The sequence below is a fragment of the Macaca thibetana genome, chromosome 19, assembly GCF_024542745.1.
Source record: "Macaca thibetana thibetana isolate TM-01 chromosome 19, ASM2454274v1, whole genome shotgun sequence".
Classification (NCBI taxonomy): Eukaryota; Metazoa; Chordata; class Mammalia; order Primates; family Cercopithecidae; genus Macaca; species Macaca thibetana.
Window position 1 is genome coordinate 25,304,438 of NC_065596.1, and position 141,827 is coordinate 25,446,264.

Consider the following 141,827-nt stretch of genomic DNA (forward strand, 5'->3'; position numbering starts at 1 on the left):
TGCGTCACGCCTGTAATCCCAGCACTTTGGGAGGCCGAGGCGGGCAGATCACAAGGTCAGGAGATCGAGACCATCCTGGCTAACACAGTGAAACCCTGTCTCTACTAAAAATATGAAAAAAAAAATTAGCCGGGCATGGTGGCGGGCACCTGTAATCCCAGCTACTCAGGAGGCTGAGGCAGGAGAATGGCATGAACCCGGGAGGCAGAGCTTGCAGTGAGCCAAGATCATGCCGCAGCACTGCAGCCTGGGTGTCAGAGCAAGACGGAAGGGAAGGGAAGGGAAGGGGAGGGGAGGGGAGGGGAGGGGAGGGGAGGGGGAGGGGGAGGGGAGGGGAGGGGAGGGGAGGGGAGGGGAGGGGAGGGGAGGGGAGGGGAGGGAAGGGAAGGGAGAAAGCAAGCAAGGAAGAAAGCAAGCAAGGAAGAAAGCAAGAAAGCAAGCAAGAAAGCAAGAAAGCAAGCAGGAAAGCAGGAAAGCAGGAAAGCAGGAAAGAAGGAAAGAAGGAAAGAAGGAAAGAGCAGCCAGGTCTCTCTGGTTGGAGTTGGTGCTTAGGAAAAATAAAATTTTAAAATTAAAATTTTTTTTGGCCGGGCGCAGTGGCTCACACCTGTAATTCTAGCACTTTGGGAGGCCGAGGCAGGTGGATTGACTGAGCTCAGGAGTTCAAGACCAGCCTGGCCAACATGGTGAAGCCTTGTCTGCTAAAAATACAAAAAAATTAACCAGACGTGGTGGTGCGTGCCTATAATCCCAGCTACTTGGGAGACTGAGGCATGAGAATCTCTTGAACCCAGGAGGAAGAGGTTGCAATGAACCAAGATTGCGCCACTGCACTTCAGCCTGGGCAACAGAGCGAGACTTGGCCACAAATAAAAAAATTTTTAAAATTGTTTAAACAGCAGCCAGGTGTCCATAGTGATATTTGTCAGGCATTGCACCAAAGAACTTTAATGCATTGTTCTCAGTCTTCCCACCTCAGCCTGCCGAAGTGCTGAGATTTCAGGTCTGAGCCACTGTGCCATGCTATGCCCATTTTTCAGATGAAGAATCATAAACCCCAGGAGATATCAATAATAATTGCTGCCATTTATTGACCAGCTAAATAAATAACTTTTTAAACCATTTAATTTATTTCTTTTCTTTTTCTTTTCTTTCTTTTTTTTTTTTTCCTGAAACAGGGTCTCACTCTCTCGCCCAGACTGGAGTGCAGTGGCACAACCTTGGCTCACCGCAACCTCCACCTCAAGTGATTCGGCCTCCCAAGTAGCTGGGATTCCAGGTGCGCACCACTACCACCCAGCTAATTTTTGTGTTTTTAGTACAGACGGGGTTTCACCATGTTGGCCAGGCTGGTCTTGAACTTCTGACCTCAAATGTGCGGGGGAAAGAAAGAGATCAGACTGTTACTGTGTCTATGTAGAAAAAGGAAGACATAAGAAACTCCATTTTGATCTGTACGAAGAAAAATTCTTCCGCCTTGAGATGCTGTTAATCTGTAACCCTAGCCCCAACCCTGTGCTCGCAGAAACATGTTCTGTATTGATTCAAGTTTAATGGATTTAGTGCTGTGCAGGATGTGCTTTGTAAAAATGTGTTTGCGGGGAGTATACTTGGTAAAAGTCGCCACCATTCTCCAGTCTCGAGTACTCAGGGACACAATGCATTGTGGAAGGCTGCAGGGACCTCTGCCCAAGAAAGCCTGGGTATTGTCCAAGGTTTCCCCACACTGAGACAGCCTGAGATATGGCCTCGTGGGAAGGGAAAGACCTGACCGTCCCCCAGCCTGACACCCGTAATGGGTCTGTGCTGAGGAGGATTAGTGAAAGAGGAAGGCCTCTTTTCAGTTGAGATAAGAGGAAGGCATCTGTCTCCTGCTCATCCCTGGGAATGGAAGATCTTGGTATAAAACCTGATCACACATTCTGTTTACTGAGATAGGAGAAAACCATCTTACGACTGGAGGTGAGACATGCTGGCAGCAATACTGCTCTTTACTGCACTGAGATGTTTATGTAAAGTCACACATAAATCTGGCCTACGTGCACATCTAGGCACAGCACCTTTTCTTAAACTTACTTATGACACAGAGTCCTTTCTCATATGCTTTCATGCTGACCCCCTCCCCACCATTACCCTATAGTCCTGCCACATGCCCCTCGCCAAGATAGTCGGGATAGTGATCAATAAATACTGAGGGAACTCAGAGACCAGTGCCGGTGCAGGTCCTCACTTGCTGAGCACCGGTCCCCTGGGCCCACTTTTCTTCCTCTATACTTTGTCTCTGTGCCTTATTTCTTTTCTCAGTCTCTCATCTCCACCTTGGGAGAAACACCCATGGGGTGGAGGGGCAGGCCCCCTTCAAAATGATCCACCCACCTCAGCCTCCCAAAGTGCTGGGATTACAGGCATGAGCCACCACGCCCAGCCACATATAACTTGTTTCTAAATAACTTATTTAACTAACACCACATGTTTTCACGAGCCCGTATTTTGTGGATGAGAAAAAAGAGGCAAGAGAAGCGATACCGGTTGCTTAGGATTCCCAGCTACCAATTGGTGGAAGCAGAATTTGAACCAAGGGAGTCTCTGGAGCCCTCATTCCCCATCTCCTCTTCTTGCTCTCCATGTCTTTCTCTCTTTCTCCCTTTCTGCTCCAAGTCCTCCTACATCACACCCTTCTGGACAAAGCTTCACATCTGACATTTTCTTTTTTGGGGTGGACAGAGTCTCACTCTGTCACCCAGGCTGGAGTACAGTGGCGCAATCATGGCTCACTGCAGCTTCAAACTCCGGGGCTTGAGCGATCCTCCAGCCTCAGCCTCCCAAGTAGCTGGGACGACAGGTATGTGCCACCACGCCTGGCTAATTTTCTTTTAATTTTTGTAGAGATGCGGGGGGTGGGGGCATATCTGAAATTTTTAAACCTTCCCTGACTGCCATGAGCATTCCTGGGTAGAAGCCACTCCGCGCCCTTACTTTGCTGGCATGGTTGCGGGACAGCAATTTGGCAATATCCTCTAGACCACAAATGTGCATGCCCTTTGGCCCAGGAAATCAGCTTCTGGGAATAAATATGACAGACACTGTCACATACAGGGGAAATGCCATGGACATGATGACCCAGGGAAGCACAGTTTGCAAGTACAAAAGGGCGGAAATACCCAAAAGAGGCCATCCCTGGAAGACAGTTTCAAAAATGATGGTGCATTCATGTAATGGAATACTACACATTTGTGAATGAATGAATGAACAAATGAATGAATGAGGTAGCTCAATATATCTGCCTATGGGAAAATCACCAAGATATGTTGCTAAGTGAAAAACAGAAAGAGAACAATGCCACCATTTTATTTTTTATTGGGAGACGGAAGAATAAGGAAATGGATTCATATTTGTTTAATTATACAAGCTTCTTGATGATCCTTTTGGATCCAGAAGTTTGAAAACCACAGCATCAAGAGGATGTCCATTGGGCATGGTGGCTCACACCTATAATCCCAGCACTTTGGGAGGCTGAGGAAGGTGGATCACCTAAGCTCAGTCTGGCCAACATGGTGAAACCCCATCTCTACTAAAAACACAAAAAAATTAGCTGGCTATGGTGGTGCAGGACTGTAATCCCAGCTACTTGGGAGGCTGAGGCGCAAGAATCACTTGAGCCTGGGAGGCGGAGGCTGCTGTGAACCGAGATCACGCCATTGCACTCCAGCCTGGGAGACAGAGCGAGAGTCTGTCTCAAAACAAACAAACTAACAAACACAAAAAAAATAGGATGCCCATTGGAGATCTCCATTCACTATTTTTTCAGATGATATTTCAGCACTTGAGTGAAGAAAATGTCTGGTCCAAACACTCAAGGAATTTAGACTCTTGACAGAGAAACACACAGAAGCAAGCAGATATGCCCAGAACCAAACTTGCTTTTTCTTCTGAGCCTGCTTCTTCAGAGCAGCCTCTGACCCTCCAGGTCCCTCAGAGGAGGCCCTGGAGACAGGAGCTGGGGAGTCCAGAGAGGTGAGGGAAACCCAGATGGTGATGGCATCGTCCAGAGAAGGAACATAACAATGGCCACAGATTCCCAATTTGGAAATAACTCAGCAGAACAAGAGTCACAGAAAATTCAGAGATTTCCAAGAGACCAGCCTCCATGTTTCCATAGAAATTCACCTACATACATCCAGGGTGAGAGACCCCAAGCATCAGATATGTCATACACAAGCATCAGATCTAAGTTAGAGAGGGCACCCGGGGACAGAAAGCTTCAAGCCAGCCAAAAGCCGTAAGAGGGATTTTACAGAAAGATATAATAATGTGGGGCTGGGCACAGTGGCTCATGCCTGCAACCCCAGCACTTTGGGAGGCTAAGGTGGGAGGATTGCTCTAGGCTAGGAATTCAAGACCAGCCTGAGTAACATAGCGAGACCCTGTCTTTACAATAAATTTAAAAACTAGCTGGGCGTGTTCGCATATGCCCATGGTCCCAACTACCCAGGAGGCTGAGGTGGAGTTGAGCCCAGGAGGTGGAGGCTGCAATGAGCCATGATAGCGCCACTGCACTCCAGCCTCAGTGAAATAGTGAGACCCTGTCTAAAAAAAAATAAAAATAAAAAGGATATAAGGATGTCAGAGAACAGGGACCAGAGCTGTTAGTCGGCCTCACGGAGACCCTGGCCAGGACAGACACCTCTGGGGACCAGGAAGTCTCTCAGGTTCTATCTCTTTTTTTTTTTTTTTTTTTTTTTTTTTTTGAGACAGAGTCTCGCTCTGTCGCCCGGGCTGGAGTGCAGTGGCTGGATCTCAGCTCACTGCAAGCTCCGCCTCCCGGGTTCACGCCATTCTCCTGCCTCAGCCTCCCGAGTAGCTGGGACTACAGGCGCCCACCACCACGCCCGGCTAATTTTTTGTATTTTTTAGTAGAGACGGGGTTTCACCGTGTTAACCAGGATGGTCTCGATCTCCTGACCTCGTGATCCGCCCGTCTCGGCCTCCCAAAGTGCTGGGATTACAGGCTTGAGCCACCGCGCCCGGCCTCAGGTTCTATCTCTTAGGATTTGGCTCTCTGAATCTCTCACCTCTCATTTCTCTCTCATCTCGCTGTCTATGCTGTGTCTCTATCTCTTTCAATCTTTCTGTCTCCCAGCCCTTATCTCTGAGTGTGTCTCTCTGTTTCTCTCTTTCTCCCTCCCTCTCGCTCTCTCCCTTCTTCCTCCCTCCCTCTCTCTCCCTCTTTCCCTCCCTCCCTCTCTCTCCCTCTTTCCCTCCCTCCCTCTCTCTCTCTCTCCCTCCTTCCCTTCCTCTCTCTCTCTCCCTCTCCTTCCCTCCCTCCTCTCCTCTCCCTACTGCAGGTTGGTCTATAACCCTTATCTCCCCCAGACCTGCTGGAGTTCTGGTATTAATCTGTTTATGGTCTGTTTCCCTCCACTAGAACACGGTCTTCATTAAAGGCAGAGATTTTTGTGTCTTATTTTCTGCTGTATCCCCAGCGCCTGGGATACTGACTGGCTCAATAAATATACGTTGAGTGAAGAATGAATGAATTACCATTCTCATGAACATTATTATTTGATGGCAACTGTAAAGCAACAATAACAATAATTGTCACTGCCACTGCTGCTATTGTTGGTATATCTGCTTTTTATTTATTACACACTATGTCCCCGAAATTGAGCTAAGCAGTTCCTTGTTTAAGCTTTACAGACCATGCTGTATGCCCTTTTTTCTTTCTTTCTTTCTTTTTTTTTGACAGAGTCTCGCTCTGTCACCCAGGCTGGAGTGCAGAGGCCTGATCTTGGCTCACTGCAACCTCCACCTCCCAGGTTCAAGTGATTTTCCTGACTCCCTAGTAGCTGGAATTATAGGCATGTGCCACCATGCCAGCTAATTTTTGTATTTTTAGTAAAGATGGGTTTGTGTCATGTTGGCCAGGCTGGCCTTGAACTCCTGACCTCAGCTGATCCTCCTGCCTCGGCCTCCCAAAGTGCTGGGATTAAAGGGGTCAGCCACTGCGCCTGCGCCCCAGCCCCCAACCTTTTTGTTTTGTTTTGTTTTGTTTGTTTGTTTGTTTTTGAGACAGGTCTGGCTCTGTCACCCAAGCTGTAGTGCGGTGGCGCGAAGGTGGCTCACCGCAGCCTCTAACTCCTGGGCTCACACAGTCCTTCCGCCTCAACCTCCCAAAGTGCTAGAATTTCAGGCCTGAGCCACCGCGCCCTACTATGCCCATTTTCCAGATAAAGAATCTGAGGGCTCTCGAGGAGAAACCACTTGCTCAACATGAGCCCAGGTCTTGTCTGACCCCAAAGCCCATGGGTTTAGGCTGGGTGGAAGGACAGCCTGGCGGGCTCAGGATCTGTCGCATCACAAGTTGAAACCTCAGCTCTGCCACTTGGCAACCGCGAGTCGTTAGTAAGCTGCTGAATCTCTCCGCGTGCCTCCGTTTCCTCACCTGGGATGTGGGCGTCCTCACACGGGAAGCCGCCTCTTCTAGAGCGCGCTGAGGGAGCGAGCGCGCGTCTGTAGCGGGACTGAGCGCTCGGGGAGACCTGCGCAGGCGCACGCGCGCCGGGGCGTGGTGAGGGCGCAGCCTGGGTGACGCCCCCGCGCCAGAGGGGACTCGCCGTCAACTCCCCTCCCCTCCCGTCACTTGTCTGGAACTTGAAGAAGTGGGTATTCTTCTTCCCACCCCAGGCACTGACGGAGCGGCCCCCCGGGGATTCCAGGACCTGAGCTCCGGGAGCTGGACTCGCAGCGGCCGCGGCAGAGCGAGCGGCCCCGGGAAGCGAGAAGGAGACGCCCGCCGGAGGCCCAGCTGCCCGGGGCAACTCATATGGCCGCCGCATGGCCGCCGCTGCTGCTGGCGCTACTGGCGCTGTCCTGGCCACCCCCAGGAACCGGTGAGTGACCCCCGCGCAGTCCGGCGGCCCCTCTCTCGCTCCCAGCTCCGCATCCAGGCCGGGTACTCGGCCCCTGGGTCCCCGAAGATGACGGCGCCACCCACCCCCCATCTCTGCCCCGGGGTTTGAAGGAACACAGGGCGAGGGCAGGACCCTCCTCGTAGCCATCCGGAGAGCGGTCGGAGTTGGGTTTAGAACTTCCTCGAAATTGGCAGCAACACAGGGTGGGCACAAGACCCTCCTCTGGGCCCCTCGGAAAGGGGATGGAGTTGAGTGCGGACATTTCCCAAAAAGGCAAGAGAATCTCGGAAAATCAGCAGATGGTGACTCATGCGGGATTACCTTACCCAGGTTCCTGCTCAGCACACCCAGGCCATAACCCAGCAGCCTGCTGGCGGGCTGGGTCTGGACAGAGAGGATGGTTGAAGTTGGGGAGGCGGACAGTGGGTGACACTTGACACCGTTACCCCTCTGACCCCCAATGTCTGACTCCAGGCGACTGGCCATTCATTCATTCTTTCATTCTTTTTTTTGAGACAGTCTCACTCCATCATCCAGGCTGGAGTGCAGTGTCCTGATCTTGGCTCACTGCAGCCTCCTCCTCCCGGGTTCAAGCGATTCTCCTGCTTCAGTCTCCCGAGTAACTCGGATTACAGACATGTGCCACCATGCCTGGCTAATATTTTTGTATTTTTAGCAGACAGGATTTCACCATGTTGGCCAGGCTGGTCTCAAACTCCTGATGAATATATATATTATATATTATTGTTATATATTATAATAATATATATTATATATTATGTATTATATAACAATAATATATAATAATATACAATATATTTCTTAAATATATATTAAATATATTATATATTTATAACATTTATATAATAAATAATATATATTTTGTTATACATTTAATGAGGAAATAAATATTTATTTTATTATTTATTTATATATTTTATGTGTGTGTATATATACGTATATATATAGTGTGGGTGTGTGTATGTGTGTGTATGAGAGAGAGAGACAAGGTCTTGCTCTGTTGCCCAGGCTGGAGTGCAGTGGCACAATCTGGGCTCACTGCAACCTGGACTTCCCAGGCTCAAGCTATCCTCACTGTGGCTTCTGGAGTAGCTGGGATTATAGGTGCTCACCACCACACCTGGCTAATTTTTTTGTATTTTTGGTAGAGATAGGGTTTCGCTATGCTGCCCAGGCTGATTGCAGCCAAACACAGTGGCTCATGCCTGTAATCCCAACACTTTGGGAGGCTGACATGGGAGGATCACTTGAGCTTAGGAATTCAAAACCAGCCTGGGCAACATGGCAAGACCCCATCTCTATAAAAATAATTAACTAAATAAAAATTTGAAAATAGAAAAGAATACATAGGACTATGTTTATTAGTGTCAATAAGCGCTGACACATGTCGAGGACCTACTATGTGCTAGGGCCCTTAGCAGAAAGATTTTTATATAGGACCTGGGGGGTTAGAGGTCAGTCTCTGACCACCCAAGTTCAAATCCCACCTCTGCCACTAAACCTCTGTATGACTTGGAGGATGCTATACTCTGTGTCGGTTTCCCTGTCTGTAAAGTGATGTTAACAGTAGTGCTGGCCTCAGGGGGCTATTTGAGGATTAAATGCCAAGATATATGTGAAGCACCCAGAATAGCCCCTGATCTGTGTCAGCGCCCTGTGAGTGTGCACTGTTCTAAGTCTCATTGTACAAACTAGGAAAAAGAATGAGACAGGTTAAGTAACCGGCCTGAAGCCTCACTATAATTGCCTTCCTCTTGTGCCACGATCCCCCACATTCTTCCAGCCAGGACCTACCCGGAGTAATAATACAGCTTTTCATGGATTTGAACATCCAGGATTTCTCCCTATTTTCTACATTGAGGGTATTCTAACCCCTAATGGCAATTGTGCTGTAAATAACGACAGTCATGGTATGTGAAAGCTACGACACCGGTGTGATGAAAAAGTTCAGGGCCAGGTGCGGTGGCTCACACCTGTAATCCCAGCACTTTGGGAGGCCGAAGCAGGAGGAACACTTGAGGTCAGGAGTTCAAGACCAGCCTGGCCAACATGGTGAAACCTCATCTCTGCTAAAAATATATAAAAAATTAGCCGGGTGTGGTGGTGGGAGCCTGTCATCCCAGCTACACGGAAAGCTGAGGCAGGAGAACTGCTTGAACTCCGGAGGCAGAGCTTGCAATGAGCAGAGATCGTGCCACTGCACTCCACCTAGGCGACACAGCGAGACTCCATCTCAAAAAAAAAGAAAAGAAAAAGTCTGGAGCTATATAGTGGTGACAGTTGCACAACATTGTGAAATGTGTGTAGTGCCACTGAACTGTATGCTTTAAATGGCTTAAATGGTAAATTTAGTTTTTAACCACATATTTACCATAATTTTTAAAATCAATGATGTTGAGATTGAGGGAAATACGGTAATAACAGAAGAAATATGGTAATAAATAGCCAAAGTGAAGGAGCAAGGCCAAGTTGCAGACCATCCCAGATGCCCTTACCCTCCTCGCCTGCCATGACCCCAACTAGTGCCCCAGTCCCCCCTCCCCCCACACCCCACCGTCCACCAGGGCTCCAGGGCCCCAGCGTGCAATTGCACGCCCAGGTGCCCAGGCTCCCGGAGCCCCTCCCTATCTAGCCCAGGAATGCCCCGGGTCTGACACCTTCTCTTCGGTTCTCCGCAGGGGACATCGTCGTGCAGGCACCCACCCAGGTGCCCGGCTTCTTGGGCGACTCCGTGACGCTGCCCTGCTACCTACAGGTGCCCGGCATGGAGGAGACTCACGTGTCACAGCTGACTTGGTCGCGGCATGGTGAATCCGGCAGCATGGCCATCTTCCACCCAACGCAGGGCCCCAAGTATTCGGAGCCCAAACGGCTGGAATTCGTGGCCACCAGACTGGGCACGGAGCTGCGGGATGCCTCGCTGAGGATGTTCGGGTTGCGCGTCGAGGATGAAGGCAGCTACACCTGTGTGTTCTTCATCTTCCCGCAGGGCAAAAGGAGCGTGGATATCTGGCTCCGAGTGCTTGGTGAGCAGGGGTTTTGGGGAGGCTGAATGAAAGGCGGAGACTTGGTGGGAGGATCAGGGAAGTCGGCAGAGTGGGGAGGCCGGGGAGGCCAGGGAGGGAGGGAGATTCCCTCCACAGCAGATTCCCTGGGGACAAAAGGAGATGGGGGTGGGGTCAGGGGAGCGCATGGGGGGAGGGGCTGCAGGGCAGGAAGGCAGCAGAGATCTCCTGGCGTAAGGACCCCCAATCTTGGGGTCAGAACACCCTGAGGCAGAGGGAGGGGTATATTGGAAAAGGAGTTTGGAGGGAACCCGGAAGGGAGGAGGCCTGGGTGGCCTCTTCTTGGCCCCGCCTTTCCTCATCTGTAAAAGGGTTGGTGACAATAGTATCACCCTTGGAAAGCTGTCCTCAGTGTCCCAGTGCAGCCTTAGAGCTTCACCGCTGGCCCATGTGAGCCCCTTAGAGCTGTCAGTTACTGTTACTTTATTTGGTGAAAAAGGAGAAAGTTGAAACAGACAGACAGGAAAGCAAGGATCCTGATACCCAAAAGAGGAGGGGATCTGCTTTCATTTTCATGAGCTCCATGAGGCCCTCCTCTTGGAACTTGAGCAAGAAATCTCTGTGCCTCAGTTTCCTCATCTGTGGGATGGGGATCACCATGAGGATTCAAGAAAACTGACCCTGTTTTTTTTTGAGCCAGAGTTTAGCTCTGTCGCCCAGGCTGGAGTGCAGTGGTGTGGTCACAGCAGGTCCTCACTGCAGCCTGGAACTCCTGCGCGCAAGGGATGTTCCTGCGCTCCCTGTAGGTGGAATTACAGGAATGTGCCACCACACCCAACTTGTTTTTGTTTTGTTTTATTTTGTTTTGTTTTGTTTTGTTTAAGCTTATGTGCCAAGAACTATTCCAGGCCTGTGCATGAGAAACTCATGAAATGTCAAGGGCTTGGAACTGTGCCTGGCACACAACACCCGACCACAGGCAGCTGTTGTCACTCCAGCAAGCCTGGGATTCCAGGTATCATGGTTTAGGATGAGGGTAAAACAGAAACAGCGAGTCAAGTTAAGGAGAAATCTTCGGTAAATAATACAGGTAATGATGGGGAAGCAAGTTCCAGGTTTGGGAATCACCAGGATGATGATTAAGAGATGGTCAAGGTGGTTTTGGAGTCAGACAGACCTTATGTGAAAGCCTAGCTCTGCTGCTTACAGCTGTGTCACCGTGGGCAAGTCACTTCCCTTCTCAACTTCAGGGCTTAGGCTTCCTCTCCTCCACTGAGCCCCAGACTAGCATAATCCCCTTTGGGTTTCCCCTTCCCAGCCCTGCCCTCTCCGAGTCATCACTGCCTAGGAAAGAGTCTGTCTGCCCCCTTGGACTGTACCCATGAGGGCAGAACCAGGGCTATTTTGGTCACTGCTGGGCCCCAGCACTTTCCAGCAAACAGTATTTATGGAGCACTTATTATGTGCCATTCTGACAGCTTCACCTGCATATTCTTATTGCCTATGGTGCCATCATTACCCCTGTCGACAGACAAGGAAACTGAGGCACAGACTTGCCCAAGACCACCCAGCTGCTCAGGGACACAGCAGGGGTTTAAACCATGCCATCCTTTTTTTTTTTCTTTTTCTTTTTTTGAGACAGAATCTCACTCTGTTGCCCAGGCTGGAGAGCAGTGACACAATCTCGGCTCACTGCAACCTCCACCTCTCAAGTTCAAGCAATTCTCCGGCCTCAGCCTCCCAAGTAACTGGGATTACTGGTGTGTGCCACCACACCCTGGCTCATTTTTAGTAGAGACAGTTTCCCCGTGTTGGCCAGGCTGGTCTCGAACTCCTGACCTCAAGTGATCCACCAACCTCAGCCTCCCAAAGTTCTGGGATTATAGGCATGAGCCACCCCGCCCAGCCACCATGCCATCCTGTACCCTTAATGAATGCCTCCTTCTACCACAGAGGGGTTCATTGAATGACCTGTTGCTTTTGTTCCTCTTCCCAGCCAAGCCACAGAACACAGCTGAGGTTCAGAAGGTCCAGCTCACTGGAAAGCCAGTGCCCGTGGCCCGCTGCGTCTCCACAGGGGGTCGCCCGCCGGCCCATATCACCTGGCACTCAGACCTGGGCGGGATGCCCAATACCAGCCAGGCGCCAGGGTTCCTGTCTGGCACAGTCACTGTCACCAGCCTCTGGATTTTGGTGCCCTCAAGCCAGGTGGACGGCAAGAGTGTGACCTGCAAGGTGGAGCACGAGGGCTTTGAGAAGCCTCAGCTGCTGACTGTGAACCTCACCGTCTACTGTGAGTGTGCCCGAGTCAGTGACGGCAAGATCCACTGCCAGGCTGCCCCCACCACTGTCTACACTGACTCCCCAAGGCACTGTAGGCATTGCTTCCTTCATCTGCACTGGCTCCCCTGACTCTTGTCTACACGACCCACCCCCATTGTCTGCACCAGCTCCCCTGGGCCGTAAACAACACTGTCCCTATTGCCTACACCAATTTACTCGGGCCATAGTCAATGCTGGTACCCAGATTGTCTGCCCTGGCTCCTCTAGCCACTGTCTGCACGGATACCCCACACTCTGTTGACTCCCTTGAGCACAGTCTACACTGCCCCCAAACTGCCTGCACCTGCTTCCCCAGGCAACTATCCACAATGACTTTCCCCACATTGCTACACTGGTTCTCCTGGCCACAATCAGCACTGCCGCCCTTCTTGTCTACACCCACTCCCTTGTCCATTTCTTTCTTTTTTTCTTTCTTTTTTTTTTTTGAAATAAGTTCTCACTGTGTCACCCAGGCTGAAGTACAGTGGCACAGTCTCGGCTCACTGTAACCTCTGCCTCCCAAGTTCAGGTGGTTCTCCTACCTCAGCCTCCCAAATAGCTGGGATTACAGGTGCATGCCACCACACCTGGCTAATTTTTGTATTTTTAGTAGACAGGGTTTCACCATGTTGGCCAGGCTGTTCTCAAACTCCTGACCTCAGGTGATCTGCCTGCCTCGGCCTCCCAAAGTGTGCTGGAATTATAGGCATGAGCCATCGTGCGTGGCCTTTTTTTTTTTTTTCCCTTTGGACAGGTTCTCGCTCTGTCAACCAGGCTGGAGTGTAGGGGCATGATCATGGCTCCTATAGCCTCAACCTTCCAGGCTCAAGCGATCCTCCTCCCTCAGCCTCCCAAGTAACTGGGACTACAGGTACAGCCACCATGCCCAGCTAATTTTACAATTTTTTGTAGAGAGAGTTTTGCTATGTTGCCCAGGCTGGTGTCAAACTCCTAGGCTCAAGTGATCCTCCCACCCCAGTCTCCCGAAGTGCTGAGATTACAGGCGTGAGCCACTGCATCTAGCCTCTTGTCCATTTTCTACACTGCCTTACCATTGTCTACATTGGCTCTTCTGGGCCGCAGACAGCACTATCCCCATTGTCTACACCAGCTATTTCGGCCATCAGCTGTGGGGTGTTTTCACTGTCTCACATGGTGTCTACACTGGCTCCTATGACCACTGTCTATATAAACACCCCACTTTTTCTACACTGGTTCTCCTAGGCACTCTCTAAAGTGCCCCTCGACACTGTCTACACTGACTCCCTGGAGAACTGTCTGCATTCACCTCCCACATTGTATCGACCAGTTCCCCTGAGCCACGATCGACCATCTCTGCCGGGTGCTGGCTGCATTGATCTTCCCACGTTGTTTGTGCTGGCTCCCCTCAGCAGTGTCTGCAGAGTCCCCCAGTGTAGTCTCCATGCTCCTCTGCCCAATGTTGTCTACACTGGCTCACTTACAGGCTATGGAGTCTCACCCCACATCACCACACTGGCCTCCTTGTGTTCTGTCTGCACGGCCCCTGACAGCATCTGTCCTGGTTCTCCTGCACGGCGTTACCTCCAGCAGCTCCCTCACAGCGTCATCGACATTGACACCCACACGTTTATCTCCACCGACAGCCCCAGGGACTCTCTAACCAGTGCTGTCTAACAGAAATAGCACGCAAGCTGCATATAGGATTTTAAATTCTCCAGCAGCCACCCCATTAAAAAAATTAAAAGAAAGAGGCCAGGCACGGTGGCTCACGCCAGCACTTTGGGAGGCTGAGGCAGGTGGCTCACCTGAGGTCAGGCATTCAAGACCAGCCTGACCAATGTGGTAAAACTCCGTCTTTACTAAAAAATGCAGAAATTAGCCAGGCATGGTGACGGGTGTCTGTGATCCCAGCTACTGGCCAGGCTGAGGCAGGAGAATCACTTGAACCTGGGAGGCAGAGGTTGCAGTGAGCGAGATCGTGCCATTGCACTCCAGCCTGGGCAACAGAGCAAGACTCCATCTCAAAAACAAAAAAAGAAAAAAAAAGAGATGAAATTTATTTGTTTCTTTATTTATCTATTTATTTATTTGAGGCGGGGTCTTACTGTGTCACCCAGACTGGAGTGCGGTGGCACAGCTCACTGCAGCCTCAACCTCCTGGGCTTAAGTGATCCTCCCACTTCAGCCTCAGTCTCCTGAGTAGCTGGGACTACAGGCATGTGACACCATGCCCAGCTAATTTTGTGTGTGTGTGTGTGTTTGATGGAGTCTTGCTCTGTCACCCAGGCTAGAGTGCAGTGGCGCGATATCAGCTCACTGCAGCCTCCGCCTCTCAGATTCAAGTGATTCTCCTGCCTCAGCCTCCCGAGTAGCTGGGATTACAGGCCCTGGCTACAGTGCCTGGCTAATTTTTGTATTTGTAGTAGAGACGGGGTTTCACCATGTTGGCCAGGCTGGTCTCAAACTCCTGACCTCATGATCCCCATACCTTGGCCTCCCAAAGTGCTGGGATTACAGATGTGAGCCACCACACCTGGCCTTTTTAAATTTTTTTGTAGGGACAGGATATCCCTATGTTGCCCAGGCTGGTCTCGAACTCCTGGGCTCAAGTGATCCTCCTGCTTCAACCCTCCAAGGTACTGGAATTACAGGCATGAGCCACTGTGCCTGGCCAAAGTTAATTTTCATAATTGCCTTTACGTACCCCAATATACCCAAAATATTATTTCAACTTGTAATTTTTTTAAATTATTCTTGAGATCTTTCCCATTTGTTTTGCCCTAGTAAAGCCTTTGAAATTTGGTGTGTATTTTGGCCTGGCTATATTTCGGGTGCTCAGTAGTCACATGTGGCCAGTAAGTGCCACATTGGACAGCTAGACTAAGGTCCCACATCGTCTACACTGGCTCATCCAAATACTGTCTACACACACACACACAGGGCCTGTCTTAATTTCACCAGCTCCCGGGGGCACACTCTATATGTGGGGGTGATCTCACCCCCACCACAACATTTCAACACTGGCCTGACAATATAGCATCTACTGTAATATTCCAACACCCTGTCTACACTGAGCCCATCAGTAATATCTACACAAGCTCTTCTAGGCATCATTCATACTGTTCCTCCCATCATTGTCTATACTGCCTACTCCCCCGCCAGGCAAGTGGTACACAGATTCCCTCAGGTACTGTCTATCCTGGAGTCCCTCAACACTGTCACTGGGTCTGAGCGAGGAGGAGATCTACACTGACTCCTACCCCTCACCCCCCAAAAAACCCTGTCCCATTGGGGCCTGTCCCCTGAGGACATCGAAAGGCCCTCACTGTCAATCACATCGGGGATGGCTGAGCAGCAGCCTAGAGCAGGGTTATCCAGGACTCTTTCCCGCAGGACTTGTCGGAGCCTTGAATACACTGCCGTGTGTTATGAGTGGTCATTGCCTATGAGTGAGAAAAGGAGGAGGCCTTTTCCCGCAGGACACCCAAGACATGCCTGGTCCGGGCCACCCAGGAAAGCTAGTGGAGAAAAGCAGGTCCTCAGAAGCCCTCTCCATGTGCCCACTGACCACAGACTCCCAGGCTTCTGCTCTCTGCGGCACCCCATCTCCCTAGACGACTCCTAGGCCTCTGCAGCTCCCGCTGTTTTCCAAATATCCCCAGGCCTTTTCCTGCAGTGATGTGAATCCCACGTAGCCCTCGGCTCCCCAAAGTCTCCCTGTCTCTGAACCTCTGTGTCCATTTCCTGCAGACCCCCCAGAGGTATCCTTCTCTGGCTATGATAACAACTGGTACCTCAGCCAGAATGAGGCCACCCTGACCTGCGACGCTCGCAGCAACCCAGAGCCCACAGGCTACAACTGGAGCACGTGAGTCCTGGGTCTCAGGGAGGAGGGCCTGGGGGTGTGGATTTGTGGGTCTGAGGGAGGAGACGCTGGGGGCCTGGACTCCTGGGACTGAGGGAGGAGGGGCTGGACCTGGACCCCTGGGTCTGAGGGAGGAGAGGCTAGGGGCCTGGAATCCTGGTCTAAGAGAGCAGGGGGATTCAGAAAAGAAAAAAAGAGGAGGGAAGAGATGCCCAGTGGGGGGCATCTCTGTTTTGCAGTTGAGGCGTTTAGCAGGTGGTTTAATCCTGGCTGGTGGATGCACCTGCTCTTGGGGTGTGCCTGCTCTGTGCCCGGTACTTCCCCTGAATCCCACGTGACCCCATGCTGTGCAGAGTCAGCAGCTGTTGTCATGCCCAGGTTAAAGACCAGCCACGAGAGGGCAGAAGCGGCCCTTGAATCAGCCCTGGCTCCAAAGCTGGTCCTCCGCCTCTTGGCCAAGCTTGTCTAACCTGCAGGCCGCATAATTTGTAAACTTTCTTAAATCATTATGAGATTTTTTTTTTGCAATTTTTTTTTTAGCTCATCAGCTATCATTAGTGTTAGTGTATTTTATGTATGGCCCAAGAGAGTTCTTCTTCTTCCAGTGTGGCCCAGGGAAGCCAAAAGATTGGACACCCCCACGCTAGACTGTAACCACCTCACCGTCACCTTGTGTAACCTACTTGGTTATCTCTGGATGGAGCAAGTACTATCCCCATTGTCTAGATCAGAAAGTTGAGGCTCACAGCAATAAGATTTCCCCAGATTCATACTGAAGCTGGGGTCAAGAGCAGGGTAAGAAAAAGGCAAAGGGATAATACGAAATTTTATAATGCATAATTTTACATAATTTACATAATTTTACTGAACCACCTTTTGTTTTTTTAAGAAGGGACTCTGTCGCCGAAGCTGGAGTGCAGCGGTGTGATCATAGCTCACTGCAGCCTGGACCTCCCTGGGCTCAGATGATCCTTCTGCCTCAGCCTCCTGAGTAGCTGGGACTACAGGCACACACTACCACACTCAGCTAATTTTGTTGTATTTTTTTGCAGAGACAGGGTTTCGCCACATTGCCCAGGCTGGTCTCCAACTCCTGGGCTCAAGCAATCAACCCACCTCAGCCTCCCAAAGTGCTGGGATTGCAGGTGTGAGCCACCTCGCCCAGCCTTACATCTTTTTCCTTATTACAAAACTAACTTGTATCCACTGTAGAAATATCAAACAATTTAGTTATGAGCAAAAAGAAGAAAGAAGCACCTATAGTCAAGTGTACCCAGCCACCTCCAGAAATAACCAGTGACCCCTTATTATACATCCTTCTGTCTTCTTTCTCTCTGTTTCTAAACAAAGACTGGAATTATGCTATACATATAATTTTGAAACTTTTCCTGTATCTTGTGAATACCTTTCCATGTCAAAGCACAGAGATCCACACTCCATTTTCCCCCACGTTGTATTAGGAAGACTGTCAAACATACCGAAAAGTCAGGAATTTTCCAGTGAGCACCTAAGATTCCACCACGTGGATTCCCCCACTAACATTTTACTGTGCTTGCTTTATCATGTTTCTGTGATTCCTTCAGTCCCTCTATTCATCCATCAATCATATTATGCACTTCAGAGCACCCCCAGCTCCCCTGCTTTTTTTTTTTTTTTTTTTTTTTTTTTTTTTTTTTTTTGACACAGGGCCTCACTCTGTTGCTCAGGCTGGAATGCAGTGGCACAATCACAGCTCACTGCAGCCTTGAACTCCTGGGCTCAAGTGATCCTCTAGCTTCAGCCTCCCAGATAGCTGGGACTACAGGCACACACCACCATGCCTGGCTAACCTGGCCCCTTTTTCAATGTTGCTGGGATTCCATCACTTTTTAAAAAAAAAAAAAAAACACAATTTTAAGAATAGAGACAGGATCTCACTATGTTGCCCAGGCTGGTCTTGAACTCCTGTACTCAAGCAGTCCTCTCGCCTGGGCCTCCCAAAGGGCAGGGAAGGGATTCCAACATATGTGGATGACATCAGTTATTTAACCAGTCCCCAGTAGAGGACACAGATGTCATTTTCCATTTTCTTTTCTTTTTTTTTTTTTTTTTTTTGAGACGGAGTCTCACTCTGTAGCCCAGGCTGGAGTGCAGTGGCCGGATCTCAGCTCACTGCAAGCTCCGCCTCCCGGGTTCACGCCATTCTCCTGCCTCAGCCTCCCGAGTAGCTGGGACTACAGGCGCCCGCCACCTCGCCCGGCTAGTTTTTTGTATTTCTTAGTAGAGACGGGGTTTCACCGTGTTAGCCAGGATGGTCTCGATCTCCTGACCTCGTGATCCACCCGTCTCGGCCTCCCAAAGTGCTGGGATTACAGGCTTGAGCCACCGCACCCGGCCCGTTTTCCATTTTCTACTCTGCAAACGCCATGGTGGTAACCATCCCCAGTGGTCACTTGTCAGCAGTTGTCAGTGGAAGGAATTGCTGGTCAAAGGTTTCGATTGGTGTGATGGTGCCTTTACTGTCCTGCCTCAGAGTGCCACAATTCAGGCTCTTGAGCCGGATGGCTGCGTTTGCATCCCAGCTCTGCAGAGTGCCCAAAGCCCGATGCTTCCATCTCCTCCACCTCTGTTCATTAAACCAGTGTTCCTTGACTACTTACTGTAGTAAGTAAGCCAGGTGCAACTAACCGACGTACGCGGGTCAATAAAACAGACCAAATTTCTTCCCCCTATGGAGCTTCCATTCTAATGGTGAAAGAAACAAGAAGCAAGATAAAGTCATGAGGTGTGTAGTGTGTGCGCAATGGTGATAAATACCGTGGAAAAGATAAAGCAGAGAAGGGAATGGGACTGGGTGCCATGGCTCATGCCTGTAATCCCAGCAGTTTGGGAGGCAGAGATGGGAGGATCACTTGAGGCTAGGAGTTCGAGGCTAGGAGTTTGAGACCAGCCTGGCCAACATGGCAAAACCCTGTCTCTACCAAAAAACATATAAAAATTGGCCGGGTGTGGTGGCACGCACCTGTAGTCCCAGCTACTCAGGAGGCTGAGGTGGGGAGATTCTGTGCACCCAGAAGATGGAGGTTGCAGTGAGCCAAGATGGCGCCATTGCACTCCAACCTGGGTGACAGAGTGAGACCCTGTCTCAAAAAAAAAGAAAATAAGAAAAGAGAGAAGGGGATGGGAAGGGTGATCATCGCAGTTGAAATAGGGTGGCCAAGTGAGGTGTTACTAAGGTGACATCCCAGCAGAGGCCTGAAGGAGATGAGGGTGAGCTCTGCGGGTACCTGGGGGGAAAGCATTCGGGCAGAGGGAACGGCATGGGCAAACCCGTTTCTATCCATCCTGCATAAGCAAACACACTGGACACCTAACTGGAGAGTTTGAGGACCAACAAGGAGGCCACTGTGGATGCAGAGGGGGGAGCAAAGCGGAAAGTAATGGAAAACATGGGCAGAGGTAGCAGGGACCAGATCACGTGGGGCCTGTGACAGGAGAAGACTTCGGTTTAACTCTGAGCCAGGCTAAGCCGCCAGAGGGTACTGAGCTGAGGGATGGGAACTGACTTAGGGTTCACAGGCGACCTCTGGTGGCCATGTGGGGAAAAGATGAGGGGGCCAGGGCAGAAACAGAGCCCAGTGTGGAGGCGGCTGCTGGGGGCCCGGATGCACCGCGCCAGAGCAGGGAGGTGGCCCTGGAAGCCCTGAGGAGCGGTGGGATTCTGGGTAGATCTTAAGGCGGGGCCAACAGGATTGGCTAATGGGTTGGGTGTGGGCATGAGAGGAAGGGAAGAGTTGGGGGGCCTCCAGAGTTGCTCTCCGCTTATGCCATAGAGGGTGTGAGGGTTCCTGGCACGCAGTGAGTGCTCAATCACTATCACTCCGGACCTGCAGCAGAGGCCACCTCCTCACCTTTCTGTCACTCCCAGGACCATGGGTCCCCTGCCACCCTTCGCTGTGGCCCAGGGCGCCCAGCTCCTGATCCGTCCTGTGGACAAACCAATCAACACAACTTTCATCTGCAACGTCACCAATGCCCTAGGAGCTCGCCAGGCAGAACTGACCGTCCAGGTCAAAGGTGAGGAACTCCCTGGGTCGGGAGAACAGGGACCAAAGGAAGAGGTCGAGGCAGGGTTCCCTCTCCAGTGCTCTCTGGCTCCCATCCTTCTCCTAAGCCTTCTCACAAAAGGACCAGTGGGGCCAGTTGTACTCCCCTGTTAACTCCATACCTATACCACTGGTACCGTTGTTCAGCTGCCTGAATACACTCCCTCCACACACACAGGTTGGGATAGATGTGGAATCCCTCTCTCTCAGGGACTCAGGCCTTTCCAAATGTATTAGGCAGACCTCTATCAATTGCAATTGACAGAAACACAAAGTAGTCTAAACAAAAAAACAACACAGGACTTTATTGAAAATTCACCTTCAGTTTATGGTTAGACCCAGGGGCTCCAACCATGTAACCTAGGAATTTTTATTTTATACTTCCCTTGTCTCTGCTTTTTGTCATACTGGCTTTATTCCCAGGCAGCCTTTGAAGCAAGATGGCCCTCAGCAGCAACAGGCTCACATCCTACCAGAATAGCAACAGCAGGAGGAAAAAACACACCACTTTCAATAACTGTAGCCAAAGTCCCAGGGCTGGCTCTCATTAGCTCAGCTTAGGCCACAGCCCACCTATGAACCAATCATAGCAGCCAGGGAGAATAGAATGTTCTGATTGGCCAGGCCTGTGTCAAAGTCCCATTCTAGGAACCAGAGGTTGGGATCCAGTCCACCTGAATTAAATAGACTGAGGCAGGTGGAGTGGCGGCTCTCCAAGGAAATTTGAGATGCCATTTCAAGAATGAGGGATAAACCCCAAGAGTTTTCTTACCTAAATGCCTGTTTCCTTCTCTTTCAGAGCGACCTCCCAGTGAGCACTCAGGCATGTCCAGTAACATCATCATCTTCCTGATTCTGGGAATCGTGATTCTTCTGACCCTCGTGGGGATCGGGCTTTATTTCTATCAGTCCAGATATTCCTGTGAGTTCCTTTGGCATCATCATCTGTCTCCCTCGAGTGATCATCACCAGAGCTGCCATAATTGAGCACCTACTATGTGCTGGGCTCTGTGCTGAGTCCTTCCCATGTGCTTCTCACTGAATCATCACCCCACTGCCATGAGGTTTCCCCCATTTGACCGATGAGGGTGCAGAGCCATTCACTGGTTCGTTGATTACATTTACAAATCTTATTTACAGAGTGGGAGAAGAGCATATAGGGCCTTAAGGCCATGGTAGGGACTTTGAAATTTAATTCAGGTGATGTGGGAGTCCCTGCCAGATGGATAGAGGGTGAAATAATGCCTAACCCCTCAGCCTTACTCCATCTGCCTTGTTCAGGAGTGACTCCTAGGAGAAGTTGGCAGGAACTGGCACCTCTGATCCTCAGCTCTAAAAGGGTCTGATGCTGTCACACCTCAAGAGATTTGCACAGGCCGTTCCCCTGCCTGGAGCACCCTCCCATGGCTCCTTCTGGAGAAGTGTGCCAGCTAATTCTGTTATCAAAGGAGCGATACTTTGCTGAGCACCGTCTACGTGCCACTTTGTGTGTGTAACCCCCTCGATTTCAATTTCTACTTTTTTTATTTTTTTATTATTTATTTTATTTTTGAGACAGGCTCTCACTCTGTCGCCCAGGCTGGAGTGCAGTGGTGCGATCTCGGCTTGCTAAAGCCTCCACCTCCCAGGTGCAAGCGATTCTCGTGCCTCAGCCTCCCGAGTAGCTGGGATTACAGGCCTGCACCACTGTGCAGAGCTAATTTTTGTATTTTTAGGAGAGACGGGGTTTTGCCATGTTGGCCAGGGTGGTCTCGACCTCCTGGCCTCATGTGATCTACCTGCCTCAGCCTCCCAAAGAGCTGGGATTACAGGCGTGAGCCACCACACCTGGCCTATACAATCTCCTTGAATGCTCACAAGCACCCAGCAAAGTGGTTCTCCCATGAGCCCTGTTTTACAGAGGAAGAAATATTTGCTTGACAGATGAAGTTACCTGCTAATGGTCAAATAGCTGGAAAGTGGTTGATGGAGAGAAGAAGCCAGATCTTTGACTACCAAGCTTTTCCCTCAACCACTAAACAAAGCTGCTGCCTCACATCCCGGACAGATGCTGCCTGTTCCAGGAAGCCCTCCCTGACCCCCAAGCGTGGGCCAAGCATCCACTAGGCTCTCCCACCCCAGCCTTGCCCATTCTGGGTCATCACTGTGGGGGACTTGTTTGTCTTCCCCAGTGGACTGTGAGCCCCAAGAGAGCAGACCTGAGGCTGTCACTGTCATGACTATGTCCCCAGGACCACCTACCACTGGGCTGGGCATAAAAGAGGCACTCGAGGAAGTGTTTGCTGCGTGATTCAATGTGTCAACTCCAGAGCCAGACTGCCTGTGGGCCCTCGAGCTACTGTTTGATTAGTGATGTCACCATAGGCAAATAGCTTAATCTGTATGACTCAGTTTCCTCATCTGTAAAATCGGGTGATGGTACCTAATAATACAGTAAAACACTTAACACAGCAGGTGCCACATTGTAAGCCACATGCTGGGTATGTATTCACTATGATTGTTATTGCTATTATTACTATTATTGTTATTATTAACATAAACTGCACAAGAGCAGGCTTTTTTTTTTTTTTTTTCTGAGACAAGATCTCACTCTGTTGCCCGGACTGGAGTAGTGCAGTTGTGTGATCTTGACTTACTGCAGCCTCAACCTCCCAGGCTCAGGTGATTCTCCCACCTCAGCCTCTCGAGTAGCTGGGATTATAGGCATGCGCTCCCACGCCTGGCTAATTTTTAAATTTTTTTAGTAGAGATGGAGTTTCGCTGTGTTGCCCAAGCTGGTCTCAAACTCCTAGACTCCAGCAATCTGCCCACCTCAGCCTCCCAGAGTGCTGGAATTACAGGCGTGAGCCACCACGCCTGGCCAAGAACAGGCATTTTTATCTCTTTTGTTCACAGCTGTGTCCCCAGCACCTAAAATGTACCTGGCACAAAATAGACATTTACCATTTGCTGAATAATAACTACTATTTGCTAAATACACCCCTGTTGAATAGTCCAGGAAACTGAAACACAGAGAGGTTAAGTCACTTGTCCAAGTTCACACAGCTCCTAAGAAATGGAATTTGAACCCATCCATCTGGTTCTAGAGCCAGGCTCGATATTTATGGATATTTAATAACCAAGTGAATAACTGAATGACCAGATCCTTACAGAGCACCCCCGCCATCCCTGTCTCACACACGTGTATACCATTAAGGGAAATGGCGTCCGCATGTAATAGCAGAGGCAGAACTTGACATTTTCAGGGCCCTGACACCCAGGCATGTCTTCTTCCCATGCTTCCCAGCATTATGCCTTCCTGACGACTTCCCCTCCTATTTCCCCAGGTAAGGAGCATGCCAGCGCCTCGGCTAATGGGGTAAGTGCAGTGCTGGAGCTAAGGAGGGTGTGGGGTCTGCACGAACTACAGACCAGACGTCTCCAGATGCCCGCAAGAGCCTGGGTCTTTTCTCCTGGTGCCCCAAGCAGCATTTCCCAACCCTTCCTGCTGGGCAGAATCCGCTGTAGAGTTTGCTAAGACGCAGCCCCAGACAGTCTGGTCTGTGATAGGGCCAGGGAATCTGCATTTTAATATCCACCGTCCCCCGACCCCGCCTCAATTCCACCCTTGGCCACACCTTGAGAAGCACCGCGCTGGCTTCCAGGGAGAGGGGAGGGGATGGGCCTGCCGTTCTTTGCACATTGGGCTTCCGTGGAAAGATATTTGATTTTGTTCAAAAGAGCCCTGAGGCTAAAGTGTGAAAACCCTCTTCTAGTATATCTCCTATTCAGATGTGAGCAGAGAGGCCAGCTTTTGCCAGGATCCACAGACAGAGGGCGCAAGGTGACACCGTCGGGACTGAGCAGGGAGAGAGACTGGAGTTGGCAAGGACATGGGCCTCCGGAGTTGGACCCCACCCCAATGGATGAAGACCCCCTCCAAAGAGACCAGCCTCCCTCCCTGTGCCAGACCTCAAAACGAGGGAGGCAGGTGCAAGTTCAGAGGTCTCCAAGACCACCCTCCGTTCATTTGCTAGAAGGACTCACTAGACTCAGGAAAGCTGTTAGGCTCACAGTTACAGCTTGTTACAGTAAAAAGATAGGGATTAAGATCAGCACAGGGAGGAGGTGCACAGCCCACACTCCAGGAGAGATGAGGCGCCGGCTTCCAGCTGCCCTCTCCCAGTGGAGCCATAGAGGCAGCACCTGATTCTCACAGCAACACATGTGATGACGTGCAAGTACTGCCAACCAGAGCAGCTCACTCGAGATCTTCGTGTCCAGAGTTTTGTTTGTCTTGAGACAGGGTCTGGCTCTGTTGGCCCACTGGAGTGCATTGGTGAAATCACAGCTCATTGCAGCCTTGACTTCTCAACTCCAAGTCATCCTCCCACCTCAGCCTCCTGAGTAGCTACGACTACAGGTATGTGCCACCATGTCTGGCTAATCTTTTTATTTTTTGTAGAGATGAGGTCTCCCTGTGTTGCCCAGGCTAGTCTTGAACTCTTGGCTTCAAGTGATACTTCTGCCTTGGCCTCCCAAAGTGCTGAATTAAGCAGCTCACCACCCACATGACTAACCTCATACATCAAGCCAATATCATGTGGCCCAAGACCCCCACCATAAATCACATCATTTATGATGTGGCCCAGAGTGGCCCAAGACTCTCAGATCAGCTACCAGCAGGATATTCCAAGGGCTTGGAGATAAATGCCCAGGAGCTGAGGATAAAGGGCCTCATCTTTGTTTGGGCAAGGTTAAGCCTCTACTGCATAGCAGACCACACAGAAGGGTGTGGACCACTAGACAATTTTGGTAAAAATTTGGCCTCTGGCCTTGACCTTCCAATTCTCTGTATCTGTCAGATCTCTGTGGTTACAAGAAACAGCCACTGACCCTGGTCACCAGAGGCTGCAACTCAGGCCGCAAGCAGCTGCCTGGGGCGTGTCCAAGGAGCAGAGACAACTACTGGACGTGAACTTGAAGAAGGTAGTCAGCTGCAGCCACTTTCGGCCAGCATCTGCAGCCAGCAAGCTGGGACTGGCAGGAAATAACCCACAAAAGAAGCAAATGCTATTTCCAGCTCCAGGGGGAGGGGATGCAGGGGGAGGCAGCACTGCAGTTGCTCAGGACACGCTCCTGTAGGACCAAGATGGATGCGACCCAAGACCCAGGAGGCCGAGCTGCTCAGATGCAACTGACAAGTTTACTTTAAAAAGGTCTATGATCTTGAGGGCAGACACCAGAATTCTTCTTATAAAGAAAACTGTTTGGGAAAATACCTCGAGGGAGAAAAGATCTTGGGCCAAGATGCTGAATGAGAATGCAAAGCCTGAGCTGCTCTGCAAGAGAAAATAAGCGGGACGGAGGATTTGCTGTGGACAGAGATGGAAGAGAGGGGAACAGAGAAGTGTGGGGAAGAGATACAAACCAGCAGGATGGCAGGGGCAAAGGGTTCAAGGGGTGATGAGGCTAGTGGGACCCCACAGAGTTGGGGAGACAAAGGAACATTGGTTGCTTTGGTGGCACATAAGCTCCTTGTCTTTCTCCAGCGCCCAAAATCTCATTAAAGCTTATTTATTTACCTCCAGTGGCTGTGTGCAATGGGGTCTCTTGTGGAAAGGAAGGAGGAGATGGGTTTCGTGTGTAGCATCACCACATGGGATGGAACCAGAGACATGGAAGCAAGATGCTAAATGAAGAAGGCTGTGAGGGCTGGGGTTCTCAGGCACCTTAGGAACAGCCTGTCTTTTTTTTTCTCTCTCTCCAAAAAAATTTTTTAAGAGACAGTGTCTACTGTCACCCAGGCTGGAGTGCAGTGACATGATCATAGCTCATTGTAGCCTCTTAACTCCGAGGATCAAGCAATTCTCCCACCTCAGCCTCCCAAGTAGCTGGGACCACAGGTGCCCCTCACCATGCCAAGCTAATTTTTTAAAATTAGATAGTACAGAAACTTCCCAAAACTGGAAGTTATAAAAAGACATGAGGGATCCGTTCTAATTTGTGTTTAGAGTATAATGGTCCAGCTCCATTGTTTTGCACGTGGATATCCAGTTTTACACAACACTATGAACGTAATGAATGCCACTGAATCATATACTCAAAAATAACTAAAATGGCAGGCGGTGCCAGGCCTTTTCTGCAGTTTCTAGAGTACAATCTATGTCTTTGGCTTTTCCAGCTTTTAGAGGCCACCTGCGTTCCTCAGCTCATAGATCCTTCCTCACATCACTCCGACTTCTGCTTCCCTCACTACATCACCTTCTCTGACTCTGATCCTTCTGCTTCTCGCTTATAAGAACCCGTGTGATTACATTGGGTCTAACCTGGATAATCCAGGATGGTCTCCTCATCTCAAGATTCTTAACTAACTACATATGTAAAGTCCCTTTTGCCATGCAATGTAATATAGTCTCAGATTCAATGGATTCTGAGAGGACCGTCTTTGGAGCAGGAGGAGAAGGCATATTATTCTGCCTACCACACTTAAACTTCATTTAGCTGCCAAGTAAGAAGTGCATTCATCCTGGGACAGCTATGCTGGAGAGGCCACATGGAGGCACCTCACGCCCCCACTGAGCTCCCAGGCAGCAACCAACATCAGAAGCAAGTCACAGAGTGAGCCATTTCGGACATCATCCCAGCCAAGGCTTCAGGTGACTGTAGTATAGCCCTGGCCACCATCTGACCGCAGCTACATAGAGACCCCAAGCAAGTCCTGTCCAGCAGACCACTTCCCAAATCCCCCACCCACAAAATGTAAGTGAACTAGAAGGGATGTTGTTAAATATGGGGGTAATTGGCTAGTCCACAATAGTAACCAGAATTTGGAATTTTTTTCTTTTTTTCAGTTCTAGACCTTTAATCTATACTTGACTTGAATACAACACTGAGCATTTTCTTTAAACCTCAGAAGAGGTTAAAAGAAGTTAAAATTCAGAGAGGAGAAAACTCGAGGATGAAGAAGTTTCCCTAGACACTCAGCCAATGTCACCGGCTTCATTTTCCCCTGTCTTGTTATGAAAGATTTGGTACACACACAGGATCTGTATAATGGAGTATGTGCAGTTTACAAAATGATAATGGTACAGGAGGATTTGTTTTCTAAACCCAAATAGTGGAGAGAACAAAATGCAATGAGGAAGAAGCCTCCATTTCAGAACCCACAGGCCCTGCCTGACTGCTCACCTGACCAGGTAATTCGTGGCTTTGCTTTTTGGCAGCAACGCCACCTGGCGGCCATACCACTCACTGCAGCTCCAGGCACAGGTACACTATCGCGGTCGCCAGGTAGTGTGCACGGCCAGGTAGTGTGCAGGGCTGCCTCTGCTGCAGTGGCTCGGCAGACAGTGCGCCTTTGTCTGCCCAGTGTCTCCTCCAGTCCATACCAAAAGCACTGTCTCCTCCAGGGTCAAGCTCCCGGGGAGGTAGCTAGGACCAGGTGGGGATCAGAGTGGGGAAACAGCAGCAGGATGAGGTGTCCAGATTCTGCCCCACTACCCAGGACAGTGACTCAAACTCTTCAGGCTGGAACTACAGGCTGCACGGATTCCTGGTGAGATGGGGGTTCAACCTGACTTGGAGTGGTCAGGACTAGCCAGTGGGTATCTGGGGTAGGTGGGCTCTTGGAGATCTGAATGATAAATGCAATGGCCAATCTGCTGTTAGCCGAGGCAAAAGCACAGTACAACTTACTCGGAGGCAGTGGATCAATGGGAGTTGTGGGTGGCATGAAACGGAGGCTGAATGAGAAGCAAAGAGGCCAATGGACTGTGCAGTCTACTCCATTGAGCATCCATGCCCTCTGCAGGTGTGAGAACTTTCTATATAAATTAGAAGTATTGTCTTCATTATCATCATTATTGTTCATTAGTCTTAATTCTCATCCTCATTAGGCATCAGGCTTCCCAGTTCCGTAACTACTTGAGGGGTTCTTCCTGCCCACTGTATGAAGAAAGACCATGGTAGTAAAGAAACAGTTTAGTAGACATGAGGCTGGCCACACCACATGGGAGGTGGAGTTTGAACTCAAATCATCTCCTAGAAAGATATCTCAAAAGGCCAGTCATCAGTAGTGTTGTTGTTTTCAGGAGTAACTGGGGAAGTTGCATATCTTATAGCCTCTGAAATAATGTCTGCACCTTAACAGGACTCAGCCTTCTCTCCCCCTCAGCTGGATGGCCTCCTGTTACAGGAAAAGAGTCCCCATCCAGCAAGACCCCAAGAGAGGGTTCTTGGATCTCACACAAGAAGGAATTCAGGGCAAGTCCGTGGTGCAAAGCAAAAGCGAGTTTATTAAGGAAGTACAATGGTGAAAGGACAGTTACTGCATAGGCAAGAGTAGGGCGTTCCTGAAAGTAAGAGGAGGAATGCATCTACCCTAGGTATGATGCTGCTATCAAGCAAAGATATAGCTTGTACTCTAGAAACAGGGAGATGTGCTCTGCTACAAGGGTTTGTGATAAAGGATTAATTTTCTTAATTACTGTATTTTGCAAGATACTATTATCTTTAAAGTAAAATTAAATTAGGGATGCCTTTGTTCTCCAGATATTGACATATCGGGACACTCTCAAGTCTAGGTCTGTTTTATTCCCTTAACCATAAACATCTAGAGGCTAGGAATGCCTCACTTTCTGAGAATGAACCCCAGCAAGTCCCAGCCTCATTTTCCTAGCCCTTATTCAAAATGGAGTCGCTGTGGTTCAGACGCCTCTGACACTCCTATTAGCTTTTGGGCTAGACCTACTATTTAAACTGTAGCCTAAATGTCTTCCAAAGCTAACTTGGCCCAATAGCCCAGGAATAATTAAGGGAAGGGCAAGATGGGGGTTGGATTAGTGTTATAATTTTCTCACTGATATATCTTTTGCAAAGGCAGTTTCAGTTCCCAAGATAGGAAAAGTCGCCACCTCCTGGAACAAGAAGGAATGCAGTTACACTGCAGGAGGACAGGAACCGTCCAACTCTTCTTTGGAGTTGAGACTGCTCTGAGTGTCCCTAACATAAAACAGTATTGAAGTGTTGGGGCAGCAAAAAAAATTTTTTGGGGGGTGGCATGGAAAGATAATAGGCGATGTTTCTCAGAGCTGCTTTGAGCGGGATTGGGGCAGCGTGGGAACCTAGAGTGGGAGAGATTAAGTTGAAGGAAGATTTTGTGGTAAGGGGTGATATTGTGGGGTTGTTAGAAGAAACATTTGTCATATAGAATTATTGGTGATGGCCTGGATATGGTTTTGTACGAAGTTGAAGGAAGATTTTGTAGTTAGGGGTGACATTGTGGGGTTGTTAGAAGAAACATTTGTCATATAGAATTATGGTGATGGCCTGGTTACAGTTTTGTATGAACTGAAAAACTAGACGGAATAAGAGAAGGAGAAAAACAGGTATTAAAGGACTAAGAATTGGGAGGACCCAGGACATCCAATTAGAGAGTGCCCAAGGCGGTTCAGCGTAATTACTTGTTTGGTTGGTGAGTTTTCAGACTCTATCCAAGTTTTTGGGGTGCAGTTCAAGTTGGGCTGTAGCAAGTTCCTGGGGGAGGTGGGCCTGGAGGAACACCTGGCCACTGCGATTTCGGTGTTTGGAAGTTCTTGTGTGCTGGAGATGCAGCTGGGGTTTCTCTCACAGTGGAGGCAAGGATTTGCAACTCAGAAATATGTTGCTACTTGGCCGCCTCTACTCTATTATTGTACACCTTGAAAGGGAAGTTAATTAAGTCCTGTTGTGGGGTTTGAGGGCCGGAATTTAATTTTTGGAGCTTTATTTAATGTTGGGAGCAGTCTAGGTAATAAAATGAAATGTATATTGAGAATAAGACAGCCTTTTGACCTTTCAGGGTCTAGGGCTGTAAAGTGTCTCAGGGTTCCTGCTAAACAGGCCATGAACTGGGCTGGCTTTTCCATATTTGATGAAAAAGAACCTAGACACTAACTGATTTGGGAGAGGTCGGATAAAGAAAAAGGAGCATTAACCTTGACTCTGCCTTTAGCTCCAGCCACCTTTTTAAGAGGAAATTGCTGGGCAGGTGGCGAAACGAAATTATAAGCCAGACTGGGTGTGAGGAGGGGAGGTGATGAAAGGATTATAGGGTGGAGGAGCAGAGGCTGAGGAAGAATTGGGAACTAGCTCAGCCTGGCTAGGAGGGGAGAGGTCAGATGGGTCTGTAGAAAAGAAAGATTAGAAAGACTCAGTGACGCTTGGGGTTGGGACTGAGAGGACAGGTGGGAGGGAAAGAAGTAGGATTTGGGACAAGTTGCATTGGGAACGGAGACTAAGGAGGGACTGATGTGTAAAAGAATGCCTGGATATCAGGCATCTCAGACCGTTTGCCCATTTTATGACAAGCATTATTTAGATCTTGTAGGATGGAAAAATTGAAAGTGCCATTTTCTGGCTATTTGGAACCACTGTCAAATTTGTATTGGGGTCAAGCAGCATTGCAGAAGAAAATAAGGCATTTAGGTTTTAGGTCAGGTGTGAGTTGAAGAGGTTTTAGGTTTTTAAGAACACAGGCTAAGGGAGAAGAAGGGGTAATGGAGGGAGGAAGCTTGCCCATAGTGAAGGAGGCAAGCCCAGAGAAAAGAGAGAGTAGAGCCATGGAGAGAAAGGGTCAGGGGGTTCTTGCCCCCCAGGAAAGTGGAGAAGGGGTAGAGGCACGGAAAGTAGGGGTCGGGGGGGTTCATGCCTCCTAGGAAAGTGAAGAAGGGGTAGAGACATGGAGAGAAGGGGTTGGGGGGTTCTTGCTTCCCAGAAAAGCAGAGAAGGAGTAGAGACACTGAGAGAAGGGGTCGGGAGGATTCTTGGCCCCTAGAACAGTGGTACTTGCCGCTAAGGATGAAGGACCAAGGCAGGCATCCCTGAGTAGTCAGACACCTCTGAAATGTGGGTGAATAATCATGCAGGCGTCCCCGCGTGATTAAACACCAAGGGAAAACTGTCTTCCCAAGTCCGTGACCGGCGCCAGAGTTTTGGGTCTATGGATAAAACGTGTCTCCTGTCTCTACGAGAAAAGGAAAGGAACTGAAATTAAGAGAAGGGAGAGATTGAAGTGTGGCACAAAGATAGAAAGGAGAAAGAGGTTAAGGGATAGTGAGAGAGGTTGGAGAAGAGAGTAAAAAGAGGCCACTTACCTGATTTAAAATTGATGTGATGTTCCTTGGGCTGGTTGGTCTGAGGACCTGAGGCCATAGGTGGATCTTTCTCACAGAGCAAGGAACAGGAGGACAGGAGATTGATCTCCCAGGGGAGGTCCCCTGATCCGAGTCATGGCACCAAAATTTCACTCGCGTCCATGTGAAGAGACCGCCAAACAGGCTTTGTGTGAGCAACAAGGTTGTTTATTTCACCTGGGTGCAGGCAGACTGAGTACGAAAAGAGAGTCAGTGAAGGGAGATAGGGGTGGGGCCGTTTTATAAGATTTGGGTAGGTAAAGGAAAATTACAGTCAAAGGGGGGTTGTTCTCTGGCGGGCAGGAGAGGGGGTCACAAGGTGCTCAGTGGGGGAGTTTTTTGAGACAGGATGAGCCAGGAGAAGGAATTTTACAAGGTAATGTCATCAGTTAAGGCAAGGACTGGCCATTTTCACTTCTTTTGTGGTGGAATGTCATCAGTTAAGACAGGAACAAGCCATTTTCACTTCTTTTGTGATTCTTCAGTTACTTCAGGCCATCTGGATACGTGCAGGTCACAGGGGATGCGATGGCTTAGCTTGGGCTCAGAGGCCTGACAGTCCCCATCTGCCACTGAGACAGCCAGCGTGGGATCTGGGAGTTGCCCATTTCAAGCAAGCCCCTCACATCTCTGAGCATCAGTTTCCCCATCAGTAAAATGGACACAACCACACCTACCTCATATCGATATTCAGAAGACAAAATGGAACAGTCTATTGCTACATAACAGTATTACCACAAATTTGACTGCTTAAAACAACAGACATATCATCTCAAAGTTTCTATAGATCAGGAGACGAGGCATGGCTTAACTGGGGCCTCTGTTCCAGGGTCTCCCCAGGTTGTGCAAACCAAAAATAAACTTCTCAGCGCCCTCACCCCAGCCCACCTGCCACCTCCCCATCTGACTGAATAGATTCTCTTCTCAGCCAAGAGAGCCTGTTGGAACCTGAAAAACTAGTCAGACTGTGACAGGAACGGGGAGATGTTAGGCATGCCCCATTATACTCTCCTCCCTTTGGAATCCACGCACAAGTGACCAGCATTAACATGAAGATAGAGATCCGGAGACTGACAGAACAGACCCTTGATACCAATAAGATACCACCTCCAACCTGACTCTAGTATAGCATCACACGACAGGTAACAGGCCCTAAAAGGAAATCAAAGTATTCTACCCCAAAATATATTTATTTGATATATTTTAAAATGGCCCTGCAAAGCTGTCTCTTCTAGGGAAAATTCGCATTCTATAGAGAATCTTCTTTTTAGGCTAGAGTGTAGTGGCACAATCTAGGCTCACTGCAACCTCCGCCTCCCAGGTTCAAGCCATTCTCCTGCCTCAGCCTCCGTAGTAGCTGGGACTATAGGCGCATGCTGCTACGCCCAGCTAATTTTTTGTATTTTTAGTAGAGACGGGGTTTTATCGTGTTAGCCAGGATGGTCTCAATCTCCTGACCTCATGATCCACATGCCTCAGCCTCCCAAAGAGCTGGGATTACAGGCGTGAGCCACCACACCCAGCTGAGAATCTTTTAATAGGTCCCTCCAGAGTTTAACACCTTTGATAAGAGACATTCACATCTATTCTCTCTGAAGCCTGCTACCTGGAAGATTCATCTATGTGACAAGAGCCTTGACCTTTACAACCCAGCCCCCCATTTACCTTAACTCAAGCTGATTTCAACTTTCCAGGCAGAACTTAACTCTTTCAACCAATTGCCAATTAGAAAATCTTTAAATCCACCTATGACCTGGCAGCCCACTCTGCAGCTTCAAGATGTCCTGCCTTTCTGAGCTAAACCAATGTATACCTTACATGTATCAATTTATGTCTTTGCCTATAATTTCTGTCTCCCTAACATGTATAAAACTAAGTGGTGACCCAACTGCTTGGACACATGTTCTCAGGACTTCCTGAGGCTGTGTCATGGATCACAATCCTCAACTGTGGCAAAATAAAATTCTAAATTGATTGAGACCTGTCTTAGCTATTTCTTGGTTTGCAGCTGCAGCCAAATGTCTACCAGAGTTGCTGTCTCATTTGAGGCTCAACTGGAGAAGAATCTACTTGGAAACCCGGGTGTTGGTAAGTAAGGAGACCACCCCTCATATTGTCTTATGCCCAATTTCTGCCTCCAAAGAGAGAAGAAGTAAAAACTAAAAGGCAGAAATGAAATCCACAGGCAGACAGCCCAGTGCCACACCTTGGGCCTGGTAGTTAAAGATCGATCCTTGACCTAACTGGTTATGTTATCCATAGATTCCAGACATTGTATGGAAAAGCACTGTGAAAATCCCTGTCCTGATCTGTGCCATTCTGATTACCAGTATGTGCAGCCCCCAGTCATGTACCCACTGCTTAATCAATCACGACCCTCTCATGCAGACCCTCTTAGAGTTGTAAGCCCTTAAAAGGGACAGGAATTGCTCACTCAGGGAGCTTGGTTTTTGGAGATGTGAGTCTTGCAGAAGCTCCTGGCCGAATAAAGTCTTCCTTCTTTAACTTGGTGTCTGAGGCATTTTGTCTGCAGCTTGTCCTGCTACACTGGCAACATTCAACTGTTGTAGGACTGAGGACCTCCATTTCTTGCTGGATTTTGCCTGGGGGCTGCCTTCAGTCCCTTGGCACATGAGCCTCCCAACATGGCCACTTGTTTCCTCAAAGCCGGCAAGGGAGAGAGTCTCCTGGAAAGATGAGAGTTACAACTTTGTGTCACAGAATTGCAAGAGGTGTTTGAACCAGAGCAACTAATACAGGAGATAGAAATTATTTAGGTAGATAGTCAGGGCAAAAGAGTTCTCAGCAGAACTTCCCTTCTAACAAAATGGAGCCCAAGAAATCATTTTTCCTAACAGAGCAGCCTGAAAAATTGGGCTGCAAACATAAGGAAGCTAGAAGCTTGCATGGGGGAGTGCCAGCAGCTGCACCAATAGAAAAAGGGCTACCTGAAAGGGGGTCCCACACACTGGGACCTGTCAGGAGGTGGGGGGAAGGCGGGGAGAACATTAGGACAAATACCTAATGTATGCGGGGCTTATAACCTAGATGACAGGTTGATAGGTACAGCAAATCACCATGGCACATGTATACCTATGTAACAAACCTGCATATTCTGCACAGTCATGCACGTCCATGTGAAGTGACCACCAAACAGGTTTTGTGTGAGCAATAAAGCTTTTTAATCACCTGGGTGCAGGCAGACTGAGTCCAAAAAAGGAGTCAGCAAAGGGAGATAGGGGTTTTATAGGATTTGGGTACGTAGTGGAAAATTATAGTTAAAGGGGATTATTCTCTTGTGGGAAGGGGCAGGGGTCACAAGGTGCTTGGAGGGGAGCTCCAGAGACTTATTGTCCAGGAGAAGGAATGTCACAAGATAATGTCATCAGTTAAGACACAAACTGGCCATTTTCACTTCTTTTGTTGTTCTACAATTGCCTCAGACCATCTGGATGTATACATGCGGGCCTGAGCTCAGAGACCTGACATGCACATGTATCCCAGAACTTAAAGTAAGATAAAAATAAATTTAAAGAAAGAAAGAAAAGGGATACCTGGGGGCAGGCATGTCCACCATGGAAGCTCCATCTTCCTTTTTTGTTAGCAAGTACACAGTAAGAAAGAAATGGACAACATGGTGCAGCTCAGGCTGAAAACCCACCTGCATAATAAAAGACTGGGGTGGGGGCTGCCAGAAATTCACACCCTATGCAAATGGAATACCTGGTCTTAACCAGCTTTTCACACCCTATGTAGAGCAGATACTGCCTCCACACCAGCTAATCTATAAAACTCCCTGCATTTTACCATGGACCAGCGACCATTTTTCTGGGACCCCTCTCTGTAACAGATAGCTAGTCTCTTTCTTTCACCTATTAAACTTCCACTCTCAACCTCACTCTTTGTGTGTCTGTGTCCTTGTTCTCCATGGCTGTGAGACAACGAACCTCAGGTGTCACCCCAGAAACAAGGCCATTTCACAACTTCATCTTCTATAGGAGCTGGGTAAAATAAGGCTGAGACTTACTGGGCTACATTCCCAAGAGGTTAGGTGTTTGTAGTCACAGGATGAGATAGGAGGCCAGCATAAGACACAGGTCATAAAGATCTTGCTGATAAAATGAAATGTGGTAAAGAAGCCGGCCAAAACCAAGATGGTGGGTGACAAGACTGACCTCTGGTTGTCCTGACTACTCTAATTATAACACATTAGCATGCTAAAAGACACTCCCACCAGCACCATTACGGTTTACAAATGCCATGGCAATGTCCAGAAGTTATCCTATATGGTCTGAAAAGAGGAAGAACCCTCAGTTCCAGGAAATCCCTGCCCCTTTCCTGGAATACTCATGAATAATCCACCCCTTGCTTAGCATATAATCAAAGAGTAACTATAAGTATACTCAACTGAGGAGCCCATGCCACTGCTGTGCCTATGGAGTAGTTACTGTTTACCCCCTTACTTTCTTAAAAAACTTACTTTCACTTTACTGTATGGACTTGCCCAAATTTGTTCTTGCGCGAGGTCCAAGAACCTACTCTTCGGATCTGGATCAGGATCCCTTTCTGGTAACAGAACCATATACATCTATCACCTTTGCCATATTCTACCTTGGGGCCAACTCAGAGTCTGTTCCACACAATGGGAAAAGCCCACAGCCCAGAGCTGGACACCTAATGACCACTCACTAAACAGTAGCTGGAATACATTTTACACCTTTGAAACAGCCTCACTGTCTGGGGTAATACTCGAGGTTCGTTGTCTCATGGCCACAGAAATCAAGGACGCAGACACACAAAGAGCGAGGTTGAGGATGGAAGTTTAATAGGCAAAAGAAAGAGACTAGCCTCTGCTACAGAGAGGGATCCCAGAAAAATGGGTTGCTGGTCCATGGTGAAATGTAGGAGGTTTTTTAGATGAGCTGGTGGGGAGGCACTGTCTGATCTACATAGGGCATAAACAAATGGTTAGAACAAGGTGTGCTATTTGCATAGGGAGTGAATTTCTGGCAGCCCCCAACCCAATCTTTTATTATGCAGGTGGGTTCTCTGCCTGAGCTGAGCCATGTTGCCAATTTCTTTCTTACTGTACACGTGCTAACAAAAAAGGGAAGATAGAGCTTCCATGGTGAACATGCCTGCCCCCCAAGGAGTCCATTTATTTATTTTTTATTTATTTATTTATTTATACAGAGTTTTGTTCTTGCCGCCCAGGCTGGAGTGCAATGGCGTGATCTCGGCTCACTGCAACCTCTGCCTCCCGGGTTCAGGTGATTCTTCTGCCTCAGCCTCCTGAGTAGCTGGGATTACAGCTGCCAGCATTCCCCATGCAAGCTTCCAGCTTGCTTATCCATGTTTGTAGCTCGATTTTTCAGGCTGTTCTTTGTTAAAAAAAAAAAAAAAGATTTCTTGGGCTGTTTTTTGTTATAAGGGAAGCTCTATGGAGGACTCTTTTACCCCCACTATCTGCCTAAATAATTTCTTTCTACCTCCTGTATCACCTTCATGGTGGAAAAATTGAGAAATTCAGATTAATTAAAAAGATAAATTGCAAACCTCCATAATCACACTGTGGAGAGCTATTTAATTCCAGTTAACATTTTGCTAACTGGCATATTCTTCTAGTCTTCTCTCTTCACATATTTATATGCACACTTTATTATTTTACAAAAGAATCCCCTTCACATCTCTGGGTCTCATGTTCCCCATCTGTAAAATGGACACAACCACACCCAACTCACAGCCCCATTCTGAAGATAAAATAGGACGTGCCTGCTGGCATTGCTGCTTTTTAAAATACTTAACCTCTTTTAACTCTATAGTGTGAAACCATTCCACCCATCATATATTTAACAACTGGACCATCACCGCTACACAATGTGTAGAACCCCATTGTCCGGGTGGATTAAGCAGGTCGTGTTAACCATCCCCACTTTTGGGGATACACGCCACCATGCCTGGCTAATGTAGGGTCCAGCCCCACAGCATCAGTGAGTTTTTCTCCCCGTGTGTGGAGACGAGAGATTGTAGAAATAAAGACACAAGACAAAGAGATAAAAGAAAAGAGAGCTGGGCCCGGGGGACCACTACCACCAAGACGTGGAGACCAGTAGTGGCCCCGAATGCCAGGCTACGCTGATATTTATTGGATACAAGACAAAGGGGCAGGGTAAGCAGTGTTAGCCATCTCCAATGATAGGTAAGGTCACGTGGGTCACATGTCCACTGGACAGGGGGCCCTTCCTTGCCTGGCAGCCAAGGCAGAGAGAGAGAGGAGAGAGACCATTATTTCTGCATATCAGAGACTTTTAGTACTTTCACTAATTTTGCTACTGTTATCTAAAAGGCAGAGCCAGGTGTACAGGATGGAACATGAAAGTGGACCAGGAGCATGACCACTGAAGCGCAGCATCACAGGGAGACGGTTAGGCCTCCGGATAACTGTGGGCAGGCCTGACTGATGTCAGGTCTTCCAGAAGAGGTGGAGGAGTAGAGTCTTCTCTGAACTGAATAGAGTCTGCTCAGTTGTGGGTGTTTTTCCTTGACACTGATGCTACTGCTAGACCACGGTCTGCTTGGCAACGGGCATCTTCCCAGATGCTGGTGTTACCACTAGACCAAGGAGCCCTCTGGTGGCCCTGTCCAGGCATAACAGATGGCTCACACTCTTGTCTTCTGGTCACTTCTCACAATGTCCCCTCAGTTCCTATCTCCATATGGCCTGGGTTTTCCTCGGTTATGATTGTAGAGCGAGGATTATTATAATACTGGAATAAAGAGTAATTGCTACAAACTAATGATTAATGATATTCATATGTAATCATATCTATGATCTATATCTTGTATAACTATTCTTATTTTATATATTTTATTATACTGGAACAGTTCACGCCCTCGGTCTCTTGTCTCGGCACCTGGGTGGCTTGCCTCCCACAGCTAATTTTTGTATTTTTAGTAGAGACAGGGTTTCACCATGTTGGCCAGGCTGGTCTCGAACTCCTGGCTTCAAGTGATCTGCCTGCCTCAGCCTCCCAAAGTGCTGGAATTACAAGCATGAGCCACTGTGCCCGGCCTCAAAAATTCTTTTAAAATAGGCTGAGTGTGGTGGCACACACCTGTGGTCATGGGAGGCTGAGGTAAGAGTATCTCTTGAGCCTAGGAATTTGAGGTTACAATGAGATGATTGCTCCACTGCACTCCAACCTGGGTGACAGAGCAACACTATGTCAAAAAAATAAATAAATAAAACAAAAAAAAAACTTAGCGAGCACTCCTGCCAGTTGGAACTCAGCTGATCCTTCATAGTTGAACGTTGAATGAATGAATTAATTAATTAATTAATTAATTAAGCCAGGCACTGTGCTGGGTGCTGGAGATGTGGCAGGGTGCAGGACCAAGTCTCTGCCCTTGAGGAGCTGACATCCAGCCGGGAGACAGCCAATGAACAAGGCAAATGGGCAAATTACAGGGTCTGTCTGAGGATGGTCGATGCTATGGAGAAGGCAGGAACGGGGAAGGGAGATGAGAAATGTTAGAATGCTAGGAGGTTGGGGAGGGGTTCTCTGAGGAGGAGATGCTTGAGCAGACCTGGAGGAGGTGAGGGAAGAAGCCAGGGCAGATCTGGGAGAGGACCGTCTAGACGGAGGGAGGGCGTCCCAGGGCAGAGGTCCACCTGGAGCTGGAGGGTAGCCTGGCTGTGTGAGGAACAGGGAGTAGAGGGTGTAGCTGGAGGAAAGTGAGTGAGGGGAGAGGGTAAAAGGAGAGGGCGGAGAACTGCAGGGCGAGAGGGGGTGAGTGGATTATATAGTCACTGTGGACTTTGGCTTTGACTCAGCCTGAGACTGGAGGCTTTGAGCAAAGAAGGGGCGAGATATGATTTAGGCTGTTTGTTTGTTTGAATGTTTTTGAGATAGTGTCTCACCCTGTCACCCAGGCTGGAGTGTAGTGGCAGGATCGCAGTATCATGGCTCAAGCAGCTTCAACCTCCTAGATTCAGGTGATCCTCCCACCTCAGCCTCCCAGGTGCGTGCCTGTAGAAAATATTTGCAAATCATATTTCTTTCTTTCTTTCTTTCTTTCTTTCTTTCTTTCTTTTTTTCTTTTTTCTTTCTTTCTTTCTTTCTTTCTTTCTTTCTTTCTTTCTCTCTCTCTTTCTCTGTCTTTTTTCTTTCTTTCCTTCTTTCGATCTCTCTCTTTCACTCTTTCTTTCCTTCCTTCCTTCCTTCCTTCCCTCTTTCCTTCTTTCCTTTTCTTTTGAGAAAGGGTCTTGCTCTGTCACCCAGGCTGGAGGGCAGTGGTGCAATCATAGCTCACTACAGCCTTAAACTCCTGGGCTCAAACAATCCTCCCACCTCAGCCTCCCAAGTAGCTGGGACGACAGGTGTGTGCCACCCCATGCCTGGCTAATTTTTTAGATTTTTGTGGAGATGAGATCTCACTACATTGCTCAGGCTGGTCTCAAACTCCTGGGCTCAAGCAATTCTCCCAACTCAGCCTCACAAAGTGCTGGGATTACAGATGTGAGTCACCATGCCCAGCTGCAAATCATATTTCTGATAAGAGATTGATATCCAGAATATATAGAAAACTTCCAGAACGCAACAATTTAAAAAAAACACAAATTTTTTAATGGGCAAAAAGAACTTGCATAGACATTTCTCCAAAGAACATAATAAATGGCCAATAAGCACATGGCAAGATACTCAACCACCACTAATCATTACAGGAAGACACATCTAAACTACAATGAGATATTGCCTCGCAGCTATTAGAATGGCCACTATCACAAAAACAGAAAATAACAAGGATTGGCGAGGATATGGAGCAATTGGAAACCTTGTGTGCTGTTGGTGGGAACGTAACCTAGTATGGCTGTTGTGGAAGACAGTATGGTGGCTCCTCAAAAAATTAAAAATAGAGGTTGGGTGTGGTGGCTCATGCCTCTAATCCCAGCACTTTGGGAGGCACTTTGAGAGAGAGAGGGACACTGAGAGAGAGGTCCCTGAGGGGATTTGAGCCTCTGGTTCTGGGTGTCTCTATGCTCTCCTGTCTTGGAACTCATTTATAACAACTTTCCCTTTGTGTGTAAACTGCCTCAAGTTGGACTCCTGCCATCTAGACCCAAAAGACCCTTAAGAGTTACACCTGCCCTGACAGGATGCATCCTGCACTCCTCCTCCCAGAGAGAGCATTCTGTTAAGACTAGCTTCAGCTACAAGTAACAGAAAACCCCAAAATCAAATGTCCTCAACAAGATGGAAGTTTCTCTTTGACATAAATGGAGTCTGGAGATAGAGAGTTCGGGGCAAGTGTGGCAGTTTCATAATCCTGGGGACGCAGCCTCCTTCAATTATTATTGGTCTGTCATCTTCAGTATGTAACTTGGGGTCCAAGATGGCTGCCAGAGCTCCAGCCATCATATCCACAATCTGGTCAGTAGTGAAAGGATTAGGAACAAAAGTTGTCCTTAAGGCCAGTCCTGGCAGCCTCATATAACACTTCCACTTCTATCTATTGGCCAAAATTCAGCCACATGGCCACACTTAGCTCCAGGGAACCTAGAGAACATATTTTTTGCTGAACTCCCATGCATCCATTTAAAAATCAGGGTATGCATTACCAAGGACGTAGAGGACATAGACATCAGAAGCATCTCTTCTGAAACCTTATTCCTTCTGCAGAGATGGTGGGCATCCTAAACCTTCAGCCCCTGAGGGTCTCTAAACTGAAAAGTTTCCTGACAGACATTTGGAGAACTGATTCCACCAAAAACTACCCACAGTGGGCCAGTGGATGTCACTCACCTGGAGCAGATGGCGACCTGGGAAACAGGCCCAAGGCCAAGCAGCCATTCATCTCCTCTTGGAGCCCAGCCAGAATAAACTCTTGATAAGAATCCTAGCCCCAGCCAAGACCAGGTCCCTGCCCTGCCCAGCTGGGAGCCAACGTGAATCAACAATTCACTCTTCCCGTGTGGCAGCCACAGGGAGTGTTTACCTGGTGATCTTCGGGAACTGTAAATGGGGTGGGTTCTGATCTTCTTCACCTCCCCAACCCAGAGATGAAAGATCCAGTCTTGCACCCCCATCTAGATGAGCCCTCATCCCACCCCTGTCCTCACCCAAAATACATGCCTCCACCACCAGGGGACGCCATTCACACAGAGCACAATAAATGGCTCCCATCAAGGTGGGCAAGGCAGTGGTCCTGATTCTGGTCCACAGCCAACTGGGATGAGAAGGGGGTGTAAGAACTAGCTTGAGTGGGGTATCGCCCCTGTATCCACTTCCAGAGAAGGGCAGGGCAAGGTGGAGCAGGATGAGATAGAACAATAATAATAGTACTATATATCATTCACACAAGATAGATTACTCTTGTTACAGCCCAAATGACAGAGTCATAGACAAGCAACAGGAAGAATTTGGTGGCAAATGGAGGACAGTCTAGGAGAAGAGCAGAGGGCAGCCTGGCCCAGATAGCACATAACTATTCTCTCAGGCATACCTGTTAGGGTCCTGACCAGCTCTCTAGATGAGTGGGAATTGGGAGTTGGGAGCAGAAACCTTTGGGTATTCTTTGGACAGTTGGAGAAAAGGGAAAGAAGAATGGGCATGAGACCAGGTTCTGGCCAATGCCAAGTGACAGGAAGTCTGCTGGGGGCTGATGGGAGAGACTTTATTGGATCTTGAAGAGAACTAGGAGCAGCAATTCCCCTTTTGTGTCTATGGATGTGGCTGGCCACCATCTTGGACTGGGAGGGAAGTCACCATGAGAGGACAACCTGCTGAGGCTGGGGTAGGAAGATGAAGAACCTGGATCCTTGGTGTTATTACTGAGCCACTGTATCGACCAACATGGGAACTGCCCTTTCATTGGAATCCCTGCTACATAGGATAATACATGTCAGTGTTTTAAACCACTTTGAATTGAGTTATCAATTTTGTATGGCCAAAAGCATCCAAAAGTCATATTTGAGGGGCTGGTTTTCTCGTTGAAACATAGCCCAGTCTCATTTAAGCATAGGATGGGATGAGGAACAGGAACACAGGAGGCAGGGAGGAATGTCCCTGAAAATGTTTGTTAATGTGGGGTTGACACCAAGAGGCAGAGGGGAAACTCAAGTAAAACTTGAAGACTGCAAGTTGTCACCATTGTAGACGTCTCAGCTTTGCAAGAAGTCAAGAGTTTTCCAAATGCCACTCTTCAAGAGACAATTGGGCAGATGTGAATATTATTCCAAGATATGGGAAAACCTAATGTCATCATTAACCTTTGAATGAGATACAGCTGAAAGTGACAGGTTCTTCAGTCCAAATGACTGGCCCAGATTCTCAGGCATCCTAGCACAACACAACCAAAGTTTGCACTCTTCTTTCCTGCTTTGTTTATTTATCTTGGGGATGCAAAACGCTGCATGCATCATCTTCTATTTATTAGTAATCCTGGTACTCCTATTTCCTTTCCCATATTGTTACATTTTTACTGTATTAGAGCCGCTTCTTTGTTCTCCTCTCAGGACTAAAAAATGTGATTGCAAGAGTTTGCCTTGAAACTCTAGGCTGTTGTAACTCCTGGAAATAAAAAATCTCAGCAGCCTAAAAAAGAGAAAATCATTCTCTCTTCTGCAACTATAGAAAAGCAGATGCTCTTTCCCTCATAAAAACCTTCCTTGTAAATGTGGTTCTCACAAAGGAGTCCTATAAGACACCCAGACTTCAGAGACTGCTGTTGCTGCATCCTGCAAGAGCCACCTCTAACTTCCCAAAGCTGGGCTGATTGTCTTCATATATAATTTGTTATTCCTGGTAATGACACTCCTTTTTCCTAAAAAGTACAAAGAATTATGAGTTTTCATTGGCCATTCTCCCTTCCTCCACCCTCATAGAACTAAAAAGACCACCCAGGACTCTGCTAGATATTTTTATTAAAACATAAAGATAATGTAACAGTCTTCTCTCATTTAAACGAATATTTTCCTTTATGCTGATATATGGACAGTGGCTGAAAACAGCAAGATGAGAAAATTGCTTTCATTTGGAATGCTATTGCACTTGTGTTTCCCAAGATATTTCAGGGGTCAGTCTGTTGTTAGGACATTCTTGTGCTTCTAATTTGATTGAAGATTGAATTAACTCAAATTCTTTTTTGTTTGTTTTTTACTTTTTTAATTTTTTTTTAAAGACGGGGTCTCACTCTGCCTCCTGGGACTGGCTGGGACTGGAGTGCAGTGACAGGGATCATAACTCACTGCAGCCTCGGACTCATGGGCTCAAGCAATCCTCCCACCTCAGCCTCCTGAGTATCTGGGACTACAGGCATGCACCATACCCAGCTAACTTTTTTTTAAATAGATGAAGTCTCACTGTGTTGCCCAGGCTGATCAGGAACTCCTGGTCTCAGGCAATCCTCCCACCTTGGCCTCCCAAAGCACTGGGATTACAGATGTGAGACCCTGCACCTGGCCTAATTCAATTTCTCAGAAGGCGAAGGGAACAGATCCATCCCTGGGACAGACATCTGAGTGTCCTCTGATGGAAAAGAGAAAGGACTCTGACTCCATTAGGCCCCCACGATGACCTGAAGCTGCAAAACTGACCCATCAGAGGAGCTGTTGTCTCCACCATCACCGGCAGGTGGGGAATCAAAAAGCTGCTGTTTTGCTGCTACTGGAATTGTCAGCTCCAGACCTATGCGGGGCTTGCTGAATTCACACAGGCAAGAGCCTCTCAAAACACACAAAGCTAGTCACTGGTGGTGATACAGGAGATAGAAAGAAATGATTTAGGCAGATAGTAAGGGCAACAGAGTCCTTGGTGGAATTTCTCTTTTAACAAAAACCAGCCCCAAAATCATTTCTTTTCTAAACAAAGAGCAGCCTGAAAAATCGAGCTGCAGAAATAGATAAGCAAGCTGGAAGCTTGCATGGGTGAATGCCGGCAGCTGTGCCAATAGAAAAGGGCTACCTGGAAGCCAGGTATGTTCAACATGGAGGCTCCATCTTTCCTTTCCTTTGTTACCACATGTGCGGTTAAAAAAAAAAAAAAAAAAAAAAAAGGCAGGCACATGGCACTGGCCAGGTAGACAACCTATCCACATAATGAAGCTGGGTGGGGCAGCCAGCTTCTTTGCGCACTATGCAAACGGCACGCTTAGTCCTAACCAGTTCATCATGTGCTATGCAAATGGCACACCTGGTCTGACCAATCTTTCGTGCCCTATGTAAATCAGACACTGCCTCCTCAACTTCATCTATAAAACCTTCTGCATTTCACTGCCGAAGTGGCAACTTATTTTCTCCAGGACCCCTCTCTGCGCAGAGAGCTCTTCTCTTTCTTTCACCTACTAAATTTCCCCTCTTTATCTCACTCTGGCGGTCCATGTCTTAGTTTTCTGTGACTGTGAGACAACGAATCTCGGATATTTACCCCAGACAATGACACTGCTTCAGTGGTATCTCAAAAATATATATATATACCGGGTGCAGTGGCTTACGCTTGTAATCCCAACACTTTGGGAGGCCAAGGCAGGCAGATCACGTGAGGTCAGGAGTTCGAGACCAGCCTGGCCAAAATGGCAAAACCCCATCTCCACTAAAAATATAAAAAATTAGCCAGACGTGGTGGTGGGTGCCTGTAATCCCAGCTACACAGGAGGCTGAGGCAGGAGAATTGCTTGAACCTGGGATGCAGAGGTTGCAGCGAGCCAAGATCGCAATCACGCCACTGTACTCCAGCCTGGGCAAGAGAGTGAGACTCTGTCACAAAAGAAAAAAAAAAGAACCTTGGTCTCCACAACAACTTATCTTATCCCAGACACTCCTTTCTATTGATTCCAGGTCTTGAGATGATAACTTAACTCTTTCAACCAATTGCTAATCAGAAAATCTTTGAATCCGTTTATGACCTGTAACCCCTCTGCCCCACTTCTAGTTGTCCCACCTCTCCAGGCTGAATCAGTGTGTACCTTACATGTACTGATTGATGTCTGCCTATAACTTCTGTCCCCTTAAAATGTACAAAATCAAGCTGTAATCCAACCATCTTGGGCACACATTCTCAGGATATCCTGAGGCTGTGTCATAGGGCATGGTCCTCACATTTGGCTAAGAATAAATATCTTCAAATATTTTCAAGCTTAGCTTTTTTCATCAACAAATTACATCCTTAGTCCTGGCCAGAAGTCAGAACCAATTGAGAGAGAGAGACAGATCAGCATGTCATCAGTATTTCCTTTTTTTTTTTTTTTTTTTGAGCCGGAGTCTCGCTCTGTCGCCCAGGCTGGAGTGCAGCGGCTGGATCTCAGCTCACTGCAAGCTCCGCCTCCCGGGTTCACGCCATTCTCCTGCCTCAGCCTCCCGAGTAGCTGGGACTACAGGCGCCCGCCACCTCGCCCGGCTAGTTTTTTGTATTTTTTAGTAGAGACGGGGTTTCACTGTGTTAGCCAGGATGGTCTTGATCTCCTGACCTCGTGATCTGCCCGTCTCGGCCTCCCAAAGTGCTGGGATTACAGGCTTGAGCCACCGTGCCTGGCCATCAGTATTTCCTAAGCAATATGCAGTATCAGGGAATGTGGCCAAGCTGTGGAGCCCAATGGGTTTGTCATCACCTCCCTTGCCTCCTGTCACCTCCAATCTAAATATCTTAACATCAGATGTAAGTTTGGATGCTGGTGATAGATTAAAAATAACAGTGGTTTAAATTCCATAGAAATGCATTTTTCTCTGTCCTGTAACAGTCCTAGCTGGTATGCACCTCTGCTTTGTGAGGGTATCATGAGTCCGTGCTCTTCCATCTTGTTCTCTGCTATCCCTATGATGCTGAGCTTGTAAACCAAAAATATAATTCAACGCCGCCACCTACCGCACACCTAAACCATCTCAATGGACTGCCTCCTCAGCCAGGCCACCCCAAATTTAACCTGAAAGACTGGTTCAGCCCCTGACGGGTGGGATGGGGGTAGGGGTCGAACGTGCTGAAGCAGGGTTGTTCGTCTTGGATAATACCCGAGATTCGTTGCCTCACACCAACAAAATCAAGGACGTGGACACACAAGGAGTGAGGTTAGGAGCAGAGGTTTAATAGGTGAAATAAAGAGAAAATTTTGCTGTCTTCTGCATTGAGAGGGGATCCCAAGAGGGTTTTCTGGTCCACAGTGAAGTGCAGGAGGTTTTATAGATGAATTTGAAAAGGCAGTGTCTGATTTACATAGGGCATGAAAGATTGGTTCAACCAGGTGTGCCATTTGCATGGCATGCAAAGAACTGGATGGGGCTAGGTGTATCTTTTTTTTTTTTTTTTATACTTTAAGTTCTGGGGTACTAGGTGTACCTTTTACATAGCTGCTGAAAAAACTGGCCACCATACCCCAATCTTTTATTATGCAGATGGGCTCTCTACCTGGCTGGTGCCATGCCACCTGCTTGCTTTACGGTACATGTGGTGACAAAGAAAAGGGAAGATGGAGCCTCCATGTTGAACATATCTGGCCTCCAGGTAGCCCTTTTCTATTGGCACAGCTGCCGGCATTCACCCAAGCGAGCTTCTAGTTTGCTTGTCTATGTTTACAGCTCAATTTTTCAAGATGCTCTTTGTAGAAAAGACGTGACTTTGGGGCTGCTTTTTATTAAAAGGGAAATTCCACCAAGGACTCTGTTGCCCTTACTATCTGCCTAAATAATTTTCTAGCTCCTATATCAGTGCCTCATTATGGCCTCATCCCTTTCGGAGTTCAGGAAAAACAGACCAGCATTTAACATCAACACAGACCTGAAGTCTGATAAGAAACATTTGCAATTTATTCTCTCTGAAGGCTGCTACCTGGAGGCTTCGTTTGCATCATAAAACGCTGATCTCCATGATCTCTTATCATAACTCAGACATTCCTTTCTATAGATGATAACTCTTTCAACCAATTGCCAATCGAAAAATTTTTAAATCTACCTATACGGAAGCCCCTCCCCCACCACTTTGAGTTATCCCACCTTTCTGGACTGAACCAATGTATATCTTAAATGTTTTGATTGATGTCTCATGTCTCCCTAAAATGTATAAAACAAAGCTACACCCCAACCATCTTGGTCATATGTTTTCAGGATCACCTGAGGGCTGTGTCATGGGCTATGGTCACTCATATTTAGCTCAGAATAAATCTCTTAAAATATTTTACAGGGCCAGGCACAGTGGCTCATGCCTGTAATCCCAGCACTTTGGGAGGCCAAGGTGGGCAGATCACCTGAGGTAAGGAGTTCGAGACCAGACTGGCCAACATGGTGAAACCCCGTCTCTACTGAAAATAAAAAAACTTAGCTGGGCGTTGTGGTGCACGCCTGTAATCCCAGCTACTCGGGAGGCTGAGGCATAAGAATTGTTTGAACCTGGGAGGTAGAGGTTGCGGTAATCCAAGATTGTACCACTGTAGTCCAGCCTGGGCAACAGAGCAAGACTCTGTCTCAAAAAACATGTATATATTAGAGGACTTGACTCTTTTCATCGACATGCTTGTTTCCAGGGCCCCTAGCATGTCCCCATGCTTGTTCCCAGGTCACTCTAGCATGTCCCCACTTCCACCTGAAGGAAGGGAAAACAAGAAAGGGAGACCTTTATTGAAGGGCATGACCCAGAAATGGCACACAACTCTTCTGTTCACATACCATTCACCAGAATGTGCTCATATGACCACAGCTGCTGCAAGGAAGGCTGGGAAATTTAGTCTTTATTCCAGGCAACCATGGGCCAAACTTAAACTCCTCTAACTATGAAAGGACTCATAGATTGGGGAGGCACCACTGGCTTCTCTGCCATATATATTTACAACCCCAATAGTTGCTACCTCTGCTAGTGCAAGTACATTGTCACACGGTACGAGGAAGCAGACCAAACTGTAGTCTTTCTGGAGACAGGTAAATCCAAAAAATGGGAGAAGGAGAGGATCTGAACCAAGTAAGCTCATTTTCTTCTCCCAAACTTACCAATCTCATAGCAGGGGACAAAAGCCAAAAGCCTTATTCCAACTTCAGATTTCTAACTGGAGCATGATTAATATTTTAGCTGAGACAAGTTTCTGTTATATGGGACAGTCCCACCTATTATTGCAGGAGGTTTTGCCCAATAAATGTCACTACTGTTTCATCCTCAGGCACTGTGACAACCAAACTATAGGAAGATGGGCTGGGCACAGTGGCTCATGCCTCTAATCCCAGTGCTTTGGGAGGCTGAGGTGGGAGGATTACTTGAGGCCCCAAGTTCAAAACCAGCCTGAGCAACAAAATGAGATCCCATCTGTACCAAATAAATAAATAAATAAATAAATAAGTAAAATTGTACGAAGATATTTCCAAAACCTCCAGGAGGGGCAGGGGATGCCTTCGACTGGGAATGATAGGGGCATTTGTAATCACACCAGACCAATCTGATTCAACTTTTATGTAACAAAATTGTGAGTTGTTTTTCAGTTGCCATGGACTCCCAGATTGAAGGTCCGTAATTTAAGCATGCCCAGGTGAACCAAATGTGTAACCTTGAGTGGAACCTAAGTACTCAGACTGAGAAGTGAGGATTGAATTAAGAAGCGGACACTGGATGGTGGGATCCAGGATCCAATCACATCGAGCCCTGGCATCACCCCAGGGCAGGGTCCAATCAAATCATATCTCCCCACATCACCTCATTACAAGATCCAATCAGATCATGCCTCCCTGCAAATAATTACGAATATAGTACGAGAAACACTGAGGTTTGGGAAATGTTCACAATAAGGCAAGATCCAATCAGATCATGCTCATTACCCTTTTGACTATAAAACCTGTCCCAACCCCTAGCTCAGGGAGACATATTTGAGCCTGACTTCTGTCTCCTTGCTTAACAGCCTTGCAATACACTTTTCTCTCTACAAAATCCCAAGGTTGGCTAGGTACAGTGGCTCTTGCCTGTAATCCCAGCACTTTGGGAGACCAAGGCGGGCGGATCATGAAGTCAGGAGATCAAGACCATCCTTGCTAACACGGTGAAACCCCGTCCCTACTAAAAATACAAAAAATTACCCGGGCATGGTGGTGGGTGTCTGTAGTCCCAGCTACTCCGGAGGCTGAGGCAGGGGAATGGCATGAACCCGGGAGGCGGAGCTTGCAGTGAACCAAGATCGTCCCACCACACTCCAGCCTGGGTGACAGACTCAGACTCTATCAAAAAAAAAAAAAAAAAAAAAATTCCCAAGGCTTTGGTGTGTGGCTTTCCATTGTGTACAGGCAAACAGACCTAGCTCAGGTCGGTGACACATCCTTCTCACAGAGATGTGAGAAATGCAGGATTCCCTCACACAGGGCAGGAGGAATGATGACTGATGGTCTAGGGACTCAAGGAGCCGGGAGAACAGGTCTTGACCTTGAATGTCAGTAAATTCATTGTCTGAGGATGGGAGGAAGGAAGTGAGGCTGGCTCACAAGTTCATGGGTGAGGGCAGGAAATAAAATGTGTTCAGACCCAACAAGTGAAATTTAACCAGAGGAAGCCGAGCTGGTTCTCGGGTATAACTATGAGAGTGATCTAGGCTTTGTATATGGCTGTAAAGGCTGGAATGACTGCTGAGAAAATTGGAACCAGGAACTGACCAAGGAGATATAAACGGATTTCCAGAGGTTGCTGAGGGTCTGTTTGAAGCTGGGCACATGGATTTGTGGAATATGATGAGGTTTTTTTTTTTTTTTTTTTTTTTTTTTAGATAACCCAATCAATCTTTTATATTTTTTAATTTATAGTACCCCCTCTTTTTTTGCCTTTGTTAAATGCTCAGACATGCCGCAGTACCAAGCATTATCAATACCAGCTCACATTCCTTTCCTTATTAAAAAAAAATAATAATAACTTTCTAACTTATTACAAACACCCCTTCCCCTTTCCTCTCCACTTTCTTTTACGTGCCCACCTTATCTGAAAAAACACAAATGTTTAGCCAACCAAAATTAGTTTAAATTGTACAACCCAACTCCAGCCAATGGGGAAAGGGTACAGGAGCAAGACTTGCGTCAAAAATAGACTCTTGTGCCCCTTTGTTCAGGTATGCTCTCATGGCAACTGGCCAAAGAGACACGCCTCTGCACAAAAATAAAATTACTTTGCTAAAACTCCTTTGGTCAAGGGTTCAATTTCCTTAAAATTTTAAACGTTATTCCTAACAGATTCCAAGTGGTTCCAGGACGGAAGGACAAGTTGAACCTGTCCCTTCAACTTGGAATGCTCCTCCCACAGCCCACACTCTCACCCAACACCGACCTCTCTTCACCTATCACAGAGCCAAACTCAGGATTCAAGGTCCAAATCCCTAAGTCCAAATCCTGGTTCTGCCACTTACGTGCACATGACCTTGGACAATTCGTTTAACCTCCATGAATCTCTGTTTCCTCATGTAAAAAAATTGAAGCAATTTCTACCAGCTAGGGATGTTAGGAGATACAAATGACTTTAAAAGGTTGTTGCACTGGGCCGGGCACGGTGGCTCACGCCTGTAATCCCAGCACTTTGGGAGGCCGAGATGGGCAGATCACGAGGTCAGGAGATCAAGACCATCCTGGCTAACACGGTGAAACCCCGTCTCTAAAAATACAAAAAAAATTAGCCAGGTGCGGTGGCGGGCACCTGTAGTCTCAGCTACTCGGGAGGCTGAGGCAGGGGAATGGCGTGAACCCGGGAGGCGGAACTTGCAGTGAGCCGAGATCGCGCCACCACACTCCAGCCTGGGCGACTGAGCAAGACGCCGTCTCAAAAAAAAAAGGTTGTTGCACTTAAGACCACAGGCTCCAGAGCCTGATACCTGGGTCTGCCCATTGATTCGGCAGCTTTGTGGCCTAGATAAATCACTTAACCTCTCTGTGCCTCTGTTTCCTCTTCTGCAATAGAAGAACAGCAGCACCTGCCTCATAGTGTTGTTGAAAGGATAAAAGAGCTAAATGATGTAAAGTGTGAAGTTACATAAACGAATATATGTAAAGCTAATATATGCAAAGAGTAGGACCAGGCTCAGAGCCAAATTCTTCATAAATACTAGCAATTGTCATGACTATTTCCTCCATATGGGGCTCCTGTTCTTTTGGTGACACACCAAAAAATTCCACATGGTATGTGGACAGATATGTTTTATTTTCATTTTGTTACTGTCATCTATATTTAAATGTAATTAGCATATTCATAGATAATTTTGTGGATGTTATTGTTTAAAAAAAATGAGTGAACTTATTTTAGATGAGTCATTTTAAAGAAAAATATTGAGTAAAGAAAAGTGTAGCCGGAGGCCAGGCACAGTAGCTCACGCCTGTAATCCCAGCACTTCGGGAGGCCGAGGCAGGTGGATCACTTGAGATCATGAGTTCAAGACCAGCCTGGCCAACATGCTGAAACCCTGTCTCTATTAAAAATACAAAAATTATGGTGGTGGGTGCCTGTCATCCCAGCTACTTGGGAGGCTGAGGCAGGAGAATCACTGGAACCCAGGAGGCAGAGGTTGCAATGAGCTGAGATCACGCCACTGCACTCCAGCCTGGGTGACAGAGTGAGACTCTGTCTCAAAAGAAAAAAAAAAAGTGTAGCCAGGTGTAGAGGCTTAGGCCTATAATCCCGGCACTTTGGGAAGCCAAAGCAGGAGGATCACTTGCACCCAGGAGTTTGAGACCAGCCTGGGCAACATAGGAAGACCCCAACTCTACAAAAAAAAAATTTTTAATTAGCCAGCCGTGGTGGTATGTGCCTGTAGTCCCAGCTACTCAGGAGGATGAGGCAGGAAGATCGCTTGAGCTGAGAGGTCAAGGCTGCAGTGAGCTGTGGTCACACCACCGCACTCCAGCCTGGGCTACAGAACGAGACACTGTCTCAAAAACAAAAGAGGGAAAAAAAAGTGTAGGTGATGTGTGCATATGGAAAGAATTACCAATGTGGTATGAGAAACACTGAGGTTTGAGAAATGTTTGCAATAAACAAAGTGGGACATCAGTTAAAGCTATGAAAAAGATCTTATTCAGTAACCACTGGCAGTAGGGGAAAGAGCTGAGCTCCATTCAGATTACTGCAGAGGTGGCTGGGTGTCTAGAAGGCAGAATGAGGGATGGGGAGAGAAGTGCACTGCAAGGAAAAATCATAAAAAGTTGGCTGGCTCATGCCTGCAATCCCAGCACTTTCAGAGGCCAAGGCAGGCAAATCACCTGAGGTTAGGTGTTCGAGACCAGACTTGCCAACATGGTGAAGCCCCATCTCTACTAAAAACCCCAAAACTAGCTGGGCATGGTGGTGTGCACCTGTAATCCCAGCTACTCAGGAGGCTGAGGCAGGAGAAGCTCTTGAACCTGGGAGGCAGAGGTTGCAGTGAGTCAAGATCATGTCACTGTACTCCAGCCTGGGCAACAGAGCGAGACTCCATCTTAAAAAAAAAAAGTACAGTGTCAGTAGGATTAGGCCAGCTGTGTCTGCTAGTTGGCAATTGTCATAGTTAGAATTCTATCCTCCCACAGAGACCGGGAAACGGAGGTCCTCTCCTTCTGATGATTCTATTTCAAAGGAATGGCTTTCAGATCCTCTAGAAACACCCCTGAGTTGTAGGGTATAGACACATATACACACACTTTTGAAAGAGGAAGGATTCACAATTGTAGGCCCTTTTTAGTAAATGTTCTGAAAAGGGAAATTAGGGGTATATTGCCAGATGTTGGCTTGGTCAGACAGTAAATTCTCCTGGCAAGGTAGAGCTTTCTCAGGTGGCATTTTAATGGGGGGCTAGAGTCATCCTAAGAACATGACCTTATTCTGCTAGACGCCCTGCTAAAGTTTGATCATCTCTCTTTCTTTCCTTTTTTTTTTTTTTTTTTTTTTTTTTTGACAGAGTCTCCTTCCATTGCCCAGGCTGGAGCACAGTAGCTCAATAATAACTCACTGTGGTCTCACACTCCTGAGCACAGGCAATCCTCCCACCTCAGCCTCCCAAGTAGCTAAGACTACAGGCGCATGCATGCCACCATGCCCAGCTAATTTTTTTATTTTTTTGTAGAAATGGGGTCTCGTTATGTTTCCCAGGCTGGTCTCAAACACCTGGCCTCAAGCAGTCCTCCCACCTCGGCCTCCCTAAGGGCTGAGATTTCAGGCATGAGCCACTACAACTGGCCTTGGTCATCTCTTAATGCAGAGGTTTGCATGGAGTTCTGCAGTTCTCAGAAACAGTGACCTGCTAAGTTCTCCTCCTCCCACAGCGGTCAGCTTCACCATCTCTTCCCCAGAGTCTTCCCTTATTCAGCCTGAATCTCAGCTAGAGTAGAGAGTTAGATCCTTTCAAAGCTCTGTTTTCCATTTTTCCTTTTAATCAAAATGCTTTTTTTTGTTTCGTGTTTTCTTTTTTGTTTTTTGTTTTTTTCTTTGTTTGTTTTGAGACCGAGTTTCACTCTTATTGCCCAGGCTGGAGTGCAATGGCCCGATCTTGGCTCACTGCAACTTCCGCCTCCCGGGTTCAAGCGATTCTCCTGCCTCAGCCTCCCGAGTAGCTGGAATTACAGGCATGCGCCACCACGCCCAGTTAATTTTGTATTTTTAGTAGAGACGAGGTTTTTCCATGTTGGTCAGTCTGGTCTCGAACTCTTGACCTCAGGTGATCCGCCTGCCTCAGCCTCCCAAAGTGCTGGGATTACAGGTGTGAGTCACCGCGCCTGGCCTCAATCAAAGTTCTTTTGGGATTTAAAGTAATCCCAAAACAAACTGACTTCAGGGGAAACAATGAGAATACACAGACCAGCATAGCACACAAGCTGAAGGGTCAGCATGGATATCAGGCACAGCTGAATCTAGGTGTTTAAATGATGCCATTAGAAATCTCTCTTTCCGTGCACTGACTATGCTTTCATATGTGTTAGCCTCGTTTTTAGGCAACCTCTCTACTCATGATAGAAAGATGGCCCCCAGCAGCTACACACTGAGATCTCTTCAGCTCAGCAAACTTGGAAGCAAGAAAAAAATGCTTTTAGGCTGGGTGCAGTGTCTCACGCCTATAATCCCACCACTTTGGGAGGCCAAGGCAAGTGGGTCTTTGGAGGCCAGGAGTTCAAGACCAGCCTGGGCAACATAGTGAAAGACTGTCTGTACTAAAAATACAAAAAAAATTACCCAGGCATGGTGGCACATGCCTGTAATCCCAGCTAATCTGGAGGCTGAGGCATGAGAATCTCTTAAACCTGAGAGCTGGAGGTTGCAGTGAGCAGAGATCACGCACTGCACTCCAACTTGAGCAACAGAGCAAGGCTCTGTCTCTAAATAAATAAATAAAATTTTAGAAATAGAAAAAAAAAATTGCTTTATTCCCCAGAGTTCCAGAAAAATCCCTAAGAGACTGCTTCTCCTTGGCTTGTTTTGGGCGCCATGCCCAGCTCTCCAGAAATCACTGTTGTCGGGGGTTGAAGTGCTCTGATTGGTCAGTCCTGGGCCCCTCACCTCCCTGGAGCCATGAGGAGGTTGGTTTCCAAAAGAGAACTCCAGGTGCTGTTACTTGGATAAAAGAGAGCGCTGGCTCGGCAGAAACCCCAGATGGTTATTAATTGCATTGCAAATATTTACTTTTTGTCTACAGTGGTCTCCTGACCTAGCTAATCACTCCATCAGAGGACTTCAGACCAACCATAAAAGAAGCACTTTAGCAAATGCTAATAAAGGAATAACTGTGTCATCTGATGACAACTATTATTAGAGACTCATGGGTGAACCTTAGCCCCTGGGTGGAACCTGAACCTCTCTGGGAGGGAAAAGCATGAGCTTCTGCGTCAGATAGATCTGAGTTCAAGTCTGAACACTCCCATTTCACTCACTTGCTCTTTATTTATTCACTAAAAAGAAAACATGTAAGCTGGGTAGGTGGTTCATGCCTGTAATCCCAGCACTCTGGGAGGTTGAGACGGGAGGATCACTTGAGCCCAGAAGTTCGAGAGCAGCCTGGTTAATATAGTGAGACTCTATCTCTACCAAAAAAAAAAAATTTTTTTTAATTGGCTGGGAATGGTAGCGTGAACCTGTAGTCCCAGCTACTCAGGAGACTGAGGCAGGATTATTGCTTGAATCCAGAAGGTTAAAGCTGCAGTGACCTGTGACCGTGCCAGTGCACTCCAGCCTGGCTGATAGAGTGAGACCCCATCTCAAAAACAAAAACATGTATTGAGGACCTGTTATGTGCAAGGCACTGTTCTAGTCACTAGGGACACAGCCACAAGCCAGACAACATCCCTGCCCTCCTGGATCTGACATTCAAGTTGGAGAGGTGGGACTAAGGAAGGAGAGGCAGATAACACAAGTGGACAAAGAAATAAATCATCTAAGATAGCAGTCAATGATGTAAAGAAAACAAAACAGTGTGGCTTGCTAGCAAAGAGCTGGGGAACTGAGTTGCAGCAGGCATTAAGAAAGGCCTTTTTTGCCAGGCACGGTGGCTCACGCCTGTAATCCCAACACTTTGGGAGACCGAGGTGGGCGGATCACGAAGTCAGGAGATCGAGACCATCCTGGCTAACATAGTGAAACCCCATCTCTACTAAAAATACAAAAAATTAGCCGAGCGTGGTGGCGGGCACCTGTTGTCCCAGCTACTTGGGAGGCTGAGGCAGGAGAATGGCATGAACCCAGGAGGCGGAGCTGGCAGTGAGTTGAGATCGTGCCACTGCACTCCAGCCTGGGGGACAGAGCAAGACTCTGTCTCAAAAAACAAAACAAAACAAACAAAAAAAAAGGCCTTTTTGAAAGGGTGATATGCGTGAATTAAGCCAAAATAATAAGATACAGTCAGCTTTGAGATTACATGAGTAAGGTTCTAAGGAGAGGGAACGGCTCATGCAAAGGCCCTGTGTTGGTGCCTCCAAAAACTGGTAGAAAGCCCCTGTGAATGACTGTGTGACAGTAGGTGAGTTACTCAGCCCCTGTGCATCATGGGAAAATGGAGATGCCCATATCGACCCCTCGAGGTTGGTATGAGGATTCAATTAGGCAACCGTGTTACAGGGTTAATGCTGTGTCCGGCATGTAGTAGGTGTTCAACAAACACCAGCTATTAGTTTGAGCATGATAATTATTATTCGAGGAGGAAAGAATAGACCCAGGGAGTGAGAAGGGTGAGGAAAAAGGAGCTAGTGTAGCTTATCCTTCTAGAATCTAAAATTCAGGATATAGTCTGAGCGAGGTCCTGATAATGGGATTCTAAACATGCCTCCAGGACATCCTAGACACCAAATTATAATTAGCATTAACTTCATAGTGACTGCCATTCGTTGAATACCTACTACATGGCAAGGCACTACTCCAAGCGCCTCGTGTCCATGGCCCCGTCTGACTCTGGGGCAGGCACTATTATTAACGCCTCCATTTTACAGAGGAGAAAAGGTGTGGTTCAGAGTCCAGGGGAGAAGCCAGGAGGCCAGCAGAAAGCCCCGTCACCTCCTACCAGGTTGACCTTTGGCCATTCCTTAACTTTGACGTGAGTGATAGGAGCGGGCGATTCTGCTTCTCCCTCCATCTCCCCGTGGGGATTGTAGGGTGAGAGAATGAGAGCAAAGCCTCAGAGCCCCCTCCCCAGGGACACTGTCCCAGCCTGGTCCCCACCCACCACCACCACTGGCCCGATACTGGAGAAGGATGCGGCTGGAGGTGACTTCCGAGCCAACTTGGTAAGTCATGTGGGGAAGTGGCCAGGGTAGGGCATGGTCATCGTGGGCGGGGTCCTGCAGGGCGGGGCCAGGGCTGCAGACATGACTGTATAGGTCTATAAAGACCCCACATGTGACGAGGAGACCTTCTCTGCACAGTCCTTGGACAGAATACAAGATGAGGAGTCCTCTGGACATCAGCTCCAGCCACACTCCTGCCTGGAGGAAGCTGCTTTTAACAGGTGCGTTGGAGACAGTGGCTTCACCATGGGCCAGGGACAAGGAGGAGAGAGTCTCCTTACAAGTCCAAGTCGCCCCCACTCAGAGCTTCGACCCTGTTAGTTTGAGGCCCATGCAGCTCAGGCACCCAACTCATGGGAATTCTTGAATGTCACTCTGCCACAAGAGATGACCCTACTGGCTTCTTTTAGGAAGAAGGGAAGTGAGGTACAAAGAGGGGACCAGGTCACCTACCCAAGATGGCAGGGCTGGCAAGGGGCAGGATCAGAATTTGAGACCCCAGCCCAGCCCCCTTTCACCAGAATGCCCTGTCTCACCCCAGCAATCTGCAACCTAGTAATAATAAATATAAATAATAGCAATCATAAAATAATAACATCAGCCATAATAGAAGGTCACTGTAACTGAATAGGTCTATACACCAGCCTGTTTGGGGCTTTTGTTTTGTTTTGTTTTGTTTTGTTTTGAGACAAGGTCTTGCTCTGTTGTCCAGGCCAGAGTGCAGGGGCCTGATAATGGCTCATTGCAGCTTCAACCTGCTGGGCTGAAGCCATTCTCCTGCCTCAGCGTCCTGCATAGCTGGGACCACAGGTATACGCCACCAAACCCAGCTAATTTTTTATTTTTAGTAGAGATGAGGTCTTACTGTGTTGCCCAGGCTAGTCTCGAACTCCTGGGCTCAAGAGATCCTCCTGCCTCGGCCTCCCCAGGTGCCGGGATTACAGGCGTGAGCCACTGCACCCAGACTGTCAGCCCGTTCTAAGTGCTTTTCTGTAGTAACATTTAAGTCTTATCACAACTCTTTGAGATCAGGGATGTGTGATCCCTATTTCACAGAAGGGGAAACTCTCCAGGTCGCACACTTGGAAGTGGCAAACTGAAGATTTGAAGCCAGATGGGCTGGCTTCCCAGACCACACTTTCCAGAGACCACACACATCTGCCTCTCAGATAGTGAATGAATTGTTTCCTTATCCAGGTCTTAAAAGTTCAGTTCTGAGCCGGGCGCGGTCGCTCAGGCCTGTAATCCCAGCACTCTGCGAGGCCAAGGTGGGCGGATCATCTGAGGCTGGGAGTTGAAGACCAGCCTGACCAACATGGAGAAACCCCGTCCCTACTAAAATCACAAAATTAGCCGGGCGTGGTGGCGCGTGCCTGTAATCCCAGCTACTTGGTAGGCTGAGGCAAGAGAATTGCTTGAACCCGGGAGGCGGAAGTTGTGGTGAGCTGTGATCGTGCCATTGCACTCCAGCCCGGGCAACAAGAGCGAAACTCCACCTTAAAAAAAAAAAAAAAAAAAAAAAAAAAAAAAAAAAAAGTTCAGTTCCGTGTAATTTTAAAACCTCAAAGTCCACCTAGTTCAAAGCATTGCTCTGTCCCCAGCTCAGGCCTGTGTCTGGAAGGTGGAAAGGAACGCGGTAGGCCTCTTCCCTATTTCACCAGAGCCGTTGTCTTAGGCGTCTCTCAGGGCAGTAGGCAGAGGGGAGGAAGGAAAGAAAAGGAGGCTGGAAAGTTTCTCTTAGGCGGCTGTAGTTTTATGATGCAAACAAGGCATGCTGTGCGTTGCTGGCTCTTCCTGGGGTGGGGGCGGGGAGGGTGGGGTACTTTGGGAATTGGCTGTGCCACTGGATAAAATAGCAACCAGCTTTTAGAAAATGGTTTACAACATGTTTGCAAAGTGAGGTGGGGGAGCTTACAAAACATTGTTCAAACAAAAACAAAGCAACTGTGCCGCAAACTTCTACTCTGTAAACACAAAATGTTCTCTCGATAACAGCAGGTGCCTGGAGAGTGTGATGAGGACAAGCGTAGGGGTGGAGGTCAAGGGAGATTTGGCTTTAGATGGGTCTACATTTTTTCCTAAGGAAAAGCTCTTGTATGATTAAAAATTAATTTTAAAAATTATGAAAAACCATCAAAGAAAATATATTGCCCAAAGTGGTTATCTGAGTATTAAGCTTAAGGATTTGTTTTGTTGCTTTTTACCTTACTTTCCAAATTATTCTATAATGAGGAGCAAAGGTTGTTTTCTGTGATGCCTTGTAAGAATTGCTGAATGTAATTCTACTTTTTGTTTAAAAGAAATAGAAACAGCCGGGTGTGGTGGCTCACGCCTGTAATCCCAGCACTTTGGGAGGCCAAGGCAGGTGGATCATGAGGTCAGGAGATCAAGACCATCCTGGCCGACATGGTGAAATCCTGTCTCTACTAAAATACAAAAAAATTAGCCGGGTGTGGTGGCGCGTGCCTGTAGTCCCAGCTACTCAGGAGGCTGAGGCAAGGGAATCAATCGCTTGAACCCAGGACGGGGAGGTTGCAGTGAGCTGAGATTGCGCCACTGCATTCCAGCCTGGCAACACAGCAAGACTCCATCTCAAAAAAGAAAGACAGAAAGACAAGAAAGACAAGAAAGACAGAAAGACAGAAAGAAAGACAGAAAGACAGAAAGACAGAAAGACAGAAAGACAGAAAGAAAGAAAGAAAGAAAGAAAGAAAGAAAGAAAGAAAGAAAGAAAGAAAGAAAGAAAGAAAGAAAGAAAAAGAAACATAAAGCTTAAAAAAAAAATAGTAAGTTTCCAAAACATGGCCGGGTGCAGTGGCTCACGCCTGTAATCCCAGCACTTTGGGAGGCCAAGGCGGGAGGATCACCTGAGGTCGGGAGTTTGAGACCAGCCTGACTAACATGGAGAAACCCTGTCTTTACTAAAAATACAAAATTGGCCGGGCATGGTGGCACATGCCTATAATCCCAGCTACTAGGGAGGCTGAGGCAGGAGAATCACTTGAACCTGGGAGGCAGAGGTTGCGGTGAGCCGAGATCATGCCATTGCACTCCAGCCTGGGCAACAAGAGTGAAACTCCGTCTCAAAAAAAAAAAAAAAAAAAGGTTCCAAAACATAGTGTTTATCTCTAGGTGTCTAAGTTTTATGGTATAAAAATGGATATATACATATATGAGTATATATGAGTAATACTATATAGAGAGAGAGGGAGAGAGAAAAAGAGAGAGAGGGAGAAAGGTCTTGCTCTGTCACCCAGGCTGGAGTGCAGTGGCAGGATCATAGCTCACTGAAACCTCTAAGTTCTGGACTTGAGGAATCTTCCCACCTCAGCCTCCTAAGTAGCTGGGACTACAGGCGCGTGCCACCATGCCCAGCTAAGTTTTTATTTTTGTAGAGACGGGGCCTCACTCTGTTGCCCAGGCTAGTCTTGAACTTCTGGCTCAAGTAATCCTCCAGCCTTGGCCCCCCAAAGTGCTAGGATTACAGGTGTGAGCCAACACACCAGCCTACTCTTATATTTAAAAAAAACAAAAAAAAAAATCCCATCAGGAGTGAAAGGATTAGGGTGTGGTGCCCAAGAGACGCAGGGTTTTCCTGGGAGATGACGAAAATGTTCTACAACTGATTGTGGTGATGGTTGCACATTTCTGTGAGTATGCTAAAAGCTCTTGAATTGTACACTTTGAATGAGTAAATAATTGGCTAAGAAAGTAGATTTTATGTGTTCTCGCCACAAAAAAAATAAGGACATGAGGTAATGCATAGGTTAATTAGCTCACTTTAGTCATTCCGCAATGTATACATATCTTAAAACATCACACTGTACACCATAAAAATACACAATTTGTATTTGTTAATTTTAAAAAGAAAAAATAGAGGCAAGGTTATAACTTAATCAGTGTCCAGAACAAACATTATGTCACCCTTTAAAAATGTACCATTCACATTGAATTATAACCCACTACTATTTCAAAAGAAGGTGGTGAGAACATGTTGGGTGGGGGTGCTGGGTAGGAGTAAATGGATTGGTATGTGCATTAGCTCATTTTGTGTTGCTATACAGGAATACCTGAGACTGGGTAATTTATTTTTTTTTAAAAAAAGATGTTGATTTAACTCACAGTTTTGCAAACTGTACAAGACAAGAAATGTGGTGCCAGCATCTGCTTCTAGTGAGGTCCCGGGAAGCTTACAATCATGGCAGACAATGAAGGGGGAGCAGGTGCATCACATGGCGAGAAAGGGAGAAAAGGATGCCAGCCCCTTTTAAACAACCCACTATCGAGTGAACTAACCAGGCTAGAACACTCACTACCGTGGAGAGGACACCAAGCCATTCACGAGGGATCTGCCCCCATGACCCAAACACCTCCCGCTAGGCCACAGCACCAACATTGGGGATCACGTTTCAGTATGAAATTTGGAAGGGACAAATATTCAAACTCTATCAGTATATGAATTACATATCAATAAAGCTGTAAATTACACACACACATACGTGCGTGCACACACACACACACATACATATATAGGCTCTCAGTTAAAGCCATGTGTAGAAAAGCAGAGGAAGGAAGGCATGTTCTAGAGACAATGCCAGGTAGAGTATAGTTTTCACAATTTCCAGCAGAGGAGAGAGCAGTTAGGTTGCCCCAGAGAACAGGACCTCCTTACTGGGAATGAGAATGAGGATTTCTCACTGGAATGAGAATGAGAAACAGGTTTGGCCTGGGGAGGCCAATGCATTCAAGCTGAGAGTGCTAGTACCTAAGTTAGATTGACCTCAGCTGATATGATTTGGCTGTGCCTTCACCCAAATCTCATCTTGAATTGTAGCTCCCAAAATTCCTGCGTGTTGTGGGAGGGACCCGGTGGGAGATAATTGAATCATGGGCATGGTTTCCCCCATACTGCTCTTGTGGTAGTGAATAAGTCTCACCAGATCTGATGGTTTTATAAGGGGAAATCCCTTTTGCTTGGTTCTCATTCTCTTGCCTGCCCCCACATAAGACTTGCCTCTTGCCTTCTGCCATGATTGTGAGGCCTCCCTAGCCACGTGGAACTGTGAATCCATTAAACCTCTTTTTCTTTATAAATTACCCAGTCTCGTGTATGTCTTTATCAGCAAGGTGAAAACAGATGAGTACAGCAGCCCTAAAAATTCATGATCTCATTGCATCTCAGGCACTCCTGTGAAATGGTACTCTCACCCTCCCTCCTTGATGAGTGGAGAAACTAAGGCTCAGAGCCCAGAAATAATAAGTGGTAGAGTCAGGGTTATGAACCCAGGTCTAGCAGCCTAAAAATCTACAGGTAGAGCTATGCTTCCACACCAGATGGAGCAAGGGTGGCTAAGATGTGAGGTCTTCTGCTTAGGATGCTTTGGGGACACTGCCGGAATCACCAGGTACCTGCTGCTGTGTCAGAGTTAGAACGCAATTCCAGAATGCAGACTGCATGGCCTGAGATCTTCCTTTCTGGTCATTTGTTCAATAAACACTCCCCAAGTGTTCCCTCTGTGTCCAGCCTGCATGGGATGGTGGAGGGGACACTACTGCGACCAAGACAGCCTCAGCCCTGTCCTCCCAGGGCTCACAGTCCAGGGGGAAAGACAGAGCCATGTCCAGGAAGCAGTGACCCAGAGTGGGTGGGGAAGGACCATGCAGGGGGAAGAGGGAGACCCAGAAGAGAGGGCTGAGATCAGAAGCTGGGGAGGCAGTGACCAGGCAAGACCTTGAAGCTGTCGAAATCAAAACAGAACCTCAGAAAGTAGGGCATTGCTGACACAAACCGCATCTCTGTGTGCTTTGTTCCGTGATAGTGTATGAATGCAGCATTTTATTCCATCAGAATAGAAAAGCAAAACCTTGAGCAGGTATTTATAAATTATATTAAAGTTATAAGACTTTATTCCTGTCATTTTGTGGCAAGACCTTCCATCACCCCCATCAAAGTCATTCGAAGTCCCCGTCCAAACATTGTAGTATGTATTAGCAAGCACGCCTAAGGGTCAGGAAGACCAGAAGAGGGAATGCCTGTGCAGAAACTTTCCTTCCTTCCTTCCTTCCTTCCTTCCTTCTTTCCTTCCCTTCTTTCCTTCCCTTCTTTCCTTCTCTTTCCTTCCTTCCCTTCTTTCCTTCTTTCTTTCCTTCCTTCCTTTCCTTCCCTTCCTTCCCTTCTTTCCTTCTTTCCTTCCTTCCTTCCTTTCTTTTCTTCCTTCCTTTCCTTCCCTTCCTTCCCTTCTTTCCTTTCTTTCCTTCATTCCATTCTTTCCTCCCCTCCTTCCTTCCTTTCTTCTTTCCTTCTTCCTTTCCTTCCCTTCTTTCCCTTCCTTCACTTTCTTCCTTCTTTTAAAACTTTTCTTCTTTCTTTCTTTCTTCTTTCTTTCCTTCCTTCCTTCCTTCCTTCCTTCCTTCCTTCCTTCCTTCCTTCCTTCTTTCTTTCTTTCTTTCCTTGCTCTGTCACCCAGGCTGGAGGAATCTCAGCTCACTGCAACCTCCACCTCACAGGTTCAAGCAATTCTCCTACCTCAGCCTCCCCAGCAGCTGGAATTACAGGAGCCCACCACCACACCCAGCTAATTTTTGTATTTTGAGTAGAGATGGGGTTTTGCCATGTTGGCCAGGCTGGTCTCGAACTCCTGACCTCAAATGATCCACCTGCCTCAGCCTCCCAAAGTGCTGAGATTACAGGTGTGAGCCGCTGCACCCAGCCTATCTATGCAAAAAACTTTAATCACAGGAAGTTAAAGAGTCAAGACGAATGATATTCTAGGTGGGGAGAATAGCATTGGCAAAGGCCTGAAGGCCAAAACAACTGCAAGGAGTTCAGTCTGGCTGATGCAGAGAATGAGGGGAGAGTGCTGAGAGAAGTAGGGAGCAGTAGTAGGAGAACCAAGAGAAGGAATCTTCACTGTGTTCTAAGGTTACTAGGGAGCCATGGAAGATTTATGAGCAGGGTGGGTAAAAAAGTCACACCAAGGCCGGGTATGGTGGTTCATGCCCAGCACTTTCAGAGTCTGAGGTGAGAGAATCACTTAAGGCCAGGAGAGAATCACTTAAGGCCGGAGAATCACAAAGGCCAGCCTGGGCAACATAGCAAGACCTCCATCTCTACAAAAAATGTTTAAAAATTAGCTGAGCATGGTGGTGTGCACCTACAGTCCCAGAGACTCGAGATGCTGAGGTGGGAGGATTGCTTGAACCCAGGAGTTCAAGGCTGCAATGAGCTATAATCACAGCACTGCACTCTAGCCTTGGCCACAGAGTGAGACCTTGTTTCAAAAAAAGAGAAAGAAAGAAAGAAAAAGAAAGAAAGAAAGAAAGAAAGAAAAAAAGAAAGAAAAAAAGAAAGAAAAAAGAAAGAAAGAAAGAAAGAAAGAAAGAAAGAAAGAAAGAAAGAAAGAAAGAAAGAAAGAAGGAAGGAAAGGAAGGAAGGAAAGAAAGAAAGAAAGAAAGAAAAGAAGGAAAGAAAGAAAAAGAAAGAAAGAAAGAAAGAAAGAAAGAAAGAAAGAAAGAAAGAAAGAAAGAAAGAAAGAAAGAAAGAAAGAAAGAAAGAAAGAAAGAAAGAAAGAAAGGAAGAGAAAGAAAGAAAGAAAGAAAGAAAGAAAGAAAGAAAGAAAGAAAGAAAGAAAGAAAGAAAGAAAGAAAGAGAAAGAGAGAGGAAGGAAGGGCAGTTACACCAGCTGTTGACCTGGAGATTAACTCAATGGAGATGGGCAATGAGTGACCCCCACAACTCCCAGCTCTCCACTATGACCTTGAATCTGAGACTCAAATTTGCTGTCCCTTAGTTTCCCTGCCTGTAAAACAGACCAGCACCAACTTCAGAGTTGTTCAGGGGGCTCAATGAGGTATCCTGGTCAGGATACCAAGTTGGTAGGGCTTGGCATGGTCCCTGGCACTCAGCCAGCATGCAGTGTCAGCTGATCACCTGAAGCTGCTTCTGAGATCTCACACACCCTTCCAGAGCCCAGCATGTTTGTATCTGGTGATGAGCTCCTGGGAGTGGTTATCTCTAGCCACCACATTTCATTCATTTAACCAGGAAGACAGCTGATGTTTTAACATTCATCTTGTAAGTGGATACTTCTGATCCTTAAAGGTAGCCATCTATTATATTGCTTTTTCAAGAGATTTTTAAAATAAGTGATTACCGTACACCCAGGACTTGCTGTTGAGGCAAGAATGATAACAATGAAAATAATGATAATTATAATGTCAAGCATTTAGCCACAGTCACCTTGTTAGTATACTGTTCTCAACACTTCACAAACATTAGAGCAGGGCTTCTCAATATTAACACTCCATTTTCTATCTAGAGTGCTCACTTGCACTTCTGCCATGGAATAACACAGCAAGAAGGCCCTTACCGGATGCCAGTACTATGCACTTGGACTTCCCAGCCTCCAGAACTGTGAGCCAAAATAAATCTTTTTTCTTTGTTAAAAAAGAAAAAAAAAAAAAGAGCAAAAAATACATATGTTAGCACTTAAGGACAGATGGTGCTTTGTTATTGAGGACTGACCTGCACATGGTAGCATCCTTGGCATCTACCCAAAAGATGCCAGTAGGACACCCTCCCCCAACCCCAGTTGTAACAACCAAAAAGATTTCCAGACATTGCCATTGTCCCCTTGGTGGCAACACTGTCCCCAGTTGAGAATCTTTGTTCCTTAGATAAAAATCCTCACAAAGTCATAAAAAGGAGATATTATTCCCATTTTATAGATAAGGAAACTGAGGCCCAGAGAGGTTGAGTAACTTTCCAAAAGTCACCAGAGTTAGTAAGTTTCAAGACTTGCACCCAGACAGTCCAATTCTGGTAACTGCATTCTGGTGTAAATTTATGTGTACCTACATGCATGTGTGTGAGAGAGGCAAAGAAGAACCTAATTTATATTCTCATTTCTTTAATTCAAGTTTTTTTAATTTAGAGTAGGCTATACAATCTCATGGTTTAATCTCAAGGATATATAGAATACTTTGTCTTTTTATCCTATTCACATTACCCAGTTCCTCATGTCACTCCCCCCACCACACACACAAATTGTCACTGTTTTCTGTTTCTTTATCCATTTACAAACCAATGCAAATACATATATTTTTTCTCCCTCATTTACACCAACAGTAACATATCATCTAGACTATTTGGCAGCTTGAACTCAGATTTTTGTGTGGGTTTTTGTTGTTGTTATTACTGGTTTTCTTTGAGAAAGGATCTCACTCTGTTGCCCAGGATGGAGCACAGCTGCACAATCATAGCTCACTGCAGCCTCCAGTTCCTGGGCTTAAGTGATCCCCCTGGCTCTGCCTCCCAAGTGGCTGGGACTACAAGCATGCACCACCATGCCTGGCTAATATTTTTCAATTGTTTTGTAGAGATAGGATTTTGCTATGTAGCCCAGGCTGTCATTTGTATCTTAACTGCTTTCCTCAGTGATTTTTTCCCACTCAGTTCATAGAGTTCATGAATTCTTCCTCATTCTTTGGCATAGCTATATTATTCCATTGTGTGGAAATAATGGTTCATTATTTATTTAATCAGTCCTCTATTGTTGAAGAGTTGGGTATTTCCAATCTTTTGCATTGTAAATAAGGTGTAGTAAAAAAAACACTATGCACTAGTCATTTTGTTCTGTGAAAGTCTATCTATAGAACACATTCCTTGACATTTAATTATGGGGTCAAAGGCTATAGGAATTTGTAGTTTTGAAAGACTTTGCCAGATTGCCCTCTGTAGTGGTTGTACGAGCAAAGTGTGGGAGTTCCTATTGCCCTCAGCATCACCATAACAACAAGTCATCAAACTTTTGGATCTTTGCTGAAAGGGTTATTTCGGTTTGTTTTAATTTACATTTCTCTTATGATGAGTAGAATTGAGCATTTTTTCTATGTCAAGAGACAGTTAAATTTTCTTTTCTATGAATTGCCTATTCATATGCTATGTGTATTTTTCTGTTGGGTTGCTGATATTTTTCTTATTGATTTCCAGGAGCTTTTTATATATTAGTGAAATGAGCTCTTCATGACATCAGTTAGAGTTTCTCCTGGTTGTCATTGTTCTTTTGACTTTGCAAATGATGGGATTTTTTTTTTAACCTTTCAGGTGTTTCTTTTCATTTTATATCTTTTTTTTTCTTTTTTTTTTTTTTTTTTTTTTTTAGTCTTTTATGGCTAGAGCTTGTATTCCTACCACACCATTCCACTGAGAGAAAGAATAGGTTGGGTAACTGCTGGGATCCAGAACCAAACTCCAAGGGTTTGCCTCCAATTTCTAAGCAATATGGAAATTTAATGAGAGGAAGTGAGAGAAACTAAGGCAAGAGTTGGGCAGTATAGTTTAGTGGCTGAGAATTTTGATTGCCTGCTTGTGGATCACAGTACTGCTGTTTACCACCTATGACATCCTGGAAAAATGTTTTAAATGTTCTGAGCCTCTGTTTCTTCATCTGTAAATTTGGCATAACAGTCCTATCAGGGTTGAGGCAAGAAACAGATGGTCTACTCTAAGGGAGTAGTAAGGAGAGTTTAAGACAGGGACTATTTGCAGCAGAGGTGTAGGTGAGGCATAGGAAGAACAACATGGGATAATACAGCACCCAGGGGCTAACAACAGCAAGGAACTGTCACCTCCCTCAGGCTAGAAGCCATAAGGAGAAAAGCAGATCCCAGAACCAGAAGACAGTAGTAGTATATGGAGAGGGACACTCAACAGGGGCTGTGGGCTGGAACAAAAGGACCCAGCCAACTGTAGGACTAATCCCTTCAAACTTACTTCCCTGCTGCCCTCTCGTCTTCTGCCAATGTGCCCGCTGACAGAAACCAACCAGCAGCAAAAGGTAAGGGGACCCCAACAACACAGCTCAGAGAAGTCAGCCTTTCAGACAGCAGAGTGGAGCAGAGAAGGGTAGAAAACCACTTTTTGCAACATCCAGTATAATATAAGTGTGTGCTTCATGGGATCAAGGAGAGGAATCAATGATTTGATACACATTCAGCACTTCGAACAGAGTCAGGCTTGTGGTGGGTGCTAGTGAATGTTCTCTGTTATTTCTACTCTACTTTTATCATTATTGTCACCGTCATCAGCAACTCTTGATGCTCCACGCTCACTTTCAGTGGCTTGGGAACGGTCACTTGCAGGGACAGCATTTTGCCTTTGGTCTCACTTGCTCCCCTCATCTCCTCCTCCTTCCCTGCTCCTCCAAGGCACCCTGCTCACATCCTGCACCTGCTCTGTCTTCTCGGAGCTGCCCTTCTCGGCACAGCTGAACACCTTGACTGAAGGAGCCAGTGTCCACCTTCCTGTCCCCAGAAGTCTTGAAGGTATTCTCACCACGTCTTGGTTCCGAGGGTATGACGCCCAGCCAGCAGCCATGATATTCTCCCCAGAGGGCCTCCCAGGACCTGCTCACACTGGCCGGGAGATGCTGGGAACCCAAGGCAGCCTGGTCCTTAGAAACGTGACGGCTCAGGACTCGGGCAGCTACACCGTTGTGCTGGAAACCAGCAGGGGACGCAGGAGTGCAACAAAGCAGATCCATGTCAAGAGTGAGTGGGGCCCCACAGTAGGAGGGATTGACTTCTCAGAAAGCAGACCCACAGGACCCCAGAAGAGCCCACAGGACACATTCTGTGCTGGTTATCCATTGCTCCCCATTAAACCACCCCAAAACTTAAAACGTCAATCACTTATCCAGCTGGACAGTTCTTGTGGTCAGCTGTTGAGGTGTCTGGGTGTTGGCTGATCGAGAATGACCTCCTTCATGTGCCTGGCCATGGACCAGCTGGTGGCTGGAGTGATGGGGGTGAGAGGGCCGCAGAGCCTCCCAACCTCCAGCAGGCTATCCTGGGTTTGTGCACTGAGCAATGGAAGAGGAATAAGAGGTGAAGTTCCAAAACTCCTTCAGGCCCAGGCTCAAAACTGACCGCCATTGCTTCCGCCACCTTCCACTGGCCAAAGCAAGTCACATGGCCAGCCCAGCTTCAACAGGAAGGAAAGAGGTCCCACCTTTTAAGGAGAGGAGTTGCAATGTGTTGTGGCTATTTTTTGTCATTGTGTTAGGTTGTTCTTGCATTGCTATAAAGACATACCTGAGACTGGGTTATTTATTTAAAAAAAAAAAGAACAAGACGTTTGACTGGCTCATGGTTCCACAGGTGGAAGCGTGGTGCCAGCATCTGCTCAGCTTCTAGGGAGGCCTCAGGGAGCTTTTAATCATAGCGGAAGGCAAAGGAGGAGCAGGTGTCTCCCACGGTGAGAACAGGAGCAAGAGAGAGAGAGAGAGTCAGAGAGGAAGTGCCACATTTTACAACAATCAGATCTCATGAGAACTCACTACCATGAGGACAGCACCAAGCCATGAGGGATCCGCCCTATGGCCCAAACAGCTTTACCCAGGCCCCACCACCAACATTGGGGATCGCATTTCAACATGAGGTTTCGGCAGGGATAAATATCCAAATTATACCAGCCAAGCCTTGCAACAGACAATCATGAGATACACATTCATCGTCACTTGGGAAATGTAGAGAAGGTCTCTGGTAGCAGCCTTCAACCTCATCTATATTTTTATCACCTGGACTCAAACTTTCATATCTGAATTAGGAAAACAAAGTCCTGAGAGTAACCAGACCCATCCTCCTTTCAGAAGATAGTCCAGAGACTCTTAGTCAGCTTGGGCAAAATACTCTAGGCTTAATCAACAGAAACTTATTCCCTCAAGTTCTGAAGGATGGATTGCAAGATGAAGGTGTTGGCAGGTTTCATCTCCTCTGAGGCCTCTCTTTTTTAACTTGCAGAAGGGTGCCTTCTCATCCTGTCCTTGCATGGTCTTTCTTCTGTGTGTGCACATCCCTGGTGTCTCTCTGTGTGTCCAAACTTCCTCTTCCTATAAGGACACTGGTCAGGTTGGATTAGGGCCCACCCCCTAAGAACTTCATTTTAACCTAATCACCTCGTTAAAAAATAAAAAAAATAGTGAAGGGAGCCAGTTCACTGGGCATTCTTGACGTGCCAGACACTGAATGATTTCCCAGCAGCCCAAGAAGCGGCAGCTCTGAGCAGCAACCCATTGCACAGGTGGGGAAACTGAGGCTCAGAGAGGTGACGTCAATGACCTGTGGTCATGTGATGAGCAAAGGACTGAGCAAAGGTCGTATGACGACTCATTGATCCTGGGGCCTCTCTACTTCCGTGCCGCCTCTCCAGCCCGGCAACATCTCCATGGTACAATGTAAAGGTGGGTATCGCGCTTAGAACCCCGCTTCTGCACAGAGGGGTTTTTACTCCCCTCCCAGAGAATTTATGGACCGCTGAGGTTCATCCATCTGTATTTCTGTGATTTGAAGGCTAATTTTTTTTTTTTTTTTGATTGGCTTGCTCTGTCACCGAGGCTGGAGGAGTGAAGTGGTGTGATCTCAGCTCACTACAACCTCTGCCACCCAGGTTCAAGCGAGTCTCCTGCCTCAGCCTCCTGTGTAGCTGGGATTACAGGCACACGCCAACACGCCCGGCTAATTTTTGTATTTTTAGTAGAGACAGGGTTTCACCATGTTGGCCAGGCTGGTCTCGAATTCCTGACCTCAGGTGATCCACCTGCCTCGGCCTCTCGAAGTGCTGGGATTGCAGGCATGAGCCACCGTGCCTGGTCTGAAGGCTAATTCTTCTAAAGGCCTAGCTCCACACCTTTGCCTATGCCATTTTCAGCCCGAAGCGCCCTTTCTAAAGAGAGAGGTTGCAGGAACTCATGCTCGGTGGTGCAGGCTCTGCAGCCAGAACTCCCTGGATCAAATCCCTCTGCCATCCATTATGCCCCTGAGTCCCTGCAAAAAAGTAACTTTCTGTTTCCCCATCTGTGCAATGAGGTCATAGCAGAACGTACCTCATAGGTTGACTGTGAGGAGTAAGTGAGTTAATCTGTGCTAAATGCCTACAACAATGCCTGACAAACAGCAAGTAAATGTTAGCCCTGGCCAGGTGCTATGGCTCACACCTGTAATCCCAGCAGTTTGGGAGGCTGAAGTGAGAGGATTGCTTGAGCTCAGAAGTTCGAGACCAGCCTGGGCAACATGATGAGACCCCCCCACCCGCCTCCATCTCAGCAAAGAATTTAAAAATTAGCCAAGCCTGGTGATGTGCGCCCATAGTCCCAGGCACACAGGAGGCTGATATGGAAAGATCCCTTGAGCCCGGGAGGTTGAGGCTGCAGTGAGCTGTAACCTTGCCACTGCACTCCAGCCTGGGGGACACAGCAAGACCCTGTCTCAAAAAGAAAAAAATAATAGCCCTGTTTGTTTCAAAGGACTTGATTTCTTTGAGCCTTCCTTTTCTCATCAAAATGGGAATAAGGCCAGGCACAGTGGCTTACACCTTTAACCCCAGCACTTTGGGAGGACAAGGTGGGTAGATCACTTGAGCCCAGGAGTTCAAGACCAGACTGGGCAACAAAGTGAGACCCCATCTCTACAAAAAATAGCTGGGCGTAGTGGTGCACGTCTATAATCCCAACTACTCTGAAGAAACCTTTGAGCCCAGGAAGTGGAGGTTGCAGTAAGCTATGATTGCACCACTGCACTCCAGCCTGGGTGACAGAACAAGACCCTGTCTCAAAAAAAAGAAAGAAAGAAAGAAAGAAAGAAAAAAGGAATAATCATAATTACATCATAGGATTGTTGTGAGGATTAAATGAATACATCCAGTGGCTTTCGTAAGAAATGCTTTTCACATCATGCCCAGTATATCCCACAACTAACCAAAAGGAAAGTGTAATGACAGTTATTACTATGAGCAATGCTCTCTGATGTTTTCTATAATATTTCTTTCCATGTTTTAAATGTTGATCACAGTCTACTAAATGATTTAGACACCTGGGCATGGGTCTTGCTTGCAGTATAACAAGCCATGGATTAACATGTGTGCTTGGCTCATGGTAAGAGCCCAATCCATGGCCAGGTGTGGTGGCTCATGCCTGTAATCCCAGCACCTTGGGAGGCCGAGGCGGGTGGATCACCTGAGGTCAGAAGTTCAAGACCAGCCTGGCCAACATGGCGAAACCCCATCCCTACTAAAAACACTAAAATTAGCTGGATGTGGTGGCGGATGCCTATAATCCAGCTATAGGGAGGCAGAGGCAGGAGAATTGCTTGAACCCGGGGGGCAGAGGTTGCAGTGAGCCGAGATCATGCCACTTCACTCCAGCCTGGATGAAAAAGCAAAACTCCGTTTCGAGAAAAAAAAAAAAAACAAAAAAAACAAAAAAAACCCCAGACCAATCCAGGTGGCAATTACACTGCCTCTTGTTCGTACACCTAGTGGGCTCTTTCTCCTCCTTCAAGGCTTAACTCAGATACCTCCTCCAGGAAGCCTTCCATGAGCTCTCTGGTTGTGCTAAAGTTCTTGTCACTTAGAACATTGCATTGAAATCAGAAATCAGCTCTAAGTGGAAGTTCCCAGTACGGTCTGGGAGTTCAAATCCCAGATGTGTCCCTACTTAACCACGAACCCTGGCCCTAATGACCCCCAAACCTCAGAGCCTTTCACCTGAAAAATGCGGACAAGAAGTGGGGACCTCTTGGGTCACCTCTTCACTGGGCTGTTTCCACTCCTGCAAACTTAAAGTCAAGTTCTCACATGATAGTCAGAGTGAGCCTGTTCAAACCTAAGCCAACTCACGTCCCTCCTCTGTGCAGTCCTCCCATGAGTCCCACCGCACTCAGAGTCAGAAGCAGAGTCCTCACCCTAGCCCAGGAAACCCCAGCATGATCTGCTCCCATTATCTCTCTGACTTCTTCTCCCAGCCCTCTCTCCCTTTCCCTCCTCTCTATGCCCACCTTGGCTCACACCCACCTCAGGGCCTTTTACTTGCTGTTCCCTCTGCCTGGAACATTTTTTTCTTAGGAATCCACATGGCTCCTTCCTCTGCTTCTTCAGGACTCTGCTCAAACATTACCTCCTCAAAGAGGCCCTCCTTGACCCACCTTACCTGAAACGGGCTTACCCAACACCGCAGCCCTGTGCAGTTTTCCTCACAGCACTTACAACCACTATATGTATTTGTCTGTTTGTTGACCCTCTCCTCACTCAATCGTAAGTTTAATGAGGGCAGCGACTGCATCTGTTTAATCAATGCTGAGCCCCCAAGTCCTAGAGTCTTAGAGTCTGAGATTTGGTTCACCCAGATCCAGAGGCAAGGATTCAAGGTCAGATAGTCTGTTTGGGAGATGCAAGAAACTGGAGAGTGAGGAAGTTAGGCAGAGAAGCCAGGAAATAATAAAAGCTGTGTTCCCAAGCTGGTTACTATGGGCAACTGGAGCACAGTCCCATTGGGGAACTCAGGGCCCTGGTGTGGAACGACTCTGCAGAGTCATCCCACATGACAGCGAGGGAGCTGGGGAATTTATGCACCAACCTGTCCCGGCATTGTGGAGGGCTGCTCTCTGGTTTGCTTATTCCCCAGCACTTCTAGCCTGCTGCCTCCATGGGCAGAGTAGGCTTTGGCCAGCAGTGAAAGTCCTCAGGCAACGGGATGCAGGTGCTGGCCATTGGAAGTGGGAAGAGCAAGGGGTTGGATTGGGGGCACTGGGCACAGACGAGGCTCTTCAAACACATTCATTGGTGAATTAATGAATGAATGAACACACGAAAGAATGGACATCTCTATGGAGGGCAGAAGAAATGCCCAGCTTTTCTGAGTGGTGTCCACTCTTGTGGCCTTGTTCCCTGTTTGCACAGACAGCCTCCAACTAATGCCACTGAAGACATTCCCAGCCGCTATCCGGGGAGTCATCCAGAGTGAGCTCAACTATTCTGTGATCCTGCAGTGGGTGGTGACAATGGACCCTGAGCCCGTGCTGAGCTGGACCTTCAATGGGGTGCCCTGTGGGATGGGAGAGAAGCTGTTCATCCGACGGTTGTCCTGGGAACAGCTGGGCACCTACATGTGCATAGCCACGAATAGCAAGAAACAGCTGGTCTCCGAGCCTGTGACCATCTCGCTGCCAGGTGAGTCCCCCATCCCATGCCACCCCACCCAAGAGCCTTGCACCCTCTCCAGCCTGTGGCAGCCTCTCTGATTCCATTGAGCCACCTTCTATGACCAGTCCCCGTGACACCCTTTATAGGCAAAATGTCATTCCAATGTTCCATCCATCTGGCGGACTGTGCATTATTAGGCCCTTCTTTCCTTTTTCTTTCTTTTCTTCTTCTTCCCCTTCCTCTTCCTCTTCTTCTTCTTCTTCTCCTTCTTCTTCCTTTCTTCTTCTTTTCTTCTTCTTTTCTTCTTCTTCTTCTTCCTTCTTCTTTCTTCTTCTTTTCTTCTTCTTATTCTTTCTTCTTCCTTCTTCCTTCTTTCTTCTTTCTTCGTCTTCTTTCTTCGTCTTCTTCTTTCTTCTTCTTCTTCTTCTTCTTTCTCCTTCTTCTTTCTTCGTCTTCTTTCTTTGTCTTCTTCTTTCTTCTTCTTCTTCTTCTTCTCTCTTCTTCTTCCTTTTCTTCTTCCTTCTTCTTCTTCCTTCTTCTTCTTTCTTTTTCTTCTTCTTCCTCTTCTTCTTCCTTATCTTCTTCTTCTTCCTCTTCCTCTTTTCTTCTTCTTCTTCTTTCTTTATTCTTTCCTTTTCTTCTTTCTTCTTCTTTTTTCTTTTTTCTCCTCCTCCTTCTCTTCCTTCTCCTCCTCTTCTTCTTCATCTTCTTCTTTATTCTTTCTTTCTTTTTCTTCTTTCTTCTTCTTCTTCCTTCTTTCTTCTCCTCCTCCTCCTTTTCCTTCTCCTCCTCCTCCTCCTCTTCTTCTTCATCTTCTTCTTCTTCTTTATTCAGTGGGCTGTGATCATACCACTGCACACCAGCCTGAGTGACAGTGGATGACTGTCTCAAAAAAAAAAAAAAAATTCACCATTGTCATCATCTAAGGAGGGGTTCAAAGCAATGGCTTTGGAATTTGAATCCCTGGCTGTGTGACTCTGACCCAGTGCCTTGACTTCTCTGTGCCTCAGTTTCCTCATCTATAGCACTGGGAAGATAATAGTGCCTACCCCAGAGTGTGGTTGTCAGTATTCAATGAGATAAGCAGGTGAATAGCTTAAAACAATAATGTCTAGCACTATTGAACACTAATGAGTGCTCAATAACCATGAGCCAATATCACTGTTGCAATTAGCATTGTCATTATTAATTGTAGCTATTACCATATGCAGTCAGTATGTGGAGCCCTGGGTGGCAATCAAAATAACAGCAAGTTGTCAAGATCAGAGAAGTAGTTTGGGACCCGGTCAAAACTCAGTTCAGTCCCTGTTCCCATGCCTTCCTGGCTGGGTAACTTAGGGCAAGCGACTTCACCTCTCAGAGCCCCACTTTCCTCATGTGTATAATGGGGGTAATCCTATATACCTCTGCAGGGTTGTTATAAGGAATGAAAACAAGGGGTGACTGAGTTTGGCAGAACAACTGTCAGGCAGCAGGTGCCTTGAATAGCAGCTGTTGGCCAGGCGCGGTGGCTCAAGCCTGTAATCCCAGCACTTTGGGAGGCCGAGACGGGCGGATCACGAGGTCAGGAGATCGAGACCATCCTGGCTGACACGGTGAAACCCCGTCTCTACTAAAAATACAAAAACTTAGCCGGGCGAGGTGGCAGGCGCCTGTAGTCCCAGCTACTCGGGAGGCTGAGGCAGGAGAATGGCATGAACCCGGGAGGCGGAGCTTGCAGTGAGCTGAGATCCGGCCACTGCACTCCAGCCTGGGTGACAGAGCGAGACTCCGTCTCAAAAAAAAAAAAAAAAAATAGCAGCTGTTATGGTGAATATTGTTTTTAGTGTGTTATTCATGGAGGGACACATGGTGATATGGTTTGGCTGTGTCCCCACCCAAATCTCATCCTGAATTGTAGCTCTTATAATCCCCATGTGTCATGAGAGGGACCCAGTAGGAGGTAAGTGAATCATGGGGTCGAGTTTTTCCCATGCTGTTCTCATGATAGTCTATAAGTCTCACAAGTTCTGATGGTTTTACAAAGGGCAGTTCCCCTGCACACATTCTCTTGCCTGTTGCCATGTAAGATATGCCTTTGCTCCTCCTTCACCTTCTGCCATGATTGTGAGGCCTCCCCAGCCATGTGGAACTGGGAGTCCATTAAGCCTCCTTTTTAATAAAGTATCCAGTCTTGGGTATTTCTTCATAGCAGTATGAAAATGGACTACCATGGCTTGGAGTGAACTAGAGGTATGCAGAGGAACTGGCCAGGAGAGAAGAGAGGGAGGGTATTTGGGGTAGCAAAGAATGCATGAGTCAAGGTTCAGAGCTGGGACATGGAAATGGAAAGGGTGATGGGAATCTCAGCTTGGCTGGGTCCCAGAGAACCACCTCACCTTCCTGGCCAGGGTCCAGTGGGAGCTTCAGGACTGATGGACTGGGGGAAAAAAATGTAAATCTTATAGCACCTAGTGACCCTGATATTCATTGAGAAGGACAACACTTCCAAGACCTCCTTTGCTCATTCATCAGCTGCCCAGGAAATGTTTATGAGCACTTGCTGTGTGGCCAGCCCATGTTGGGCAGTGCTGGGAATGCTCTGGTGACCAAGACAGCTGCAGCCCTGCCTTCACAAGACTCACAGTCCTGTGTCCACAGACAGTGATCACCAGAGTGGGCAGGGCTGGGATGGGGGAGCCCAGAGAGCTATGGGACTCAGCCTAGGAGTTAAGGAGGGCTCCTGGAAGAAGGGACATTTGAGCTGGTACCACAATACATAAGAATTATGCAAGCTGGCCAGGTACAGTGGTTCATTCCTGTAATCTCAGCACTTTGGGAGGTTGAGGCGAGTGGATCACTTGAGGCTAGGAGTTTGAGACCAGGCTGGCCAACATGGTGAAACCCCAAATCTACTAAAAATACCAAAATTAGCTGGGAATGGTGGCACGTGCCTGTAATCCCAGCTACCAGGGGGGCTGAGACACAAGAATTACTGGAACCCAGGAGGTGGAGGTTGCAGTGAGCTAAGATTGTGCCACTGCACTCCAGCCTGGTGACAGAGGGAGACTCTGTCTCAGAAAAAAAAAGGAATTATGCAAGCCAAGAGAGAGAAATGGCATTCCAGAGAGAGAGAGTGCAGCGTGGACAGGCCTGGAGGCAAGAGAGAAAGAAAGGGATGAGCTTGGAAAAGTGAGTGGAGTCCAGGGTTACATGTCTATAAAGGCAGGGCAATGAGAGAGATGAGGCTGGCCAGGTGGCAGGGCCTCGAAGGCTAAGGTGAGAAACTGACTTCTGCCCCAGGGTGCTGGGGAGACATAGCAGGGTTCTGAGCAGGGGAGGAACAGTGTCAGGTGCGAGCTTTAGAAAGATCCTCCTGGCTTCCATGTGGTAGGAAGGTGGATGGGTGCTGGACTGGGGCAGGAGAGCAGGGAGGAGAGGGGACCGGAGACCTGGAGGATGGAAGAGAAGGATGGATTGAAGAGACACTTGGGAGGGGGAATGGCAGAAGGAGGGGTGTGCAGGGAGGGCGGGCAGATGGCTCCTCCAATCTCACCCCTCCTTGGTCCCCAGAACCCATTGCACAGCCCACAGAAGCAGAGCCCATGGAGCCGGACCCCACTCTGTCCCTGTCAGGAGGCTCTGCCATCGGGCTCCTTGTGGCTGGGATCCTGGGAGCCGGGACACTGATTGCAGGCGTGTGTTTCACCATCATCCAGAGCCTAAGGTACCTCCATCCCTCACCCCCGTCCACTGGGCAACATCCACTCAACCCTCATGAGACACAGAGCTGGCTCAACAAGGAAACAGAGATGAAACCAACACCCCCATCCGGGAGGGTGATAGGGACCCCTGAGGAGCGCATCTGACTCATTGGTTTCCAAAATGGGATCACAGCAACAAAGAGATAGAAGAGGACACTAGAGCTGGGCTGTCTGGCTTCAAGTCCCAGCTCCATAACTTACTAGCAGTGAGGCTGTGGGCAAGCCACTCCCCTTCTCTGTGCCTCAGTTTGCCCATCTACAAAATGGGGATGATAATAACAGCATTTGACCCTCTGGGTTGCTGTGAGTGAATTTTTCTTTTGCTTTTTTTTTTTTTTTGAGATGGAGTCTCACTCTGTCGCCCAGGCTGGAGTGCAGTGAAGCGATCTCAGATCACTGCAACCTCTGCTTGCCAGGTTCAAGCGATTCTCCTGCCTCAGCCTCCTGAGTAGCTGGAATTACAGGTGTGCACCACCACACCCGGCTGATTTTTGTATTTTTAGTAGAGACGGGGTTTCGCCATGTTGGTCAGGCTAGTCTCAAACTCCTGACCTCATGATCTGCCCGCCTCAGCCTCTCAAAGTTCTGGGATTACAGGCATGAGCCACCACACCTGTCCAGTGAGCAAATATTTCTAAGAAACTTAAAGCAGTGCCTGGAATGTAGTAAGTACTATGTTCGTCCTCTCTACACGTATCTGCAGAGTGACCGCTCTGTGCCAGGCACTGAGGATACCAAGGGAAGAAACGGCAGAAAGTCCCTGCCCTCAAGAAACCTGCATTCTGGTCGGGGATATCATCAAGAAACACAATGAATGAGTGAAATATAGATAGTGTATTGGATGGGCCAGGTGCAGTGGCTCACACCTGTAATCCCAGCACTTTGGGAGGCCAAGGTGGGTGGATCACTTGAGCCCAGGAGTTTGAGACCAGCCTGGGCAACATGACAAGACATCTTGTCATCTCTCTGAAAAATATAAAAATTAGCCAGGCATGGTGGCATGCACTTATAGTCCCAGCTACTCAGGAGGCTATGATGGGAGGATCACCGGAGCCCAAGGAAGTCAAGACTGCAGTGAGCTAGGATCAAGCCACTGCACTCCACACTGGGCACAGAGTGAGACCCTGTCTCAAAAAAGTAATAATAATTTTTTTTAAAAAGATAGTATGTTGGATGAGTGCTAAGGAGAGGAGTGAGGCTGGGAAGCAGGACAAAGATTGTAGAGTGGGGTGGCATTTAACGAGTCAGGGAAGGCCTCCCTGGGACGGTAGCATTTGAGCAAAGGAAGGGAGTGGGGAGCCATGTGAGGGTCTGGAAGAATGGCATATCCAGCAGCGGGAACAGCAAGTGCAAAGGCCCTGAGGCAGGATTGCCTGGCATGTTCAGGAAATAGTGAGGAGCCCAGGGTGGCCACAGTAGTGTGAAGAATGGGCAGAGAAGTAGGATGTGGGTCAGAGAGGGAGTGGGGAGGCAGGGGAAGGCAGCTAGACCCTTGTATAAGGCCTTTCTCCCTCTTTTTGTTTTTGTCATCAGTTGTTCATCTGTATGAAATCATAACTGAGCATTTTCAAGTAACTGTGTGGAATGACCATGTATAAAGAATCAGAAATCACATTAATAGGCATATGAAAAGCAGTCAATACCTCAATTATAGCTACAAGCTTCGCTTTCTAAGCTGAAGTTTAGGGCATCTGGAAAACTTTACTTTTCTAGCCAAAATAAGAAGCTTTACCATTACTAGACCCATCTGTAAAACAATGAAAACACTTAGCAGGCTGCAGGTTGTTTACTGTAGGAATTGTAAATGCAAACCATTCACAGTCTTGCTCAGCTAAGGGGATAGTGAAAAAACAGTCTTTTAAATCTGTAACTATTAAAGGCCAATTTTAAGTCCTCTAAAGCCTCCAGTTTCTCTTTACTCAGCGGCCATTGTTCTATCCAAATTGGCTTATCTGTTAACCATTTTAAAGGTATAGGTTCTGGAAGCTTAACAATGACCACCATCAAAAATGATATTCTAATCTTTGGTGGGAACTTTGTCTTTCCATTTGAAGTGGTTCTTTCAAAACTTGCAAGTTTTTTTCTAGCCCCATACTAGGGACATCCCCCATTTCATACATCATATGTTGATTTTGAGGGATATGTAATTGTTCTGGAATTAGAACTTGTGCTCCCCATTGTTGTAACAAATCTCTCCCCCATAAATTTATAGGTACAGAAGTTATAATTGGTTGAATAGTCCCAAAGTGTCCATTGGGCCCTTCACAATGCAAAATATAGCTACTTTGATATACTTCAGGGGCTTTACCAACTCCAACTATGTTAAATTGAGCAGGTTGAATTGGCCATGCAGACAGCCAGTGCTGTAGAGAAATGACTGAAATGTCTGCTCCTGTATCTGCCAAACCTTACAATTTCTTGCCCTGAATAGTTATTTCACAGGTAGGACGTTTATCAGTAATTTGATTTACCCAATAAGCTGCTTTGCCTTGTTTATTTGTGCTTCCAAATCCTCCTGTTGGTTTCATTTCACTTTTCCCCATTCCCACATATGGCACAATCAGGAGCTGTGCTATGCGCTCTCCCGGCTCCGCTTTCCAGGGAACAGAAGTAGATATAACAATTTGAATTTCCCCATGGTAATCTAAATCAATGACTCCTGTATGTATTTGTATCCCTTTTAAACTTAAAATAGACCTTCCTAAAAGTAATCCTATCATCCCTGCTGGCAAGGGTCCACAGACTCCTGTTGGGACCTTTTGTGGGGGTTCCCCAGACAGAAGGCTCACAGCTTTTGTGCAGCATAAATCTACTGCGGCACTACCTGCTGTGGCAGGGGACAGACATTGTACAGGGGTGAGGGAATGGCCTGAGCTGGAAATGCCCCAGTTTGGAACGGGGCCCAGGACGGGCCCCTCATGGTGTTTCCTGAAATCGGGTTCCCATCTTTATCAAACTTAGTGTGACATTGATTAGCCCAGTGCTTTTCTTTTTTACATTTTGGACATATTTCCGGATCAGCAGTTTTCTTTTTTCCCCTATCTAGTGGCCTGACTTGCTGATTATTTCTACATTTTTTTTTTAGCATTAATAGCTTGTTTAAATTATTTGAGTAATTTAATTACTCAAAAAGGAAAAGGCTCAAATGTAGCTATAATATTTCCCTGTTGGTCTGGGGGATGTATTCTAACAGGGAACTGCCAAGCCTCTAAATCCCCTTCTCTTCTAGCTTGCTGGATTCCTGCCTAAATAGAACTGACAGCAGTTGCTTGAGACGCTGCTCGAACAGTCACTGGGGCAACTACTTTTTGCCAAGTGTCCTCCGGAAAAGAAAGATCCGGAGGGTCAGGCCACTGTTTAGGGGCAGTTTTGGGGCCAGTTTACGGCCAGATTTTGGGGGGCCTTTTACCAACAGAATCGCTTGAACCTGGGAGGCAGAGGTTGCAGTGAGCCGAAATAGTGCCACTGCACTCCAGCCTGGGCAACAGAGTCCGCTCCTGTATCTACCAAACCTTTCCATTTCTTTCCCTGAATAGTTATTTCACAAGTAAGACGTTTATCAGTAATTTGCTTTATGCAATAAGCTGCTTTGCCTTGTTTATTTGTGCTTCCAAATCCTCTAAAAAAAAAAAAGAAAAAAGGAAAAAAAAAACCCCAGGAATATGATTATACTTCCCTCCAAAGACAGGAGTGAAGATTAAGTAAAATGGTGGGAGTCATGAGCTATTAACAGTGCCTGGAATGTGATGAGCCTTCAATAAACCTCAATGATGATGATTGTATTAGTTTGCTCCAGCTGCTGTAACAAAACGCCACAGACTGGGGGGCTTAAACAACAAAAATTTATTTTCTCACAGTTCTGGAGGCCGGAAGTCCAAGATCAAGGTGGCAGCCAATTTTATGTCCCATAGCGACTCTCTCCATGGCTTGTAGAAGGCCACCTTCTCACTGTGTCCTCACGTGACCTTTTCTCTATGCTCATCCCTGGTGTCTCTTCCTCTTCCTATAGGGACACCAGTCTTATTGGATCAGGATCCCACTCTTATGATCTCATTTAACCTTATTGTGTCTGAAGAATCTATCTCCAAATATAGTTATATTGGAGTGTTAGGAGTACATATTAATTTGGGGAGCAAATAATAATTCAGTTGATGATTCTCATTCTGTCTCTCTTTGTCTCTCTCTCTCTCTCTCCACTGCAGGACTGACAGGCAGAGAATAGGAATATGCAGCTGAAATGTGGGCAACTCTCCTGTCAGCTTAAGAGGTAATACCAGAAAGGGTGTGAAGGAAATCCTAGGTTTGGGAATAGAATGAGGTTCCTGGGCAGAGTCCATTTGTGACTTCCTCCCTCCTGGTTCCCTGATCATTTGTCTGTGAGATGTTCCCCTCCTGTGGAGAGCTCCAGGAGCTGCTTTTCTCTCCTTTTGCCAACTGCCAGCACCCCATCTGCCCAGCTCATCAAATTCCTGGAAGCGACCTAAACAAGCACTCTATATTTCATAAACCTCTTGGGCTCCATGCAAAAGAAACTCACTGAAGTAGCTCAGGAAAAACTAAAATGAACAGTTTCATCTAAGGACCTATGAAATTTTTCAGCAATCCATAGGTGTGACAGTCAGCGTTTGCTTTGTAACAAACTACCTCCCCAAAATTCAGTGGCTTGAAACAACAGTCATTTATTTAGCTTGCAATTTCATGGGTCATCCATTTGGGCTGGGCTCAGCTGGATAGTTCTTCTGGTCTCTGTAGGGCTCGCTCCTTCATCTGGGGTCAGTTGGCAGATTGCCCAGGGGCTGTGTGGACTAAGATAGCCTCATAGCTGGGACAACTGGCCTCTCCTTCATGTTGTCTCTCATCCTCCAGCAGGGTGACCCAAGCTTGTTCACATGGCAGAGAAAGGATTCCAAGAGTAAGAGTAGAAACTGCAATGCCCCTTAAGTCTCAAGCTCAAAGTGGACATGCCATCACTTCTGCCACAGAAAGGACTTCATTGGCCAAAGTCACATGACTGGCCAAATTCAAGGGATGGGGAAGTTGACTCCACCTCTTACTAGGAAGGGAAAAATCTGTGGCCATTTTTGCAATCTACCAAGAAATGTGGAAGTACACACAGCTCTCTCTGCCAGCCTCCCCGACCCACACACTTCACCGCCACCCCAAGTCCTTACAATTTCTTTCCTCCTGCACGTGGAATTCACAGTTCTCTGTCTCTCTCTGCAGATGGGCACTTTGTACTTCTCTATCCACGTGGGAAAAGACCCCATCCCACAGCTTCCAAGTCTACAACATCCAACATCCCTGTTCAAGGGAACAACCCAACTTAACCAGACTCCCTTTGCCCTGTTTCTGAAACACTTCAAGAAAGCATCTGATGGGTTGACTCGGTGCCATCCTTGGTCCCATCACTGTGACACGTTGTGCAAGCAAAGCATCAGAGGCTCATCCCTGTCTGTGGGAGCTCAGTGCTCAGCAAACAGGGGGGAGGTTTTACCTTGGAAATTGGCCAGACCCCAAAATATGTCTTTTACACATGTTGCTTTTTTTTCTCTCTTTTTCAAATAGAACCAAAAACTAAATAAAAACACCACCACTTCTCAGTGGTTTCTCATGAAGCCTCTCTTCCTGAGAGTGGGAGAGGCATGTTTGCAAATAAGATCAACCTTTGAGCTTTGCGCTGTTCGAGTTTAATACCTCTCCATATGAGGATCCTGACAGATGGCAGGCACAGGGCACATAAATGTGGCTGAAACTCCTCTGGGGGATATATCTCACATTTGAGGAACATTCGGTACTTCTGTGACCAATGCAGAACCACCTAACGTGGCATCTGCTTAGCAATAATAGTGGCAGAACTCAGTCCAAGTCTTGTCTGTTGAGGGTTCTCCATGTGCCAGCCACTGACTATTTACGTTACATGATTGTGTCATAGCAGGCCAGGCACAGTGGCTCACACCTGTAATTCTAGCACTTTGGGGGGCCGAGGCGGGTGGATCACCTGAGGTCAGGGGTTCAAGACCAGCCTGGCCAACATGGTGAAGGCTTGTCTGCTAAAAATACAAAAAACTTAGCCAGACGTGGTGGTGCGTGCCTGTAATCTCAGCTAGTTGGGAGACTGAGGCATGAGAATCGCTTGAACGCAGGAGGAAGAGGTTGCAGTGAACCAAGATTGTGCCACTGTGCTTCAACCTGGGCACCAGAGCGACACTTGGCCAAAAATTTTAAAAGTTTAAAAATTGTTTAAACAGCAGCCAGGTGTCCATAGTGATATTTGTCAGGCATTGCACCAAAGAGCTTTAATGCATTATTCTCAGACAGTCCTCCCACCTCAGCCTGCCAAAGTGCTGAGATTTCAGGTCTGAGCCACTATGTCATGCTATGCCATTTTTTGGATGAAGAATCATAAGCCCCAGGAGATACCAATAATAATTGCTGCCATTTGTTAGCAGCTAAATAAATAACTTTTTAAACCATGTAATTTATTTCCTTTTTTTTTTTTTTTTTTTTTTTGAGACAGGGTCTCACTCTCTCGCCCAGACTGGAGTGCAGTGGCACAACCTTGGCTCACCGCAACCTCCACCTCAAGTGATTCGGCCTCCCAAGTAGCTGGGATTCCAGGTGCGCACCACTACCATCCAGCTAATTTTTGTGTTTTTAGTACAGACGGGGTTTCGCCATGTTGGCCAGGCTGGTCTTGAACTCCTGACCTCAAATGTGTGGGGGAAAGGAAGAGATCAGACTGTTACTGTGTCTATGCAGGAAAAGGAAGACATAAGAAACTCCATTTTGATCTGTACGAAGAAAAATTCTTCTGCCTTGAGATGCTGTTAATCCGTAACCCTAGCCCCAACCCTGTGCTCGCAGAAACATGTGCTGTATTGACTCAAGGTTTAATGGATTTAGGACTGTGCAGGATGTGCTTTGGTAAAAATGTGTTTGCAGGTGGTATGCTTGGTAAAAGTCGCCACCATTCTCCAGTCTCAAGTACCCAGACACAATGCACTGTGGAAGGCTGCAGGGACCTCTGCCCAAGAAAGCCTGGGTATTGTCCAAGGTTTTCCCCCACGGAGACAGCCTGAGATATGGCCTCGTGGGAAGAGAAAGACCTGACCGCGCCCGACACCCGTAAAGGGTTTGTGCTGAGGAGGATTAATGAAAGAGGAAGGCCTCTTTTTCAGTTGAGATTAGAGGAAGGCATCTGTCTCCTGCTCCTCCCTGGGAATGGAATATCTCGATGTAAAACCCGATAGTACATTCTATTTACTGAGATAGGAGAAAACCACTTTATGACTGGAGGTGAGACATGCTGGCAGCAATACTGCTCTTTACTGCACTGAGATGTTTGTGTAAAGTCACACATAAATCTGGCCTACGTGCACATCCAGGCACAGCACCTTTCCTTAAACTTATTTATGACACAGAGTCCTTTGCTCACATGCTTTCCTGCTGACCCCCTCCCCACCATTACCCTACAGTCTTGCCACATGCCCCTCGCTAAGATAGTAGGGAAAGTGATCAATAAATACTGAGGGAACTCAGAGACCAGTGCCGGTGCAGGTCCTCACTTGCTGAGCACCGGTCCCCCGGGCCCACTTTTCTTCCTCTATACTTTGTCTCTGTGCCTTATTTCTTTTCTCAGTCTCTCATCTTCACCTTGGAAGAAATACCCACAGGGGTGAAGGGGCAGGCCCCCTTCAAAATGATCCACCCACCTCAGCCTCCCAAAGTGCTGGGATTACAGGCATGAGCCACCACGCCCAGCCACATATAACTTGTTTCTAAATAACTTATTTAACTAACACCACATGTTTTCACGAGCCCGTATTTTGTGGATGAGAAAAAAGAGGCAAGAGAAGCGATACCGGTTGCTTAGGATTCCCAGCTACCAATTGGTGAAAGCAGAATTTGAACCAAGGGAGTCTCTGGAGCCCTCATTCCCCATCTCCTCTTCTTGCTCTCCATGTCTTTCTCTCTTTCTCTCCCTGCTCCCAGGCCTCCTACATCACACCCTTCTGGACAAAGCTTCACATCTGACATTTTCTTTTTTGGGGTGGACAGTCTCACCCTGTCACCCAGGCTGGAGTGCAGTGGTGCAATCATGGCTCACTGCAGCCTCAAACTCCGGGGCTTGAGTGATCCTCCAGCCTCAGCCTCCCAAGTAGCTGTAGCTGGGACTATGGGCATGTGCCACCACGCCTGGCTAATATTTTTAATTTTTTATAGAGATACAGGGGGTGGGGGCATATCTGAAATTTTTAAACCTTCCCCAACTGCCGTGAGTATTCCTGGGTAGAAGCCACTCCACGCCCTTACTTTGCTGGCATGGTTGCAGGACAGCAATTTGGCAATATCCTCTAGACCACAAATGTGCATGCCCTGTGGCCCAGGAAATCAGCTTCTGGGAATAAATATGACAGATACTGTCACATACATGGGAAATGCCATGGACATGATGACCCAGGGAAGCATAGTTTGCAAGTACAAAAGGGCTGGAAACACCCAAAAAAGCCCATCCCCTGAAGACAGTTTCAAAAATCATGGTGCATTCATGTAATGGAATACTACACATCTGTGAATGAATGAATGAATGAATGAGGTAGCTCAATATATCTGCCTATGGGAAAATAACAAGATATGTTGCTAAGTGAAAAACAGAAAGAGAACAATGCCACCATTTTATTTTTTAATGGGAGAGGGAAGAATAAGGAAATGGATTCATATTTGCTTAATTACACAAGTTTCTTGATGATCCTTTTGGATCCAGAAGTTTGAAAACCACAGCATCAAGAGGATGCCCATTGGGTGTTGTGGCCCACGCCTGTAATCCCAGCACTTCAGGAGGCTGAGGAGGGTGGATCACCTAAGCTCAGGAGTTCGAGAACAGCCTGGCCAACATGGTGAAACTCCGTCTCTACTAAAAAACACAAAAAAATTAGCTGGGTATGGTCGTGCAGGTCTGTAATCCCAGCTACTTGGGAGGCTGAGGCGCAAGAATCACTTGACCTGGATGCGGAGGCTGCTGTGAGCTGAGATCACGCCACTGTACTCCAGCCTGGGAGACAGAGCGAGACTCTGTCTCAAAACAAACAAACTAACAAACACACAAAAAATAGGATGCCCATTGGAGATCTCCATTCACTATTTTTTCAGATGATATTTCAGCACTTGAGTGAAGAAAATGTCTGGTCCAAACACTCAAGGAATTTAGACTCTTGACAGAGAAACACAGAAGCAAGCAGATATGCCCCGAACCAAACTTGCTTTTTCTTCAAAGCCTGCTTCTTCAGAGCAGCCTCTGACCCTCCAGGGCCCTGAGAGGAGGCCCTGGAGATAGGAACTGGGGAGCCCAGAGAGGTAGGGGAACCCCAGATGGTGATGGCATCGTCCAGAGAAGGAACATAACAATGGCCACAGATTCCCAATTTGGAAATAACTCAGCAGAACAAGAGTGACAGAAAATTCAGAGATTTCCAAGAGACCAGCCTCCATGTTTCCATTTAGAAATTCACCTACATACATCCAGGGTGAGAGACCCCAAGCATCAGATGTGTCATACACAAGAATCAGATCTAAGTTAGAGAGGGCACCAGGGGAAAGAAACCTTCAAGCCAGCCAAAAGCCAAAGGAGAGATTTTACAAAAAGATACAGGAATGTGGGACCGGGCACAGTGGCTCATGCCTGTAATCCCAGCACTTTGGGAGGCCAAGGTGGGAGGACCGCTTGAGGCCAGGAATTCAAGATGAGCCTGAGCAACATAGCAAGACCCTGTCTCTACAACAAATTTAAAAACTAGCTGGGTGTGATCGCATATGCCCATGGTCCCAACTACCCAGGAGGCTGAGGGAATTGAGCCCAGGAGGTGGAGGCCGCAATGAGCAATGATGGCGCCACTGCACTCCAGCCTCAGTGAAATAGTGAGACCCTGTCTAAAAAAAAACAAAAATAAAAAGGATATAAGGATGTCAGAGAACAGGGACAAGAGCTGTTAGTCAGCCTCATGGAGACCCTGGCCAGGACAGACACCTCTGGGGACCAGGAAGTCTCTTGGGTTCTCTCTCTTAGGGTTTGACTTTCTGAGTCTCTCTGTCACCTCTCATTTCAATCTCATCTCGCTCTGTCTATGCTGTGTCTCTATCTCTTTCAATCTCTCTCTATCTCTGTCTCCCAGCCCTTATCTCTGAGTGTGTCTCTCTGTTTCTATTTCTCTCTCTCTCTCCCCCTCCCTTCCTCCCTCCCTCCTCGCCTCTCCCTACTGCAGGTTGGTCTATAACCCTTATCTCCCCCAGACCTGCTGGAGTTCTGGTATTAATCTGTTTATGGTCTGTTTCCCTCCACCAGAACATGGTCCTCATTAAAGGCAGAGATTTTTGTCTGTCATATTTTCTGCTGTATCCCCAGCGCCTGGGATACTGACTGGCTCAATAAATATACGTTGAGTGAAGAATGAATGAATTACCATTCTCATGAACATTATTATTTGATGGCAACTGTAAAGCAACAGTAACAATAATTGTCACTGCCACTGCTGCTATTGTTGGTATATCTGCTTTTTATTTATTACACACTATATCCCTGAAATTGAGCTAAGCAGTTCCTTGTTTAAGCTTTACAGACCACGCTGTATGCCCTTTTTGCTTTCTTTTTTTTTTTTTTTTTTGACAGAGTCTCGCTCTGTCACCCAGGCTGGAGTGCAGAGGCCTGATCTTGGCTCACTGCAACCTCCACCTCCCAGGTTCAAGTGATTTTCCTGTCTCAGACTCCCTAGTGGCTGGGATTATAGGCATGTGCCACCATGCCAGCTAATTTTTGTATTTTTAGTAAAGATGGGTTTGTGTCATGTTGGCCAGGCTGGCCTTGAACTCCTGACCTCAGCTGATCCTCCTGCCTTGGCCTCCCAAAGTGCTGGGATTAAAGGGGTCAGCCACTGCGCCTGCGCCCCAGCCCCCAACCTTTTTTTTTTTTTTTTTTTTTTTTTTGAGACAGGTCTGGCTCTGTCACCCAAGCTGTAGTGCGGTGGCGCGAGGGTGGCTCACCGCAGCCTCTAACTCCTGGGCTCACACAGTCCTTCCGCCTCAGCCTCCCAAATTGCTGAGCCACCGCGCCCTACTATGCCCATTTTTCAGATAAAGAATCTGAGGGCCCTCGAGGAGAAACCACTTGCTCAACATGAGCCCAGGTCTTGTCTGACCCCAAAGCCCATGGGTTTAGGCTGGGTGGAAGGACAGCCTGGCGGGCTCAGGATCTGTCCCATCACGAGTTGAAACCTCAGCTCTGCCACTCGGCAACCGCGAGTCGTTAGTAAGCTGCTGAATCTCTCCGCGTGCCTCCGTTTCCTCACCTGGGATGTGGGCGTCCTCACACGGGAAGCCGCCTCTTCTAGAGCGCGCTGAGGGAGCGAGCGCGCGTCTGTAGCGGGACTGAGCGCCCGGAGAGACCTGCGCAGGCGCAGGCGCGCCGGGACGTGGGGGGGGGCGCAGCCTCGGTGACGCCCCCGCGCCTGAGGGGACTCGCCGCCAACTTCCCTCGGCTCCCTGGTCTGGAATTTGAAGAAGTGGGTATTCCCCTTCCCACTCCAGGCACTGACGGAGCGGCCCCCCGGGGATTCCAGGACCTGAGCTCCGGGGGCTGGACTCGCAGCGGCCGCGGCAGAGCGAGCGGCGCCGGGAAGCGAGAAGGAGGTGTCCGCCCGAGGCCCAGCTGTCCGGAGCAACTGGCATGGCCCGAACCATGGCCGCCGCATGGCCTCCGCTGCTGCTGGCGCTACTGGTGCTGTCCTGGCCACCCCCAGGAACCGGTGAGTGACCTCCGCGCAGTCCGGCGGCCCCTCTCTCGCTTCCAGCTCCGGATCCAAGCCGGGTATTTGGCCCCTTGGGTCCCCGAAGATGACGGCGCCGCCCGGCGCCACCCACCCCCCATCTCTGCCCCGGGGTTTGAAGGAACACGGGGCGAGGGCAGGACCCTCCTCGTAGGCATCCGGAGAGCGGTCGGAGTTGGGTTTAGAACTTCCTCGAAATTGGCAGCAACACAGGGTGGGCACAAGACCCTCCTCTGGGCCCCTCGGAAAGGGGATGGAGTTGGGTGCGGACATTTCCCAAAAAGGCAAGAGAATGTCGGAAAATCAGCAGATGGTGACTCATGCGGGATTACCTTACCCAGGTTCCTGCTCAGCACACCCAGGCCATAACCCAGCAGCCTGCTGGCGGGCTGGGTCTGGACGGAGAGGATGGTTGAAGTTGGGGAGGCGGACAGTGGGTGACACTTGACACCGTTACCCCTCTGACCCCCAATGTCTGACTCCAAGGGACTGGCCATTCATTCTTTTTTTTTTTTTTTTTTTTTTTTAATTTTGAGACAGTCTCACTCCATCATCCAGGCTGGAGTGCAGTGTCCTGATCTTGTCTCACTGCTGCCTCCTCCTCCCGGGTTCAAGCGATTCTCCTGCTTCAGCCTCCCGAGGAGCTCGGATTACAGACATGGGCCACCATGCCTGGCTAACATTTTTGTATTTTTAGCAGAGACAGGATTTCACCATGTTGGCCAGGCTGGTCTCCTGATAAATATATATATATTATATATATTTTATATATATATTATATATTATATATAATACAAATAATATATAATTTTATATATTATGTATTATATAAATAATAATATATTATATCATAATGTACACTATATTTCTTAGTAAATATTAAATATATTTATAACATACATGTTATCTATATAAGAAAATATATTTTATTGTACATTTAATGAGTAAATAAATAATATATATTTTATGTATTTATATATTTTGTGTGTGTGTATATATATATATTTATTGTGTATCTGTGTGTATGAGAGAGAGAGACAAGGTCTTGCTCTGTTGCCCAGGCTGGAGTGCAGTGGCACCATCCCGGCTCACTGCAACCTGGACTTCCCAGGCTCAAGTGATCCTCTCACTGTGGCTTCTGGAGGAGCTGGGATTATAGGTGCTCACCACCACACCTGGCTAATTTTTTTGTATTTTTGTTAGAGATAGGGTTTCTCTATGCTGCCCAGGCTGATTGCAGCCAAGCACAGTGGCTCATGCCTGTAATCCCAACACTTTGGGAGGCTGAGGTGGGAGGATCACTTGAGCTTAGGAATTCAAAACCAGCCTGGGCAACATGGCAAGACCCCATCACTACAAAAATAATTAGCTAAATAAAAATTTAAAAATAAAAAAGAAACCTCCACTGAGGCCCATGCGAAGCTTGCTACTATGGCTTCCTGTGGGGTCCAGGTGAGCGCTGCTGGCTCGGCTAACGAAACTCCCAAAATACCGGACAACATGGGAGATTGGCTTTGGGGCGTATACCGCTTTGCCACTGATAGGAATGACTTCTGGAGGAACTTGATACTAAATTTGGGACTCTTTGCAGCCGGAGTTTGGCTGGCCAGGAACTGGAGTGACATCGACCCCATGGCACCTCAGCCGGGGGTGTATAGCCAAGTAGACAAATGGAATCCTGTGCTGAACCCGAATCTTCCAAAAAACAGCCTACAATCTGTGACCACCAGAAGATGTGCCCTGATAGCGGCTGAAGTTTGATTCAGATGGGCACTTTTCTTCCCTCTCCCTGCCTAGTTTCCTTTTGTTCCTTGAGTCCACGCAGAATTCCATTCTCTGGTCAGCAGACAGGCTTAAGCTAAAGTATTGCCTTTGTTCTATAAAGTTCTGTACATAGTTCCCAAGCTTCTGCAGGGGGTGATCTTTGCTCTTGTCCTGAGAAATAACAGTGCTGTTTTAACAAACATTTGAAATAAATACCGCACACACACAAAAAATAAAAATTAAAAAAATTAAAAAATAAAAAAGAATGCATAAGACTATGTTTATTAGTGTCAATAAGCACTGACACATGTTGAGGACCTACTATGTGCTAGGGCCCTTAGCAGAAAGATTTTTATATAGGACCTGGGGGATTAGAGGTCAGTCTCTGACCACCCGAGTTCAAATCCCACCTCTGCCACTAAACCTCTGTATGACTTGGAGGACGCTATACTCTGTGTCAGTTTCCCTGTCTGTAAAATGATGTTAACAGTAGTGCTGGCCTCAGGGGGCTATTTGAGGATTAAATGCCAAGATATATGTGAAGCACCCAGAATAGGCCCTGAATGTGTCAGCACCCTGTGAGTGTGCACTGTTCTAAGTCTCATTGTACAAACTAGGAAAAAGAATCAGACAGGTTAAGTAACCGGCCTGAAGCCTCACTATAATTGCCTTCCTCTTGTGCCACGATCCCCCACATTCTTCCAACCAGGATCCACCCAGAGTAATAATACAGCCTTTCATGGATTTGAAGATCCAGGATTTCTCCCCATTTTCTACATTGGGGGTATTCTAACCCCTAATGGCAATTGTGCTGTAAATAACGACAGTCATGGTATGTGAAAGCTACGACACCGGTGTGATGAAAAAGTTCTGGACCAGGTGCGGTGGCTCACACCTGTAATCCCAGCACTTTGGGAGGCCGAGGCAGGAGGATCACTTGAGGTCAGGAGTTCAAGACCAGCCTGGCCAACATGGTGAAACCCCATCTCTACTAAAAAAAAATTAAAAAATTAGCCGGGTGTGGTGGTGGGAGTCTGTCATCCAGCTACTCAGAAAGCTGAGGCAGGAAACTGCTTGAGCCCCGGAGGCAGAGCTTGCAATGAGCAGAGATCATGCCACTGCACTCCACCTGGGCGACAGAGCGAGACTCCGTCTCAAAAAAAAAAAAAGAAAAGAAAAAGTTCTGGAGCTGTATAATGGTGACGGTTGCACAACACTGTGAAATGTGTGTAGTGCCACTGAACTGTATGCTTTAAATGGCTTAAATGGTAAATTTAGTTTTTTAACCACAATATTTACCACAATTTTTTAAATCAGTGATGTTGAGATTAAGGGAAATACGGTAATAATAGAAGAAATATAGTAATAAATAGCCAAAGTGAAGGAACACGGCCAAGTTGCAGACCATCCCGGACGCCCTTACCTCCTCGCCTGCCTTGACCCCAACTAGTGCCCCAGTCCCCCCTCCCCCCACACCCCACCGTCCACCAGGTCTCCAGGGCCCCAGCGTGCAATTGCACGCCCAGGTGCCCGGGCTCCCGGAGCCCCTCACTATCTAGCCCAGGAACGCCCCGGGTCTGACACCTTCTCTTCGGTTCTCCGCAGGGGACATCGTCGTGCAGGCGCCCACCCAGGTGCCCGGCTTCTTGGGCGACTCCGTGACGCTGCCCTGCTACCTACAGGTGCCCGGCATGGAGGAGACTCACGTGTCACAGCTGACTTGGTCGCGGCATGGTGAATCCGGCAGCATGGCCGTCTTCCACCAAACGCAGGGCCCCAACTATTCGGAGCCCAAACGGCTGGAATTCGTGGCTGCCAGACTGGGCACAGAGCTGCGGGATGCCTCGCTGAGGATGTTCGGGTTGCGTGTCGAGGATGAAGGCAACTACACCTGCCTGTTCGTCGCGTTCCCACAGGGCAGCAGGAGCGTGGATATCTGGCTCCGAGTGCTTGGTGAGCCGGGGCTTTGGGGAGTCTGAATGAAAGGTGGAGACTTGGTGGGAGGATCAGGGAAGTCAGCAAAGAGTGGGGAGGCCTGGGAGGGAGGGGGATTCCCTCCACAGCAGATTCCCTGGGGACAAAAGGAGGGGCAGCACAATGATGGGGGTGGAGTGGGAGGAGGCACATGGGGGGAGAGGCTGCAGGGCAGGAAGGGAGCAGAGATCTCCTGGAGTAAGGACCCCCCAAGCCTCGGGTTAGAAGGCCCTTAGGGAGAGGGAGGTGTGTATTGGAAAGGGAGCTGGGAGGGGACCCAAAAGGAAGGGAGGAGGCCTGGGTGGCCTCTTCTGGGCCCCTCCTTTCCTCATCTGTAAAAGGGTTGGTGACAATAGTATCACCCTTGGAAAGCTGTCCTGAGTGTCCCGGTGCAGCCTTAGAGCTTCACCGCTGGCCCATGTGAGCCCCTTAGAGCTGTCAGTTACTGTTACTTTATTTGGTGAAAAAGGAGAAAGTTGAAACAGACAGACAGGAAAGCAAGGATCCTGATACCCAAAAGAGGAGGGGATCTGCTTTCATTTTCATGAGCTCTATGAGGCCCTCCTCTTGGAACTTGAGCAAGAAATCTCTGTGCCTCAGTTTCCTCATCTGTGGGATGGGGATCACCATGAGGATTCAAGAAAACTGACCCTGTTTTTTTTTGAGCCAGAGTTTAGCTCTGTCGCCCAGGCTGGAGTGCAGTGGTGTGGTCACAGCAGGTCCTCACTGCAGCCTGGAACTCCTGCGCACAAGGGATGTTCCTACCCTCCTGTAGCTGGAATTACAGGAAAGTGCCACCACGCCCAACTTGTTTTTGTTTTGTTTAGTTTGGTTTGGTTTGGTTTTTTTAAGCTTATGTGCCAAGAACTATTCCAGGCCTGTGCATGAGAAACTCATGAAATGTCAAGGGCTTGGAACTGTGCCTGGCACACAACACCCGACCACAGGCAGCTCTTGTCGCTCCAGCAAGCCTGGGATTCCAGGTGTCATGGTTTAGGATGAGGGTAAAACAGAAACAGCAAGTCAAGTTAAGGAGAAATCTTTGGTTAATAATACAGGTAATGATGGGGAAGCAAGTTCCAGGTTTGGGAATCACCAGGATGATGATTAAGAGATGGTCAAGGTGGTTTTGGAGTCAGACAGACCTTATGTGAAAGCCTAGCTCTGCTGCTTACAGCTGTGTCACCGTGGGCAAGTCACTTCCCTTCTCAACTTCAGGGCTCAGGCTTCCTCTCCTCCACTGAGCCCCAGACTAGGATAACCCCCTTTGGGTTTCCCCTTCCCAGCCCTGCCCTCTCCGAGTCATCACTGCCTAGGAAAGAATCTGTCTGCCCCCTTGGACTGTACCCATGAGGGCAGAACCAGGGCTATTTTGGTCACTGCTGGGCCCCAGCACTTTCCAGCAAACAGTATTTATGGAGCACTTACTATGTGCCATTCTGACAGCTTCACCTGCATATTCTTATTGCTTATGGTGCCATCACTACCCCTGTCAACAGACAAGGAAACTGAGGCACAGACTTGCCCAAGACCACCCAGCTGCTCAGGGACACAGCAGGGGTTTAAACCATGCCATCCTGTATCCTTTTTTTTTTTTTCTTTTTCTTTTTTTGAGACAGATTCTCGCTCTGTTGCCCAGGCTGGAGAGCAGTGACAATCTCAGCTCACCGCAACCTCCACCTCTCAAGTTCAAGCAGTTCTCTGGCCTCAGCCTCCCAAGTAACTGGGATTACTGGTGTGTGCCACCACACCTTGGCTCATTTTTAGTAGAGACAGTTTCCCCTGGTCAGGCTGGTCTCGAACTCCTGACCTCAAGCGATCCACCAACCTCAGCCTCCCAAAGTTCTGGGATTATAGGCATGAGCCACCCCACCCAGCCACCATGCCATCCTGTACCCTTAATGAATGCCTCCTTCTACCACGGAGGGGTTCATTGAATGACCTGTTGCTTTTGTTCCTCTTCCCAGCCAAGCCCCAGAACACAGCTGAGGTTCAGAAGGTCCAGCTCACTGGAAAACCAGTGCCCGTGGCCCGCTGCGTCTCCACAGGGGGTCGCCCGCCGGCCCACATCACCTGGCACTCAGACCTGGGCGGGATGCCCAATACCAGCCAGGCGCCAGGGTTCCTGTCTGGCACAGTCACTGTCACCAGCCTCTGGATTTTGGTGCCCTCAAGCCAGGTGGACGGCAAGAGTGTGACCTGCAAGGTGGAGCACGAGAGCTTTGAGAAGCCTCAGCTGCTGACTGTGAACCTCACCGTCTACTGTGAGTGTGCCCGAGTCAGTGACGGCAAGATCCCCTGCCAGGCTGCCCCTACCACTGTCTACACTTACTCCCCAAGGCACTGTAGGCATTGCTTCCTTCATCTGCACTGGCTCCCCTGACTCCTGTCTACACGACCCACCCCCATTATCTGCACCAGCTCCCCTGGGCCGTAAACAACACTGTCCCTATTGCCTACACCAGTTTACTCGGGCCATAGTCAATGCTGGTACCCAGATTGTCTGCCCTGGCTCCTCTAGCCACTGTCTGCATGGATACCCCACACTCTATTGACTCCCTTGAGCACAGTCTACACTGCCCCCAAACTGCCTGCACCTGCTTCCCCAGGCAACTATCCACAATGACCTTCCCCACATTGCTACACTGGTTCTCCTGGCCACAATCAGCACTGCCGCCCTTCTTGTCTACACCCACTCCCTTGTCCATTTCTTTCTTTCTTTCTTTCTTTTTTCTTTTGAAATAAAGTCTCACTCTGTCACCCAGGCTGGAGTACAGTGGCACAGTCTCGGCTCACTGTAACCTCTGCCTCCCAAGTTCAGGTGGTTCTCCCCTCAGCCTCCCAAATAGCTGGGATTACAGGTGCATGCCACCACACCTGGCTAATTTTTGTATTTTTAGTAGACAGGGTTTCACCATGTTGGCCAGGCTGTTCTCAAACTCCTGACCTCGGGTGATCTGCCTGCCTCGGCCTCCCAAAGTGTGCTGGAATTACAGGCATGAGCCACCATGCCCGGCCTTTTTTTTTTTTTCCTTTGGACAGGGTCTCACTCTGTCACCCAGGCTGGAGTGTAGGGGCATGAGCATGGCTCCTACAGCCTCAACCTTCCAGGCTCAAGTGATCCTCCCCCCTCAGCCTCCCAAGTAACTGGGACTACAGGTACAGCCACCATGCCCAGCTAATTTTACAATTTTTTGTAGAGAGAGTTTTGCTATGTTGCCCAGGCTGGTCTTAAACTTCTAGGCTCAAGTGATCCTCCCGCCTCAGTCTCCCGAAGTGCTGAGATTACAGGCGTGAGCCACTGCACCTGGCCTCTTGTCCATTTTCTACACTGCCTTACCATTGTCTACATTGGCTCTTCTGGGCCACAGACAGCACTATCCCCATTGTCTACACCAGCTATTTCGGCCATCAGCTGTGGGGTGTTTTCACTGTCTCACATGGTGTCTACACTGGCTCCTGTGACCACTGTCTACATAAACACCCCACTTTTTCTACACTGGTTCTCCTAGGCACTCTCTAAAGTGCCCCTCGACACTGTCTACACTGACTCCCTGGAGAACTGTCTGCATTCACCTCCCACATTGTATCGACCAGTTCCCCTGAGCCACGATCGACCATCTCTGCCGGGTGCTGGCTGCATTGATCTTCCCACGTTGTTTGTGCTGGCTCCCCTCAGCAGTGTCTGCAGAGTCCCCCAGTGTAGTCTCCATGCTCCTCTGCCCAATGTTGTCTACACTGGCTCACTTACAGGCTGTTGAGTCTCGCCCCACATCACCACACTGGCCTCCTTGTGTTCTGTCTGCACGGCCCCTGACAGCATCTGTCCTGGTTCTCCTGCACAGCGTTACTTCCAGCAGCTCCCTCACGGCGTCATCGACATTGACACCCACACATTTATCTCCACTGACAGCCCCAGGGACTCTCTAACCAGTGCTGTCTAACAGAAATAGCACGCAAGCGCATATAGGATTTTTAATTCTCCAGCAGCCACCCCATTAAAAAGTTAAAAGAAAGAGACCAGGCACGGTGGCTCACGCCAGCACTTTGGGAGGCTGAGGCAGGTGGCTCACCTGAGGTCAGGCATTCCAGACCAGCCTGACCTCAAGTAAGCCACCTGCCTCAGCTAATTTTTCTATTTGTAGCAGAGACGGGGTTTCACCATGTTGGCCAGGCTGGTCTCAAAAAATGCAAAAATTAGCCAGGCATGGTGACAGGTGCCTATAATCCCAGCTACTCGGGAGGCTGAGGCAGGAGAATTGCTAGAACCTGGGAGGCCGAGGTTGCAGTGAGCAAGATCACGCCATTGCACTCTAGCCTGGGCAACAGAGCAAGACTCTGTCTCAAAATCAAAAAAAGAAAAGAAAGAGATGAAATGTATTTGTTTATTTATTTATCTATTTATTTATTTGAGGCGGGGTCTTACTGTGTCACCCAGACTGGAGTGCGGTGGCACAGCTCACTGCAGCCTCAATCTCTTGGTCTTAATTGATCCTCCCACCTCAGCCTCAGTCTCCTGAGTAGCTGGGACTACAGGCATGTGACACCATGCCCAGCTAATTTTCGTGTGTGTGTGTGTGTGTGTGTGTGTGTGTGTGTGTGTGACGGAGTCTTGCTCTGTCACCTAGGCTAGAGTGCAGTGGCGCGATCTCGGCTCACTGCAGCCTCCGCCTCTCGGGTTCAAGCGATTCTCCTGCCTCGGCCTCCTGAGTAGCTGAGATTACAAGCCCTGGCTACAGTACCCAGCTAATTTTTGTATTTGTAGCAGAGACGGGGTTTCACCACGTTGGCCAGGCTGGTCTTAAACTCCTGACCTCATGATCCACCCACCTTGGCCTCCCAAAATGCTGGGATTACAGACATGAGTCACCACACCCAGCCTATTTTTATTTTTTATAGAGACAGGATCTCCCTATGTTGCCCAGGTTGGTCTCAAACTCCTAGGCTCAAGCGATCCTCCTGCCTCAACCTCCCAAGGTACTGGGATTATAGGCATGAGCCTGGCCAAAGTTAATTTTAATAATTGCCCAATATACCCAAAATATTATTTCAACTTGTAATTGTTTTTTTTAATTATTCTTGAGATCTTTCCCATTGATTTTGCCCTAGTAAAGCCTTTGAAATCTGGTGTGTATTTCAGCCTGGCTATATTTCGCGTGCTCAATGGTCACATGTGGCCAGTAGGTGCCACATTGGACAGCGCAGATCTAGACTAAGCTCCCACATTGTCTACACTGGCTCATCCAAATACTGTCTACACACACACACACACAGGGCCTGTCTTAATTTCACCAGCTCCTGGGGTGGGGGTGATCTCACCCCCACCACTACATTTTCAACACTGGCCTGACAATGTAGCATCTACTGTAATATTCCAATATCCTGTCTACACTGAGCCCATCAGTAATATCCACACAAGCTCTTCTAGGCATCATTCATACTGTTCCTCCCATCATTGTCTATACTGCCTACTCCCCTGCCAGGCAAGTGGTACACAGATTTCCTCAGGTACTGTCTATCCTGGAGTCCCTCAACACTGTCACTGGGTCTAAGCGAGGAGGAGATCTACACTGACTCCTACCCCTCGCCCCCCAAAAAACCCTGTCTCATTGGCCTGCCCCCTGAGGACATTGAAATCACATCGGGGATGGCTGAGCAGCAGCCTAGAGCAGGGTTATCCAGGACTCTTTCCCACAGGACTTGTCGGAGCCTTGAATACACTGCCGTGTGTTATGAGTGGTCATTGCCTATGAGTGAGAAAAGGAGGAGGCCTTTTCCCACAGGACACCCAAGACATGCCTGGTCCGGGCCACCCAGGAAAGCTAGTGGAGAAAAGCAGGTCCTCAGAAGCCCTCTCCATGTGCCCACTGACCACAGACTCCCAGGCTTCTGCTCTCTGCGGCACCCCATCTCCCTAGACGACTCCTAGGCCTCTGCAGCTCCCGCTGTTTTCCAAATATCCCCAGGCCTTTTCCTGCAGTGATGTGAATCCCACGTAGCCCTCGGCTCCCCAAAGTCTCCCTGTCTCTGAACCTCTGTGTCCATTTCCTGCAGACCCCCCAGAGGTATCCATCTCTGGCTATGATAACAACTGGTACCTCAGCCAGAATGAGGCCACCCTGACCTGCGACGCTCGCAGCAACCCAGAGCCCACAGGCTACAACTGGAGCACGTGAGTCCTGGGTTTCAGGGGGGAGGGCCTGGGGGTGTGGATTTGTGGGTCTGAGGGAGGAGACGCTGGGGGCCTGGACTCCTGGGACTGAGGGAGGAGGGGCTGGACCTGGACCCCTGGGTCTGAGGGAGGAGAGGCTGGGGGCCTGGAATCCTGGTCTAAGAGAGCAGGGGGATTCAGAAAAGAAAAAAAGAGGAGGTTGACTTCGGGGTCCCCCAATGGGGGGGCATCTCTGTTTTGACATCTCTGTTTTCCAGTTGAGGCATTTAGCAGGTGGTTTAATCCTGGCTGGTGGATGCACCTGCTCTTGGGGTGTGCCTGCTCTGTGCCCGGTACTTCCCCCGAATCCCACGTGACCCCATGCTGTGCAGAGTCAGCAGCTGTTGTCATGCCCAGGTTAAAGACCAGCCACGAGAGGGCAGAAGCGGCCCTTGAATCAGCCCTGGCTCCAAAGCTGGTCCTCCGCCTCTTGGCCAAGCTTGTCTAACCTGCAGGCCGCATAATTTGTAAACTTTCTTAAATCATTATGAGATTTTTTTTTTGCAATTTTTTTTTAGCTCATCAGCTATCATTAGTGTTAGTGTATTTTATGTATGGCCCAAGAGAGTTCTTCTTCTTCCAGTGTGGCCCAGGGAAGCCAAAAGATTGGACACCCCCACGCTAGACTGTAACCACCTCACCGTCACCTTGTGTAACCTACTTGGTTATCTCTGGATGGAGCAAGTACTATCCCCATTGTCTAGATGAGAAAGTTGAGGCTCACAGCAATAAGATTTCTCCAGATTCATACTGAAACTGGGGTCAAGAGCAGGATGAGAAAAAGGCAAAGGGATAATACAAAATTTTATAATACATAATTTTACTGAACCGCCTTTTTTTCTTTTTTTTAAGAAGGGGCTCTGTCGCCCAGGCTGGAGTGCAGCGGTGTGATCATAGCTCACTGCAGCCTGGACCTCCCTGGGCTCAGGTGATCCTCCCGCCTCAGCCTCCTGAGTAGCTGGGACTACAGGCACACACCACCATACTCAGCTAATTTCATTGTATTTTTTTGCAGAGACAGGGTTTCACCACATTACCCAGGCTGGTCTCCAACCCCTGGGCTCAAGCAATCAACCCACCTCAGCCTCCCAAAGTGCTGGGATTGCAGGTGTGAGCCACCTCGCCCAGCCTTACATCTTTTTCCTTATTACAAAAGTAACTTGTGTCCACTGTAGAAATATCAACTAAATTAGTTATGAGAAAAAAGAATAAAGAAGCACCTATAGTCAAGTGTACCCAGCCACCTCCAGAAATACCCAGTGACCACTTATTATACATCCTTCTGTCTTTTTTCTCTGTTTCTAAACAAAGACTGGAATTATGCTATACATATAATTTTGAAACTTTTCCTGTATCTTGTGAATATCTTCCCATGTCAAAGCACAGAGATCCACACTCCATTTTCCCCCACGTTGTATTAGGAAGACTGTCAAACATACAGAAAAATCGTAGGAATTTTCCAGTGAACACTTAAGATTCCACCACGTGAATTCCCCCACTAACATTTTACTGTGCTTGCTTTATCATGTTTCTGTGATTCCTTCGGTCCCTCCATTCATCCATCAATCATATTATGCACTTCGGAGCACCCCCAGATCCCCTGTTTTTTGTTTGTTTGTTTGTTTGTTTGTTTTTTGAGACAGGGCCTTACTCTGTTGCTCAGGCTGCAATGCAGTGGCACAATCACAGCTCACTGCAGCCTTGAACTCCTGGGCTCAAGTGATCCTCCAGCTTCAGCCTCCCAGATAGCTGGGACTACAGGCACACACCACCACGCCTGGCTAACCTGGCCCCTTTTTCAATGTTGCTGGGATTCCATCACTTTAATAAAAAAAAAAAATTTTAAGAATAGAGACAGGATCTCACTATGTTGCCCAGGCTGGTCTTGAACTCCTGTACTCAAGCAGTCCTCTCGCCTGGGCCTCCCAAAGGGCAGGGAAGGGATTCCAACATATGTGGATGACATCAGTTATTTAACCAGTCCCCAGTAGAGGACACAGATGTCATTTTCCATTTTCAACTCTGCATATGCCATGGTGGTGACCATCCCCAGTGGTCACTTGTCAGCAGTTGTCAGTGGAAGGAATTGCTGGTCAAAGGTTTTCGATTGGTATGACGGTGCCTTTACTGTCCTGCCTCAAAGTGCCACAATTCAGGCTCTTGATCCGGATGGCTGCGTTTGCATCCCAGCTCTGCAGAGTGCCCAAAGCCCGATGCTTCCATCTCCTCCACCTCTGTTCATTAAACCAGTATTTCTTGACTGCTTACTGTAGTAAGTAAGCCAGGTGCAACTAACCAACATATGCGAGTCAATAAAACAGACCAAATTTCCTCCCCATATGGAGCTTCCATTATAATGGTGAAAGAAACAAGAAGCAAGATAAAGTCATAAAGTGTGTAGTGTGTATGCAATGGTGATGAATACCATGGAGAAGATAAAGCAGAGAAGGGAATGGGACTGGGTGTCGTGGCTCATGCCTGTAATCCCAGCACCTTGGGAGGCAGAGATGGGAGGATCACTTGAGGCTAGGAGTTCGAGACCAGTCTGGCCAACATGGCACAACCCCATCTCTACCAAAAAAGATACAAAAATTGGCCGGGTGTGGTGGCACACACCTGTAGTCCCAGCTACTCAGGAGGCTGAGGTGGGGAGATTCTGTACACCCAGGAGGTGGAGGTTGCAGTGAGCCAAGATGGCGCCACTGCACTCCAACCTGGGTGACAGAGTGAGACCCTGTCTCAAAAAAATAATAATTAAATAAAAGAGAGAAGGGAATGGGAAGGGTGATCATCACAGTTGAAATAGGGTGGCAGGCCGGGTGCGGTGGCTCAAGCCTGTAATCCCAGCACTTTGGGAGGCCGAGACGGGCAGATCACGAGGTCAGGAGATCAAGACCAGCCTGGCTAACACGGTGAAACCCCATCTCTACCAAAAAAGACAAAAAACTAGCCGGGCGTGGTGGTGGGCGCCTGTAGTCCCAGCTACCAGGGAGGCTGAGGCAGGAGAATGGCGGGAACCCGGGAGGCGGAGCTTGCAGTGAGCTGAGATCCGGCCACTGCACTCCAGCCTTGGCGACAGAGCGAGACTCCGTCTCAAAAAAAAAAAAAAGAAAAAAGAAATAGGGTGGCCAAGTGAGGTGTTACTAAGGTGACATCCCAGCAGAGGCCTGAAGGAGATGAGGGTGAGCTCTGTGGGTACCTGGGGGGAAAGCATTCGGGCAGAAGGAACAGCATGGGCAAACCCATTTCTATCCATCAGTCCCTGCATAAGCAAACACACCGGACACCTAACTGGAGAGTTTGAGGACCAACAAGGAGGCCACTGTGGATGCAGAGGCTGAAGCAAAGGGGAGAGTAATGGAAAACGTGGGCAGAGGTAGCAGGGACCAGATCACGTGGGGCCTGTGACAGGAGAAGACTTCGGTTTAACTCTGTCAGGCTGAGCCGCCAGAGGGTACTGAGCTGAGGGATGGGAACTGACTTAGGGTTCACAGGCGACCTCTGGTGGCCATGTGGGGAAAAGATGAGGGGGCCAGGGCAGAAACAGAGCCCAGTGTGGAGGCGGCTGCTGGGGGCCCGGATGCACCGCGCCAGAGCAGGGAGGTGGCCCTGGAAGCCCTGAGGAGCGGTGGGATTCTGGGTAGATCTTAAGGCGGGGCCGACAGGATTGGCTAATGGGTTGGGTGTGGGCATGAGAGGAAGGGAAGAGTTGGGGGGCCTCCAGAGTTGCTCTCCGCTTATGCCATAGAGGGTGTGAGGGTTCCTGGCACGCAGTGAGTGCTCAATCACTGTCACTCCGGACCTGCAGCAGAGGCCACCTCCTCACCTTTCTGTCACTCCCAGGACCATGGGTCCCCTGCCACCCTTCGCTGTGGCCCAGGGCGCCCAGCTCCTGATCCGTCCTGTGGACAAACCAATCAACACAACTTTCATCTGCAACGTCACCAATGCCCTAGGAGCTCGCCAGGCAGAACTGACCGTCCAGGTCAAAGGTGAGGAACTCCCTGGGTCGGGAGAACAGGGACCAAAGGAAGAGGTCGAGGCAGGGTTCCCTCTCCAGTGCTCTCTGGCTCCCATCCTTCTCCTAAGCCTTCTCACAAAAGGACCAGTCGGGCCAGTTGTACTCCCCTGTTAACTCCATACCTATACCACTGGTACCGTTGTTCAGCTGCCTGAATACACTCCCTCCACACACACAGGTTGGGATAGATGTGGAATCCCTCTCTCTCAGGGACTCAGGCCTTTCCAAATGTATTAGGCAGACCTCTATCAATTGCAATTGACAGAAACACAAAGTAGTCTAAACAAAAAAACAAACAAAACAAGACTGTATTGAAAATTCACCTTCAGTTTATGGTTAGATCCAGGGGCTCCAACCATGTAACCCAGAAACTTTTATTTTGTACATCTCTTGTCTCTTTTTGTTATACTGGCTTTATTCCCAGGCAGGCTTTGAAGCAAGATGGCCCTCAGCAGCAACAGGCTTACATCCTACCACAATAGCAACAGCAGGAGAAAAAAACACACCACTTTCAATAACTGTAGCCAAAGTCCCAGGGCTGGCTCTCATTGGCCCAGCTTAGGCCACAGCCCACCTATGAACCAATCATAGCAGCCAGGGAGAATGGAATATTCTGATTGGCCAGGCCTGTGTCAAAGTACCATTCTAGGAACTAGAGGGTGGGATCCAGTCCACCTAAATTAACTAGACTGAGGCAGGTGGAGTGGCGGCTCCCCAAGGAAATTTGAGATGCCATTTCAAGAATGAGGGATAAACCCCAAGAGTTTTCTTACCTAAATACCTGTTTCCTTGTCTTTCAGAGGGACCTCCCAGTGAGCACTCAGGCATGTCCAGTAACATCATCATCTTCCTGATTCTGGGAATCGTGATTCTTCTGACCCTCGTGGGGATCGGGCTTTATTTCTATCGGTCCAGATGTTCCCGAGAGTTTCTTTGGTGCCATCATCTGTCTCCCTCGAGTGAGCATCACCAGAGCTGCCATAATTGAGCACCTACTATGTGCTGGGCTCTGTGCTGAGTCCTTCCCATGTGCTTCTCACTGAATCATCACCCCACTGCCATGAGGTTTCCCCCATTTGACCAATGACGGTGCAGAGCCAGGGAGTCTCGTTCACTGGTTCATTTACAAATCTTATTTACAGAGTGGGAGAAGAGCATATAGGGCCTTAAGGCTGTGGTAGGGACTTTGAAATTTAATTCAGGTGATGTGGGAGTCCCTGCCAGATGGATAGAGGGTGAAATAATGCCTAACCCCTCAGCCTTACTCCATCTGCCTTGTTCAGGAGTGACTCCTAGGAGAAGTTGGCAGGAACTGGCACCTCTGATCCTCAGCTCTAAAAGGGTCTGATGCTGTCACACCTCAAGAGATTTGCACAGGCCGTTCCCCTGCCTGGAGCACCCTCCTTCTGGAGAAGTGCGCCAGCTAATTCTGTAATCAAAGGAGCAATACTTTGCTGAGCACCGTCTACGTGCCACTTTGTGTGTGTAACCCCCTCGATTTCAATTTCTAATTTTTTTTATTATTTATATATTTATTTATTTTTGAGATAGGCTCTCTGTCTGTCGCCCAGGCTGGAGTGCAGTGGCGCGATCTTGGCTCACTGTAGCCTCCACCTCCCAGGTTCAAGCGATTCTCATGCCTCAGCCTCCTGAGTAGCTGGGATTACAGGCACGCACCACCGTGCCCAGCTAATTTTTGTATTTTTAGGAGAGACAAGGTTTTGCCATGTTGGCCAGGCTGGTCTTGAACTCCTGGCCTCATGTGATCCACCCACCTCAGCCTCCAAAGTGCTGGGATTACAGGCGTGAGCCACCACACCTGGCCTGTACAATCTCATCAAGGAGCACCCAGCAAAGTGGTTCTCCCATGAGCCCCGTTTTACAGAGGAGGAAATATTTGTTTGACAGATGAAGTTACCTGCTAATGGTCAAACAGCTGGAAAGTGGTTGATGGAGAGAAGAAGCCAGATCTTTGACTACCAAGCTTTTCCCTCAACCACTAAACAAAGCTGCTGCCTCACATCCCGGACAGATGCTGCCTCTTCCAGGAAGCCCTCCCTGACCCCCAAGCCAGGGCCAAGGATCCACTAGGCTCTCACACCCCAGATTGTGATTGCTATTATTACTATTATTGTTACTATTATTATCTCTTTTTTTTTTTTTTTTTTTTTTGAGACAGAGTCTCACTCTGTCCCCCGGGCTAGAGTGCAGTGGCACAATCTCGGCTCACTGCAAGCTCCACCTCCTGGGTTCACGCCACTCTCCTGCCTCAGCCTCCTGAGTAGCTGGGACTACAGGCGCCCGCCACCGTGCCCGGCTAATTTTTTGTATTTTTAGTAGAGACGGGGTTTCACTGTGGTCTCGATCTCCTGACCTTGTGATCCGCCTGCCTCGGCCTCCCAAAGTGCTGGGATTACAGGCGTGAGCCACTGCGCCCACACTATTATTGTTATTATTAACATAAACTGCACAAGAGCAGGTTTTTGTTTTTTGTTTTTTGTTTTTTTTTTCTTTTTGAGACAAGATCTCACTCTGTTGCCCGGACTGGAGTAGTGCAGTTGTGTGATCTTGGCTCACTGCAGCCTCAACCTCCCAGGCTCAGGTGATTCTCCCACCTCAGCCTCTCGAGTAGCTGGGATTATAGGCATGCGCTCCCATGCCTGGCTAATTTTTTATATTTTTAGTAGAGATGGAGTTTCGCTGTGTTGCCCAAGCTGGTCTCAAACTCCTAGACTCCAGCAATCTGCCTACCTCAGCCTCCCAGAGTGCTGGAATTACAGGCGTGAGCCACCACGCCTGGCCAAGAACAGGCATTTTTATCTCTTTTGTTCACAGCTATGTCCCCAGCACTTAGAATGTACCTGGCACAAAATAGACATTTACTATTTGCTGAATAATAACTACTATTTGCTAAATACACCCCTGTTGAATAGTCCAGGAAACTGCAACACAGAGAGGTTAAGTCACTTGTCCAAGTTCACACAGCTCCTAAAGGACAGAGATGGAATTTGAACCCATCCATCTGGTTCTAGAGCCAGGCTCGATATTTATGGATATTTAATAACCAAGTGAATAACTGAATGACCAGATCCTTACAGAGCACCCCCGCCATCCCTGTCTCACACACGTGTATACCATTAAGGGAAATGGCGCCCGCGTGTAATAGCAGAGGCAGAACTTGACATTTTCAGGGCCCTGACACCCAGGCATGTCTTCTTCCCATGCTTCCCAGCATTATGCCTTCCTGACGACTTCCCCTCCTATTTCCCCAGGTAAGGAGCATGCCAGCGCCTCGGCTAATGGGGTAAGTGCAGTGCTGGAGCTAAGGAGGGTGTGGGGTCTGCACAGACTACAGACCAGACGTCTCCAGATGCCCGCAAGAGCCTGGGTCTTTTCTCCTGGTGCCCCAAGCAGCATTTCCCAACCCTTCCTGCTGGGCAGAATCCGCTGTAGAGTTTGCTAAGACGCAGCCCCAGACAGTCTGGTCTGTGATAGGGCCAGGGAATCTGCATTTTAATATCCACCGTCCCCCGACCCGGCCTCAATTCCACCCGTGGCCACACCTTGAGAAGCACCGCCCTGGCTTCCAGGGAGAGGGGAGGGGATGGGCCTGCCGTTCTTTGCACATTAGGCTTTGGTGGGAAGGTGTTTGATTTTGTTCAAAAGAGCCCTGAGGCTAAAGTGTGAAAACCCTCTTCTAGTATATCTCCTATTCAGATGTGAGCAGAGAGGCCAGCTTTTCCCAGGATCCACAGACAGAGGGCACAAGGTGACACCGTCGGGACTGAGCAGGGAGAGAGACTGGAGCTGGCAAGGACATGGGCCTCCGGAGTTGGACCCCGCCCCAATGGATGAAGACCCCCTCCAAAGAGACCAGCCTCCCTCCCTGTGCCAGACCTCAAAACGAGGGAGGCAGGTGCAAGTTCAGAGGTCTCCAAGACCACCCTCCGTTCATTTGCTAGAAGGACTCACTAGACTCAGGAAAGCTGTTAGGCTCACAGTTACAGCTTGTTATAGTAAAAAGATAGGGATTAAGATCAGCACAGGGAGGAGGTGCACAGCCCACACTCCAGGAGAGATGAGGCGCCGGCTACCAGCTGCTGTCTCCCAGTGGAGCCATAGAGGCAGCACCTGATTCTCACAGCAACACACGTGATGACATGCAAGTACTGCCAACCAGAGCAGCTCACTCGAGATCTTCGTGTCCAGAGTTTTTTGTTTGTCTTGAGACAGGGTCTGGCTCTGTTGGCCCACTGGAGTGCATTGGTGAAATCACAGCTCATTGCAGCCTTGACTTCTCAACTCCAAGTCATCCTCCCACCTCAGCCTCCTGAGTAGCTACGACTACAGGTATGTGCCACCATGTCTGGCTAATCTTTTTATTTTTTGTAGAGATGAGGTCTCCCTGTGTTGCCCAGGCTGGTCTTGAACTCTTGGCTTCAAGTGATACTTCTGCCTTGGCCTCCCAAAATGCCGAATTAAGCAGCTCACCACCCACATGACTGACCTCATACATCAAGCCAATACCGTGTGGCCCAAGACCCCCACCATAAATCACATCATTTATGATGTGGCCCAGAGTGGCCCAAGACTCTCAGATCAGCTACCAGCAGGATATTCCAAGGGCTTGGAGATGAATGCCCAGGAGCTGAGGATAAAGGGCCAGATCTTTGTTTGGGCAAGGTTAAGCCTCTACTGCATAGCAGACCACACAGAAGGGTGTGGACCACCAGAGAATTTTGGTAAAAATTTGGCCTCTGGCCTTGAGCTTCCAATTCTCTGTATCCGTCAGACTTCTGTGGTTACAAGAAATAGCTGCTGACCCTGGTCACCAGAGGCTGCAACTCAGGCCGCAAGCAGCTGCCTGGGGCGTGTCCAAGGAGCAGAGACAACTACTGGACATGAACTTGAAGAAGGTAGTCAGCTGCAGCCACTTTCGGCCAGCATCTGCAGCCAGCAAGCTGGGACTGGCAGGAAATAACCCACAAAAGAAGCAAATGCTATTTCCAGCTCCAGGGGGAGGGGATGCAGGGGGAGGCGGCACTGCAGTTGCTGAGGACACGCTCCTATAGGACCAAGATGGATGCGACCCAAGACCCAGGAGGCCGAGCTGCTCAGATGCAACTGATAAGTTTACTTTAAAAAGGTCTATGATCTTGAGGGCAGACACCAGAATTCCTCTTATAAAGAAAACTGTTTGGGAAAATACCTTGAGGGAGAAAAGACCTTGGGCCAAGATGCTAAATGAGAATACAAAGCCTGAGCTGCTCTGCAAGAGAAAATAAGCGGGACGGAGGATCTGCTGTGGACAGAGATGGAAGAGTGGGGAACAGAGAAGTGTGGGGAAGAGATACGAACCAGCAGGATGGCAGTGGCAAAGGGTTCAAGGGGTGATGAGGCCAGTGGGACCCCACAGAGTTGGGGAGACAAAGGAACATTGGTTGCTTTGGTGGCACATAAGCTCCTTGTCTTTCTCCAGCGCCCAAAATCTCATTAAAACTTATTTATTGTACCTCCAGTGGCTGTGTGCAATGGGGTCTCTTGTGGAAATGAAGGAGGAGACGGGTTTCATGTGTACCATCACCACATGGGATGGAACCGGAGGCATGGAAGCAAGATGCTAAATGAAGAAGGCTGTGAGGGCTAGGATTCCCAGGCACCTTAGGAACAGCTTGTCTTTTTTTGTTTTTTTTTTCCTCTCCAAAAAAATTTTTTAAGAGACAGTGTCTACTGTCACCCAGGCTGGAGTGCAGTGGCATGATCATAGCTCATTGTAGCCTCTAACTCCGGACCTCAAGCAATCCTCCCACCTCAGCCTCCCAAGTAGCTGGGACCACAGGTGCCCCTCACCATGCCAAGCTAACTTTTAAAAATTAGATAGTACAGAAACTTCCCAAAACTGGAAGTTATAAAAAGACATGAGGGATCCGTTCTAATTTGTGTTTAGAGTGTAATGGTCCAGCTCCATTCTTTTACACGTGGATATCCAGTTTTACACAACACTATGAATGTAATGAATGCCACTGAGTCATACACTCAAAAATAGCTAAAATGGCAAATTTTCTGTTATCTCTTTTTAACCACAATTTTAGAAAATTAATTGCAAAACCATTGAATAGTACATTTTATTTATTTATTATTTGTTTATTTATTTTAGAAACAGAGTCTCACTTTGTTGCCCAGACTGGAGTGCAGTGGCGTGATCATGGCTCATTTCAGCCTAGACCTGCTGGGCTCACACGATCCTTCCATCTCAGCCTCCAGAATAGCTGGGACTATAGGTGGGCACCACCCCACCTGGCTAAATTTTTAAAAAATTTTTGTAGAGATGGGCATCTCACTATGTTGCCTAGGCTGGTCTGGAACTCCTGGGCTCAAGTGCTTCTCCTGCCTCGGCCTCCCAAAGTGCTGGGATTACAGATGTGAGCCACCGTGCCCGCCCTGGACCTTACTTTTGTTGCTCAGTTTCTGGTAATTCAGAGTTGTTGTTCTTACAACCTTAGTTGTTCTACAGCCACCTCATATTCCATGGGAGGGATTTACAGGGCTCTTTTAACGAGGCCCCTAAAGACAGGCGTTTGTATCATTTCCAGCCTTTTACTATTACAATGTTGTAGTGAATAACTTTAGACACTGTCATTTATTTTATTTATTTATTTATTTATTTCAGAGACAGGAATCTTGCCATCTTGCCCAGGCTGGTCTCAAACTCCTGGGCTCAAACAGTCCTCCCGCCTCGGCCTCCTAAAATACTGGGATTTATAGGCATAAGCCCCCATGCCTGGCCAATGCACACTGTCATTTAGCTTATGTCAACACCTGAGTGTAGGACACACTCCTGGAGGTGGAATTGCTGGGCCAAAGAGTTTGTTTCTTGTCATTGTGATAGATATTGACAAATGAACCCTCCCAGAAGTTGTGCTGAGTTCTGTTCCCACCAGCGACATAGGTGATGACCTCTTTCTGGAGGAAGGGGGCATCCTTGGGATCCACAGAGCCAGGAATGGAGAGTAGGCCCAGAATTTTGGTATAGATGTTCTATAAACTTATAGTAAGGTTAAGAAAACCGCAACTATCCATATCAGAGTCTTGGTGGGGGGCGGGGTATAACGGAGATCATAAAGGGGCTAAAACACTGGACACCCTCCCTCCGCATTGCTCCTGCATGGGAGTCGGGAATCTTTTCAGGTCGATATGATCTCACCTTGAGGAGCTGTGAGTTCCCAGAAGCCTCTGGGTTACTGATTGCTTGTGGTGAAAATGCCTATGCTACTGAAATCTAACTTTAAAAAAAAAATTATGGGCTGGGCGCAGTGGCTCACGCCTGTAATGGGAGGCTACAGCGGGTGTATCACTTGAGGTAAGGAGTTCAAGACTAGCCCATAGTGAAACCCTGTCTCTACAAAAAAAATTAGCCAGACGTGTCATGCATGCTTGTAATCTCAGCTACTCGAGGCTGAGGTGGGAGAATCCCTTGAACCCGGGAGGTGGAGGGTGCAGGAAGCCATGATCGAGTCACTGCACTCCAACCTGGGTGACAAGAGTGAGACTCCGTCTTCAAAAAAAAAAAAAAAAAGAACTGGATTGTCTGGCTCAACTCCGGGCACGGCATGCAGGGCCCAGTTCTGCTGTTCTGCTGTTTGTTCTGCTTTCCTCCACATATTGGCATCACCCTCTGGTGCCAAGATGGCTGCTGCATTCCAGGCATCACATCCAGACTCAGACCCAGAGAAGCTGCCCATCCCTACCTGGGTGAGCCTTTGTAGGAACGAGAAACCTCACCCAGCAGCAGAAACCTCACCCAGCAGCGTCTCTTCTGGTCTCATTCACCAGCGCTGCCTGCCGCTTAACCAATCCCTGGCCAAAAGAATAGGACCGCCTGGATGGCTGGACCAATCGCGACCTGCCCTCTGGGCCTGGGGAGAGGCCCGGATGAAGGCTGCAGGACAGGATGGAAGTCTAGACCTCTGTTACCAGCAGTGACTACTTCTGTCTGGGTTGTTGTAACATGTTTGAATTGTATTCTCTTTTAAGTACTGACTAAAAGTTCTGCATTAAACCTTGACTCTTCTTTTAATAATACAAAAGGAATCGAAGTCCTCGTTTGAAAGGGTGAAGAGAGAGAGAGAGGGGGAGGGAGGGAGGGAGGGAGGGAAGTAGACAGAGGGGGAGTAGAATCCAGCCACTGGAAAATCCAGAGTAGCTGGCTTTGCTTAATCCATGCCTGGAAATAACTGCTGGGTTTGCAACAACCTCTCCCCAGGAGACAGACCAAGGAAACTACAAAACTGCAGGAAGGATTGAATGGCCGGGCACGGTGGCCCCAACACTTTGGGAGGCCGAGGTGGGTGGATCACCTGAGGTCAGGAATTCCAGACCAGCCTGGCCAGCATGGTGAAACCTCGTCTCTACTAGAAATACAAAAATAAGCCGGTCGTGGTGGTACGCGCCTATAGTCCCAGCTATTAGGGAGGCTGAGGCAGGAGAATTGCTTGAACCCGGGAGGCGGAGGTTGCAGTGAGCTGAGATCGTGCCACTGCACTACAGCCTGGGGGAGAGAGTGAGAATTTGTCTCAAAAAAAAAAAAAAAAGGATTGAAGGTGGATTCTGAGAGTACTCTGACCCCATGAACCCAGCATGAAATCTTCCTGGCATATTGAGGCTGTGGAGGATTGGAAATCCCTCCAGGGAAAACACACTTCTCTTGAGCAGGGTCACAAGGGGTGGGGGCAATGTGGGAGATGGGGCAAGTCCAAAGACAAGGTCAACAGCAATAATAATAATAACAATGACAGGCATTTGTTGCTTGTTTGCCGGGCCTCTTGCATCCAGTTCTCCCAACATCCCTGTGAGGTGGTGATGTTTATCTCCATTCTCCAGCGGAGGAAGCTGAGGCCCAGAGAGGTGAAGTCATTTGCCACAAAATCCCCCAGCCAAATGCGGGTAGAACCAGGTTTTCAGCCAGACTCACCAGCTCATGGCAGAGCTGCCCTGGAGTCTGCAGCCATTCAGTCTATAGCCGGCCGCTCCATCCTTCAAGGCAGTTTAACGTCAAGATTCCTGATCTGCCTCAACCTGAGGCCTCTAGAAGATACATCACCCCTGACAAGCTGAAGACGTGTGTCCGGAACACTCAGACACACACAAAGTGCTATGGGTACGCCACACCCCGACCTAGCTGTCTCTTCCTGATGGACCTCACCGGGTAGAAGTGCCTGGCACCGCCTGCCTCGGCTCCCAAGGTCAGCTCTCGCTCCCGAACAGAACTTTCTGAGATGATGATGAAAACGTTCTCCATCTGTGCAGTTCAGTGGAGTAGCCACTGATCACATGAGGCTAGTGAGCACTTGAAAGTGGCTAGTTTGAGGAACTGCATTTTTTAATGCAGTTAATTTTAATTACTTTGAATATATATACACATGTATATACATTTATGTATACATATTTATACACATATATACACTTTTACATATATGTGTATATATATTTTTTTTTTTCAATTTTTTTTTTTTTTTTTTTTTTTTTTGGAGATGGAGTCTTGCTCTGTTGCCCAGGCTGGAGTACAGTGGCACAATTTCAGCTCACTATAACCTCCACCTGTCAGGTTCAAGCGATTCTCCTGCCTCAGCCTCCCAAGTAGCTGGGATTACAGGTGTGCGCCACCACAGCCAGCTAATGTTTGTATTTTTAGTGGAGACAGCGTTTCATCCTGTTGCCCAGACTGGTCTCGAACTCCTGACCTCAAGTGATCTGCCTGCCTCTGCCTCCCAAAGTGCTAGGATTACAGGCATGAGCCACCACACCTGGCCTATTCAGTATTTTTTTTTGAGACAGGGTCTCACTCTGTCACCCAGGCTGAAGTGCAGTGTCATGATCAAAGTTCACTGCAGCCTCGACCTCCCAGGCTCAGCAATCCTCCTGCCTCAGCCTTCTGAGTAACTGGAACTACAGTTGAAAGCCACCAAGCCTACCTAATTTTTTAAATTTCTTTGTCTGTAAAGATGGGGTCCTACTATGTTGCCCAGCCTGGTCTCAAATTCCTGGGCTCAAGCAATCTTCCCACCTCAGCCTCTCAGAGGGGTAGGATTACAAGTGTGAGTCACCTGTGCCTGGCCTAAATTTATATTTAAATATGACTAATAGCTATGATATTAAACAGCATAACACTAGACCCTCCATCACCCAAGCTCTGTTGATCCAACCAACAGAGCATAGTTGATCTCTCCCACCTCCCAGCCTTACACAGACATGCCCCACGCCCTCCTTCCTGCCTCCACTCACCCAAGATATTGCAACCTCCTCAATATGCCTTGATGACTATCTCAGCCTCCACATCCTTGCATTGCTGTTTATGCTGCCTGGTGCATCTCACGCTGCCTCACCCCATCATCTGCCTCATTTCTACTCTCACTCCAGGTCTCAGCTCAGATGCCCCCTCCCGCAGGAAGCCCTCCCTAGCCCTCAGGTTGAATGAGGTGGGTCTCCTTGGGTTCTCCCAGACTTCTGGGCTCCTCCATCTCAGCCCTGATCACCCTGGATCATAATTGTGTGAGAGGGGTCTGCCCACCACACCCTACAGGACTGTGTGCCCTACTGTGGATGGAGGGCAGAGCAGAGATGGTCTCAATCATCACTGTGTCACCAACATCACCCAGCACCCACGACTGGGCACTGGGAGTGTATGCTGGAATGAACGGAGAATGCTTTTTATAAACTAGGCTAAGCCAGGTGTGGTGGGTCACATCTGTAATCCCAGTACTTTGGGAAGCCAAGGTAGGAGGTTCACTTGAGCCCAGGAGTTCAACACCAGCCTGGGGCAACATAGTGAGATCCCATCTCTACAAAACATAAAAAAATTAGCCAGGGATGTTAGTGTACAACTGTGGTCCCAGCTACTCAGGAGGCTGAGATGGAAGGATTGCTTGAGCCCAGGAGTTGGAGGCTACAGTGAGCAATGATCATGCCACTATACTCCAGCCTGGGCAACAGAGTGAGACCCTGTCTTCAAAAAACAAAAAACAAAAAACAAAAAAAAAAAACAAGAATAACACACTTGGAATAAACATGATCCAGAAAAGTACAAAACATACACTCTGGGGCTGGGTGCAGTGGCTCATGCCTATACTCCTAGCACTTTGGGAGGCTGAGGCAGGAGGATCATCTGAGATCAGGAGTCTGAGACCAGCCTGGCCAACATGGCGAAACCCCATCTCTATTAAAAATACAAAAATTAGCCGGGCATAGTAACACATGCCTGTAATCCCAGCTACTCAGAAGGCTGAGGCAGAAGAATCGCTTGAACCTGGGAAGATTGCAGTAAACTGAGACTGTGCCACTGTACTCCAGCCTGGGTGACACAGCGTCTCAAAAAAAAAAACCACACACACTCTTAAAAACTACAAAATAATGTTCGTGAATGGAAAGACAGAGCAAGACCCTGACTCAAGAAAAAAAAAACAGGCTGAGCACGGTGGCTCACGCCTGTAATCCCAGCACTTTGGAAGGCCGAGGTGGGCAGATCACCTGAGGTCAGGAGTTCAAGACCAGCCTGACCAACATGGAGAAACCCCGTCTCTACTAAAAATACAAAATTAGCTGGGCGTGGTGGCGCATGCCTGTAATCCCAGGTACTCGGGAGGCTGAGTGGGAGGACCACTTGAATCCTGGTGGCAGAGGTTGCGGTGAACCGAGATTACGCCATTGCACTCCAGTCTGGGCAACAAGACGAAACTCCATCTCAAAAAAAATAAATTAATTAAAATAAAAAACCACTAGGCTAACAGCTTTTTTTTTTTTTTTTTTTTTTTTTTTTTTTTTTGAGACAATGTCTCGCTCTGTCACCCAGGCTAGTGTGCAGTGGCGCGATCTCGGCTCCCTGCAACCCCTTGCCTCCCAGGTTCAAGTGATTCTCCTGCCTCAGCCTACACAGTTGCTGGGATTACAAGCACCCACCACCATGCCTGACTAATTTTTGTATTTTTAGTAGAGACAGGGTTTCACCATGTTGGCCAGGCTGGTCTCAAACTCCTCACTTCATGATCTACCCACCTTGGCCTCCCAAAGTGCTGGGATTACAGACGTGAGCTACCGCACCCGGCCTGTCTCAGAGCCTTCAAGTGAGTCAGTCACAGGTGAAATCCCACCTCTGTCTATTGGCAGACTTGTTTCTTTTCCTGGGCCTCTGTTTCCACATCTGTGCAATGGGAACAGTTATTTATGGTGGCTGCTGAATGAGGTAGTGTGTGTTTGAGCAAACCTAGGGGAATTGCTCAAACAGCAGCTGCTATGACTATTGCTATAGTGACTGCTGTTGTAGTCACGCTGAGTGAGAAAAAGAGGTTGAAGAGGGTCAGGGGAGGAGTCCTGGGAAGTTCCCCAGTCACCCTGAAAAACTGGTTCAACCTCTGTCTGTGCTTCCATCCCAGGGAGTATAGGTGGAGCCTCCAGAGCCCATGGACAGGGCATGCTGGGGCTGGGCCAGCCTCAGCGGTGTCTCTAAGGCACCCCTGGGATCCCCACTGAGCTGGCCTACTTCAGACAGCCAGGGCCCACCCCTCTGGCCCCCTTAGTGTCCAGCTCGTGGCCCCTTGGCATTTCCACAAGACGCCAAGATGGAGATTCCCATGGGGACCCAGGGCTGCTTCTCAAAGAGCCTCCTGCTCTCAGGTAAGGAGGAAATAGACCCTAAAGGCCGAGGGGAAAAATGAGGACTCAGCCCAGAGATTGAAGTTTCCTCTTAGAAGTAGGGAAAGATTACCTGAGAGGATGAAATGAGAGTATGATGGGGGAGGGGCAACAGAATCACAGCCTCATTGCCATTTTATCTATGGAATTTTCTATAATGTTAGGACCATGAAGTCAGGAATTTATGTATGTTTGGTTCCCTGCTATATCTCCAGTGTCTAGAAATTGAAGGAAGTTTAGATGTATTATATATAGTTGGTATTATGGTTTATATATTACATATGCCTATAAGTATTAGTTGAATAAATGAATGAATGAATTCAGAGAGTCCATGTGTTTAGAAGCAGGCCACACAGCATCTCAAGGTAGAAAAACCTCTGGATCAATAGGATGGCAAATCTGTGGTATCTATGCCTATGTTCCCACGCCTGCACCCAGGGCAGACATCACTAATCAATCCCAGCATTGTTTCCAATGAGCAGCACTCAAAGTCCTTGCTCCCGGCTGAAGATCTGTATCTAGAGAGGAGCATGCCATGGTCCCTGGCAACACCCCTGATCTCAGCCCTTCCCTATAACTTCCCACAGCCTCAATCCTGGTTCTCTGGATGCTCCAAGGCTCCCAGGCAGCCCTCCACATCCAGAAGATTCCAGAACAGCCTCAAAAGAATCAGGACCTTCTCCTGTCAGTCCAGGGTGTCCCAGACACCTTCCAGGACTTCAACTGGTACCTGGGGGAGGAGATGTATGGAGGCACGAGGCTATTTACCTACATCCCTGGGATACAACGGCCCCAGAGGGATGGCAGTGCCATGGGACAGCGAGACATCGTGGGCTTTCCCAATGGTTCTATGCTGCTGCGCCGCGCCCAGCCTACAGACAGTGGCACCTACCAAGTAGCCGTTACCATCAACTCTGAATGGACTATGAAGGCCAAGACTGAGGTCCAGGTAGCTGGTAAGTGTTAGGGTCTGGGAATAAGGTGAGGAAGCTAATGAGCCCTGAGCAGCTACCATGCACCAGGTGCTGTGCAAACACCATTTCATTTGGTCCTCTCATTCATTCACTTGACACATATTGAGCGTCTACTGTGTACCAGTCCCCAGAGATAGTCTTTAACCCTCACATGCATTAACTAATAAAATATCTATGAAATGCCTGCCTTGTGCCTGACACTGGAGAATGTACCATCTCGTTTACCTTTCACATGCACTGACATTAACCACATTTTAATTGAGCACTTACTGTAGGCCTGGTTGTGAGGAATGCATCCCTCAATCTTTATGTTCATAAAGCGAGTATTTACTGATGAATCCACTCGGGGCAAAGTGTGAGGAACAGGATGGTGGACAATAATGACAGCTGGCATTTCTTGGGTGCTTGTGGAAGAGCCAGGCACCATCTTAAACCTTTTCCCTAAAGCATAGTTTCTCAGCTTCAGCACTACTGATGTTTTGTATTGGCCAGTTCTTCCCACTAGAGGGTTTGTGCGTTGCAGAGATTTCAGCAGCACCCCTGGCCTCTACTCACTGGGTACCAGTAGCACCTTCCTAGTCATGACAATCAAAAATGTCTTCAGATATTACCAAATGTCTCCAGCCTGGGATAAGAATCACCCCTGGTTGAGAACCACTACCCTATATTTACTCATTTTTACCTTAAAACAACTCCATGAGGTGGGTGCCATTATTGTCTCCATTTTACAGATTGAAAAATAGAGGCACGCAGTGGTTATGACTTGCTGAGTAAAGAACATGAACCAGAATGATGTGACATGGGAAGGGGGGTCATCAGGGAGACCTCACTCAAGAAGTGACCTTAGAGGAGAGACAAGAAGAAGGTGATTGAGGGATGGAGGTGCTGTGGCCCCTTGGCATTTCCACAGGATGCAGATCACCCCAGAATTCGTATGCTGAAATCCTAAACTCCAAGATGATGGTATTAAAAGGTGGGACTTGGGTCCCACCCAAGCACAGTGGCTCATACCTGCAATCCCAGCATTTTGAGAGCCTGAAGTGGGTGGATCACCTGAGGTCAGGAGTTCGAGATCAGCCTGGCCAACATGGTGAAACCCTGGCTCTACTAAAAAATACAAAGATTAGCTGGGCATGGTGGCAAGTGCCTCTAATGCCAGCCACATGGGAGGCTGAGGCAGGAGAATCACTTGAACCCGGGAGGCAGAGGTTGCAGTGAACCAAGATCATGCCACTGAACTCCAGCCTGGGCAACAGAGCAAGACTCCATCTCAAAAAATAAAAAAGTGGGGCTTGTGGGAGGTGATTAGATCATGAGGGTAGAGCACTTGTAAATAGATTGCATGCCTTTAAAAAAAAAAAATGTGGAGACAGGGTCTTACTGGTATTGCTCAGGCTGGTCTCAAACTCCTGGCCTCAAGCAATCCTTCCACCTTGGCCTCCCAGTCCTGGGATTACAAGAGTAAGCCATCATGCCCAGTCTTGGCTCACTGTAACCTCCACCTCCCAGGCTCAAGTGATCCTCCCACCTCAGCTTCCCATGTAGCTGGGACTGTAGGCGTGTGCCATCACATCCGGCTAATTTTTTTTTATTTATTGGTAGTGACTGGGTTTCGCCATGTTGCCCAGGCTGGTCTCCAACTCCTGAGCTCAGGTGATCCACCCACCTCAGCCTCCTAAAATGCTGGGATTACAGGCGTGAGCCACCACTCCTGGTCCCTAGTTAAATTTTAAAATGGGTTTTGGACAGTGGATAGAAAAAATTTTAGAGAAACGGATGAAATAGGCAAAAGTTAATTCAACACATGCATTCATTTGATTACACAAATCTGCATAAAATGACCCTCTAGTCCGGTTGGAGACAACAGTCCTTACTTCACTCATGGAGCCTGAGGTGGCTTCTCCCCACGTTTCCGGGGCTCCCAGGTCACAGGTGCCCCTTTTGGAAGCTGCACAGCGTGGTCATTAGGGAGTTCAGGTGGCCTGGGTATGATCCCAGCACTGCACTTATAGTGAGCCATCAGGCAAGGCAATTTACTGTTCCATGCCTCAGTTTCCTTATCTGTAAAATGGCATAGAGTTTCTTTGTTGGATCATTGAGAGAACAGTGTGTGTGTGTGTGTGTGTGTGTGTGTGTGTGTGTGTGTGTGTATTTCAAACTTCATAACAACCCTAAGAGCTAGGCATTCGTATTATTCTCATTTCACAGACGAACCAAGTCACAGAGAGATGGAGTAATTTGCCCAAGGTCACACAGCCAGTAGGCAGCATTAGGATCTCGTAATCTATGAGCTTAGCTGCCAAGAAGGGTTGGGATAGAACAGATGTCCAGTTTGAGAGTAAAGCGGGGAGGTCAGAGGGTAAGAGCCAGGTAGGCGTGGTCTTAATTCTGGCAAGTCCAATTTAAGAATCCTCCGAGTCCCCTACATCTCCTGCAAAACACAGCCCAGAACCTCATCCTTCTGCTAAAAGGATTCAGGTATCATCAACTGAGGTGAGAAAAAGCAAAGCAGATTGGCTCTGGGCTCGATGACTCACATCTGTAATTCCAACACTTTGGGAGGCCAAGGGGGGAGAACTGCTTGAGTCCAGGAATTTGAGACCAGCCTGAGTAATTTAGTGACACCTCTTCTTTACAAAAAATTTTAAAATTAGCCAGGAGTGGTGGTGTGTGCCTGTAGTCCCAGCTACTTGGGAGACTGAGGTGGGAGGATGGCTTAAAGCCCAGGAATTCGAGGCTGCAGTGAACCACGATCATGACATTGCACTCCAGTCTGGGCAACAGAGTGAGATGCTGTTTCAAAAAAGAAAAAAAAAATCAGTTTGATGGGGTAGAGTTGGGGAGCTTGTCAGCAAACAGATTTTGGATGTGCTGAGGATCATATGAAACCCTAGGGAACTGGTGACATTGAGATAGGGGAGAGCTGAGGAGTTCCATCTGGGACATGTTGAAAATTTTTTTAATAGAGATAGGGTCTCACTATGTTGCCCAGGCTGGTCTCGAACTCCTGGGCTCAAGTGATCCTCCCACCTCAGCCTCCCAAATTGCTGAGATTACAAGCGTGAGCAACGCGCCCGGCCCACTGGGACATGTTGGATTTTATGTGCCACCCAGATGGTTGGATACTCAAATCTGAAAAGCAGGAGAAAGCTCTGGGCTAGAAATAGGAAACTGCACCTCAGTTCTCCAGGCAGTCACTGATACAGTCGGTGGGGGATTAGGGGAGCCCTCAGGAGACGTCGCACAGTCCCCCCTCTCTCTCTTTCTTTCTCTCATCCCTCAGAAAAGAATAAGGAACTACCCAGTACACACCTGCCCACCAACGCTGGGATCCTGGCAGCCACCATCATTGGATCTCTTGCTGCTGGGGCCCTTCTCATCAGCTGCATTGCCTATCTCCTGGTGACAAGGAACTGGAAGGGCCAGAGCCACAGGTACAGGGTCCCCAGGCGTCCCTCTCCTGTCTCCTCCCACTGTCTTCTCAAGCCCCGTGGATTTTTCCACAAGTCACATCATCCGGCTCATACACAATCTCATCAAATCTTGGAACTCCTGGGGTGAAAAGGATCTTTCTATCCTGTGTAAAACAGAATTCTGCATTGCAAGGGACAGGAAACCTATTCTTAAACTGACTTACCAAAAACAAGGAATTTTAGACAGGGTCTCGCTCTGTCACCCAGGCTGGAGTGCAGTGGTGCAATCACGACTCACTGCAGCCTCGACCTCCCTGGGCTCAGGTGATTCTTTCACCTCAGCCTCCCAGGTAGCTGAGACTACAGGTGTGCATCACCAGGCCTGGCTAATTTTTTTTTTTTTTTTGTAGAGATGAGGTTTTGCCCAGGCTGGTCTTGAACTCCTGGGCTCAAGTGATCTTCCAGCCTTGGCCTCCCAAAGTGCTGAGAATACAGGCATGCGCCACTGTTCCCTGCCCAAAAACAAGGAATTGTTTAATACTACATAACTTATTAACTTCAGGTAGGGCTGCATCCAGGGGCTCAGTGTTCTCAAGTGACTCCTTTATATACTCCTCAACTCTGTATTTTTCTTCGGTGGCTTCATTCTTAGGCAGGCTCTCCCCTGTTGCGACAAGATCACTCCCAAGGGGCAGGCTCATACTCCACCGGTTCAGCCATTCCTAGCAAGGAGACAACCTTGTTCCTGGTAGTTCCAGCAAAAGCCCCAAGTCTACCTCTCATTGGCTTAACTCAGATCACTTGACTTTTCATGACCCAATCACTGTGGCCAGGGGTTGGTGGCCAGGGAAAGCCCTGATTGGCCAAACTTGGGCTATTTGTGCAGCCCCAGAGCCTGGGATAGATCCAACTCCGTTTAATCAAATGAATTGAGAGTGTAGACCAGCTCTCCAAAGGAAAACTGGATGCTATTGTCAAAGAAGGGGAGTGGCCAGTGGCAGGCAAAGCTATCAGATGCCACCTACCTCTTTGTGGGGAGAGAGAGAGAGTTGGGGTCCTGTTTCCCCCAGGGAGAGTCTATTCGTGAAAAATTCCTTTCTTATGACATCAGCGTCTTCAGAACTTTGTCTCTTGAAATTGATTCTGAACTGATTGTAGATAAGATGTCTAATTTTTCTGCCACTCACCAGTTCCCAGAATTTGAAAGCAGCAATTTTGTCTCCTTTCCTAACTCTTCCTTATGTGCCATGGATTTCTTCTTCTTCTTCTTCTTCTTCTTCTTCTTCTTCTTCTTCTTCTTCTTCTTCTTTCTTTCTTCTTTCTTCCTCTTCTTCCTCTTCCTTCTTCCTCTTCCTCTTCCTCTTCTTCCTTCTTCCTTCTTCCTTCTTCTTTTTTTTTGAGACAGTCTTGCCGCAGTGCAGTGGAGCAATCTTGGCTCACTGCAATCTCTGCCTCCGGGGCTCAAGCAATTTCGTGCCTCAGCCTCCCAAGTAGCTGGGACTACAGGCATGCACCACAACACCCGGCTAATTTTTTTGTATTTTAGTAGAGATGGGGTTTCACCATGTTGCCCTGAGTGGTCTCAAACTCCTAATCTCAGGCAATCCGCCGGCCTTGGCCTCCCAAAGTACTGGAATTACAGGCGTGAGCCACTGCGCCTGGTCTATTTCTTTTTTCTTTTTTAGAGAGACAAGGTCTTGCTCTATCACCCAGGCTGGAGTGCAGTGGCGTGATCATAGTTTACTACAGCCTCAGACTCCTGGGCTCAAGTGATTCTCCCACCTCAGCCTCCTGGGTAACTGGGACCACAGGCCTGTGCTACCACACCTGGCTAATTATCTGTATTATTATTTTTTGTAGAGATGGGGTCTTGCTATGTTGCCCAAGCTGACCTCAAACTCCTGGCCTTAAGTGATCCTTCCACCTCAGCCTCCCAAAATGCTCGAATTACAGGCATGCACCACCATGCCTAGCTTATTTTTTACTTTTTGTAAAAATAAGATCTCCCTGTGTTGCCCTGGCTGGTCTTGAATTGCTGGGCTCAAGCCATCCTCCCATCTTAGCTCCCGAAGTAGCTGGGACTATAGGAATGCACCATTTCCAAGCTTGCTTGCTTCTTGTTTTGCTCTTGTCGCCCAGGCTGGAATCCAGTGGCACGATCTCAGCTCACTGCAACCTCCCCTTCACGGGTTCAAGCGATTATGCTGCCTCAGCTTCCTGAGTAGCTGGAATTACAGGCACCCACCACATCGCCTGGCTAATTTTTGTATTTTTAGTAGAGACAGGGTTTCACCATGTTGGCCAGGATGGTCTCAAATCCTGACCTCAGGTGATCTGCCCGCCTTGGCCTCCCAAAGTGCTGGGATTACAGGAGTGAGCCCCTGCACCCAGTCAATTATTATTTTTTGTACTCAAAACCGCACGCACACCTTCCACCCCCTCCCCCCTCTCCATTTTCCTTCATAGGGAAGGAATGTTGCTCTCTGATATTCTACTGTCAATGCTTTACTCCAATTTTCTTCCCCTCTCTTTCCCCGCTAGACTGCCTGCTCCAGGGAGCCAGGGATCTCTGTCCATCTTGTGCTCTGCTGTGTCCCCAGTGCCTTCAGTGACGCCCAGCACATGGTTGGTGCTTGTAAATACTTATTTGGTGAATTAACAAACTCGCTATAGTGGTGTCAAGAGTACTTTTGTTTCAGACTCAAAGTCTCACTCTATTGCCCAGGTTGGGGTGCAGTGGTGCAATCATAGCTCACTGTAGCCTCGACCTCCCTGGTTCAAACTATCCTCCCACCCCGAGTCTCCCAAGTAGCTGGGACCCCAGGTGCGCGCCACCACGCCTGGTTAATTTTTGTAGAGACGGAATCTCACTTTGTGGGTCAGGCAGGTCTCAAACTCCTGGCCTCAAAAAATTCTCCTGCCTTGGTCTCCCAGTGTGCTGGGAGTATAGTCATGAGCCACTTCACTTGGTTCCAGTGTACTTTTTAAATTAAGGGTATTCAGGACGGGTGAGTGACTCACACCTGTAATCCCAGTATTTTGGGAGGCCAAGGCGGGTGAATCACTTGAGGTCAGGAGTTCGAGACCAACCTGATGAACATGGTGAAAACCTGTCTCTACTAACAATACAAAATTATCCAAGCATGGGCCGGGTGTGGTGCCTCACGTCTGTAATCCCAGCACTTTGGGAGGCCAAGGCGAGCTGATCACGAGGTCAACAGATCGAGACCATCCTGGCTAACACGGTGAAACCCCATCTCTACTAAAAATACAAAAAATTAGCCGGGCGTGGTGGCGGGTGCCTGTAGTCCCAGCTACTAGGGAGGCTGAGGCAGGAGAATGTCGTGAACCTGGGAGGCAGAGCTTGCAGTGAGCTGAGATTGCACCACTATACTCCAGCCTGGGCAACAGAGCGAGACTCCGTCTCAAAAACAAAAAAAAAATTAGCCAAGCATGGTGGCACACACCTGTAATCCCAGCTACTTGGAAGGCAGAGGCAAGAGAATCCCTTGAACCTAGGAGGCGGAGGTTGCAGTGAGCTGACATCACGCCATTGCACTCCAGCCTGGGCGACAGAGCGAGACTCTGTCTCAAAAAAAAAAAATAAAAATAAAAATAAAAAATAAATAAGGATATTCAAATGAATCAATATAAAGAGAAACATTAAGGAAATCTAAGACAGATGGATGGAGCAGGACCATGTGGGTGATCTCTGTAAATGGTGATGTCTGTGATGTCTGGAGAACGTTGCTCATTGGCATGAGGTGGTGGCTAGGGAAACTGAGGGACTGCGGATGGGGATTATGGAATAAGAGTCTGGGATAGTTCAGGCCTCATCCTAGCTCACTCTGAAGGAGAGACCATGTGGCTTTCAGGGGCCTGGTGGGATTTCCAGCCTCTCTAAGTCTCTCTCCATCCACCCGAGTGTCTCTCTATCCTAATATCAATTTCCTCCATGTGTCCCCAGGATGGCGACCACAGAGAAACCAGAATTGGGCCCTGCTCATGATGCTGGTAAGGCAAGAGCCCCAGATCTCACTACCTAGCCCTCCTTTCAGCTCCTCCCTTCTCTCCCATAGCCACAAGCCCCCTTATTCTCCCTCACTCAGGGGTCTCCCAATGCACCTGCCCGAGACCTCCTTGGGGCCCCCTGAACTCCACCCACATAATCTGAGCACATCGGCACCACCCCAAACCTGCTTTCTCTCTTCTTCTCAGTGGCTGGCACCCCCATCCCATCATGTGAGTGGATCCTATCCACCCCCACAGGCCACTAACAGCCTCCTAGACCCCCCCACACCCAGCTCCTCACTGGTCTCCCAGCCTCCAGACACCTCCAACCCATCCCGAGACAAGATCTTTCTAAAATTCTGATCCTGTTACTCCTCTGCTCAAAGGCCGTCCATGGCTCCCCTGTGCCCTTGGGACAAAGTTTAGTCTCCTTAACATGGTTCTCAAGGCCCTTCATAAGACAGATCAAACATCGTTTCTGAAACACAGCTGGCTCTCTCACCAGACCTCTGCATTCACCCTCTCCTGCCTTAGCTTCACTCTTACTTCTCTCTACTATCTCAGATGCCCCCTCCAGGAAGCCCTCACTGAGTGCTAGGCTGCTTAGGCACCCCCTCTTGGGTTCCCACCCACCCCTAGTCCCCCCACTCCAGCCCTAAACACTCCAGGTTGTCACTCTGGAGATTGGTCTGTGTCCCCCACTGGACTGTGAGTCCCGGAAGGGCAGGCCCGGGATTGACATGGTCGCCACTGTGTCCCCAGCACTGGGTTTGGCTAGAAGAAGAATTTTCACAAATGTTCGTTGAATAAATAAATAAATGAATGTCAACAGGCAGCCAGAGTGGCCTGTGGGACCCATCTGTCAGCTGGTACCTCCCCTGTCCCCTGTTTCAGGTGACAACAACATCTATGAAGTGATGCCCTCTCCGGTCCTCCTGGTGTCCCCCATCAGTGACATGAAGTCCATAAACCCAGCCCAGGTGAGTCCCATCCCCAGCCTCTCCCCTGAAGCCAATGCTAACAGGCACCTCCCCTCTGAGCTGGCTGTGGTCCTCTGGGCCACCTTGACACCAAGTCTGGGAATCTCAACTCTCTATATATTGTTCCCTGTTTGTAAAAATCCTAAGGAAAAGAGACTGGAAGGAAACAGCACAACAGAAGCAGCATTTGTCTCTGGGGTGTGAAGGCTGCTGGGTGGGTTTTATCTTCTTTTCTTTTATACTTGTCTGTGTTTTCTGCACTGAGCAGCTACTCCCTTTATAATGGGGAGGTTTTATATATATAACAAAAAGTGTATAAAAATGAGTTACTTAGGCTGTGCGCGGTGGCTCACGCCTATAATTCTAGCACTTTGGGAGGCCGAGGTGGGTGGATCACCTGAGGTCAGGAGTTTGAGACCAGCCTGGCCAACATGGCAAAACCCCATCTCTACTAAAAATGCAAAAATTAGCCAGGTGTGATGGTGCATGCCTGTAATCGCAGCTACTTGGGAGGCTGAGGAAGGAGAATCGCTTGAACCTAGGAGGTGGAGGTTGCAGTGAGCCGAGGTCATGCCACTGCACTCCAGCCTACGTGACAGGAGCGAGACTCCGTCCCAAAAAAAAAAAAAAAAAAAAAAAAAAAGAGGTTATTTAGATTAAATAAAAAGAAAACCTTAGCTGGGCATGATGACTCACGCCTATAAATCCCAACACTTTGGAAGACCAAGGTGGGAGAATCACTTGAGGCCGGGAATTTGAGACCAGCCTGGGGAACATAGCGAGACAAATCTACAAAATTTTATATCTACAAATATCTACAAAATTTTAGCTAGCCATGGTGGTGTGCACCTATAGTCCCAGCTACCAGGGAGGCTGAGGAGGGAGGATCCCTTGAACCCAGGAGTTTGAGGCTGCAGTGAGCCATGATTGCACCACTGCACTCTGGCCTGGGTGACAGAGCAAGATCCTGTCTTTTTCTAAAAAAGCGAAAAATAAGAGAAACTTAAAACACTAAGGCTAAGAGCTTAGAACCAGAGGTGTTGACAGGGGTAGACTGAGAGTTAACGGAGTGGTTGACAGGATACCACACAAAGCTGGGGCCCAGTACCCATTTGTCAGAAGAGAACGCTGAGGTGCAAGGGAGCTAATCCCCTCTGCCCAGGGGCCTCGCAGTCTGGGAGGGATGATGGGGACTTGGAATCTGAGAGTGTCCCAGAACCAAAGGTCAAAGATTAGAGGGTGGGGGTGCCGAGCGCCCACTCACCTGTGTCCTTGCCTTGCAGCCCCTGCCCACGCTCCCACCCCTACAGGCGGGGCCAGAGAACCACCAATACGAGGTATGGAGCTGGGAGCTGGGAGGGGTGGTGGGGATCCCATGGATCCAGGAGCCCCGAAGCCTGGGTGGGGAGGGGTCAAGACAACCAAAACTGGGGGCTCTCCTCCCCTTGTCCCCACAAGCCTCATGGTCTCAGCTCTCGGAGAAGCCCAAACCGCCTCCCTGAGAGACCCTGGCAAGTCCCTTTTCCTCCCAAGGCTGTGATTTCCTTCTTTGCAAAAGGGATCCAAAACTTGGAATTTGCACAGGAGGAACAAGGCCCAGAGAGGGACAGGGGATTGCCCGGGGCCACACAGCCAGTCGGGTCCCCAGTGAAACCCCACCACAGGGCTCAGTCCCTCTCCATCCCCTCCTGTCTGCTGTCTGTCCCTGTGGCTCTGTCTCTCTCTGAGTGGCCTACATATGTCTGTGTGTCTGTCTTCCCCTTTCTTAGACTCTCTCTCTCTCTCTCTCTCAATTTCTCTGGCTGTGTCCTTTTTAATCTCTCTTTCTCTGTTTCCGGTTTGTTCATGCTGCCTTGTCTAAGATGCATCTCTTTACACATCTTTGTTTCTCTGCATCTCTGTCTCTCTCTCCATTCTCTGTCTCTCCTGCCTCTTTGTCTCTGGCACTGTGTCCACCTCATTTCCTGGTTCTTCCAGGACCTCTTTTCTCTGCGTCTCACTCTCTTTCCACCTTGCTCTTCCATTCTTTCTCTCTATATATTTCTCCGCATCTCACTCTGTCTTTCATCCTCTGTCCCTCTCTGTCTCCCCAAGACTCTCACCCTCCACCCAGTCATAATTCTGTTCTCTCTCCCCCCCAAGCAGGACCTGCTAAACCCCGACCCTGCCCCCTACTGCCAGCTGGTGCCAACCTCCTGATGAGTCCTGGCCCAGGCCAGCCGGGGAGAAGACAAGGCCCTAGCCCTCCCTTGGGAGCCTCACACCTGAGACCAGCAGCACAAGGCCATGGGGAGCTGTGGGGCCGATGAGGTGGACTCGGCCAAGGACTCAGCAGCACATGGGGCAGGTGTCCTGGCAGGGGGACAGGAGACTGTAACAGGCCTGGGTCCCTGTACAACCCCTGAATGCATGCCCACCTTCGGTCTGTTCCTTCCAGCAAGCTGGCCTGGGCCATGTGCCTGTGAAAATCAGGCTCTGGCCCCTTTCCCTGCCAAAGTCCCCCAAGATCTGGATATCTGGGGACAAGGGGGTGGCCTCAGGCCTGCCTCCCAGGCAGTTGGCTGGGCTCCCAACTGTCTGTCCTCAATGCCCTACCCCAACTCCACCAGTGACCCTGAGTCTTTTCCCCTGGGGACAAGGCAGACACCTCGCCATGCAGGCCTCAGGTGGCAGAGAGGCCCAGCCTTACAGGCCTGCGGCCCCACACGCCAGTCCCAGCAAGGTGACCATGGCTGCCGGACCCCTTCCCTGTTCAGGCAGGCCCAGCCGCTCTCAGAAACCGCTGCCAGCTGCTGGCCTTGGCCCCCACCCTGAATCTCACCGAGTCCCTCTGGGCAGCAGCTCCCTTCTCCACCCCACCCCAGCCCTGGTCCCAAATGTGGCCTCACCTTGTCCTCCCCTCCCCCAATCTACGCATTCATTCAGCAATAAATGAGCCTTTGCTGTATGCCAGACCCAGTTCTAGACTCTTGCAGCCTTGATAGAAAGTAAAACAAAACTCCTGCTTTCCCAGAGGGTCGCTCTGGCAGGGGAGAGACTCAGGAAATAAAATAATGAACATGCACTGTCTGTCAGATGGGGATAAGTGTATTGGAGAAATGGAGGGGAGTCGAGAGTATTGGGGGACTGAGATTTTTAATTAGAGAGGGCAGAGAGGTCCTCGCTGAGAAGGTGACAAATGAGCAAAGACTTGAAGGAGGGGAAGAAGGGAGCCTTGTGGGGCTCTGGAGGAAGAGCATTCCAGGCAGAGAGAATAGCAAGTGCAAAGGCCCCGGGGCAGGAGCATGCCTGGCACATTTAAGGAGCAGCAAGGCGGCTGGGCATGGTGGCTCACGCCTGTAATCCCAGCACTTTGGGAAGCCAAGGCAGGCAGGTCACTTGAGGTCAAGGGTTCAAGACCAGCCTGGCCAACATGGTGAAATCCCATCTCTATTAAAAATACAAAAATTAGCCAGGCATGGTGGTGGGCGCCTGTAAATAAAGAGAGACTCAGGAAATAAAATAATGAACATGCGCTGTCTGTCAGATGGGGATAAGTGTATTGGGGAAATGGAGCAACTGGGGAGGCTGAGGCAGGAAAATTGCTTAAACTGGAAGGCGGATTTTGCAGTGGGCCAAGATCACACCATTATACTCCAATCTGGGTGACAGAGCAAGACTCCGCCTCAAAAAAAAAGAGCAGCAAGGAGGCCAGTGTGGTGGAGAGAGTGGGGAAGCAGGAAAGGGTGGGTGGGTGTTGATGTCAGGAGATGGACGGAGGGGCACGTGGCGCAGGGCCAGGAAAGGCACTGCCGAGACTGTGGCTCTGGGAGGCAGGGTGCTGTGAAAGGCTGAATAACGGGCCCCCAGTGACGTCTACATCCTAACCCCTATGAATGTTACGTTATATGACAAAAGAATGCAGCTGTGATTAAGTTCAGCATCCTGCTTTTGGGAGATTATCCTGGATTGCCCTGGCAGGCTCTTCATGTAATCACACAGGTCCTTATAATCAAGAAGGACACAGGAAGCGTGAGTCAGAGGGGCTATGACAACAAAGGAAGCAAAACTCTTTGAAAATGGGAAAAGGAGCCGAAAGTCAAGGCAGCACTTCAGAGTCAGAACAATTCAGTGTGAGAAAGATTCCGTGGGCCATTGTGAGCGTTGAAGACAGAAGGGGGCCATGAGCTAAGGAATGCAAGAAACTTCTAGAAGCTGGAAGAGGGCCAAACTCGGTGGCTCACGCCTGCAGTCCCAGCACTTTGGGAGGCCAAGGTGGGAGGATCACTTGAGGCCAGGAGTTGGAGACCAGCCTGGGCAACATAACAAGACCCCGTCTCTAAAAAAAAAAAAAAAAAAATCAGAGCCAAGGGTGGTGGCTCACGCCTGTAATCACAGCACTTTGGGAGGCCGAGACAGGGGGATCACTTGAGGTCAGGAGTTCAAGAACCAGCCTGGCCAACAAGGGGAAACCCCATCTCTACCAAACATACAAAAATTAGCCAGGCATGGTGGCAGGCGCCTGTAATCCCAGCTACTGGGGAGGCTGAGGCAGGAGAATCGCTTGAACCCAGGAGGCGGAGGTTGCGGTGAGCCAAGGTCACGCCATTGCACTCCAGCCTGGGTGACAGAGCGAGACTCTGTCTCAAAAAAAAAAAAAAAAAAAAAAAAAAAAATCAGAATTGGGGAAAGGCAAGAAAATGGATTCTCTTCTTAGAACCTCCAGAAAGCAACAGTCCCGCTGAAACCTTGGCTTTAGTACAGCAAGGCCCCTTTTGGATTCTTGATCTCCAGAACTGTAAGATAAAAAAACTTGTGTTGTTCTAAGCCACTGAACTTGTGGCAATGTTTTACAGGAAACAGGAAACTAATACAGAGGATGAGGAAGAAATCACAGAAGGGGAAGTTGCGTCTCATGCTGACTCAGTATGCAAATACTCCCTGGAAGACTTCTCCTTCCCCAGACCACTCTAGACACCCAATGCCTGGGCCTTTGACCGCCTTGCTAAGATGGTCAACCAGGTCAGCCAGGTAGCCAGGGCCCAGGGCTAGAAGTGTGAGGGATTCCACCTTTTCTCTCTCTTCTTTTTTTCTTTTTTGAGACAGAGTCTTACTCTTTCGCCGAGGCTGGAGTGCAGTGGCGCGATCTCAGTTCACTGCAACCTGCGCCTCCCAGGCTCAAGCAATTCTCTTGCCTCAGCCTACCACGTAGCTGAACTGCAGGTGCACACCACCTCACCCAGCTACTTTTTGTGTGTGTGTGTGTGTTTTCAGTAGAGACGAATTTCACCATGCTGGCCAGGCTGGTCTCAAACTCCTGGCTCTGCAGGCAGGAGGACTGAAATCCATGGTGGCAAATGCCTGTAATCCTAGCACTTTGGGAGACCAAGGCAGGCAGATTACTTGAGGTCAAGAGTTCAAGGCCAGCCTAGCCAACATGCTGAAACACTGTCTCTACTAAAAATACAAAAATTAGCCAGGCATGGTGGTAGGTTGAGACAGGAGAATCACTTGAATCCGGGAGGCAGAGATTGCATTGAGCCGAGGTCATGCCACTGCACTCCAGCCTGGGCAACAGAGCAACACTCTAAAACAAAACATTGACAGAATTCGGTTCTGGTTTGGATACAGGGGATTGGAGAGAAGAGTGTGCCAATCATTGGTTTGTTCATCATTTCAATGAACATTTATTGAGCATCTGCTGTGGACAGCCCTATTCTAGGCTCTGGGGAGACAGCCATGAACCAGACAGTGATGCCTGCTTTTGGAGAGCTGACCTGCTAGTGGGAGAAAGGCCACAGACAAAGCGCATGGAACACAATGTCAGGGGTGATGAAGCTATGAAGGAATGGAGCAGATGCTGGAACTGGCATGCTGAAGAGGTGCTGGAGAGGGTCATCTCCTGGGGGACTGCTTCGAGCAATGGGAGGGTGTGGAGCAGGAGTGTTGCACACACTGTGACTGGGCCAGGTTTGCAAGAGAAATCAAAACATGGCCACACAAACACTTCTGTGTAAATGTTCACAGCAGCACTATTCACAATGGCCAGAAAGTAGAAATAACCCAAATGTCCATGAGCAGATGAATGGGTTTTTTGTTTGTTTTGTTTATGTTTTTGTTTTTGTTTTGAGACAGTCTCACTCTGCTGCCCAGACTGGAGTGCAAAGGTGCAATCTTGGCTCACTGCAGCCTCCACCTCCTGGGTTCAAGCCATTCTCCTGCCTCAGCCTCCCGAGTAGCTGGGACTTCAGGCATGCACCACCATGCCCGGCTAATTTTTGTATTTTTAGTGTAGACGCGGCTTCACCATGTTGGCCAGGCTGGTCTCAAACTCCTGACCTCAAGTGATGCACCCGCCTCGGCCTCCCAAAGTGCTGATTATAGGCATGAGCCACTGCACTCAGCTGGATATGTATTTTTTAAAATAGAGATGGGGCACACCAACATGGCACAAGTATACATATGTAACAAACCTGCACGTTATGCACATGTACCCTAGAACTTAAAGTATAATAATAATAAATAAATTAAAAATAAATAAAATTAAAAAAAATAAAATAGAGATGGGGTCTCACTATATTGCCCAGGCTGGTCTTAACTTTCTGGGTCAAGCAATCCTCCTGCCTCAGCTTCCCAAAGTGCTGGGATTATAAGCATGAGCCATCACTTCAAGTCAGGATAAATGAATAAACATATATGGTACAGTCAGCCTGGCACAGTGGCTCATGCCTGTAATGCCAGCACTTTGGGAGGCCGAGGTGGACCGGATCACCTGAGGTCAGGAGTTTGAGACCAGCCTGGCCAACATGGAGAAACCCTGTCTCTACAAAAATGTAAAAATTAGCCGGGTGTGGTGGCAGATGCCTGTAATCTCAGCTACTCGGGAGGGTGAGGCAGGAGAATTGCTTGAACCTGGGAGGTGGAGGTTGCAGTGAGCCGAGATCGTGCCACTGCACTCCAGCCTGGGCGAAAAGAGTGAGACTCTGTGAGACTCTGTCAAAAAATATATATATATGGTACAGTCATGCACCACGTAACATTTCCATCAACCACTGACCACATGTATGACAGTGGTCCCATAAGATTATAATACCGTTTTTTGTTTGTTTGTTGTTTTGTTTTGTTTGTTTGTTTTAGAGAAGGTCTCACTCTGTTGCCCAGGCTGGGGTGCACTGGCACAATCTCAGCTCGCTGCACCCTCCACCTCCTGCGTTCAAGTGATTCTCCTGCCTCAACTTCCTGAATAGCTGGGATTACAGGTGTGTACCACCATGTCCAGCTAATTTTTGTATTTTTAGTAAAGTCAGGATTTCATCATGTTGGCCAGGTTGGTCTTGAACTCCTGACCTCAAGTGATCCACGTGCCTTGGCCTCCCAAAGTGCTGGGATTACAGGCAGGAGCCAGGACACCTGACTGTCATATTTTTACTGTATCTTTTCTATGTTTAGATACAGGAATATTTATCATTGTGCTACAATTGCCTACAGTTTTCAGCGCAGCCACAGACTGTGCAAGTTTGTAACCTAGGAGCAATAGCCTGTACCCTATACCCTAGGTGTGTAGTAGGCTTTACCATCTAGGTTTGTGTAAACACATTCTATAATGTTCACACAACAATGAAATCGCCTAAGGACTCGTTTCTCAGAACATATCCTCATCATGAAGCGATGCATGGCTGTATTATCCAGGGGAACATTATTCAGCCATGACAATAAATGAAGCCCTGATACATACTGCAGCAAAGAAGCCCCAGAAAACGCTGTGCTAAGTGCAAGAAGCCAGATGCAAAGGACTCCATATGGTAGGATCCCATTTCTATGAAATGCCCAGGTAATTCATCAAGACAAAAAGTGGATGTAGTAGTTGTTAGGGTTGGGAAGGAGGGCGGAATGAGGAAGTGACTGCTCGTGGATACAAGCTTTCTCTTAGGGGTGATAGGATGTTCTCAATTTTTTTTGTTGTTTTATTTTGTTTTGTTTTTTGAGATGGAGTCTTGCTCGTTCACCCAGGCTGGCATGATCTCAGCTCACTGCAACTTCCGCCTCCCGGGTTCAAGCGATTCTCCTGCCTCAGCCTCCCGAGTAGCTGGGATTACAGGTGTATGCCACCATACCTGGCTAATTTTTGTATTTTTAGTAGAGACAGGGTTTGTTGGCCAGGCTGATCTCGAACTCCTGAACTCAGGCAATCCGCCCACCTCAGTCTCCCAAAATGCTGGGATTACAGGCATGAGCCACTGCATCCAGCCATGTTCTCCAATTGATTGTAACTATGGCTGGACAACTCTGTGAATATACTAAAAGCTGTTGAAGTATACCCTTTATTTTGGTTTTGTTTTCGTTTTAAGAGACAGGGTCTTGCTCTTTCACCCAGGCTGGAGTGCAGTGGTTGCGATGTGGGCTCATTGCAGCCTCAACCTCCTGGGCTTAAGCAGTCCTCCTTCCTCAGACTCCTGAGTAGCTAGAATTACAGGCATGCGCCACCATGCCCAGCTAATTTTTGTATTTTTAGTAGAGATGGAATTTCGCCACATTGCCCAGGCTGGTCTCGAACTCCTGACCTCAAGTGATCTGCTTGCCTTGGCCTCCCAAAGTGCTGGGATTACAGGTGTGAGCCATGGCACTCAGCCAACATTGTATGCTTTACATGGATGAATTGTGTGGTATATGAATTACACCTCAAAACTGTTTAAAAAAGAAGAAAGGATGGAGACTTTCTGAACCTAATCTGGTTCAGAGGCTGCCAGATTCGCAAAATACTTTTAAAAAGAAAGAAAGAGCCGGGCGCGGTGGCTCAAGCCTGTAATCCCAGCACTTTGGGAGGCCGAGACGGGTGGATCACAAGGTCAGGAGATCGAGACCATCCTGGCTAACCCGGTGAAACCCCGTCTCTACTAAAAAATACAAAAAACTAGCCGGGCGAGGTGGCGGGTGCCTGTAGTCCCAGCTACTCGGGAGGCTGAGGCAGGAGAATGGCGTGAACCCGGGAGGCGGAGCTTGCAGTGAGCTGAGATCCGGCCACTGCACTCCAGCCTGGGTGACAGAGCGAGACCCCGTCTCAAAAAAAAAAAAAAAAAAAAGAAAGAAAGAAAGAAATGGGGTGGAGGAGGGAGGAGGAGTGGGGGGAGGGAAGAGGTGGAGAAAGAAAAGAAAGAGAAAGAAAAAAGAAAGGGAAAGAAAGTGAGGAGGGAAAGAGGGAGGGAGAGTGGAGAGAGAAAGCAGGCGGGTTTGAGAATTCAGTCCTGAGTCTGCAGGAGGGGACAGCTGGAGACCGGGGTCGGGGTGTGGGAGTGGGGACAGTGAATATGAGTGTTCCTTGTAGCACCTGACTCATTGTCGCTCCAGAAATGTCACCTTCTTTCACTGTTTGGGGTTTGTGCTTATTGGGTCGTCACTATTGCCAGACTTGCTGCAAGACAGGGTCAGCCCGGAGCCAGCAGGGGGCAGCAGAGGACCACACAGACCCAAGCACAAGCCCAGCAGCTACCCGGAGCCCCTCAATGCACCCACCCTGTCTCTGCTCTTTTTTACCCCGCTGGGAACCCAGAGAGTCTATCCAGCTGCCCAAGGCCAAACCTGGACACCTCCCTCCCCACTCTCACTGCAGGCACCAAGCCCTGCCCTCCAGGCCTCTTGAACTTGGCCTTCCCCTGTCCCTGCAGCCCAGCCCTGGGCCAGGCAGCTTCTCTCCTCTCCCTGCCCCAGCCTCCCACCCGGACTCCTCCCCACTCCCTTTCTCCTACCACAAAGCAGCCCAAAGGATCTTTCTAAAGCCCAAACTCAACCTAGCCCACTCCTGCTCAAAACCATCCGTGGCTCCCCAGTGCCCTCAGAGTCCAAGCTCCTCACCACAGCCTCTAACACCTGCAAAGTCCAGGGGATGCTCAGTCTCACCTCTCAGCACCCACCACCCTCTCACCCTTGCCCCTCGTCTACAGTCCACCGGATTTAACTTCTTTCTGTTTCCCCACACACTGTGTTCCATCTCACTTCTAGGCCCTTGCACACCCCCAGGCACACAGTTCCACTCTTCCTGCCCACCCCATTCACCCTCCAAGTCTCAACTCATCTCCTCCTCCAGGAAGCCCTCCTTGACTCCCAAGCTGGGTCAGATCCCTCCTGTGAGCTCACCCACCCCAGCCCTGCCCACTCTGGGCCATCACTGCCTGGGGATGGGTCTGTCCCACTGGACTATGAGCCCTATAAGCACAAGTGCTGTCTCCATCACTGAAGGGCTCCAGCACTGACCAGCACAAGGCAGAGGCCCAAGGAGTGTGGATGCTCGTTAAACACATCCTTCCCTTTCCCAACCTAGCAGTCCCCATTCATTCATTGACAAACATTTATTGAGCAATTACTATCTCCAAACTCTGTTATATGAACTTGACTGGCATGAGAGAGGTGAAGATGAACCAACCCAGCTCCTACCCTTAGGAAGCTTGAGGTCTAGTAGGGGAGATGACCTGGAACTAATGTAATAATAATAATTAATAATAAACATTATTGAGCACTTACTATACGCCATGCACTGTGCTAAGGGCTTTACATTTATTCACTGATAACCTCACAACTGTTCTGGAAGGAAGTTTTTCCATTAAAAGTAATGGCAAGCCAAGTGCAGTGGTTCACGCCTGTAATCCCAGCACTTTGGGAGGCCGAGGTGGGCAGATCACCTGAGGTCGGGAGTTCGAGACCAGCCTGACCAACATAGAGAAAACCCGCCTCTACTAAAAATTAGCTGAGCATGGTGGTGCATGCCTGTAATCCCAGCTACTTGGGAGACCGAGGCAAGAAAATCGCTTGAACCCAGGAGGCAGAGGTTGCAGTGAGCTGAGATCACGCCGTTACACTCCAGCCTGGGCAACAAGAGTGAAAATCCATCTCAAAAAAAAAAAAAAGGAATGGCAAATTGGCCGGGCGCAATGGCTCATGCCTGTAATCTCGGCACTTTAGGAGGCTGAGGCGGGCAAATCACAAGGTCAGAAGTTCAAGACCAGCCTGGTCAACATGGTAAAACCCAGTCTCTACTAAAAATACAAAAATTAGCTGGGCGTGGTGGCAGGTGCCTGTAATCCCAACTACTTGGGAGGCTGAGGCAGAAGAATCGCTTGAACCCGGGAGGTGGAGGTTGCAGTCAGCCAAGATGGTGCCACTGCACTCCAGCCCAGGCGACAGTGCGAGACTCTGTCTCAAAAAATAAAATAAAATAAAATAACTCACACCTGTAATCCCAGCACTTTGGGAAGCTGAGGCAGGTGGATCATGAGATCAGGAAATTGAGACCATCCTGGCTAACACAGTGAAACTCCATCTCTACTAAAAATATAAAACATTAGTCGGGTGTGGTAGCATGTGCCTGTAGTCTCAGCTACTCGGGAGGCTGAGGCAGGAGAATCGCTTGAACCCAGGAGGTGGAGGTTGCAGTGAGCTGAGATGGTGCCACTGCATTCCAACCTGGGTGACAGGGCAAGACTCTGTCTCAAAAAAAAAAAAAAAAAAAGTAATGGCAAAACTGCAATTACTTTTGCTCCAACCTAGTACTATGATTATTCCCATTTTACAGATGAGGAAATTGAGGTTAAGTAAGTGAAGCTGGCCAGGCACAGCGGCTCATGCCTTTAATCCCCTGACTTTAAAAGGCAAAGGCAGAAGGACCTCTTGAGCTCAGGAGTCCAAGATGAACCTGGGTAACATAGTAAGACCCAGTCTGTACACATAAAAAAATTATTTATTTACTTTTATTTATTTATTTATTTTGAGATGGAGCCTCTCTCCATCACCCTGGCTAGAGTGCAGTGGCATGATCTCGGCTCACTGCAACCTCTGCCTCCTGGGTTCAAACAATTTCCGGCTTATTTTTGTATTTTTAGTAGAGATGGGGGTTTTACCATGTTGGCCCCGCTGGTCTTGAACTCCTGACCTCAAATGATCCACTCACCTCAGTCTCTCAAAGTGCTGGGATTACAGGCGTGAATCACCACACTGGGCCAAAAAATTTTAAAAATTAGCCAGATGTGGTGGTGTGTGCCTGTAGTCCCAGCTACTTGGGGGACTGAAGTGGAAGGACTACTTAACCCCAAGAGGTCAAGGCTGAGGTGAGCCGTGATTGTGCCACCACACTCCAGCCTGGGCGACAGAGCGAGACCCTGTCTCAAAAAAAAAAAAAAAAAAAAAAGGTGAGGTCACACAGGGTATCAGTGGACAAGCTGAGAACGAAACCAAAGTCTTTCTAATGCCGAAACTTTGTCTTCTGCTCATTCCAACCTGAAAGGAAGGTGAACCAAGATGAAACCAGTGCCCATTCAAGCGGGGTCTGTGTGTCCAAGGAGAGCTGTCTGCCCTCTACAAAGGGCACAGAGGAGAGAATGATGCTTAACCCAAAGGAGGTCTCGCTGATGGTGGAATTTCAGGCACTGTAAGTACGTTTGGCCTAATTAGGTTGAGACCAATGTCCTTGACTGGAACTAAGATGCTCCTCCATGCCCATCCTCGGCTCCCAGGCCCTCCACCCAAGTTCTGCCCACCAGGGGACACTGCTTCCCTCTGCCACCTCTTCTTCCCACGAGCCCTGGTACACCCTACACTCTCAGGGCTGTGGCTCCTTGCTTTACAAATGAGTAAGTTGGTGGCAGGGAAGGAAGTGGGCTGGGCCATGACCAAGAGTCATTATGATTCACGGGGAAAACCCTGCCCTCCCGATTCAACTCTGTGTGCAAAAAGGCTTTGTGCGGGTTCCCAGGGTCACACAGTCAATATATGTAGATAGACCACTAGAGGTATACACAGCCCCCTCACCACCATCCACCAACTCCCCCACCCCCAGGTCTGCCTACAGCCCTGGATGGGGATCCTGTACCTGGGGGAGGTGTGGACAGGTATGGGTTGAGGTTTTGTTTATATGTTGAACACACTGGGGTTCCAGGTAAGTTTCTGTCAGCAAAAAGCACTTCACTGCTGAGGCAGAAATTTCAAAATATTGAACCACTTTTGGATCCTGGCAGAAGGGAATTTTCCCAGGGTGATAAAAGTGTGTTCTAAAATTAGATTTGAGTGATGGCTGCCCAAAAGGAATTATGATATTATTAAAGAAATCATGGCTTTTCTGAACAACTGAAAACTCGAACACTATTTGAAGATATTAAGGAATTGTTGATTTTTACGTTCACTGTTTTGGTGAAATGATGGCATTGTGAGAGTGTTTATAAAATGAGTCCTTATCTTTTAAAGATACAGGCGGAAATAGCTATAAAATGATCTGATGGCTGGGATTTGCTTCAAATAATACAGGAGAGGGCCGTGGGTGAGGAGAGGGAACCAGATTGCTCATGAGCTGAGTGACGGGTATGTGGTTGCTAGGGGAGACACTTCTCTCTGCTTTCAATGGGTGTGTAAAATTTCCCATAATAAAAAAGTGGTTTTTAAATTGTTTTAACCATTGGCCTGGTGCAGTGGCTCAGGCCTGTAATCCCAGCTAGCACTTTGGAAGGCAGAGGTGGGCAGATCGCTTGAGGTCAGGAGTTCGAGACCAGCCTGGGCATCCTGGTGAAACCCCATCTCTATTGAAAAAATATAAAAATTACCTGAGTATGGTAGCATGCACCTGTAATCCCAGCTACTCGAGAAGCTGAGGCAGGAGAATCGCTTGAACCCAGGAGGCAGAGGTTGCAGTGATCTGAGGTTGTGCCACTGCACTCCAGCCTGGGAGACAGAGTGAAACTCCATCTCAAAAAAAAAAAAAGAAAAAATTGTTTTAACCATTCTAATGGAACGAGAAAAGAATTCTAAAAAATTCTTTTTTTTTTTTTTTTTTTTTTTTTGAGACAGAGTCTCACTCTGTCCCCCAGGCTGGAGCGCAGTAGCGCGATCACAACTTACTGCAGCTTCCGTCTCCTGGGTTCAAGTGATCCTCCTGCCTCAGCCTCCAGAGTAGCTGAAATTACAGGCATGTGCCACCACACCTGGCTAATTTGGTTTTTTTTGTTTGTTTGTTTGTTTTTGAGACAAAGTTTCGCTCTTGTTGTCCAGGCTGGAGTGCAATGGTGTGATCTCGGCTCACTGCAACCTCCGCCTCCTGGGTTCAAGCAACTCTCCTGCCTCAGCCTCCCCAGTCGCTGGGATTACAGGCGCACGCCACCACGCCCCGCTAATTTTGTATTTTTAGTAGAGACGGGATTTCTCCATGTTGGTCAGGCTGGTCTCGAACTCCTGATCTCAGGTGATCCTCCCGCCTTGGCCTCCCAAAGTGCTGGGATTATAGGTGTGAGCCACTGTGCCCGGCCTTTCTTTTTATTTTATTTTTGGTAGAGATGGTACTCACTGTGTTGCCCCAGCTGGTCTGAAACTCCTGAGCTCAAGCAATCCTCACACCTCAGCCTCCCAAAATGCTGGGGTTATAGGAGTGAGGCACCATGCCTGACCCAGGCCTAACCATCATTCCCAATCAAGTCCAACCCCTTCCCACTTTCCTGAAGGGAAAAATGAGGTGGAGAGAGAGGAAGGAACCCCTAACCAGGTCCCTTTAGGGTCCTCACAGAACCCTGGCACTCTCTGCTGGCCTCTATCCCCCTAACTCTGACCTTCACTCCCTCCCCTCCAGCACCTTCCAGAAAAGCTCTAGGTGGCTGGTCCCCCTCTGACCACCTTCTCCCACTTTCCCCTGCCCCTCACTCAGCTCCGGCCACACCAGGCTCCCTGACGTCCTTATGCTCATCAAAGCCTCTCCTGCCCCAGGGCCTTGAATTCACTTGTACCTTCTACCAAAAACACCGTCCTCCCACACACCCACAGGCTCCTCCTCTGTCACCTCCTTCAGGCCAGAAAGCGCCACCACCACCTCCCAAACTAAAACAGCAACCCCCGCTCCTCTCTACCCACTTGCCCTATTTTATTTGATTTTATTTATTTTGAGACACGATCTCGCTCTGTTGCCCAGGCTGGAGTGCGGTGGTGCAATCTCAGTTCACCGCAATCTCAGTTCACCGCAATCTCTGCCTCTTGGGCTCAAGCGAGTCTCCCACCTCAGACTCCCAAGTAGCTGGAATTGCTGGTGCACACCACCACGCCTGGCTAATTATTATGTTTTTTTGTAGAGATAGGATATCACCATGGTGCCCAGGTTGGTCTCAAACTCCTGGCCTCAAGCGATCCACCCACCTTGGCCTCCCAAAGTGCTGGGATTACAGGCGTGAGCCACTGCACCTGACCTATTTTACTTTTTATAGCTTTTATCTCTGCCTGGCATTATCAGGGTTTTTTTTTAAATTATTATTGCCCATCTCCCTCCAATAGGATTTAGTCCAACAAAGGAAAGGATATGCCTTTGCAAACAGCCTGGTACATAGTCCATGCTTGATAAATATTTGTTAAATGATTGAATGGCTTGGAAAAACCCAAATGAATGAGGTGAGGAGGGTGGGGACAGGTATCCAGGCACAGGGAACAGCCTATGGAAAGGTCCGGGGCTTCTCCAATCCACCTGCCTCCTCTCCTGCATGGAAGCCTGCATGGAAGCCTGGGTGCTCTTTTTTTTTTTTTTTTTTGAGACGAAGTCTCACTCTGTCACCCAGGCTGGAGCGCAGTGGTGCGATCTCGGCTCACAGCAACCTCTGACTCCCGGGCTTAAGTGATTCTCCTGCCTCAGCCTCCTGAGTGTCTGGGATTACAGGTGCCAGCCACCATGCCTGGCTAATTTTTTTTTTTTTTTTTTTTGTAGAGATGGGGCTTCTCCATGTTGGTCAGGCTGCTCTCGAACTCCTGACCTCAGGTGATCCACCCGCCTCAGCCTCTCAAAGTGCTGGGATTACAGGTGTGAGCCACCGCACCTGGCCGCCTGGGTGCTCTTTCTAGGATCAGGAATTAAGGGGACATTTGGTCCTTTCTCCCCAAGAACAACCTTTCCAGGCCCAGACAGAGTCAATTTCAGGCCTTGCTAGGCTGGCACAGGAAGCCACACCCTGAGGTCAGATCCCTGAGCAAATATTATGGCCCCCGCTGCCCTGCCCAAGATAAGGGGAGGCTGAAAGGGGTTCGGAAACCTGCTTCAGCCTAAGAGATTAGCTCCAGCCAAATCCTCCGACTCGAGGCCTCCCCATCCCTGCCTAGGGAGGATGGGACACGGATTGTGCCATGGAGGCCCAAGTCCACCGTTTTCATCTAATACATATTGATGATGTCAGTGGTGGGCAGGGTCTTGAAGAGGAGATAAAGGAGTTCCCAGCCTCCCTCCCACTCCCGAGGGAACTAAGTGACTGGTGAGATAGGAGGGCTGGCGGGCAA

The 141,827-nt window shown here is 48.3% G+C and overlaps 4 protein-coding genes and 1 long non-coding RNA gene across 16 annotated transcripts; all 5 read left to right on the top strand.

The window, feature by feature from the left end:
* Positions 1-6,557: 6,557 nt before the first annotated feature.
* PVR (PVR cell adhesion molecule) lies at positions 6,558-109,029 on the top strand. Of its 12 annotated transcripts, none has more exons than XR_007721758.1 (9): positions 6,580-6,890; positions 9,611-9,958; positions 11,934-12,230; positions 15,992-16,109; positions 20,014-20,162; positions 20,991-21,149; positions 23,518-23,549; positions 23,947-24,298; positions 107,565-109,029. XR_007721758.1 is itself a non-coding variant. In XM_050772239.1 (9 exons), the coding sequence occupies exons 1-9, from the start codon at positions 6,824-6,826 to the stop codon at positions 107,282-107,284; spliced, it is 1,206 nt and encodes a 401-aa protein (XP_050628196.1). In that variant the 5' UTR covers positions 6,580-6,823; the 3' UTR covers positions 107,285-109,029. The 12 variants fall into 12 exon arrangements, 8 of the variants coding, with proteins under 8 accessions (XP_050628192.1, XP_050628196.1, XP_050628198.1 ...); XR_007721756.1 differs by lacking the exons at positions 23,947-24,298; positions 107,565-109,029 and adding exons at positions 26,355-26,932; positions 27,025-27,471 and having other exon boundaries at positions 20,991-21,113; XR_007721759.1 differs by lacking the exon at positions 107,565-109,029 and adding an exon at positions 26,355-26,432 and having other exon boundaries at positions 23,947-24,593.
* On the top strand, positions 58,604-68,694 carry LOC126943538 (uncharacterized). The gene is made up of 2 exons (XR_007721764.1): positions 58,604-58,643; positions 68,216-68,694. It is a non-coding gene; the product is annotated as an uncharacterized LOC126943538 (long non-coding RNA).
* On the top strand, positions 68,761-82,116 carry IGSF23 (immunoglobulin superfamily member 23). Its single transcript, XM_050771881.1, has 6 exons — positions 68,761-68,814; positions 70,218-70,248; positions 70,716-70,841; positions 73,740-74,009; positions 77,535-77,688; positions 81,928-82,116. Exons 1-6 carry the CDS (start codon positions 68,761-68,763, stop codon positions 81,959-81,961), a joined length of 669 nt encoding a protein of 222 aa, XP_050627838.1. The 3' UTR covers positions 81,962-82,116.
* Positions 90,553-91,529, top strand: LOC126943518 (mitochondrial import receptor subunit TOM6 homolog). Its single transcript, XM_050772357.1, has one exon. It carries the CDS (start codon positions 90,973-90,975, stop codon positions 91,300-91,302), a length of 330 nt encoding a protein of 109 aa, XP_050628314.1. The 5' UTR covers positions 90,553-90,972; the 3' UTR covers positions 91,303-91,529.
* Positions 109,030-115,349: 6,320 nt separating the features above from the next.
* CEACAM19 (CEA cell adhesion molecule 19) lies at positions 115,350-128,628 on the top strand. The gene is made up of 8 exons (XM_050772370.1): positions 115,350-116,177; positions 116,783-117,151; positions 120,453-120,603; positions 123,124-123,207; positions 124,550-124,596; positions 125,488-125,573; positions 126,857-126,910; positions 127,719-128,628. Exons 1-8 carry the CDS (start codon positions 116,123-116,125, stop codon positions 127,770-127,772), a joined length of 900 nt encoding a protein of 299 aa, XP_050628327.1. The 5' UTR covers positions 115,350-116,122; the 3' UTR covers positions 127,773-128,628.
* The last annotated feature ends 13,199 nt before the right edge of the window (positions 128,629-141,827 follow it).

What these genes read in the sequence shown, in the direction of transcription:
- IGSF23 (XM_050771881.1), top strand. Translation starts at nt 68,761, where the DNA reads ATGACCTCCTTCATGTGCCTGGCCATGGACCAGCTGGTGGCTGGAGTG. An exon ending in TGGTGGCTGGAGTGATGGGG is followed by an intron (nt 68,815 to 70,217) that starts GTGAGAGGGCCG and finishes CCGCCTCTCCAG; the next exon opens with CCCGGCAACATCTCCATGGT. An exon ending in CTCCATGGTACAATGTAAAG is followed by an intron (nt 70,249 to 70,715) that starts GTGGGTATCGCG and finishes TGCCATTTTCAG; the next exon opens with CCCGAAGCGCCCTTTCTAAA.
- PVR (XM_050772234.1), top strand. Translation starts at nt 89,442, where the DNA reads ATGGCCCGAACCATGGCCGCCGCATGGCCTCCGCTGCTGCTGGCGCTA. An exon ending in CTGGCCACCCCCAGGAACCG is followed by an intron (nt 89,521 to 92,910) that starts GTGAGTGACCTC and finishes GGTTCTCCGCAG; the next exon opens with GGGACATCGTCGTGCAGGCG. An exon ending in CCAGCGCCTCGGCTAATGGG is followed by an intron (nt 106,816 to 107,212) that starts GTAAGTGCAGTG and finishes ACCCTCTTCTAG; the next exon opens with TATATCTCCTATTCAGATGT.
- CEACAM19 (XM_050772370.1), top strand. Translation starts at nt 116,123, where the DNA reads ATGGAGATTCCCATGGGGACCCAGGGCTGCTTCTCAAAGAGCCTCCTG. An exon ending in TGGAAGGGCCAGAGCCACAG is followed by an intron (nt 120,604 to 123,123) that starts GTACAGGGTCCC and finishes TTTCCCCGCTAG; the next exon opens with ACTGCCTGCTCCAGGGAGCC. An exon ending in AGTCCATAAACCCAGCCCAG is followed by an intron (nt 125,574 to 126,856) that starts GTGAGTCCCATC and finishes CTTGCCTTGCAG; the next exon opens with CCCCTGCCCACGCTCCCACC.
- LOC126943518 (XM_050772357.1), top strand. Translation starts at nt 90,973, where the DNA reads ATGGCTTCCTGTGGGGTCCAGGTGAGCGCTGCTGGCTCGGCTAACGAA.